General features: G+C 42.0%; 2 protein-coding genes and 2 pseudogenes across 2 annotated transcripts; 3 read left to right on the forward strand and 1 right to left on the reverse strand.

The window, feature by feature from the left end:
- Positions 1 to 1,425: 1,425 nt before the first annotated feature.
- On the reverse strand, positions 1,426 to 8,688 carry LOC144256718 (phospholipid phosphatase 2-like; annotated as a pseudogene).
- Positions 8,689 to 18,330: 9,642 nt separating this feature from the next.
- LOC144256558 (actin-related protein 3B) lies at positions 18,331 to 74,654 on the forward strand. Its single transcript, XM_077801728.1, has 11 exons — positions 18,331 to 18,382; positions 30,078 to 30,200; positions 30,784 to 30,896; positions 40,232 to 40,327; positions 41,483 to 41,590; positions 44,384 to 44,527; positions 47,094 to 47,267; positions 48,618 to 48,710; positions 72,160 to 72,285; positions 73,021 to 73,104; positions 73,767 to 74,654. Exons 3-11 carry the CDS (start codon positions 30,825 to 30,827, stop codon positions 73,860 to 73,862), a joined length of 993 nt encoding a protein of 330 aa, XP_077657854.1. The 5' UTR covers positions 18,331 to 18,382; positions 30,078 to 30,200; positions 30,784 to 30,824; the 3' UTR covers positions 73,863 to 74,654.
- Positions 74,655 to 87,996: 13,342 nt separating this feature from the next.
- LOC144256487 (beta-chimaerin-like) lies at positions 87,997 to 104,282 on the forward strand (annotated as a pseudogene).
- A 23,479-nt stretch (positions 104,283 to 127,761) lies between these two features.
- On the forward strand, positions 127,762 to 128,142 carry LOC144256547 (proline-rich protein 15-like). The gene has a single exon (XM_077801662.1). The coding sequence runs from the start codon at positions 127,762 to 127,764 to the stop codon at positions 128,140 to 128,142; it is 381 nt and encodes a 126-aa protein (XP_077657788.1).
- Positions 128,143 to 144,179: the final 16,037 nt, after the last annotated feature.

A 144,179-nucleotide genomic window follows, 5' to 3' on the forward strand; every position in this document is an offset into this window, starting at 1 on the left:
CTTTCTTATCAACATCACAAGAAAGCTGAGGGTTATTGTTGAAGAAAACTCCTACAAGGGTCTGTCACATTCTCACATGTCTTGCTATATATGATAAATATACAAGAACCTGATCTTTTCCTACCCATCATTTTATCAGGGTTGTTTTTAAAGTGAGAAACCTTGAGAGATGGGTTAATTTTTACTTCTGAAGAAATTAACTCATCTTGCTCACTGTATGTGACAAAATAATGGGATTTCAAGCCCAGTGCACTTTTCCTATAATGCAGCCCAGTGTTTTTCCAGGCATATATCTGTACCCATTAACATCACCACTGCAGGAATGGAGATTTAGGAAACTGATCCAAATGTGCTGATATCTTGATTGCTGCTTTTTCTGTACAGAACTGAGCTGATGCTCCACCATGTTCTTGAATCCCCAAAACTGTGAGCTAAATAAACTTCTTTTATTCATAAGTAGCCTGCCTCCAGTATTTCATTATGGTGCCAAAATGTTGACTAATCACTCAAAGTATATAGAAGAAGCATGGATATATATAATCTTCTTACCAAGTAGGGAAGAGGTAATGGCCAATTATAAAGTCGAACATTCGAATGATAAACAGATATAAATGGAAAACCAATTTTTATTCTTTTATATTTTTGGTAAAAAACAAAATTTATGACTAAGTCTCCCACTGAAAGGCAAGCTCTGAAATGACTGAGAGGCACCAACCCAGCATCCAGCTTCAGAACCAGATATGTTGACAGATTATCAGGACTGGGGGCACAGAGAATGTATGGACAGTGTTTCCTATAGAGCCTGGAACCCAAGTCTGTGCAGGGTTGAGGGGTGTTGCTGGACAGGCAGTTCAGAGGGCATGATCTTCATCACACATAGACTCTGAGACCTTAGGGGTATATAGAGGGTTGAGGAGGGGTGAGGGTGTATTTAGGAAGTGGAACAAATCTGGCTGGTCTCTGAAGCTACTGAAGCCTTCAGTGCCTGGCTGTTCACCAAGGGCTTGCATTCCCTCAGTGCACTCAGCCCATGGCATCCACAACCAGACCTCCTTTCTGCCACAGCCCTGGGATCCATAACATGTAAGCTCACTGCTCAGGTACATTGGGCATGAGAGAACTCCATGTGCAGGCCAGAGATAAGCAGGGGGCCATTCTGGAAGGATGGCCCTCAACAAACATTTGCTTTAGTAGAAACCCACGTGTACACCTACCATGCAGCATGGGGTGCCTTTATCCTGGAAAAGAATCAGGATGTTCTTGATTCAAGAACCAAGGAGGCCAGCCCCCAAGACACCTGGACCACAGGTTCACCACTGCTGCTAGTTGGAAACCTGGGTCTTGTCTGAGCATTCCTGCTGACCAGGGCCCAGGGTATGGCTGGCCCATAGATGACCACCTGGCCATCCTGGTTCAGAAGACCAGTCAGCCACAGTGATTGTACATAGCCTCTCCCACAATCAACTTCAAACACAGGCTGGGCTTGTGCTCTGCCACTTCCTCCAGGAAGGAATGAGGGGGTCAGGATTTGAAGAAGTCATACAGAAAAATGAGGGAGTCAGGCTTTGAAAAGACATATCAAAAAGTGAGGCCAGACATCAGGATGACATGGGTGTGAGTATGGAGAAGTTCGTGAGCATATCAGTACTTAAAATGTTCTTCCTACATAGGAGGTTTCCTAAGTGAACTTGAGTCCTCCACCTTGAGAAAGTCTTAGCTACTGAGGGGAAGGATTCTGTTACCAGAAATAAAAGCCAGATCTTCAGAACTCATATACAGTGTTCCACTGCCCTCTGGCATTAACTACACATGTGGAATTTCTGAGGCCTACATCTCCCTTGATAGGTGACTTGATTTTTCTGCCTGGTTGCCTAAAGAATTATATAGTTAGGGATCCAACATGGCGACCGGCGAGGAAGCAGCGATTCCAACGTCTCCACTTTAACGGGATAAGAAAGACCCACCTAAACAGCTGCAGCCTACCTACGGAGGAACTTCTAGCATAATTCCCTTTAGAGGAGAGCAGCCGTGATCTGGTAGGTTTATTGGAAGTGACAGTTTGTCCCAGAGAAGTGGATCTTGGACGGCCACTCGGGCACAGAGGTCTAGTCCCGCAGCCATTAGCCACTCCGGCAAGGGGCTCCCCCTGGAGGCCTAGCTCTTGCTCTGGGAGCAGCCGCTTCTCCCGCCCGGTCCCTAACCACGTAGCCACAGCTACCCGGCTCCATAGGTGGCACCGCGGCGGGTGCAGAAGTCAAGTCCCGGAGCCAGCTGCCGCTTTTGCAAGCAGCGGACACCCTGAGCGGCTTGGGCCGCCCCGCCCGAACCCACAGTCGGCCTCCGCCATCCGGGCTCCCCCAGGAGGCCTAGCGCTCGCTCTGGGAACAGCCACCTCTCCCGCCCGGTTCATAACCACGTGGCCACAGCTACCCGGCTCCACAGGTGGCCCCGCGGCGGGTGCAGAAGTCAAGTCCTGAGGAGGGAAGATGGCAGCGAAGGGAGTGCATCACCCCAGTGCGCCGCGTCACTGAGTGGGAGAAAGATGATGTGAATCGCCTGAAGGATATCTTGTAGGGAATTTCCAGCGAAATCGAGGTGCTCCAGAATCTAGTGGACAGATTTCCATCGTGCAAAGTTCGACTGTAGGAGCTCCTTTTCTCCGCACGGAGGGTCGCATAGCCTGATAGGCAATCGCCCTGCGGCTGGAGTCTGTGGCGCGCACTGGGGAGCGGCAAGGTGCCGGAGCGGGGGAGCAACGATACCTGCGGCCCACTGGAAAGACAGGCCAGGGGGTAAATTTCAAAAACACAACAGTTGCACTAAGCAGAAAGAAACGCGAGCAGTATGAAAAGACAAGGAAAGAAAGGACTACAAGCAATGCAGGTCAACTCAACATTAGAAGAGGTAATAGCTGCAACAGATGGAATGTCAGATAAAGAGTTCAGGATATACATGCTTCAGATTATCTGGAGTCTCAAGGAAGACATGAGACAGCAAAATCAGACAATGAAAGATCAAATTGACAAACAAATGCAGGAAGTAAAAGATCAATTTCACAGGGAGATAGAGGTAATAAAAAACAAACAAATAGAAATCCTAGAAATGCAGGAAACAATAAACCAACTTAAAAACTCAATTGAGAATACTACCAGCAGAGTAGATCACTTAGAAGAGAGAATATCACACAATGAAGACAAAGTATTTCAACTGGAAAAGAACATAGACAACTCAGCAAGTCTGCTAAGAAACCATGAGCAGAACATCCAAGAAATATGGGACAATATCAAAAGACCAAATTTAAGAGTCATTGGGATACAAGAAGGCACAGAGCTCCATTCCAAAGGAATAAACAGTCTATTCAGTGAAATAATACGAGAAAACTTCCCAGACTTGAAGAATGAGACAGAATCCCAAATCCTAGAAGCCTACAGGACGCCGAATGTGCAAAATCATAAGAGATCCACACCTAGACACATTATAATGAAGATGTCCAACATACAGAATAAGGAGAGAATTTTAAAAGCTGCAAGAGAAAGAAAGCAGATTACATTTAGGGGTAAACCAATCAGGATAACAGCTGATCTCTCAACACACACTCTGAAAGCTAGAAGATCCTGGAATAACATATTTCAAACACTGAAAGAAAATGGGTTCCAACCAAGAATCGTGTATCCGGCGAAATTAAGCTTCAGGATAGAAGATGAAATTAAAACCTTCCACGATAAACAAAAGTTAAAAGAATTCGCAGCTAGAAAACCATCTCTTCAAAAAATCCTTGGCAAAACATTACAGGAAGAGGAAATGGAAAATAACATTGAAAACCAACAATGGGAGGTAGGACAGTAAAGGGGGAAAAGTAGTCAAAGAGGATAACAAATCAGGTTTAGTAACATCAATAAATAAATATGGCTAGAAGAACAAACCATATCTCAATAATAACCCTAAATGTTAACGGCTTAAACTCACCAATCAAGAAACACAGGCTAGCAGAATGGATCACAAAACAAGACCCAACAATATGCTGCCTACAGGAGACGCATCTGATAGGAAAAGATATTCATAGACTGAAGGTGAAAGGTTGGGAAAAATCATACGACTCATATGGACTGCGGAAACAAGCAGGAGTGGCCATACTCATATCTAATAAAATAGATTTCAAGCCAAAACTAATCAAAAGGGATATAGAAGGACACTTCATACTGCTCAAGGGAACCATACACCAACAAGACATAACAATCATAAATATATATGCCCCAAATAATGGTGCAGCTGTGTTCATCAAGCAAACTCTTCTCAAGTTTAAGAGTCTAATAGACCACCATACAATAATCATGGGAGACTTCAACACACCTCTCTCACCACTGGACAAATCTTCCAAACAAAAGTTAAATAAGGAAACTATAGAACTCAATAACACAATTAACAACCTAGACTTAATTGACATATATAGACTATACCACCCAACATCAAGTAGTTACACTTTTTTCTCAGCAGCACATGGAACCTTCTCAAAAATAGACCATATATTATGTCACAGGGCAACTCTTAGACAATATAAAGGGGTAGAGATAACACCATGCATCTTAACTGATCACAATGGAATGAAACTGAAATTCAATGATAAAAGTAGGAAGGAAAAATCAAGCATTACTTGGAGAATGAACAATAGGTTGCTGAATGATCAATGGGTTTTAGAAGACATCAAGGAGGAAATTAAAAACTTCCAAGAGTTAAATGAAAACACAGACACAACATATCGGAATCTATGGGACACATTGAAAGCAGTTCTAAGAGGAAAATTCATTGCTTGGAGTTCATTCCTCAAAAAAAGAAAAAACCAACAAATAAATGATCTCATACTTCATCTCAAAATCCTAGAAAAAGAAGAGCAAAACAACAGCAAAAGAAGTAGAAGGCAAGAAATAATTAAAATCAGAGCTGAAATTAATGAAATTGAAACAAAAGAAACAATTGAAAAAATTGACAAAACTAAAAGTTGGTTCTTTGAAAAAATAAATAAAATTGACAGACCCTTAGCCATGCTAACGAAGAGAAGAAGAGAGAGAACCCAAATTACTAGCATACAGGATGAAAAAGGCAATATCACAACAGATTCTTCAGAAATACAGAAGATAATCAGAAATTATTTTGAATCCTTATACTCCAATAAAATAGAAGATATTGAAGGCATAGATAAATTCCTTAAGTCTTATGATCTGCCCAGATTGAGTCAGGAGGATATAGACAACCTAAACAGACCAATAACAATAGAGGAAATAGAAGAAACCATCAAAAGATTACCAACTAAGAAAAGCCCAGGACTGGACGGGTATACAGCAGAGTTTTACAAAACCTTTAAAGAGGAACTAACACCAATACTTTTCAAGCTATTTCAGGAAAGAGAAAAAGAGGGAGAACTTCCAAATTCATTCTACGAGGCCAACATCACCCTGATTTCGAAACCAGACAAAGACACTTCAAAGAAAGAAAACTACAGACCAATATCTCTAATGAACCTTGATGCAAAAATCCTCAATAAAATTCTGGCGAATCAGATTCAAATACATATCAAAAAAATTATACACCATGATCAAGTAGGATTCATCCCTGGTATGCAAGGTTGGTTCAATATACGGAAATCAATAAATGTTATCCACCACATCAATAGACTTAAAAATAAGAACCATATGATCATCTCGATAGATGCAGAAAAAGCATTCGACAAAGTACAGCATCCCTTTATGTTCAAAACTCTAGAAAAATTAGGGATAACTGGATCATACCTCAACATTGTAAAAGCAATCTATTATAAGCCACAGGCCAGCATCATTCTGAATGGAGAAAAATTGAAGGCATTCCCTCTAAGATCTGGTACAAGACAGGGATGCCCTCTCTCACCACTTCTGTTCAACATAGTCCTCGAAACACTGGCCAGAGCAATTAGGCAGACGAAAGAAATTAAAGGCATAAAAATAGGAAAAGAAGAACTTAAATTATCACTATTTGCAGATGATATGATTCTATACCTAGCAGACCCAAAAGGGTCTACAAAGAAGCTATTAGAGCTAATAAATGAATTCAGCAAAGTGGCAGAATATAAGATCAACACGCATAAATCAAAGGCATTCCTGTATATCAGCGACAAATCCTCTGAAACGGAAATGAGGACAACTACTCCATTCACAATATCCCCCCAAAAAATAAAATACTTGGGAATCAACCTAACAAAAGAGGTGAAAGATTTATACAATGAAAATTACAGAACCCTAAAGAAAGACATAGAAGAAGACTTTAGAAGATGGAAAAATATACCCTGCTCATGGATAGGCAGAACTAACATCATCAAAATGGCGATATTACCAAAAGTTCTCTATAAGTTCAATGCAATGCCAATCAAAATCCCAACAGCATATCTTGTAGAAATCGATAAAAGAATCATGAAATTCATATGGAATAATAAAAGACCCAGAATAGCAAAAACAATACTAAGCAGGAAGTGTGAATCAGGTGGTATAGCGATACCAGACTTCAAACTATACTACAGAGCAATAGTAACAAAAACAGCATGGTACTGGTACCAAAACAGGCGGGTGGACCAATGGTACAGAATAGAGGACACAGTAACCAATCCACAAAACTACAACTATCTTATATTTGATAAAGGGGCTAAAAGCATGCAATGGAGGAAGGATAGCATCTTCAACAAATGGTGCTGGGAAAACTGGAAATCCATTTGCACCAAAATGAATCTGAATCCCTATCTCTCGCCGTGCACAAAAGTTAACTCAAAATGGATCAAGGAGCTTGATATTAAATCAGAGACATGGCATCTGATAGAAGAAAAAGTTGGTTATGATCTACACGCTGTGGGATCGGGCTCCAAATTCCTCAATAGGACACCCATAGCGCTAGAGTTAACAAATAGAATCAACAAATGGGACTTACTCAAACTAAAAAGTTTTTTCTCAGCAAAAGAAACAATAAGAGAGATAAACAGGGAGCCTACATCCTGGGAACAAATCTTTACTCCACACACTTCAGATAGAGCCCTAATAACCAGAATATACAAAGAACTCAAAAAATTAGACAATAAGATAACAAATAACCCAATCAATAAATGGGCCAAGGACCTGAACAGACACTTCTCAGAGGAGGACATACAATCAATCAACAAGTACATGAAAAAATGCTCACCATCGCTAGCAGTCAGAGAAATGCAAATCAAAACTACCCTAAGATACCATCTCACTCCAGTAAGACTGGCAGCCATTAGGAAGTCAAACAACAATAAGTGCTGGAGAGGATGCGGGGAAAAGGGCAATCTTGTTCATTGCTGGTGGGACTGCAAATTGGTGCAGCCAATTTGGAAAGCAGTATGGAGATTTCTCGGAAAGCTGGGAATGGAACCACCATTTGACCCAGCTATTCCCCTTCTCGGTCTATTCCCTAAAGCCCTAACAAGAGCATGCTACAGGGACACTGCTACATCGATGTTCATAGCAGCTCAATTCATGATAGCAAGACTGTGGAACCAGCCTAGATGCCCTTCAATAGATGAATGGATAAAAAATGTGGCATTTATATACTATGGAGTATTATTCTGCATTAAAAAATGACAAAATCATAGAATTTGGAGGGAAATGGATGGCATTAGAGCAGATTATGCTAAGTGAAGCTAGTCAATCTTTAAAAAACAAATACCAAATGACTCCTTTGATATAAGGGGAGTAAACAAGGACAGGGTAGGGACGAAGAGCTTGAGAAGAAGATTTACATTAAACAGGGATGAGAGGTGGGAGGGAAAGGGAGTGAGAAGAGAAATTGCATGGAAATGGAAGGCGATCCTCAGGGTTATACAAAATGTCATATAAGAGGAAAGGAGGGGTAAGACAAGATAATACAAATGGAAGAAATGATTTACAGTAGAAGGGGTAGAGAGAGAAAAGGGGAGGGGAGGGGAGGGGAGGGGAGGGGGGATAGTAGAGAATAGGACAGACAGCAGAATACATCAGACACTAGAAAGGCAATATGTCAATCAATGGAAGGGTAACTGATGTGATACAGCAATCTGTATACGGGGTAAAAGCGGGAGTTCATAATCCACTTGAATCAAACCGTGTAATATGATGTATTAAGAACTATGTAATGTCATGAACGACCAATAAAAAAAAAAAGTGAGGCCAGCTTCCAGTGACCTTGGCAGTAGGCCAACAAGGACATCATGGAAGTGGGGCTTGTGGTCCAACACGGGGGTGTAGCCCATGTACAGGGTAAAAGCCACCACGAAGAACTGCATATTGGGACTCAGCAGCTGTGCCAACTTCCCACAGAACTGCATCTGCAAGAACAGTGCCAAGAACAGCACACAGTACATCCTGGTGGAGGAGTGTCCACAGAAGGAGGAGAACCTGGCCTCAGTGATATTGGCAGGGCTCCTCCTGCACATCCTCTCCAGCTGCACATATACCAAACAGTTGACCCATCTCCAGTCTGGCACAGACAACTGATCATATAGTTGGCCAGGTCTGTCAAAGACTGGCTCATGGCCACCCCAAACAGGAAGGTGCCCACCACCTTGTAGAGGACAGCCATGTCATTATAGAAGAGGAAGCAGGAGTAGAGACAGTAGGTTCACACAAAGAAGGCTTCCTCTGTGGAGAGCAGGATGATGGTGGCTGTGATGGTCATGAGTCCATGGTTAATGGTGTATGGGTGATAGGAGTATCAGATGGAGTCATCTCTGCAGTAGAACCCTCACTTTTATGGAGTGTTCACCAGGGTCAGGATGGTTCAGGATAGAGTCCTTCTGCTCCATGTCACTGCCAGGCCTTTCCTGAAAACCCCAGCACACATCTCAGGGCCACAGGGTCACAGAACGCTTTTAATAATAGGAAAAACAAAAACAAAACTGTAAAAAGTGGCATTTAATAAACAATTAGAATATGCATATTGTAAAATTCTTGACATAATAATGCCTCAGTAAGTGAACATGTATGACATGTTACTGGATAAAAACATAGTTTGATATTTTTTTTTCTGCTTAAACACATTTCAATGCAAATTAAATTAGAATCTCAGTTTATGGTGTTCTAAATAAAAAAATGTGTTATATGTCTGTATAAGGACCATTTGGCTCATCCAGGAGCAACTGTTAAGTGATAAAGCAAGCTGCATGAAAATGTGCCACATAATACTATTTTATAATTCAAACACCATTTGTTTTGTCTATATTAATATAAATGTAAATATATATCTTTGGAGGTGAAGGAAAATTTTGTAGGGAAACTGAGGCAATGATTATTTTTATCTGTATACATCTTGGTATGGTTTGACAATAGAGTACACTCTAATAGTACATCTGGTACTGCCTCATCCTAGACTTGCCTCAGAGCATGTGTATCCCCATAGACTGACTGATGCTGATTCCTCAAGCATGATGATCAACTGAGCTCTCCAGCACCCAAATGTCTTGGTGCCTCTCTTATCCACTCTGTGAGTTGGCTTTCCATCACTGTCACCAAAATACACAACAAACTACCTAGAGGAGAAAAACCTTGTTTCAGCTCAGAGTTTCAGTAGATCAGTCAAATCTAGGCTGACTCCATTGATCTGGGCCTGAGGTGAGGCAGTATATCATAGTGGAAGGTAAAGGAATGCTTCTCAACTCATGGCCCCTGGGAGAGAGGGGGAGAGGAACAGAGAGAGGGAGCTTCACTGGCTAGGGATAAATTAGAAACATAAAAGTTCACACATAATGACCTGTTTACATCCGACTCACCTATAATCAGGTGACTAATTAATCCAATTATTAACCCACCAAATGAATTAATCCCCTGATTAGGTTACAGCTCTCATGATATACTCAATTTCACCTCTGAATAATTCTATATTATCTCACACAACCCAGCTAGTGGCGGGATGGATCAAGGCTTACCCTAGGTAAGGACTCCCACACAGGTGGAATAGGCTGATAAGGACAGAGCATGAACTCCATTGGAGGTAAGCCAGCGGTGGAATGGAATAGAGCTTGCAGTACAGTGGGGCATATCAGGCCCTCTGCAGGGGTCTACAGGTGGCCAGATGGACTTGGCTTACCTTTGCCCAGGTTCCGATGCAGCTGGCCTTTGCTGATAAGGCAGGAGCCTGAGCTCCTGAAGGTGTTTCCTATGGGCAGAGGCAGACATGGGTCTGACCTAAGCACTGGTGGGGGTCGGCCGGTGGTGGGATGGAGCAAGGCCTAACTTGGACCAGGCTCCAACACCCATCAGCAAGGCTGACCTGAGCTGGGGCTGAACTCTGTTGGGTATCATTCCATAAGGGAGTCAGTGCAGGGTGGAGCCTGAGCTCTGTGGAGGGAAGATGGACACAATCAGGCCTGTGTGGGTTGTTGATCCCGGGCTCCTAGGGTATATAACCTTTATGTCTTGTGAAAATGTCACAGGAAGGTGGGGCAGGCTCCATCTCCTGGGACCCTTGGAAACAACTGTTAGGACAAAGCAGTTGCCAAGGCAGTGACCTCATTCACTTCCCTGAAGGAAGTGACCTCACCTCACTTCCTTGGTGATGGAACTCTCTGAACTTGGGATCCAGGAGGTGAGGCACCCAGAGGCAGTTCCAGTCCCAATGGGCTCACTAGTTTGTCTGTATCAAGGCCAGAGTCATTCTTTCTTGGCACCTAGTGATGTGTGGATAGCCAAATGCCTTGAATGGTCTGAAGAGGGGCCTTTCCTGAGAAAGAAGTGTTGGCTCATTGCTGGCTCCTGACAACTACACAGAGATGGCCAAAGAGAACAGAGCTGAGACAGGACAGGCCACTGCTGGGGAACATATATTCACCCACCAGTCAGAGGACAGAGTGGATAGATGCAGACCAAATACAGGGGTGGTTTGTGTGTCTAAGTGGTTGTGTATTTCCATTTGTCGTTTTGTCTCATGTTCTGAGAACATAAAGGAAAAACTTGGTATTTTTTTTGGACCTTTATTTTGTTTATTTATATGCAGTGCTGATAATTGAACCCAGTATCTTACACATGCTGGGCAAGTGTTCTACCACTGAGCTACAACCCAAGCCGCTTCCCAGCCCTTTTTTAAAAAAAAATATTTTATTCAGAGGCAAGGTCTACTGAGTTGCTTAGGGCCTCGCTACAGTTGCAGAGGCTGGCTTTGAACTTAACAACTTTCCTCACACTCCTGATATGTGCCTAGCCCAAACCAGGAGCTTTTAATTAAAAATTGATTGTCTTGAGTGCTTATACACATGTTTAGGAAAATTTGGTTAGTGTAGTTCTTCCTATTTGGGATAAAAAGATATACATAAAACCAGAAGGGAAATAATATGAAATTTTAGTATGCAGAGGGACTTTCAAAGTAAAAATGATGAATAAATTATTTAGGAAAATGTTTGGTAGATTTGACCACCTAGACTGTTGTATTTCAGAAAATGTATGTTCACACACTGCATAATGGCATTTCAGTGGACTGCATGTAGGATGTTGGTTCTGTAAGATTGTATCAGTGAGGTGATAGCTATCTTAGTTTGTGTAAGTGTGCTCTGTGCTGTTCACAGAGTGATGGAATCAACCATAATACTTTAGAGTTTTATTAAGATCTTGTTGACAGCAAGTGACTGAAACTCAAGATAACACACTGAGAAAAAGTATAGAGTAGCTTTGTACATATGAGTAAGCATTAATATCCTCAATGTATAAAGAGGTAAAATTGGTAAGAAAACACTAAGACTCTAGTGGACATTATCTGAGGATAGTTCATGGAAGAAATGGAGATTAGTAATAGTGTACATAATATATTATTCAGTAGTAGTAAACAAATAAAATTATTGAACTATGAGGTCCTATTTTCGTTTACTGAGTTAGGAAATATTTTCAAAAAATGGTAAAATTCAACATTGCGGTAAAGATTGTTCTACACATTTTGCTGATGAAGAAACAGACATGGAGGGATTAATTTACTTGCCTGAAATGACATGGCTAGTGCTAGGATTTGAACCCCAAATTGTGGTTCCATTAAATTGCCTCATATCACAAATATATATTGCTTGCATCTGCTTGCATCTGTATTATACATCTATTTATGGCAGCAGCTCTCAATCTTCCTTTTAAATATTTGTGTAGCATTTTATTGAATTGATAACAGAATTTATTACATTCTCTATTTTGAATGTTTCCAGTTTTTTGTTTTGCTATTTTAGTGTGTCATGAACTTTGTGTGTGTGTGTGTGTGTGTGTGTGTGTGTGTGTGTGCATATCTTTGTATGCACTGCTACCCATGAACAACTCACTACACTTCAGGAGTACCCCTGAGTTTGAATGGGTTTATTAAATTTATAGGTGGGTTTAATGATCTTTTAAGGATATTGATTCTTTCTGTTTAAGGCAAGGGCATATCTCAAATTTTTTTCTTCTTAATATTTGGAGAGCTATCTACAGCATACAGTTTATTCTTTTTTGTGATTGGTTGGTCTTTCTTTTCTTTCTTTCTTTCCTTTCTTTTTTATACTGGGAACTGAATCCAGGAGCTGGTACATGCTAGGCAAGTGCTCTACCACTGAGCTACATCCCCAGCCCTTTTTGAAAATTTTTTATTTCAAGATAGGGTTTCACTAAGTTGCCTAGGTTGATCTCCAACTTGTGATCCTTCTGCTTTAGCTTTCCAAGTAGCTGGGATTACAGGTGTGCACCACTATGCCTGGCTCTTGTAGTTTATTTATTTATTTTTAACATATTATTTTTTAGTTGTAGGTGAATGCAATACCTTTATTTTATTTTTATGTGGTACTGAGTGTCAAACCTAGTTTCAGGCATGCTAGGTGAGCACTCTTCCTCTGAGTCACAATCCCAGCCCTGTAGTTTATTCTTAAAGGTAATATTCCATAGTTGATGCCATTTGGTATGGGATCTTTTTATCCAGTATATGTTCTTGTTGACTGTTGTCTTCATTTAGTAACTAGTCATCTTACTGAATTCTCTATATTTAATTTTTCACTTAATTTTCCTCACATAATCTAGGTATACAGTTATTTATAAATGATTAATTTTTTATATTTATAAAATTATTCTTTTTTTAAGAAATATTTAAAAAATATGGATACAATATCTTTATTTATTTTTATGTGGTGCTGAGGATCGAACCCAGTGCCTCACATGGAATCAACCATAATACTTTAGAGTCTTATTACAATCTCACAATATAGCTCTGCCACTCAAGCCCAAAATTTATTTTTTATAAATATACATGACAATAGAGTATATTTTGACATACATACATGGAGTATAACTTCCCAAATGATTACATTTTTGTCTCTTATCCAATGTCTATTCCTTTTATGTAGTTTTTGAAATTGTTGCTGGTGATTTGTAATATCTAGTTCCTCCAAAACAATGTTAAATGAGAGAGTGATGATTGATCTCCTTGGCTTAATTTTCACTTTTGTAGAGATATAATAGTATTTTATTATCATTTGGTTTGATTACCCCTCCATCATCTCATAAGGATTAAATGCTTCTGTTTTTCACTATTACTTGAGCCTAGTTTTTTTTAACAAAGAAACTACATTTCATAAGTAATTTGAATTGAAAAGCATTTTTAAATAGATATAGAATACTGAAATGTACACTGTTTCTAAATAATAAGACAAAATTGTCACAACTGGGTCCCTACTTTTGTACCTCTGATTAGTGTTATACTTCAACACATTGGTATGTTTTATTTGGTGAATGTGGTGAGTGGTGGGTGGTTTGTTGGAATGTGAATGTGAGGTTGGGGGCTTGCATTATATAACAGTGTGAAGATGATTGCCAGTGGTGTAGTTGAGGTCAGGATTTCTCAGCTGGTTGACCTTCAGAATCATGGTGGAAGGGCAGAAGATATTAAAAATACTTGTGTGCAGACCCCTTTGGAGACTCCCATTTGTGAGTCTTTCACAGGACCTTGGAATTTGTATGTTAGGATTTTCACAGGTGTGATTTTTTCTGAATGCCTACCAGATGATCTTAAACTTGCCTGCGATATAAAGTGGGCCAGGCTCCCTCGATGTGAAGTCATATTTCCAATAGGTAAACATTTTGAGAATCACTTTGGGGACCTTTGGGCTCCCTTGCTTCCCAGTGTCTTCAGTGACTAATACAGTGCTGGCTATTTGGTTTACATTTTGGTAAATTGGTTGAAATGAGAAAAGTTTGTTTTTGTACATGGTGTCTTGACTTTCCAGATTTAAGAATTGTGTTTACTTGTTGACTCTTTTTTTGGGGGAGGGTCCTGTGCATTGAGTAGTTGAACTGTCACACAGCCATCCCTCCACCGTCCTCACCCCCATACTGTGGATCAAACCAAGAACTTCACACATGCTAGGCAAGTACTGGGCTATGCCCACAGCTCCCCTGTGTTTTAAATTTATTTTAAACGGGGTCTCACTAAGTTGCCTAGATTGGCCTCAAACTTGTGATCCTCCTGCCTCAGTCTCCTGAGTAGCAGGGATTAGAGGTGTGTGCTACCACATCTGGCTCTTAGGAGCATTTCTCTCTCTCTCTCTCTCTCTCTCTCTCTCTCTCTCTCTCTCTCTCTCTCTCTCTCTCTCTTTTTCTTTCTTATTGAACCCAGGGCCACTTAGCCACTGAGCCACATCCCCAGTCCTTTTATAATTTTTTTATTTTGAGATAGGGTCTCACTAAGTTGCTTAGGTCCTAACTGAGTTACTGAGGCTGTCTTTGAGCTACTGGGATTATAGGTTTGTGCCACTTCACCTGGCCATGATCATTTTTGATGGGGTATGATAGTCTAGTATCAGGTTGTCCTTCTAGGAAAGAATTTGAGGGTGTGCAATGTTGCAGTTGATAGATTCTCACTGAAGGATGATGTGAGTCTGTGTTGATAGTTTATTAAAATTTTAAACTTAAGTGTCTTTTGGAAAAATCTTGATAAACTTTCATTGTGATTATTCAAAATATACAAAACCTCAGGTGTATTTGATGCTATTTAAAGAATAGTATAGGAAAATTGAAAGATTTTAATTTGCCATAAAGTGATCTAGATCCTCTGTACTTTTGCCATTGAATTTAATATGGCTTTAGTTCTGCTAGGACGGTAAGGAAACATCTCATAATAAACTGTTAGTACATAGGAATACAACTATGTCTTCATGTTAGTTTGCCTTAGGCAGGAAAACCACTATTTGTTCAATGTTACTGATGCTTAAGGTACTCCTGAGACGATTAACAGAGGCCTCCTTTCAAGACCTCCTTTTTAGACCTTCCTATTGTCTGACAGAACCCTGTGGCTTAGGGTCTTCATGTTCTAGCACCTGTTGCTGAGTGGCATTGTCAATATGTAGTTGAATTTTAGAACTGTGAGCCTAAAAGTGCTCTAGTCCATTTCTGTAGTCTGAGCTCTTGTTGCTTGGGCCACAGTTCTAGTTCAGGTTTCAGAATGGTGGGAAAGAGATGAGACATAGCTATTATCTGTTAATGAATATCTGTTATCTTCTAGTGACTCTAGAGATAACAGATATCCTTCAACAGCTGTGTTTCATGGAGTGTACATTCCATCCCACTGCTCCACAAACCAGATTGGCCATGCTGTACTGCAGAAAGAGTGGAAACTATGGCTTGGGACACAATTTTTTTTTTTTTTTTTTTGGCTACTGGGGATTGAGTCAGGGGCACTTGATTACTGAGCTACATCGGCAGCCCTGTTTTGTATTTTATTTAGAGATAGGGTCTCACTGAGTTTCTTAACGCCTTACTTTTGCTGAGGCTAACTTTAAACTCTTGATCCTCCTGCCTTACCCTCTGGTAACTGCTGGGATTATAGGCATGCACCACACACCCGGCTACTCTTCAAAATTTTAAATAAGAAAATATTTCACAGATACAGAAAAATAATAGAAAGATAAGTGAATCTTATATAATAACAATGTTGTTCTACCATTCTTACATATATTAACCCCATTATCATACTAACTGTAGGAGGTGGGTTGTATTATTATTTCTATTTTCCAGATGGCAAAACTAACACATATGGAAGAAAAGTAACTCCTCCAAATTTGGCAAATGGCTGAACTGGGATTTGAGCTCAGGCAGTCCGGTGCCAAAGTGCATGGTCTTATTAACTAATAAAAAATATAGGAAATAAAAAAAATAATGTAACAGACATGTGTGGTACTTATGGGATTAAATAGAAAGTCTCCAGTCTTTTCTGGTTCCACCATTTTTTTTCCTGACTTTCTGCATCCCCTTTCAGACATTGGTCCCTATCTCAGCAGTTTGACAGTGCTTACCTTTTCTTACACCTGGGAAGAATTCATTCAGATACATGAACTGTCTGCCACATACCAGGCACTGTGAGTAGATGTGCATTTGTGAAGGATCCAGTTCCCTACATCACGGAACTCAAAGTCTTAATGGTGTGGGAAGTTGGATTTACTTAAGTGGTTTAAGTTCAAGTGCATGGTTTCTTTTTAGGGGAGTAAAGTGATAAGACTTGTTAAACACATGATTAGATTTGATGATTTTGGTGGTTTCTGGTCTGCTCATTGGGTTCTATGGGCTGCTTTTGCCTTGGGTTAGTAACTTGTTGACTTAAGTTTATCATCTGGAGTTTATTTCCAGAATGATGATCAAATTGGGGATGATCTAGAACTTTTTGAAGTCTCTGTTGCTCCATTCTGGAAAGTCCCCAGTTCTGGTTTGGCTTAGAAACCTTCCTTTGTGGGTCTGTGGACCTGGGAGTGACTGCTCTAATTGCTTGTGTACCCTTATCCTAGACCTGAAGTCTGTGGACTTGTGAGGGCTTCAGATGGGTCTTATCCTGTCGGGCCAGGATCTCAGGGCTTGGCCTCATCCTGACTGCGGTGACATGAAGAACTTGTATCCCTGGAGGCTGAGCAGTATGGTGTGATTTAAGGACAGCTGACTATTTTTTTTTTCTTCTCCCCAATCCTTCCCATTTACTATGTGTTCAGAAATACTAAGATTACCATATTGTAAAGTACATTTAAAAATCATGAAGTTAAATTATTAATACCATGTGATAAGATCCATTTAAAAATCTCAGGGATAAATCTTTAGAAGTATTACCACATTAAAAGTTTTCAAAAATTTAATATCAAGGGCTGGGGATGTAGCTGAGTGGCAGAGTGCTTGGCTAGCATGCACAAGACCCTGGGTTCAATCCCTACTAGTACAAAACAAAACAAAACAGGCATCTAGAAATAATTAATTGAATAGAATGAGTTCATAAAGCTGCTTTTACACTGCCAAAGCTCTGTTCGGGATCAGTGCTGTTACAGCTTAGGGTGTGGCTGTCCCAACCTGGCTGTGGACGAGAACAGCCCTGATGGGAAGTGCTGAGGAGCCTTCAGTTCACTTGCTACTTCTCAACTATTCCTCTCCAGCAGATGGTAGGAGTGGTGCTTTTTTACCCCTCTTTTTATATTTAGGAAATTAGCAAATGCGTTTGGAACAGATAGTAGTATTTTGGCATTTGTTTTAGTGAAGACTTCTGGAATCTATCGTACAGAATATCTTGACAGAAAACGGGCTTCTTCTGAAATGAAATGATAAAGGAGGTGTTCCTGTCAGATGATTCTCAGAGAGAGCAGTAGCTGTTTCTAGACATATGCATGACATTTTAAAAAAAATTATGTGATCATTTTCTAATCCCCCCCCCGCAAAATACAGGAAGTTTGGGAAATAAATATACTTCCTACAGAACTGTGTGGGAATTAGCCTGCCAAGTTAAATTGGGCTCTTTTTCTGTAGTTCACTGACAGTTTGGCCTTGGGCAACTTAATTAACTTCTCAGTGCCTCTGTTTTCTTATCTGCAAAATAGGAATAACATCAACTTTCCTCATTGCTTTTGTAAAGGTGTATAGAGTATGAAAGTAATTTTAAGTGTCATTAGGGATAAAAATGAAGCTTTTGTGTGTTACTGTATGTGTTGCCATCATTCTAGTAGAAGTTTAGCATTTTAAGTAGCTATAAACTACTTTCTTTGAGCTTTGCCTAGTGGTGCACACCTGTAATCCCAATCACTACCCTGGGCTAGTGAGACCCTGTCTCAAAATAAAAAGTAAGCTGGAGATGTACCTCAGTGGTAAAGCCTTTCTGGGTTCAAGCCCCAGTACAAAAACCAACCAAACCATTCTGCTTTCATTGATATTCAGAGATCACAGAGTTTTAAAAAAATTTTCTAGGGAGTGTTCCGAGGCTCACTATTTTAGGACTTGGAGAACTTGATAATAAAAGACATTGGTGGGATACAGACAAGAACATTGTTATCTAAACCTGTGTTGATGACTTTGTGCTTTTAGGTATACCAAGCTTGGCTACGCAGGCAACACTGAGCCACAGTTCATTATTCCTTCATGTAAGTAAAGCTCTACCCTCGGGTGTTTTAAGGGTTGTGTTTCTCAGCATTCTCATTTCTAAGCATTTCAGTTCTGTTTTCCAAGGCATATTATTTTACTCACCATCTTCTTTTAGAAGATTATTCTAGTTTCTGGGAAGGGCTGGCTATTTTGATGCCTGGTTCCTGAATGTCGCTGTTGGTGGTAGCTATGACCTAACTGCAGTGCTCTAGTCTTTTGGTTCCCCTGAGATAGCCCTTTGTCACTGTCAATGGAGTTTCATCTTGGGTGGTTGGCAGGGGACTTTGATTTAATCATAAATGTCTGAACTGCCTAGAAAAAGTGTGTCTGGGTTTTTAAGGCTAATTTGTAACCTTAAAAAGTACAGTTGTATTAGCTTAGTAACTTCATGTCTATTGAAAGAAAGATATTCACTCTATTGAAAGTTTTTTGTTTTTTTTTTTTTTTTTTTTTTTTTTTTTTTTTTTTTTTTTTTGTGGAAATGAGTGGCCTGCTGCTTTTTTGAGTCCAGAAGTGTTTTGTTGTTTAATTTTTAGTAGAGCACGATAAGCTTAAAAGAAGCACCTCACATTTTGTACAAGTTCCTTCTAGGCACTCTTATTTTCCTAAGGACAGGCTGGTTATTTATAGGTAGAATTCTTGGGTGCTACCTAAATCCTAGGTTATATTTGGAGTGAGTATATCAATCAAGAGTGAAGTAAAGATTGGCCCCTGTATGTAGCTCTTGTAAGATAAGCTCTGATCTTAAAAATTGTAGGTGGTTAGTAGTTGTGTAATGTTATGACAGTCTCTGTGGGCAGGACAGAACTGGGATGGGGTGGATGGAGGGAGCTTGGGTAGACTTTATTGAAGGGAAGGCCAAGGCCTTATTTGATGATTGTGAGTATGAAGATCACTAGAAAGTATACTCCAGATTCCTTGAGAAGATTTAAAGGAACCTTGTTCCAGTTCCTTTCTTACTGGATAACAGACCATGATTTTGATTTTCTTGCTCTAAACACTGATGCCCTAATGGATTATCCCTGATAATAGGCATTATTGGTCTGCTGTATCCTTATTTTAAATTTATAAATGGGAATATTTGTCTGCCAAGGATGCCATAACAAAGTACCCTGCACTGAGTGACTTAAATAATTGATATTTATTTTATCATAGTTCTGGAGGCTCAAAGTCCAAGTTCAAGATGCTCTCATGGTTGATGAGGTCTCTTTTTTCCAGGCTTGCAGAGGGCTACCTTCTTTCTCAGTGATTCCTCACATGGCCTTTTCTTTGTGAATGTGTAGAGGGAGTGGGGCTACTCTGTGGCCTCTCTTCTTGTAAGGCCATACTCCTGTCACATTAGGATTCCATCCTAATTTGATCTTAATTACCTCCCTAAAATTCCTTTCTCCAAATATTATCACATTGGGAGTTAGGGCTTCAGCATTTTTGGGGACATAGTTCAGTTTATAACAATTGACGTTCTGTAGGATGAATCGTCTTTTGTGAATTTATTAATGTGAATGCCCCAGAACTTGATCATTCCATGCTGAGTAGACAGATTAGACTTTCTGACTTTCAAAGCAGGAGGTTAGATTTTAACTTTGTTAAGTGCATCAACTAAAAAAAGACTGACCTTGTACCTTTTGCTTTAATGTGCTGTCATTTAAAACTGTGAGCAGCACTCAGTTGGCTGTGCCATTTAACCTGTCATCATTAATATGGAGGGGAATTGAAGACAGTTGTTAGTGGGATTTCATTCACTGTCAAAAGACGGGCAAGCTCTCAGACTGGGCTGTCAGAACCTTAGCAGTGGCAGAAGCTAGAAGATGACAAACTGTCAAAGAGGTGGGAGTAAAGAATAGTTATGCTGTTGGCTGAAAGTGTTGAGAGAGAAAGATCCCAGAAGGCAAGGTAAGGTGATGCTTGGGCAAAACGGAGGGGGTGGGACAGGCAGAGGGTACTGGTTCCCTTGCTTGGACCACTGCTTGTATTGGTACTGGGAGTGGAACCTGTGTTCTGTGTACAGAGACCTTGTTCTGAAGACAAATTCCAGGAGGTACATGGCATCAAATAAGAAAAGCTGGGCTAGAAGTGTAGCTCAGTGGTAAAGAACTTGACTGAAATGTGCAAGGCCCTGGGTTTAACCCATCACTGAACAATTAGTAAGTAGAAGAAAAGCTTTTGTGCAGAACCAGCTTTTTCTGGTTCTGATGGATCTCGACATGAGATGGTAGTGAGGGAAGGAGAAGCCCCAGTGATATTGGACTGCAAGTGTGGAGAAGGGCCAGGTGTCTCCTTCAGGCACTTTGTTTGGTACATCAAGAGTACTCAGATGGTTTCTGAAGCGTCCGTCTCTCAGGGCCTGGTCCCAGGACTAGACTGGTGCTAAGTCTGTCCCGGGCTCTGCTTTTGTCTGGTTTTATTTGAACTTCTGTGCAGAATTTTCCCAGTTGTTTGAAGAAAGTTCTTTTTCTACTTTTCTTTTTAAATGTTATTGGATAGCTTTGGAAGTCATTGAACAGTTCCACCAGAGGGGTGGATGGTGACCATGTCACATCTAACCTGGGAGGGGAGAGAGCATCAGAAAGGCAGGGACTTTGTGTGTGAGTTGATGTGTGAAGGCCTGGAGGCTGCTAGGACAAAGCTTGATGCCCAGAAGAGAGCTCCGCACGAGTCATGAGATGCTTTTTTTTTTTTTTTCATTAAATAGAGCCTTAAAATTCTGATTTTTCCAAAAAAGTGCCAAAGAATATTAACAAAGACCCATGAACCCACCACCCAGAATGAACATGTTAACTTGTTTCATGTTCATGTCAGAATATAGTCATGCACTCTGTAATGAAGTTTTGGGCAGTGTGAATCGAATATATGACTGGTCTTGTAAGATTGTGTCACCGAGTGACATTGTAGCTGTTTTACTGTGTGTAGCTGTTTTAGTTTGTGCAAAGTGCTTATATGACTGGTCTTGTACACCGAGTGACATGTAGCTGTTTTAGTCAGTACAAATGCGCTCTGTGACCACCACTGAGCTGTGTCTCTCACAAGCTATGCCTGTTGTCAGATGGTGTATAATTCTGAACGACACCTTATGGATGGATCCCAGCCCTCATTTCTTTTCCAGTTCTTTCCCTTTCTTTTCTTGCTTTCTTCCTTCTCTGGTGGATTTTTTCTGGTAGATTTCTAATCCATGTTTTATCTGTACACTATGTATATACAAGAATACATGGTTTTATGAGTTGAAACATTTAAAAAATGATTTCATAGTAACTTTCTGTGTTATGTTTAAAATTCTCCTCAATATTGTTTTTAAAACTTATCACTGATAATATACACAGGTTAAGATCAGAATTCTTATGTGAATATATAGCTTTTTCTTTTTTTTTTAATGGCCCTTTCCCAGTTTTTCTATTTTGCAGAGTAGTTTAGTAGATATCTCCTGAGGTACATGTGCTATTTTCAGAAGAGGAAATAATCAGAGATGGAGTTGTTTCATCAGGTTAGCCCTGCTTCGTCCTTATTAGGTATTGCCAGATTACTTCCAAATAGTGGTTCTGATTTATAACCCATCAGTAGTGTGTGAACGTTTCTGCTTCCATGTGTCCTTGACTTAATTTTGCCAGTCTGATGAATGTAAAATGATGTTTAAAATTTCCATTTTTTGCCAAATGTGGTGGGGCACACCTGTGATCCCAGGAGCTCGGAGGCTGAGGCAGGAGGATTGTGAGTTCAAAGCCAGCCTCAGCAACTTAGCAAGGCTCTTAGAACTCAGTGAGATCGTGTCTCTAAATAAAATAGAAAATAGGGATGGGGATGTTGCTCAGTGGTTAGGAGCCCCTGCTTTCAATCCCTAGTACCCTCACCCACCCCGAATTTACATTTCTTTTGTTGAAGTTGAGCATGATGCCTGTTTATATCTGCCCACTTTTCTCCTGCTTGTTTTGGTCTTTGTTATGGTGTCATGAGAACTCTCCTCTGTGCAAATGCTAATTTGTTGCCAATGTCATATTCTAGTCCATGAGTTTTTTCCCCCTGTGGTGCTGGGGTTTGAACCCTTATTAGTGGCAGGCAATGCTTATCTCTGAGCTGTACTTCTAGCCCTGTATGATTTTTTTTGGTTTCTTTTTCTTTTATTTTATGCTATGACATTTTAAAAGGATTTTTTTTAACATCTAGAAATTTTAAATTTTGATATAGTTAAAATTTTCACTTTTTTCTTTTTTAGTTTTTATTTTGGAAAATATACCCCTACTCCAAGTCATAAAGAATTTCTGTGTTTTCCTCTACAAAAATTTTAAATTAATATCTTGAATATGGTATGAAGGAGATAGCTAATTTGATTTGTTTTACAAATGCAAAGCTTGTTGTCTAAACACCATTTATTGAAGAATACATTTCAAGTTGACATTCTTTTTCAATCATGTTGCGGTAACATTTATGCTTGGGAATATTTTTGGTCTTTGTTTTGTTTCATTGATGTATTTCTCTATTTCTGCTCCAAATATGCAGTGTTGAATACTAGCATTTTTGTCATGTGTCTTTTTTAAAAAAATATTTATTGAGTTGTAGATGAACACACAGTGTGTGTTTTATTTATTTTTATGTGGTGCTGAGGATTGAACCCAGTGCCTCACACATGTGAGGCAAGTGCTTTACCTCTGAGCTACAGCCCCAGCCCCTGTCTTCTGTCTTTATCTAGTAAGTTTGGTTTCTCCTCATCTACTTTCCTTCTTCTCTCCCTTCCTTGTTTTTGAACCCAGGGGCACTTTACTGTTCAGCTACATCTTTTAGCCCTTTTTATTTTTTATTTTGAGCAGTGTCTCTTTCAAAAGTTTCTGAGGGTGGTCTCCCAACTTGTGATCCTCCTCTTTCAACCTTCTGAGTTGCTAGGATTACAGGTGTGCATCACCACAACTAGCTAATTTTTCTTTTAACAATAGCTTTGGCCCTTACTCTTTCCTAAAAATTTTAGAATCAGTTTAAGTGAACTTATGAAGTATTATGGTATTTTGATTAGAGATATGTTATTTATAGATTCGGGAAAAGGTTGACATCACATTGACATTTATGGATAGGAATTGAATATTCCTACTTGGGAATATTTGTAAATTGAATATTTCTATCCATGAATGTATTATGTGTAATTTATTGTTTATTCATGTCTCTTGGGTTTTCAGTAATGTTTATGTATGTTCCTTATAAGTTTATATAATGTTCCTTAAAATTCTTTTACAGACTTTTTGCTAGATTTATTTTTAGTCACCTTTGTGTTTTGTTGCTGTGAAATTAAAAAAATATATATATATTTTCAAAGTAGTCCTTGCCTACAGACAGGAGCGCTACTGAGTGTTGCAAGTTGTTCTTGACTCCAGCCTCTGAGAGTCCTCAGAGTTTTCTGTGCAGCCTTTTGTATTGCCTGTAAATAATGGTCATGTTCTCTCTTCCTTCCTAGCTTTCTGTGTTTCCTTTCTGCTAAAGTAGTGACCAAGACTGGGGATAGCAGGTGCTCTTGTGTTTCTGACTTCAGAGAGAATAAGACTTTAGTGTTTCATTAGTGATTGCTCTAGGTTTTGTGGAACCTTTATCAGGTTAAATAGTGCTCTTCTATTCCTAATTTAACCAGAGTGTTTTGTTTTTTAACCATGAGTGTTGACCTTTACTTAAGGATTTTTCTTTTATTTATTTATTTATATATCACAGTAGAATGAAGGCTTTTTATTTGTTGAATTGATCACATAGTTGTGCACTTTTGTGCTTCTTAATGTGATGGATTATATTAATACATTTTCAAGCATTGAACAGTTATTAATTTTATCTTTGGGATAAATCCTACTTGATTATGAAATACAGGTACATGCTGAACTATATTTGCAAATATTTACTGCCACTCAGTGATGGGGGATATATTAGGCGACTTTGTCCTTATGTGAACATCATAGATTGTCCTTGAACTAAGATGACTATGACCTTACTTGATGATGTAATTTTGTGGGACAATAGTCAAGTAAAATGTGCTGTCCATTGTTGACTGAAGCATTTTTGTGTGGTATATGACTAAATTTAGGATTTTTGCATCAATGTTCAAAAGTCTATACTTTCGTTTCTTACACATTTTTTGTCTGGTTTGTGTATCAGGATGATACTGATTTCATAAAATAAATTTGTTAGCTTTTTAAATCTCTGGAACAATTTGTATAAGATAGGAATTATTTATTTCTTGAAGTTTTAGTAAAATGGGTAGCATTATTTTGAGAAATACATTAGATATTTTCAATCTTATTAATTTATTGGAGATTAGATCTTGCAGTGTTGCCGGGCTGGTCTTGAACTCCTGAGTTCAAGCTCCCCTGCTTCCGTCTCCAAGTAGCTGGATTACTGGGGCGATATATCTCTCTATATCTCTCTATATATGTATGATTTTTTTTTTTAAAAAAATTACTGGTGGAGTATTTTTTTAAAAAGTTTGTTCTTATTAGTTATACATGACAGTAGAATGCATTTTGACACATCATATGTGGTGTGTTTCTTAATTTCTGTGCCAAGTACAGAATCATAAGTCCTTACGTGTATTATTCCTTATATATGCTCTCTCTAATAATCTTCCTTAGATTATCCTCAGATTGTCCTCAAATTTCTTGGCCCTGGAGTCTGTCTCTTCTAGCTACTCAAAATTTTTTATCCATACTTTGTTTTTTTTTAAACTAAAGAACTTGTTCTTTACTAAGTTTGAGAACATTTTTCTTTATTAAGTTTAATCTTGTTAGTTTGATCATCATTAAAACTGAGGTGTTTTATAATTTAGATTGTTTAAATCATTTGTGAGCTTTATTTTACATTATTTTATTTTGAAATAATTGTTGATTCATGGGAAGTTGCAAAGGTAGTTTAGAAAAGTCCCGTGTATTCTTTACTTGGTTTATCCCGAAGATCACATCTACAGTGTTAGAGCCGGGGATCTAGTATGGTACAGTATGTGTGCACAGTTCTGTGTGTTTGTAATTGTTCCCTGAAGGGTTTTATGATGGCTCCTCCAATCCTTGCTTGACAATTGTGGTATCTGTGTCATCTTGGTTTGTCAATTGTTTTTCACTAGTATTGTTTCAGTTGAGTCGTCCCCAATTGTTTCTTTGGTGAAATTGATCTGTCTTATCAAAACCTGAACATTTTGGGTGTATGCTTTGAGATTCTGATCTTATTTTAAGGGGGATGCCTCTTCATGACTGCCAGTGTGGTGTCAGAGTCAGGCTCCCCATTTGGCCTTTGTGGATACCCAGTTGGAGAGGGTCTCAGAGTTAGTACTGGGTGGATGGAAGTCAGGATTTTGAAGCAGGCTGTGGGTCCTGGGAATAGTTGGGGTGAAACAGGTCATTATTTTATGAGAAACATGGGCAATCTAGTCTCTTGGAAATATTTCTTTATTTTGTTCCTAAGGACTATTTGGGCTATATCTTGGCTTTCATAGATATATATGAAAAAAGATCTTGAGTATAAATTTTATGCACATACATATATAACTTATTTATTTTGAGTTTAATTCTTGCAGTTTTGCTGTATAGTTTTTTTTTTCTTTTGCCCTCAAATACTCGGTTAAACTTAAAGGATATCATGGGTTGCAGAATCATTTTTTCCTTCATCTCTTAGCAATTTTTTATAGCGACTTGGCAGTTTAAATTTACATTTATATATATTAGGTTTGATTCTGCCCAGAGGATAGAATCTGAGATCTGCTGCAAGCCTTCTTGCCAGTTGCCCTTGGGAATATCCAACACATATATCAGATGGTTCTGTGTGGTGTCTGTCAGTATGCCCTTGATTTCGTAGTCAGTTTTTTTTTTTTAAAGTGGGCTAAAGGACTGTTTTATAAATCAGTTCTTTTTTAAAAAAAAAATCATTAGAGCATTATAGTTATACACAGTAGTTGGGTACATTTTGACAGAATTGTACATGCAAAGAATTTGATTTCATTTCCCATTCCCTTCCTTTCTTATTTTGTTCCCTCTTCCTCTACTCTACTGATTTTACTTTCACTTGTTTATTTTTCTCTCCTTTTTTTGTGGTGCTGGGGATCTAAACCCTGGGCCTTATACATGTGAGGCAAGTACTCTACCAACTGAGCTATATTCGCAGTCCCTCACTAGTTTATTTTTGATTGGCAGTTTCTACAAATAAATAAACAAATTCCCTGTGGAACATTTATATGCACATATAACACAGTTTTGTTAAATTCATTCCTTATTTCCTCCCCTTTCCCATCCTTCCTCCCTCTTGCTCTCTTTCTGTTCCACTTATTTTCCCTATATCTTTATGATATCTGATCTCCCCTGCCTTCTTTCTCCTTTTTTAAAAATTGCTCTAGCTTCCACATATGACAGAATATTTTATCTGACCCTTGGTTTTCTGAGTCGGCTTATTTCACTTAGCAAATCAGTAAAACCACTTTGGAAAGCAGTGTGGAGATTCCTCAAAAATCTAGGAATGGAACCACCATATGACCCAGCTATTCTACTCCTTAGTACTTATAGACAATAACTAAAGTCAGCATGCTATAGTGATACAGCCACTTCACTGTTATAGCAATACAATTCACAAGAGCCAAGTTATGGAATCATCCCAGATGCCTGTCAATAAATTAATGGATCAAGAAAATGTGGTACATATACGGAGTTCTACTCAGCCATAAAGAAGAATGAAATAATAGCAGTCTCATGGTCAGTTTTCAGAGAGGGGTTTCATTTCCTGCTGTGGACTGCCTTGTTAGTTTTGGCCCCTAGACTGTTGCAGCCACAAGGCCTCAATGCTCCAGAGGCTCCAGGGCTTTGCTTCTCTCCTGCTTGCTTCAGTGATTCAGGGTTCTGTCCTTTGGGCTTATGCCCAATTTTTATAACTGGAAAGCTGAGAATTTATTTTTATTATTTTAGGAGGTGCTAAAGATTAAACCCGGGGCCTTGTGCATGCTAGGCAGATGCTCTACCATTTAGCTACATTCCCAGACCTTTTTATTTTTTTATTTTTCCTTGTAGCAGGGATCAAACCCAGGAGTTCTTAACTGATGAGTCACATCCCAGCCTTTTTAAAATTTTTCTTTCTTTCTTTCTTTCTTTCTTTCTTTCTTTCTTTCTTTCTTTTTTTTTTTATGATGCTGGGAATTAAACAAGGCAAGCATTCTACCAATTGAAAAATATCCCCAGCCCATCTTTTTAATTTTTTATTTTGAGAAAGGGTCTTGCTAAGTTTCTTAGGACCTTGCTAAATTGCTGAGGCTGGCTTTGAACTTGTAATCCTCCTGTCTCAATCTTGTAAGCTGCTAGAATTATAGGTGGGTTCCACTGTGCCTGGTTTTAAAATTTTATTTTTGATGTAGGGTCTTACTTAGTTACCCAAGTTGGCCTGGAACTTGTGATCTTCCTGCCTCTTCCTCTTAAGTAGCTGGTATTTTGGGTATGTGCCACCTAGGAATTATTGGATAAGCACATTTTTATAATGTTTCTTAGTTTCTGTCCTAAGTGATTAAATTTCAGTTCCTCTCAAGTATCTAGCCAGTCATATTTGTAGTCTCCACACTTGTGTAGATAAATTTTTTAAAAAAATATTTTTTAATTGTAGATGGACACATACCTTTATTTATTTTTATGTGGTGCTGATGATCAAACGAAGTGCCTCATACATGCTAGGCAAGTGCTCTACCACTGAGCTACAAGTACTCCAGCCCTTTGTGTAGATAATATTTATTGAGTACTACTCTATAGCAGGTTCTCTACTAAGCACTCCACAAATGATAGGCAGTTTAATCCTCAGCCCTGCCAGGTAAGTGGTGGGATGTGAAATGTAGAGGTGGTATTTGGAGCCTCAGGTCAGCTAGCTTTAAATGCTGATCCCAGCCTGCAAACCATGGCTTATTTAACTTCAAAGTCTACTCCTTCCACGACATGAAGCCTTCATGTGGAAAAATAAAGTTGGCTGGTCTATTTGAAGAATTAGTTCATATCAGAGACACTATATTTACCTTTCTCTGAAATCTAGTCACAAGCATTTTGATGTTTTAATTATGAGAAACTTTGTGTAGCACTGGTTGGTGCTAGAGAGCTAGGGTTTCACCAAAAATACAGTAAGCCAATAGTGAAATTCCATTAGTGTAGTTATGGGGTTAGGCTTATGTTAGAATTATTTAGGTATAGTTTGAACATTTTCCAAATCCACAATGAATATTTTAGTGCAGTAGAATATTAGTTTAACAAATATTTCTGTAATGCCTACTCTGATAGTAACCATCTGCTTAGGAGCCAATCTTGGCTTAGTCTCTCAGAAGCTGTGTGACCTTGGTCATTTGTTAAGCCTCCACCTCTTTGAAGGTGAAATCATAGCACTTACCTGTGAATTCAGCTGTCATGGGCACTAAATGAAGTAGTGCACGAAAAGAAACTTAGCAGTGCTCAACTAATGTAAGCTACTATTATTGACATATTTGCCTGCCATTGGAAACAGTAAAAGACTTATGGTTATTTGACTTAAAGAAATTTGCAGTCTTGCCAAAAGTGATGATGTACCTGTAATCCCAGCTATTCAGGATGCTGAGGCAGGAGGATCACAACTTTAAGGACAGCCTGGGCAACTTAAGAACTGTCTCAAAATAAAAAATAAAAGAAGGGCTGGGGATGTAGCTCAGTGGTAGACTACCCCTGGATTCAATCCCCAGTTCCACCAAAAAACCCAAAATACAAAAAAAAAAAAAAAACCTACAGTCTCATTGGTAGACTAATGTCAAACATTTAAAATTATTTGTGAAAAATGACTTACTGGAAGTTTAGGGCTAGTGGAAACATTAGAAACACTAATTAAACATTAGGAACACTTCACAGGAGTGGTGACCCAGAGACGGAGTGGCCAGTGGGAGCTTATGGGAGCTTAGTGTGTGATGGGGTATGGAGTTTGAGTTAGAAATTGAATCTGTGAAGGTTTTTACAGTTTGTTAGATGTTACATTCTAGAATGAAGTTTTACATGATTATTTAGGATCTTATTAAAAATGTGCAGCCATTGGTTACTGTTTGATGATTGTGCTCTTTGCAACAGATACTAGCCAGCACCTTTTAGTTTTTCTTTTCTTTTTCTTTTTTTTTTAAATAACTTTATTTTATTTATTTATATGTGGTGCTAAGGATTGAACCCACGGCCTTCCAGGTGCCAGGCGAGTGTTCCACTGCTGAGCCACAACCCCAGCCCCTGGTTTTTCTTTTTAATGGGATATCACAGCTTTTTGTTTCCCCCTTTTAACAAGACTAGACATTTTTAAAGCTGTGTGATGTAGTATTTTATAAAATGATTAAGAGTATATAGAAATAATGTTTCAGTTTACTCTCCTTTTCTGTATTATACAGAATTTTGTCCCCTCTATACTGTATTAAAAATTTTAAACCATTGGTATATAATCCATAGGAATTTTACTTACTATCTTGAGGGATTTTCCTGAGAGATTTAGTATCATACCTTCTGTTTAAAAGCCCAGTTCCTTTGTACCATTCTGAAAAAATAACTCATTTCTGTATCATATGCTCATTGGCAGTGTCTTTTCTGTGAGTACCCTTAACCTCAGATAAAACTGTAACATGGAAAATTTACTTATACATAGGTAGGGGTTATATTTTTCTTTCTTGGTATTTCACATAAATGTGGATACTGATGGAGATCTTTTTGCTTTTTTTATTGTTTTATTATTAAGGTATTGCCATCAGAGAGTCAGCACAGGTGGTTGACCAAGCCCAAAGGAGAGTGTTGAGGGGCGTTGATGACCTTGACTTTTTCATAGGAGATGAAGCCATCAATAAGCCTACCTATGCTACAAAGGGAAATTTCTGACAGGAGTTTACCTGTTTAAGTGCCAAACCAACAACAGAATAGTAAATAGAATGCAGAATGGTTGGATGTCTAGAAATTGTGCTTGTGAGCTGTGGAATATAGTGTTATTCTTACATTTGAGTTGGATATGGTTGTTTTGAATAGGTGTATTTTTGAGTGGTGAATCACATGAATTAACAAAGACCTGGCATGCAAAATTGACTCAGGGAACATGGAGTCACACTTGAAAGCAAAATCTGCTTTCCTGGAAAATTACTGGTTGACTAATGAACCTGTCAGATATGGAAAATTGCAGATTGAGTCATTAACAAGAAACACTAACATTATTTAAGTAGATATTTCTTCTTCTTCTTCTAAAAAAAAAAGAGCCGGGCACCAGATCCAGTTGTGGTGGAGCTGCATCTGCCTCCCCTGTGGAGGCGATTCTTTGTACTGAGAAGTGGGTGGTGTGGAGTATGAGCAGCATGTAGGTAGTTTTTTAATAAGGCCTGTTGTTTCTTCTCATGGTTAACACACAGCCTCGGGACTGTTGCTCTGATTGTTTCCAACATTTTGGTTTCTCTTGCTTCAGTGGCCAATTCGACATGGAATCATTGAAGACTGGGATCTTATGGAAAGGTTCATGGAACAAGTGGTTTTCAAATACCTTAGAGCTGAATCTGAGGACCATTATTTTTTAATGGTGAGTAATTGGCAACTAATGGGAATATATTCTTGTAAACTGTAAGTTCCAGATGCTTAGATTTTACACTCAAGATATTCCCAAGGGAGTTTTTAATTCCTTCTAAAGATATTTTCTGAATCAGAATTTATATTTATTTTTTGCAAATAAACTTAATAAAAACACCCATGATCAAAAGGGGCTTACTGTTGCTGTACGAGAAGGATAGAATCAGGCTGCTTGCATTACCAGTTAGAGGTGGAATCCTCCTTTAGTTTGACCTCTTCTGTTCCTCTCAGCTTCAGGATTGCTTCCCAAGTTCTTAGTCAACTCTTCAGATATTTTTGCTCAGATGTAGAGGGAAAGTTTTCCTTATACATCACCTTTTAAGAATTTAGAAACCCCCCACAGATCTGCCCTCTCTGCCCAAACTTGGCCTTGTCACCAGCAAGAGGAATGTAATTGCCAGGTCTGTAGCTTAGTTTAGATTCTCTCTCTGGGACTGGGGACAGTGGTGGACCAAGGCTGATTGCTTGGACCGTGGGAGAAACTTAAGTACCTAAACAGCAAATACCATAGGAGGAGACCTGGTTTTGGGAAGGAAACCAACTGTGTTCTTCAGTGTCCTTGAGAAATAGTTAAGACACTCTGATTATTACCACTTGTGATAGCAGAGGAATCTGTTAAGATGTTCTTTTTTCCTGGGTTTAAATGTTGTTATAAAATAAAACTGAGCTGAGTTGTGGGCTCTGACTATGATGCTTAACTAATCGTGTTCAAACGAAACATTACAGAGGGATGAAATATCTTGGTTAGAGATCTGTTCTAATTGTTGTACTCAGTATTACATATTTTCTCCCATGAAATGTTCCATTTAAAATTAATTGCATATGTAAAAGGTTTTCTTTATAGAGAACAGTTTCATACAACATAAGCTGCATATTAAAAATATATAATTTAACTTTGGGGTTTTTTTTTTTCTATGCAAGTATAATGTCATAAGATTCCAGATCTAAGTATGTGATTCCTTTTAATGTTTGAATATATAATGTTCCTTTAGAATGATCTAGTTTAAAAATGTTATCTATAAGGCTAATAGTGAATAGAATGTAAATATTTAACACTTGTTAAAGTAAGTCCTTGAAAGTGCTCTGATTTTTTTTTTGTTGGTGGTGGTGGTGATTGAACCTGTGGCCTCACACATGCTAGGCAAGTGCTCTACCACTGAGCTTCACCCCCAGGTGCTTTGATCTTTTTCCTCAGTTACATCTTCACAACTGAATTGTCAAGTATGGCTACCATGTTTTATAGGCCACTCTTGTTTTTTCTCCTGAACATGTATAGTGGTTTATATAAAATAAATGGAGCCAAGAAACTGACAGTGTATGAGTGACTTTTTCTTTATGACCCAAATAAATCACAGATTCCTACCTGTCAGACTTGCCATGTTCCCTTCTTTAGCATGTCATTACCTATCTGTTTGGAGATGATTTTGGAACCAGGCACCATGTTTAGCTGCTGCTTTCTGTCTGTTCAGCTTGCTGTGCTGGGAGCTTTCCTCCCTCACTAAAGGGACTTCGTGTTCAAACAAAACATTACAGAGGGATGAAATATCTTGGTTAGGGATGTGTTCTTTGTCCTGTAGAGCAAATGCAGGCCACCAGGATACAGCCCACGGGGCACTTTTCCTAAGAAATTTTTTCTCCCTAATTCAGCTGGCATATATAAGGAAGTAAGATATCATCACTTTCCAAGAAGGAATTGGAGGTGTTTGTGAGCTTGGAAAAGTCCATTTGCTGAAAATGGGTACCTTCAGCAAATATTGAAAAGTAATCAATTATTATTAAAAATATAAGAAAGTATCGTATTGGTGCTTTGAATTCTGTAATTTAGTTCATTTGCATGTGATTGAGGAAGTAATATGGATCAAAATTTCACGTTTATTTCCTTATGTATTCAGTTGATGGGATAATTCAAGGGAATGAAATGCTGAATTAGACAGGGTTTCTTGGTTGAAGAGTCCAAGTGACTCAAATGGTGGGTCCCTCAGAAGCTCACAGGATAATCTCTTCTGACATGTACCATGCAGATGAGCTCATGACACTGGATGTTGTCATGAAGGTTGAGTAGGTGGCAGATGGGAATCATACTGCTGTCTCTAACAGTGGAATCATTTTAGTGTGGCGATTGAGTTATGACTTCAGAAGAGATTATCTTGTGCTAGGGGTTGAACCAGGGCCTTACTCAAATTAGCAAAGTTTTGACTGTAACTCACACAAGAACAAGCAAGCAATTTGTGCACGTGACCAGCAGTGAGCGCACATGCAGACTTAGAGGAAATGATGAAGTTAGTGTGACAGAAGCCCCGTGGGAGACGGGGAGAGGTCAGGAAGTGGATGTGGGGCAATGTGGCATGGTATGAGGCAGTGGAGCCTGGCTGCTGTTTGAGTGAAGAGGGCACATGACCAACACAGGCTTTGTGGTCACTCCTTGAGAGGGAGCACCTGCCTGAGAGAGGGAAGGTGTGTACACAGGGCAGTAACTGCTCTGTAGGGCTCTTAAAATTGATAAGGTGAAGTCATAGTCCAGTGACCTGTGAGAAGGGCCTGTGTAAGAGGCTGGGTGGAGTCCTCAACAGGTGGAACTCACTTTCCTCCAACACAAAGGAACTTTGTATGCATCAGCTGAGGTAGCAGACTTGGATTTAGGGGAACATTATGGGGTTACATGTCTTTTATTAAAGCTACCCTCAGTCTAGTGATAGGCTCTTGCTTTGAGAGTATGTGGAAAAGGAGACCAGCTAAGGAAACCACCCAAAGCAAATCCTTCTTAGGTAGGGTGGCAGAGAAGCATATATGTTTTTCACTTAGTTGTTTTCTTGTTCTCTTTTATTTGGCCTCATCATTCTTGTTTATTCTCTCATGAGCTTATCTGTGTGTTTTTTAAAAATATTTTTTTATTGTAATTGGACACAATACCTTTATTTTATTTATTCATTTTTGTGTGATGCTGAGGATCAACCCAGCACCTGACATATGCCAGGCGAGTGCTCTACCACTGAGCCCCAGCCCCAGCCCCTCCTGTTTTTTTTTTTTTAATACAGGGTTGGGATTGGACCTAGGAGCCCTCAATACTGAGCTATGCCTCCAGGCCTTTTTATTTTTGCTTTTGAGAAGGGAGGTATCACTGAATTGCCCAGGCTGGTCTTGAACTTAAGACCCTCCTGCCTCAGCCCTGAGTTGCTGGGATTACAGACATGCATCACCGCTGTCATTTTTTGAAGCAGGTGCAGTTGGTAGGATAGATGGTATGTGACAGAGATCTATAGGAGGAACAATTGGTGTTTTTTTGTGGTTAGAATTAAGCAGCTAAAAGAGGAATGAAGAATGACCCAGTTTCAGAACTTTTAGTTCTCAGGTGGTCTGGGATTGGGTGAAATGGGGACGTCAGAAGAGACTTAAGGGAAGACGAAGGAGTGTTCAGTTTTGAACACACTGAGGCTTAAGGGTCACTGGGCTGCCCAGGCCAAGAAGCCTGGAAGGAGCCAGCTTGGAGCTGCGGGTGTTGATGGAATCATGACAGTCACATGTTGGAAATTAAGTCTGATCATCAAAATAAAATAAGAGGTGAATGTGAGAATTCATGATTATCTTGAAGTCTTGTATGTAAAATTTAGGTTAGAGCTCTGTGGAAGAAGTTTTTTGGTGAATCTAGTGAAATTAAAACTTGGCAGCTTTGTATTAACAGTGCTGCTCATCTGAATCCTGTGTGCCCCGACTCACTGTAGAGGTAGGTCCCTTCCTGCATTTTGGAGAATGGTTTAGATCTGCCTTGTCCACTTCAGTAGCCTCCAGCCCCCACAGAGGTCGATTCCCTGGATTTGCTTACTTAGTACTGCCTCTCAAGCCCTCTGGCTTCTGCATGTTATCACCCTCCCTCCTGCTCCCTTTTTTTTTGGGGGGAGGGATACTAGAAATTGAACTCAGGGGCACTCAACCACTGAGCCACATCCCCAGCCCATTTTTGCATTTTATTTAGAGACAGGGTCTCACTTAGTTGCTTAGGGCCTTGCTAAGTTGCTGAGGCTGGCTTTGAACTCGTGATCCTCCTGCCTCAGCCTCCCAGCTGCTGGGATTACAGGCATATGCCATTGTGCTCACCCTACTGATTTCTCTTCCTTGAGCATCTATATTTTTAAAAATGTTTCTTTACTTCAATTATGGAGGGATGAGGGTGGAATAATATTAGTTCATGTGTTCATTTGAATTTTTTTTGTGGCACTCATTAATTACTCATTTTTTAGTCAGTACCAGGTGGTAATATTACTAGTGCAATGAATAAAAATGTTTATGTAGTTTGCATTCATGAGGTGTTCTGATTATTTGCTTCACTATGAAAAAAAAAACCCAAATGTGATATCCTACTTTGGATTATGTTGTAATGATGGTTTGGGAAAATTTTACTTAACTTTGCATCCTAAAGGAATAATTACTAAGTCATTGTGGTAGATGAGGAAGAAATGTAACATGGAGGGACAGATGGGCTTATGATGCGGCTTTTAACACATGAAGATGTGGCCCTAATAATGCTAGATTTGATTCAAGAACCAAGGGGATGTAATTGTATGGTCAATATTCCCTAAATGGAAGTATGTGGATTTTTATTTTTAAAGGTAGTGAATTGTAATTGGTGGCAAATAATAAGAGGTATAAAAATTAGTAGTTTAAACAAGTTGGGGTTTTTATTTTCCCTAAATAAAAAATTTTTTTTTTCTTCTTGGATTCCGGGATTGAACTCAGGGTCACCCGATCACTGAAAAACATCCCAACCCTACTTTTTGTATTTTATTTAGAGACAGGGTCTCATTGAGTTGTTTAACACCTTGCTTTTTGCTGAGGCTGGCTTTGAACTCATGATTCTCCTGTCTCAGCTTCCAGAGCCACTGGGATTACAGGTGTGGCTAAATTTATAGTAGGGAGTCTGCTGATTTGGCAGCTTCCTGATGTCATTAGGAATTTCTCTTCTCTAGTGTCTTTCATCTGTGGCTTCCATGGTGAGGATGCCTCATGTTCACAGGTAGGTTACTGCAGCTTCTGTCATTACCTCCATGTTCTAGGAAGGAAGAATGGGTTAAGAGAAAAGGGAGTCTACTTCTCCTATTTTGGAGGGTACTGGGGATTGAACTCGGACACTTGACCACTGAGCCACATCCCCAGCTCTATTTTGTATTTTATTTAGAGACAGGGTCTCACTGAGTTGCTTAGTGCCTTGCTTTTGCTGAGGCTGGATTTGAACTAGCGATCCTCCTGGCTCAGCCTCCTGAGCAGCTGGAATTACAGGTGTGCACCACCGCACCCATCTTAGTCATCCCTTTTGACAAGGAGCCTGGGAAATGCCTTTGTCTGGGCCCGTAGCTGTTCAGTCAGTAAGAAACTCAAAGAGTGTCAGTGTAGCCTGTGGAGAGTTTGCTGTACTGGGGGACTCACAGGTATGAAGGCCAGCAGAACAAGAACTCACTGCTTTCACACCTGTGGCTGGATTCTGCCCACCTAGAGAGTGTCCCAAGGCCAGGGAGTCAGCAGGCCCAAGAGCAGCTGTGGCAGATGTGCACCACCTGGTCCTGTTGTGTGGCCGTCTTTCTTCTGCTCAGGCTCCTCTGTGAATGAGCTGCCGGGAGTTGCATAGGAGTCTGTGTGGTCTGGCCTGCAGGCCCCGATGCAGGCCTGCGTAAAGGGCCCTCATGACACTGCAGTTGTACGACACAGTACATTTGGAAGATGTCCTTACAGCCTTTCACGATGCTGTCACATTATTAACGTAGTTATTGTTAACATTTAGGATTTTTCATTTCATCTTTTTATCCATGTTTTTTATATTTATTTTTTAGTTGTCGTTGGACACAGTACCTTTATTTTATTTATTTATTTTTATGTGTTGCTGAGGATGAAACCCAGGGCCTCACACATGCTAGGCGAGTGCTCTACCACTGAGCCACAGCCCCATCACTTTGTCCATGTTTTTATATGATTTTATACATAATATTACAGTTCCTATATTTCCTCCATTTTCTTTATTTTTTTTTCTCTTTCTTTTTTCTGTGGTTCTGGGTATTGAACCCAGGGCCTTGCCCTACTGCTGTGCTACATCACTAGCACTTTTTTGGTCTTTAAATTTTGAGACAAGATCTTGCTAAATTTCGGAGTCTGGCCTTGAACATGCTGTCTTCCTGCCTCAGCCTCCTGAATTGCTGGGATTATAGGCACGCAACACTGTACCTGGCTAAGTTGAGTTCCCTTTTTACTTCAGATGAAACGGGCAGCTCCTGACTGACAAACAGGAAGCATTCCCTGGCTGCCACTTTTCATTTCTTTTTCTTTTTCTTTCTTTTTTTTTTTTTTTTGGTACCCGGGATTGAACCCCCTAGGGGTGCTTAACCGCTGAATCACATCCCCAGCACTTTTTTATTTTATTTTTAAATTTGAGACAGGGCCTCACTAAGTTCCTTCTGGCCTTGCTAAACTGCTGAGGCTGGCCTCAAGCTTGCCATCCTCCTGTCAGCCTCTGAGTCCCTAGGATTCCAGTGGGTACCACCAGGCCTGGCTACTTCTCATTTCTTTCTGACCCTCCTTTCTGGATGCCGCCCTCTATCCAGTTCAAGGGCTTGGTTTTGAAAGCTGACTTACAACGCTTGGCTTTTAGTCAGGGTAAAAGTGACCACAGGGTCACTTTGGTAATTGTATGTCATTTCTTCTGGTAGGAGATACATTTTTGGCAATTAGTACCGATGTTTATCAAGCACTTCCTACATGCCTAGCCCTGTTCTAAGTATTTACAAGTATTGATTCGTTTATTTAACCCCACCCTCTGGGGTAGGTTATATTATTACGTATGTTTTTCAGATTGATAGGCTATACTGTAAGAGATAACATGTGAACAAATACTGTTGGAGTCTGCACTTATTGCTCATGTGTGTGAGTGGGGTTTTTTTTGTTTTGTTTTGTTTTGTTTTGTTTTGGTACTAGGACTCAGGGGCACTTGACCACTGATCCACATCCCCGGCCCTGTTTTGTATTTTATTTAGAGACAGGGTCTCACTGAGTTGTTTAGTGCTTCACTGTTGCTGAGGCTGGCTTTGAACTTGTGATCCTCCTGCCTCAGCCTCCTGAACTGCTAGAATTACAGGTGTGCGCCACTGAGCCAGGCTCATGTGCTTAAATGAAAGTAATCTAAAATAGTAATCACTAACATTGGTAGTACTAACTATGTTCTGGACACTAACAGGTATTAGGAGAGTTAGTATTTTTTTTTTTTTCATTTTAAAATTTGTCATTTTTAGACACACATGACAGTAGACATACATATCATTCCTGTGGTTGTACATTATGTGGAGTTACACTGGTCATGTATTCATATATGAAATAGGAAAGTTATGTTTGATTGATTCTACTGTCTTTCCTTTTCCCATCCCTCCTCCTTTCCCCTGTTCCCCTTAGTCTATTCCAGTGAACTTCTGTTCTCCCCCTCTGCCCCCTTATTGTGTGTTACATTTGCTATCAGAATATTTGACCTTTGGTTTTGGAATTGGGTTATTTCACTTAGCATGATATTTTCTAGTTTCATCCATTTACTAGCAAATGCCATAATTTCATTCTTTTTGTGTATATTACCACATTTTCTTTATTCATTCATCTGTTGAAAGGTACTGAGGTTGGTTCCATAGCTTACTATTGTGGATTGAGCTGCTATAAACATTGATGTGGCTGTATCACTGTAGTATGCTGATTTTAAGTCTTTTGGGTACATCCCAAGGTGTGGAATAACTGGGTCTTTATACTGTTTTCCATAGTGATTGCACCAATTTGCAGTCCCACCAGCAATGTATGAGTGTGCCTTTTCCCCTGTGGGAAGGCCTGAGATGCAGGGGACTCCCCCCACTCACCCCCCAGAAGCCTGGCAGCAGGCTGTGTGCTCACTGGGCTGGCCGAGGCCCGTGGTAAGGTCCCCCATCTCCTTGCCAACATTTATTGTTACTTGAATTCTTGATAAATGCCATTCTGATTAGAGTGAAATGGAATCTCAGGGTAAGGAAATATTATCTTCATTGCACTTGGAGTTGGGCATATTAAAATAAGTACTATGTTGTTGAATGCCTTTTAGGTCTCCTCCTTGGAGTCTGCTGTGGAGAAGGATTTCATTGTCTTTTCTCCCACCATCTGAGGTTGCTCTCCATCCATCCCTGTCCATGGGGCGTATTAAATTCCAGTCACAGTGACTGAGACAGCACGTGTGTTGTAGCTTGAGCTTTGTGCCAGCTGCTGCTCCGGAGTCTGAACTGAAGGGCTGGGTGGGCTGGTGGGTGGATTTGTGGGTACGTCTGACGACTGCTATGCACAGTGTGGAGCAAACAGGTCCTGGGGCTTCCCAGCACCCCCCCTGCCCCTTCTGCCCTGGCCCCAGGGAAGAGCTTAGTCAGCTGGTTTCATCTTGAGGAGGTGATGACGTGCAGACCTGTGGGTTAGACAGACTTTTTTTTTTTAACACAAATTGTAATCCAATACACAAAGCATCTTGAGTTTTTTATTTAAAAATCTTTGTTTAAATTGTAAGCAAAGCAGAAGTTATAAAATTCACCATCTTAGCTATTATTAAGTGTACAGTTCACTAATGTTAGCTATATTCACATTGCAGTGCAACATCTTGCACAACAAATTCTGGACCCTTTGAATTGTGACTCTCCATTTCTTACCCTGCTTTTTTAAAAAGTAGTTTGCATTACAGATTGTTGATATAAAAGAATATTTAACTGCATATATAACTGAACAGCTTTCTCTGTTCCATTCAGCAATTCATTGTAGAGATGGTTTTTTAATCACACATATAGTTCTCATCTTTTTAAATCACTGCAAAGTATTATTATATTTTATAGGTTTAGCATCATTTATTTAACCATTTTTTTGGTGATGACTGCGTAGGTTATTTTTGATCTTTTATTACACAATATTGACTTTTGATCTTTTGAACCCATCTATTTTAGATGGGTCCTGGCCCCAGAATATAATTCTATTTAATTTTTTTATTACTAACTGAGGGGGGTTATCAAAGACCGAGTCTCCCTTTCTGTAGCTTATTCCTGTGAGGGTTGGGTCCTGAGAAAAGAGGCCTTTAGAAAGGTTTTCATCTTAAAGCTCTTACAACCCATAGACAGATTTCTTTAATTAGTTGCTTTAGGTGTACACTGACTGTGAATTTAGGTAGTGGTATAAATATCCTTGCTAACATGTTTTTATACTAGTCTTTTTATAATTCTGATGTAATTGCATGAAATTTAGGTGAACACTAATAATGTTTTCTTACAGACAGAACCTCCACTGAATACACCAGAAAATAGAGAATATCTTGCAGAAATTATGTTTGAATCATTCAATGTACCAGGACTCTACATTGCAGTTCAGGTAAAAACAGTTATTTTTATGTTTCCCAAATAACCTTGGCTGTCTGGCAGGGGAAGAAATAGTAGTTTTCGATGTTGTAAGTTATGCTGTGTGTTTTTCCTTTTCCCACTCCCTCAACACACACGTTAGTGACATTCAGTTTGAACTAAAGCACTGCAGAGACTGTTCCATGACTGATTTGTATATTTATATCGTTGTTACATGTTTGTCTGGCTTTTTCTTTTTCCCTGCAAAGTCTAGTGTATTTTTCTCTGGGTGACAAGATGGGAGTGTTCTCTCTTTAGCTTCTTTCACTTATTTCTGATCCAAAACAACAACAGGTACTGTAGAATCTGTTGAAAAATAGAGTGAGTACTGTGAGGGGCCAGTGCGTACTTGCTCCTGTTTGTCCTAGCGCACCCTCCTGCTTCTGAGAGACTCCAGGCTCCTAGGACTTTGCAGAACACCTTCAAAATGAATTTTTTTTAATATTTATTTTTTAGGTGTAGATGGACACAACACAATGCCTTTATTTTTATGTGGTGCTGAGGATTGTACCAGGGTCCGGGCGCTCTGCCACTGAGTCACAATCCCAGCCCCTGTTTTTTTTTTTTTTTTTTTTTTAAAGCTGTTGGTGATTTTATATTTGCTACCTTATACTAAGGAATTGACTGAGATAGTTGGGAATATATAAGGGTGTTTAGCAGCAGCCCTGGCCTGTACTCATAGGCAGACCCCCACCAGCTTCCCTCCTTCCATAGGCGCCACAGTGAAAAATGGCACCAGGTGTCTCCAGTGTTCCCCAGGTGGTGAAGCTGTGCCTGCTTGAGGACTAGGGTTGACAACCATCATCCTCTGTAATTTTAAAACCTCTTGAGTCTGTGGTCCCATGTGAGAGTCAGTGGTCTAATTGAAACATGGGTCTATCATGAAAGTTCTTTTTTTCTTTGTAGAATTTTACATTTCATTATTGAAAAATGTGACTCCTAGAGTTGAAGTATGTGAAATTTTGCGTTTGATGTCTAAGTTGGAATTGAGTTTGTGGAAAAAGGAGACGGAGGATGGGGAAAGGAAAGACATACTCAGACTCCTTCAGAAAGAAAGAGTTCGGTCATTCACCCTCAGGGCAAGCAGGTGGGGAGCCCAGGCACTGAGGCCTCTGTGTCTTCTCTGCAGGCAGTGCTGGCGTTAGCAGCCTCTTGGACATCTCGACAGGTTGGCAAGCGGATGCTGACAGGGATTGTCATTGACAGTGGAGACGGAGTCACCCATGTTATCCCAGTGGTAAGCGTATTAACTCAGGTTTCACTCTCTGAGGCCAGATTCCTGATTGGAGATTAGGGAAGCAGTCAGACAAACAAGCCTAACACTTTTGATAGTTAAAACTCCACTTTTTAAGTACTTACAAAAGGTAACAGGAGTTTTAAAAAAAAACCAGGTATGTAGGAAAGAGTGTAGAAGATGGCCAGGTTTATGGCTTTGTCAGTTGTAAATGCTTGGTGGCAGATTTCTCCAGTCACAGTGTCAGTGGTTGCTTGAGATCTCCTGAGGTTTTGCTTGATTCTGGGAGGTGTAACATTCAAAGAAACATTTCCTGGCTTACTACTCTGAGCAGTTGGAAGATGGGCATCATTTTGGACGTCAACTTTGTAGGTGCAGAGCATACCCATTTATTTGAAAGGTTATATCTATGCTGTTCAAAAAGATGTGAATGGTTTAATTGGCTCATGCTTTAGAAAATTTGCTTCTTGCTTTTAAAATTTATTTAAGAACCACAAGGAGAGATGGTACATTTTGACTTGTAGAAGGCTCTGCAATAGCACCCTTTTTGGTTTTGATTTTTTAAAAATACTAGAGAGGTAACTACTAATTCAGATTTCAAGAAACTGTTATGTTTTTATTTTGGTCAAGTAGATTATTTAAAATTTGGATTTTTGAAAATCAATTGGTTATCCAGTGGTAAGTCAGGCTTATTCCTGATTGTCCTCCCCTAGGTCTCCTCAATAACCATAGTTACTAGTTATGTATTTTACAAATATTTTTTCTGCATATATGTGGGTGGGTGTGTAATTATACCTCCTTTTAAAAATGCAAATTAGGGTTTTAAAAGAACCATCCATTTACTTTAATTGAAAAAATAGTCACTATTTCATTTCAAGATTATAAAAGAATGATGTCCTAATGTTGTAATTCTTTTAAAACCTTAAAGGTGAAGATACTGGTGATGGAAAGGCTTGGTGGCTGATGTGCCTGCAGTCAGGAAGGGAAAGCCAGTCCCCCCCACCAATGTGTCCTCAGCATGGGGAAGAGGGGTATGAGCTCCACCTGAGCCCTGTGCAGAGTTCAGAACACCCCATTGTGTGAATCACTGGGAAGTGCTAGTGCCATGCTATCTAGGAGAGTTGAGCCCTCTGCTTTCTGCTCATAGAACCACCTTGTACTTTTGATCATATAGTCTTCTTTAAGAGACAAACAGGTATACACACATGACACGTGCTTCTACACATTTCCAGCAAAATTAGAATATCCTGTCTGGTTTTGTATTCTGATTGTATAAATCTTAAAGTTACATTTTGCATGTTAATTTAACCGTATTTTTTCCCTTTATGATCGAATACTCTGAAAAATATCTAATAACAACACAGTATGGGCATGACATAACTCACTGGGTGATGTTTCTGTGCTGGGCGTGGATGGAGCATGTCATAGTGTGCTAGTGCTGTGCTGACACTGGCACTTGTCACTGGTTAATTTTAGAAAATGTTGCATTTTATGCATAGAATAAATTGTGAGTAATATGTGTGCTGGGAAGCTAACATTTTGTGGGTTCAGGTTGATCTTTACTATATTAATAACTTGTACTATCTTGTACTATCTCCATCTTTAAACATTTTACAAATACTGGAACTCTGCTGCAAGGCCATATCTTCTTTGCTTCTAGAAATTAGATAATCCAGAAAAAAATTAGGAGGAATTCAGTAAGTTGTTCTTGTGGCTTAGCTGCATCCAGTGTGTGTGCAGTCAGAGTCAGTGTGTGCTTCAGTGCTCTGTGACTCTGCTGGGTGTTGTGGCACAGAAGCTGTGAAGAGCTGCAGCCTGAAGTGGGAGGGCATCTTTTTGTGTGCCAGTGTGGTGGTGTGTTACCCGCTCTGACCATGACCACCTCCCACTACACCCCAGCAGAGCACCTGGGTGGCTGCCTACACCGGTGGCTTCTGTGGCAGGTTTGTGCCACAGATGGGCCACAAGGGAGGCTTGCATCCCTCGCTGCTGCGGGCATGTGGCACCAGCTCTTCTAGTGAGGGGTTGCAGAGTCATGCATGCATCTCTTCCTGGCCCTTGATGGGCAAGTCTTCACTGGTTCAAGAAGGCAGTGGAAAGAGAGAGTCCAGCCTGAGCCATGATGGAGGGTTCAGTTAACTAACCAGGATTGTTTCTTGGTATGATAAATGGAACTATTTTGAGTACTTTAGTATGTATCATAAAATAGTACTATGTGTTTGACATACAGATTTTATTTAATCTCTATTGTAAAGTGCACTTGGTATAATTTGCTCCATATTCTAGATACAGATACTGAGGCTGAGGCATGTTTACCTTGTCCAGTTACTCAGCTAACAAATGTGAAACTGGGATTTGAACCTCAGACCTGTCTACCACACTGTTGACTTTTAAATATAAGTAGATTTATAGTTGTTTAACGATTAATAAATAAAGTCTTTTCCTTTTTGCTAGAGAGGAAAAGAAACCCCTGTTGGAGTTACTTTTCTCCCAGGCAGCATTACGGTTTAGAAGTGAACTATCCTGTTTGGTTTCCCCACCATGTTCCTAACATCATTATTTGGTTGCTTATGAAGAACCTCAGGCTATTGGAGTAATTTAGAACTTTCAATATTAGTGAAGCACATGGGTCATTTTGAAGGACTTTTGGAACTGATTGTATGGAGGGGCTTGGCAGATGCTGGCTGTGCCAGGTGGGGGCAGGCACGGAGGTTAGGGCTGGAGATCTTGTGAGCGCATGTGGTTCCTGACTGTGGGTCACTTACGTGGGCTGTTCTGCCTCCTCTTCTTCCCCAGGCAGAAGGGTATGTCATTGGAAGCTGCATCAAACACATCCCGATTGCAGGTAGAGATATTACGTATTTCATTCAACAGCTGCTAAGGGAGCGGGAGGTGGGAATCCCTCCTGAGCAGTCACTGGAGACGGCAAAAGCCATTAAGGTAAAAACAGACGGGAAACTGGCTGGTTTGGGGGTGGTGTCTGGACACTTGCCCTTGATGCCCTCATTCCTCCCTTCTTTCCTTCCTTCCTTCTTTCTTCCCTGTCCTCTCCTCTCCCTTGTGTGTGGACCTTGGTTTGTTTCCCAGTGAGTTAGGTGGGCTGAAGACTTTAGGCTCAGCCCCCTCTTCTACTACGGACCCTCTTTTGAGGCTCCGACTGTGAGCAACAGCTTGATAATGGGTGCTGAGCCACCAGCATGTGTGGAGTATAACTGTTTAATGAAGTCAGTGCACAGCCTTCAGTTAGCTGAACATTGCTTCCATGTCTCCCTCCATGCTTTATTTTAGAATTAGGAGGCAAATCAGCAGCGGCAGTGACCACCAGGAATCCAGTGGAGTCTACCATGTTTGTGAACACTTCAGAACAATGCCATTCTAGGGTCCAGGATCATTAAACAAAGCTCCCTATAGTGGTGGACTCTAGTTCCCCTACTAGAAAGGTTAACAGGCCATTTTAGAATTTAAGAAGATTGGGATAAAATTGTCTTATTGGGCCTGATTTGGAATGTCAACTTGATCCAGTCTATTAGTTTAGCCTTTATATTATCCTGTATATGACAGTTACAGATCCTTTAGATGAATTTTTCTTTTCAGGTTGTACAATCAAGACATTTTTTAAAAAGATCAAAAAGCGAAAAAAAAAAAAAAAGAGTAAGAAGTCCCTTGTAAGCCAAAGCTAATTATCACACAGACACGTAGGGAAGGACTTCGTTTTGGAGAAGAATTTAAATGTGGGGATGTGCTTGTGGCCTTGAGCATCTCCTTTCTCATACAGCTCATAGTTACTGAGCTGTAGGGAAATTGGGGGGCTTGTTGAGTCTAATGCTTTTCTCTTATCTGTGCATCTTGTAACTGAGACTGCTTGTATGGAAGAAGGGACCAGAAATGATTCCCAAGTTTTTATTGACACTAGGTAAAAACAGGCATTCCTAGGGTGAGAGTTGGGAAGAGGTATAGGGAGGCTCTTGCAAGTAGGATGCTCCCAGCCTGGCTTCCCTGGGACGGGAGTTTCCAGGGCTGGGGGCTCAGCACTTCAGTGATGGATCCTGGGTAAATGAGAAGAGTTAGTACCTTCCCTATGAGGGGAGATTTCCAGAAGAGAGTCTTTTTTTTTTTTTTTTAAATTAAATTATCCGTAAGGTTTTCCCTTCCTCCTTTCTTTGCCTTTCTTTGATGGAAAAAAATTTGGATATTGGATCTACCCTTCCTTGCCTGCTCAGATCTGTTACAGATGTGAATTAGAACTGAACTTCTGCTGCTGATGCCCAGGATCACTCTGGGAGTCTGAGGGTTCCCTTTCTTAGGGTTCCCAAGCAAGCAATACCACTCATGAGGTGCCTTCCTGAACCTCATGCTGGGCATTTACTTTATTCACTGGCTTTGTTTCAGTTCTGACCCTGAAATCCAGGTATCCTGAAGATAGAATTAAAATACATTAGAATTTAGGAGTTTTAAGAACTTCATAGTTAATGTCATGGAAGCACCCGTGGAGATCCTTACAGAAGGTCCATTCCTTCCAAAATGTGTAGTGAGTGTCCCCTGGGTGCTGATATTCCCTGGTGTGGCTGTGCTGGTGTGGCTGTCTCCCCCAGGGAAGCTACTTTGAGAAGCTGGTACTCATCTGCTGCTTTGCTGAGGTGAGCTCTATGGACAGGTGATCAGCACAAAGATCCCAAGAACATCAGTGTTACTTGGTCCTCGGGACTTTGCACATCTCAAGCTGGTTGTTGGTGCCAGGCTGGAAACAACTCACAAGGTCTCTTGAGCGGCCACAGATGAGCACCTCCAATCCCCCTGCCTGTTTCTGTTTTTCCCTTGTTCTGTGGCACCTGTCCCCTTTTGCCATCATGCTGTTTACTTATTGTGGCTGCCTGTTGCCTGACTCTTCTCTGGAGTGTCACCTGGCAGGGATATGTGCATTTTATTCACTGTGTATCCCTGGTGCCAAGACACTTAATGAATGTGTGTTGATCAAGTGACTTAGAATACCTGATCAGCAGGGTACCTCTTCAGGCATGCAGCACTCTAGGTGAATGACCAGCAGGTGGGTTGGTATCACTCCCTACTGTCACATGCAGTCAGGCATTAGGATGTGGACAGATGTCATGTTCAGTAGATTAGCGTGGTCTTCTATCTAGAGGTGGACCACAGAGAGTTGCCTGGCAGGCACCAGGTGGGGCACCTGCGGGGACAAGCACAGACTGGATAGAGACAAGATACTCTAATGGACACCTAGTATTTCACATCATCAGGCAGCAGAACTTGAGAGAGCAAGGTTGAGTTTCCTAGCCAAGTTTCAGAGAAAGTAGACTGTCCAAGTGTAGTCATGACTCGTGTGAAAGCTGGTAGAGCATGAGGCTGGGTAGCATCTCCACACTGGAGTTAAGTTGTGGGTGGATCTGATTTCATGGGTGTGTTCAATGCATGGGGCTCCTGTGTATTTGTCATAGGGCAGAGGCACTGGATAGGTGTTAATACCTGGTGATGTCTTTGTGTGCATATACAGGAGAAATACTGTTACATTTGCCCTGATATAGTCAAGGAGTTTGCTAAGTATGATGTGGATCCCTGGAAGTGGATCAAACAGTACACGGGTATCAATGCAATCAACCAGAAGAAGTTTGTTATAGATGTTGGGTATGAGAGGTTCCTGGGACCTGAAATATTCTTTCACCCAGAGGTAAGTTGGTTCTCTTGTGAGTTGTTGGAGTGCAGTGTGTGTGGAGCAGTGCTGCCACCTAGTGTGTGCAAAGAACAGTTTTCAATAAGTAGCCCAACAAGCTAACCGCTCCATAAACTAATGTGGTTTAATAATTGAAGCTGGATTGTCTCTTGAGATGTTAAGAAGAAGTTTTAAAAGATGAAACAATTGAAATTGATCTTAAAGGTTGGGGTCATGTGTTAATGACAGCTAGTTAATCTCAAGACCTATATGCAAGTTTCCTCTGCATAAAAGTTGAATACCACATAACCCTTTTTATCTTTGTAATTGTCCTTCCTAAGCCCAGTTTCAACCCTAGACATTTGGTCCTGCTGTGTCCCCAACTGCAGTTTGGTAAAGTTTCTATCTGAGGGCTGAGATTATTACTATTATTTAGATAGTGCACAAATTACAGATGTTATCATTTTAACTAATAGTCAAAAGGAATTATTAAACTTTTACAGAAAGCAGTAATTAAGAGGCAATATTCTAAGGTTTCTATACAATGCATTTTATTTATATTTTGGTGCATTTACTTGCCTAATTCAGTTTATATTTAGTAGGTAGGTTGCAAAGTGCTGCCTGTTTTTAGATACATATATATTTTGTACAAGGAAATGGCACAAAATATATGCCTTACTGGTATTCTAATGAATGGATAATAGTATTCACCTAATGAATAATAATCCAGTAGATACCTACTCTTTTGATGATATTGATTTACAATAGACATAAAACTGACAGATGTCTACTTGGTGGATGGCTGGATATTGCCGAATTCACTGAGACTTTCACATTAAAGCTTTGCTTGATTTTTAAAATAGATTTCAAATGTAGTTGAGTTGAATGACATACTTTAGCTTATTTAACTTACAGAATTGAGTCTAAGGATGTGTCCTCGGTAACACTATTGTTATGTGGATTGTTTCATTTTAGAACCTCCACCATCACATAAAGAACATTTCTCCTTTCTAATATTCTGTGTTGTTGATATTGACAAATGACTGGGTGTGCTTGAACACCACGATGCTTGGGCTCAGGCTCTTTCCTTCCTTGTTGGTGTGAGTCCCACACGTGTTGCAGGGTTGGTGCATATTACTGATTTTGTATATTTTTCCTTCACCCACAGTTTTGTCTCTGAGGAGACTCAGAGCATCACTGTACATGTACATGTGTTCAAGTCACTGGAATTATTTGACACGCCTTCATTCCAGTGTGACATGTTTTCAGTTATAGTAAATTATGTATTTTTTATTTTTTGGAAAGCTTTTTTTGTTTTGTACTGTTGATGAAGGTGTAATATTTCTTTTGAATTTATGTACAATTTAGTTTGCCAACCCAGACTTCATGGAGTCCATCTCGGATGTTGTTGATGAAGTAATACAGAACTGTCCCATTGATGTCCGTCGCCCGCTGTATAAGGTATGAGCTGCTTGGGTCAAGTACTTTGATTTTGTTCCCTACAGTTCTGAGAATGGGTCCCTCCTGTCACTGTGCAGACATCCCCATCTCACCTGCTGTATCGGATTTGTTGTAAGCAGTGTAATTGTAAAAGACTACTTGGACGGGAAATGACGCAAGTGAAATATGACTCTGTCAACTAAGATATAACTAAATATTGTGTTCTTTTTTTCTTCTTATCTGGCAAGCTGTATTTGAAGTTGGAAAATTTAGCCACATATAGATAGATAGATAGATAGATAAAGTGATACCCCTCAGTGTTTTCTGTGAGCTGGTCTGATTTCATGCATCTTTAGAGTCCGATGTGATGCAGGTGGAAATTAGGGCCTGAAATGGAACATTCAGATAGAACATTCATGTAGTGTTTTTTTCCCAAATTCATTGGTTGTCTGGAATTCTGAAATTGGCAATGATAAAAATCTGGTCTGGTTAATATTGGATAAAAGGAACTATTGCTGATAGTCACATACCAAGAACAGAAAAGGATGGTGCATCAGCCTTCCTGTTCTTCAGGTCACCCCACATGAGTGTGTTTTGCTCTTTACCTTCAGCCTCGTGGCTCCTTGTACCTCACACAGACTCAGGAGGCTGGATTTTAAAGAGGAGAGAATGAGGCTGGGTCAAGAAGACTCAGTAGATTTTGTTTTATCTTTTTTCTGTATATTCTTTAAAAAGAAGTAGGTAATAAACCATTGTAAATTCAGATGAAAGGATATCTGTAACATATGTTGTAAAGTGAAAAGGCACCTTATAAAATTTACATATAATATTTCATTTTATATAAAATATAGTTTGCATATTTAACTCTTAAAATATCTTTGGGTAGGGTGAGGGATAATTTTTACTTTCTCTTTTTTGTATTTTAAAATAATTTGAGTTTTTTTTAGTGAACATTTTTATAATTGGAAAGTCATTTTTCTATGTAGGTAACTTTTATGGGTGAAAGCAAATTAATTCTATTTTTGTTTCTTATCCTTTTTTTTTTTGGTACTGGGGATTGAACCTAAGGCCTCACCTGCTATGCAGGTGCTGTACCTCTGAGCTACATCCCCCTCCACCCTCCCTGCCTCTTTTTGAAGCAGGACCGGCTACATATCCCAGGCTAGCCTTGAATTTGGCATCCTCCTGCCTCAGCCTCCTGAGTAGCTGGTGTGCACCACCAGGCCTCGCTTTGTTTCATATCCTTAATTAAACACATCTGTCTTCCAATAAAACATACCAAGAAAGGGAAGCTAACGAGAGACTGGCTGTGAAAGTTAAGAAAAAGAGTGTGTCTTGCCTGTCGCACTTCTTCCGTCCCACTACCATGGGCGGTGTAGTGTCCTGTCAGTGAAAGCAAGGGCCGTGCACTTTTGGAGTAATGCTGTCACAGAGGGAATATCCTCTTTTGATGGGTGAGAGTCTTCTCAATTGACGGTGCAGTTCACTAACTTCCTTGGGTTTTATAGAATCAGAAGTAGCGGTGGCCTTGGAGGTCATGTGGATGATGACGCCAAGCCCAGAGATAGGGAGGGCAGCAGGAACTTGAGGCTCCAGGTGAGCTGCAGCAGCTCGGTGTTAGACTGTTGTGATTGTCTCATGGTGGCAGGTTCCTTGACCTCACTGGCAAGACAAGGCTGAGTAAACCAACACAGTGCTGTGTTGCCTGGAAGAGCTGAGACCGTCTGCTTTTCCTGTGTTGCTAGCAAAGCCCACCTGAAACAGTCTTCCGTCTGTCTGGTAACTTCACCATGATGCCATTTTCAGTCTTGGAACGATTAGATCATTAAATAACATGGCTGAGTGTGCTGACCCTGCACTTATGAAAATGACCTGAAGGACAAACTGTGTGAGTGCTGTAGGACTCTCAGTCACGTGCCTTTCCTTAGGGGTGTGCTACGTTAGACAAGGCCATGCTCGTGTATCAGGAGGGAAGTCCATGTTGGAGAAGATGTCTCCCTGGAGAGAAGGAGGATTGGGATGGGAGGGAAGGAGACTTATGAAGAAGAGGAGGAAACAAGGCTGGGGGAGACAGTCTTTCTCCTTAGAGGACATTATGGCAGGATACTCCGTCCTGAGCCACCCTCTGGACATCCCACCCCAACTTTCCATCTGCTTTCCCCACACCGCCAGTTGCTGATCCTAGAGCCACCTTAAAAGCAGTGCATAGACCGTCAGCCCTGTTGATTGCTGTGTTCTTAATTGTGTTGCTCTTCTCCAAGTCACCCTAACTAGGGTGCTAGGAGGCACCAAAGACAGCTGCAGAGTGCTCAGATCATGGTGATCCTAGTGGGGTCTCTGTGTCATGAAATAGCATGAGATGATATCCTAGTTGGGTAAGTGTGTCCTTTCAGAACCATTCCTATAGGAAGTGCACAGTCAAGAGAGGAAAGACGACGTCAACCCTGATGATCTCTGTGTTCAGAGCAGTTATCACGGGTGTTGGTGGATGTGTAAGTAGCTGTTTCCTGTAGATCGTCTGGCTAGAGGAGGTAAGAATAGAATCCACTGTTGATTCAATGGAAGCATGGCCTCCACAGGGGTTCTACTTGGGTGAGATTTGGGAGAGGTAGCTTAGCAAATACAGGGTATTTAACTTAGTTACTTACATTTCCTAATAGATTTTAAAAGTCTCTGTTTGCATTGGCTGTGTGCTCAAGGAGTGAGAGAGCATGCTTCAACTTAAAAGAGCAATGTCAGCAGTAGGTCATTTCAGACTGGCTTTTTGGAGGCTCATTATTCTCCAGGTATCACACTTTTATTCAGAAATGGCCTTGAGCTTCTTCTATCCAAACAGATTTTGCTCGAAATTACATTAGTAATCATAGACTTAAGCCAATTTGAGTTGCTTTGTAACATAAGTGGATGTCTGTTTCTCTGTTCTGTTCATGTGGTATCTTGTTAAATTAGGGGATTTTAAGTGTGTGTGAGGTATGGTTCTTGTGTTCAAGAGCTTATTTAAAAAGCTGAAAGTACTGAAATAACTCTAATGGGAACCACTGCAAGCTAAATGTCGTTAAAGTGATTCATGCAAATTATGGTAACACAGAGACAGGGCAGATTGTATTTAATTAGAGAGGATCAGGACAGGCTTTGGGAAGGCGTCATCTGAGCCACATTAGGCATGGCCTATGGAGCTGGTGTGGGAAGATCATGAGCAAGGAAGGAAGAGTGTAAGAAGGAGGATAGGCCAAGGGGAAGTGGCTCTCAACGTCCTCTAGCAGGGGATTGGAAGTTGTTAAAAATTCTGCTCATGATGATGTGAACACCTCTTGATACAATTGGCAGATTTTTTGGTAATAAATTGCTTAAATTGGGTATATATTCTGATTATCTTATTGCCTTTTAAATCAGAAAACTATGTTGCAAAGCAAAAGAGTTAAATATATTTTATTTCTTATTTGTGTCAGATAATTTCAAATATCTTTAATATTTAAAAACAAAATTAGGAAATTATATAAGATACCATTTTTTTTTTCCAGATAGGCAACCAGATGCATTCTGGTTGAAGTCTAATATGTGAGCAGATGAGAAGGTAGCTCCCCTGGTTTGGGCAGAGGTGGTTTCAGAATTCTGCTCTTTTAGTCCTAACTCCATATTCCTATTCCCCCGTAGCTTTTAAAATTTTTTAAAAATATTGTTTAGTTGTCAATGGATCTTTATTTATTTATATGTGGTGCGGAGAATCAAACCCAGTGCCTCACACAGGCTAGGCAAGTGCTGTACCACGGACCCACAACCCCACCCCCCGCCTATAGCTTTTAATTGATACTTCTGGCTAATATATCCCTAAGTGGCAAGATATTTTTGTCTTCCTGGAATGGAAGCCTGATGTCAACAGTTGGTCGTGGACTTGCCCAGTTGAGAGAACTTCAAGCAGCTTACTGAAGCCAGGAGCTATGGTACACACCCGTGATCTCAGTGACTTGGGAGGCAGAGGCAGGAGGATTACAAATTTGAATCTAGCATGAGCAACTTAGTGAGACTCTGTCAAAAGAAAAAATCAAAAGGGCTGGGATGTAGGGCAATGATGGAGGGCTTGTGAGGCCCCAGGTTCCAGGCCCAGTACTTAAAATGGCAGCAGCTTGCTGCACGAAAGGGTGATGGAGGCACCAGTGCTGATGCTCCGTGGCCTTGGCAGCACGGTGAGCATTAGCACTGCAGAGTGCCGGGCTCACCACAAGCTTGAGGCTGCCGGCGGGCAGCGTGGCCATGGAGAAGCCTGGGTCCCCTGCCCCCGTGTGGTCTCTGCCACGCTGGAGGCCTCTGTACCTTGGCACCCAGTACAGTGCCCCCAGTCACGTGGGCTGGTGAGCCCCTGCATCTGTTGCAACTGGGCAGCAGCATTTTAAACTTCATGTAATTTAATTAATTAGTTAATCAGATTAATTGATTTAGATAAGCTGTTTGAGGGCCAGGGGTGAAGGAGAGTGGAGCACGAGTGAGTATCTAAACACAGAATGGGAAGTGTGGAGCCCGGGACGCGGTCAGGCTGGATTGTGCAGGGCATGCAGGAGTGCTGGTTGGGTGTCCAGGAGAGACGGGGCATGTCCAGCTGGAGGGAGGGCACTGGGGGTCTAAGGCAGGAATATGGTGGGACTGACATGAAGGGTTTAGAAGAGTGCTCGGGCTGCACAGGGATGTGGGCTGGAGTCGTAAAGGAAGAGAGTCAGAGGCTGCTGTAGTGCCAAGGGCAGGGCCAGACTGACTGCTCTCAGTGGGAAGTGCTGGCAGTCGGTGAGTGGAGAGAGGGAGGGGAGGCTCCACAGTCCAGGTGAGATTTTGGTGAGGCAGCAGGCAAAGGGGCAGAGCTGGGAGGTGTACTGGAGCAGGGGAGCCCCCTGGAGGGGTCAGCGGGGAGTTATCATTGCTGGAGTGTTGGGTTGCATGTGTAGGTTGAAAGCTCGGAGGAAGATGTGGGCTGGTTGGAACCCATGGAGTGTCATCAGTGTGTGGATAGACGTGCAGGTTTGCGAAAGTATAGCATCAAGGGGGAGGGGAGGGGTGGCAGCATGGGGGAGGTGGCATCAAGGTGGGGGAGGGGAGGTGGCAGCATGTGCAGCCCTTGGGATTGGCAGAGAAAGGTGACCCAAGGCGGTACCAATGACTCTTCTCCATAAAATCAGAACTGTAGGCATATCTCTATCTCTGCGTCTGTCTGTGTATCTATAACTTTGTTTTAAGGAATTAGCTCATAATCAAGGGGCTGGTGAGTCCAAAATTTATAGGGCACACAGGTAGGCTCGAAGCCCAGGCAGGAGTTGGCACTGTGGTCTTGTCTTTTCTTTTTTTGTCCTAAATTAGTTATACATGACAGTAGAATGCATTTTTGACATATTGTACAAAAGTGGAGCACAGCTTCTCATTCCTCTGGCTGTATGTGGTGCAGTCACTCCATGAGTGTAATCATACATGTATAAAGGTAATAGTGTCTGTCTCATTCTACCGTCCTTCCCATCCCGACAGCCCCTCCCCTCCCCTCATTCCCCTCTACACAGTCCAAAGTTCCTCATTCTTCCCATGCCCCCCTACCCCACTGTGGATCAGCATCTGCTTATCAGAGAAAACATTGGGCCTTTATTTTTGGGGGGATTGGCTTATTTCACTTGGCATAATATTCTCTAGTTCTGTCCATTTACCTGAAAATGCCATAATTTCATTCTTCTTTAAGGCTGAGTAATATTCCATTGTATATCTGTACCACATTTTTAAAATCCATCTGTTGAAGGGCATCTAGATTGGTTCTGTAGTTTGGCTATTGTGAATTGAACTGCTATAAACATTGACATGACTATATTACTGTGGTATGTTGATCTGAAGTCCTTTGGGTGTAAACCAAGGAGTGGGATAGCTGGGTCAAATGGAGGCTCCATTTCCAGTTTTCTGAGGAATCTCCATACTGCTTTCCATAGTGGTTGTACCAATTTGCAGTCCTACCAGCAATGCATGAGTGCACTTTTTCTCCCACATCCTCGCCAACCTTTATTGTTGCTTGTATTCTTGATAATTTCTATTCTGACTGGAGTGAGATAAAATCTTAGAGTAGTTTTGATTTGCGTTTTTCTAATTGCTAGAGATGATGAACATTTTTTTCATATGTTTGTTGATTGATTGTATATCTTCTTCTGTGAGGTATCTGTTTGGTTCCTTAGCCCATTTATAGATTGGATAATTTGGATTTTTGGTGTTTTTTCAGTTCTTTATATATCCTGGAGTTTAATGCTCTATCTGATGTGCGTGTGGTAAAGATTTTTTCTCATTCTGTAGGCTCTCTCTTGATGTTACTGATTGTTTCCTTTGCTGAGAAGAAGATTTTTAGTTTGAATCCATCCCATTTATTGATTCTTGATCTTACTTCTTGTTAAGGAAGTCAGGTCCTAAGCTGACATGGTGAAGATTTGGGCCTGCTTTTTTATTTTTCTATTAGGTGCAGGGTCTCTGTTCTAGTGTCTAAGTCTTTGATCCACTTAGAGTTATTTTTTGTGTGTGTGCAGGGTGAGAGGTAGGGGTTTAATTTCATTTTGCTGCATGTGGATTTCCAGTTTTCCCAGCACCATTTGTTGAATATGCTATCTTTTCTCCAATGTATGTTTTTGGCACTTTTGTCTAGTGTGAGATAACCATGTTTATGTGGGTTTGTCTCTGTGTCCTCTATTCTGTACCGTTGGTCTACCAGTCTATTTTGGTATAATACCATGCCATTTTTGTTACTATAGCTCTTAGTATAGTTTAAGGTTTGGTATTGTGATGCCACCTGCTTTACTTTTCTTGCTAAGGATTGCTTTAGCTATTCTGGGTCCAAATGAATTCCATGATTGCTTTTTCTAGTTCTGTGAAGAATGTCATTGGAATTTTTATAGGAATTGCATTAAATCTGTATGACAGTTTTTGTAATATGGCCATTTTGACTATATTAATTCACCTCTCCAGGAGCATGGGAGATCTTTCCATCTTCTGAGATCTTCTTCAATTCCTTTCTTTAGTGTTTTGTAGTTTTCATTGTAGAGGTCTTTCACCTCTTCAGTTAGATTGATTCCCAAGTATTTTTTTTAGGCTATTATGAATGGGGTGGTTTTCCTAATTTCTCTTGCAGTGGATTCATCGCTTAGGTATAGAAATGCATTTGATTTATGGGTATTGATTTCATATCCTGCTACTTTGCTGAATTCATTAATTAGTTCTAGAAGTTTCCTTGTGTAATTTTTTGGATCTTCTAAACACAGAATCATGTCATCGGCAAATAGTGATAGTTCAAGTTCTTTTCCTATTTGTACTCCTTTAATTTCTTTTGTCTGATTGTTTTGGCTAGAGTTTCAGGGACTACGTTGAATAGAAGTGGTGAAAGAGGGCACCCTTGTTTGTTCCAGTTTTTAGAGGAATAGTTTCAATTTTTCTCCATTTAGAACGATGTTGGCCTTGGGCTTAGCATAGATAGTTTTTACAATGTTGAGGTATCTTCCTATTATCCTTAGTTTTTCTAGCATTTTGAACATGAAGAGGTGCTGTATTTTGTCAAATGCTTTCTCTGCATCTATTGAGATATGATTCTTGATTTTATGTCAATTGATGTGATGTATTATGTTTATTGATTTCTGTGTATTGAACCAACCTTGCATCCCTGGGATGAACCCCACTTGATGATGGTGCACTATCTTTTTAATATGTTTTTGTATGTGATTTGCCAGAATTTTATTGAGAATTTTTTGTGTGTATGTTCATCAGGTACCTTGATTGAAGTTTTCTTTCCTTGATGTGTTTTTGTCTGGTTTTGGTATCAGGGTGATACTAGCCTCATAGAATGAGTTTGGAAGGGTTCGCTCCTTTTCTATTTTATGGTGTTAATTCTCCTTTGAAGGTCTTGCAGAACTTGGATGAGAATCCATCTGGTTCTGGGATTTTCTCAGTTGGTAGGCTTTTGATGGTGTCTTCTATTTCATTGCTTGAAATTGCTTGAAACGTTTCATTGCCTGAAATGTTTAAATTGTGTATGTCCTCCTGATTCAGTTTGGGTAGGTCATATGTCTCTAGAAATTTGTTAATGTCTTGTGAGATTTTATTGGAGTATAAATTTTCAAAATAGTTTCTTATTATCTTCTGTATTTCAGTAGTAGCTGTTGTGATATTTCCTTTTTCATCATGAATTTTGAGTTTTCTCTCTTTTTGTTAGTGTAGCTAAGGGTTTATCAATTTTATTTATTTTTTCAAAGAACCAACTTTTCCTTTTGTCAGTTTTTTGAATTGTTTCTTTTGTTTCAATTTCATTGATTTCAGCTCTGATTTTAATTATTTCCTGTCTTCTACTGCTTTTGAGGTTGATTGTTCTTTTTCTAGGGCTTTGAGATGTAATGTTAGGTCATTTATTTGTTGACTTTTTATTCTTTTGATGTGTGAACTCAATGCAGTGAACTTTTCTCTTAGCACTGCCTTCATAGTGTCCCAGAGATTTTGATGTGTTGTATTGGTGTTCTCATTTACCTCTAAGTATTTTTTTAATTTCCTCCCTGATTTCTTCTGCAGTTCATTTGTCATTCAATGGCATGCTATTTAGTCTTCAGGTGTTGAAGTAGCTTCTATTTTTTTTAATTTCATTGTTGATTTCTAGTTTCATTCCATTATGATCTAATAGAATGCAAGGTGGTATTTCTGTTTTTTCTGTTTTTTTTTTTTTTTTTTTTGTATTTACTGAGAGTTGCTTTGTGGCATAACATATGGTCTATTTTAGAGAAAGATCCATGTGCTGCTGAGAAGTGTATTGTCGGTCAATGATCGATGAAATACTCTATGTCTGTTAAGTCTAAGTCTTTGATTGTATTATTTAGTTCTATAGTTTCTTCATTTTGTTTTTGTTTGGAAGATCTATCCAGTGTTAAGAGAAATGTGTTAAAGTCACCCAGTATTATTGTGTTGGTCTATTTGATTCTTGAAATTGAGAAGGGTTGGTTTGATTAATGTAGATGCTTCATTGTTTGAGACATAATATTTATGATTATTATGTCTTATTGATGTATGGTTCCCTTAAGCAGTATGAAGTGTCCTTCTTTGTCCCTTCTGACTAATTTTGGCTTGAAGTCCACTTTTTCTGACATGAGGACAGAAACCCCTGCTTGTTTTACACAGTCCATGTGGGTGGTATGTTTTTTCCCAACCTTTCACCTTCAGTCTGTGGATGTCTTTTCCTATGAGTCTGTTGAAGACAGCATATTGTTGGGTCTTTCTTTAAAATCCAGTCTGCCAGTCTTTGTCTTTTGATTGATGACTTTAGGCCATTAACATTCAGGGTTATAACTGAGATATGATTTGTATTTTTGGTTTATTTTTTGTTTTTATTTTGACTTAGTTTCTCCTTTGATTGTCCTTTCCTTTAGTGTAGTTCCTCCCTTTCTTGGTTTTCATTTTTTTCCCATTCTTCCTCATGGAATATGTTGCTGAGGATGTTCTATAGTGCAGGCTTTCTAATTGTGATTCTTTTAACTTTTGTTTATCATAGAAGGTTTTTATTTTACCTTCAAATCTGAAGCTTAATTTTGCTGGATATAAAATTCTCTGTTGGCATTCATTTTCTTTCAGAGCTCGATGTATGTTATTTAGGACCTCCTGGCACTGAGGGTCTGGGTTGAGAAGTCAGCTGAATTGCAAATTGGTTTCCTCCTCTATGTAAGATGATTTTTTCCTTTCTCCAGCCTTTAAAATTCTATCCTTAATCTGTATATTAGTCATTCTCATTATAATGTGCCTTGGTGTGGGTCTGCTGTAATTTTGTACATTTGGGATCCTGTAAGCCTCTTGTAGTTGATTTTCCATTTTATTCTTTAGGTTTGGGACATTTTCTGATATTATGTCATTGAAAAGATTGTGTGTTCCTTTGGTTTGTATCTCTACATCTGTGTCTATTCCAATAGATCTAAAATTGGTCTTTTCCTGTTATGCTATATTTCTTGGAAGTTCTCTTCATGGTTTCTTATCATCTTCTCTGCGTGGTTGTCTTATAAGTGGCCTAGTCTGTTGGTGATCCTTTCCATTGAATTTTTAATTTGGTTTATTGTTGCCTTCATTTTGAGGATTTCTTCTTGATTCCTTTTTATAATCTCTGCCTCTATTTAAGTGATCTTTCATTTCCTATATTTTCTCTCTGATACCATCCTTTATTTTGAAGATTAGTCTCACTGTGTACCTTCTAGACTCCTTCTCTGACAGTTCTTCCACTGTGTTGTCTGCATTCTATTGTTGGAACACTTTGGTTTGTTTGAGGTACTTTGTTCCTTTGTTTTTTCATGTCTTTTGTGTGTCTTCCCATTGTGTGGGCCAGCCAATAGCAAGATGTTCTCATACCCTCTTCCAGTAGTTCCACCCCTTGTAGCCAGCCCCTCTGTCCCTGGGCTCTTCCAGGCTCCCTGAGCTGAAGAGAGCCCGGTTTCCTCCAGTTTCTCCAACCGGACCTCCCCCAGGGAACTGTCCCTAGTCGCTGGCTTTCCACAGGCTTGCCAGACCCAGACTGGCCCACACAAACCCAGCTGCAGTCTGATGGACCCGAAATTCAGATTCCCAAGGCTCTGCCTTCTGCAGTACCAAGATCTCAGTGCTGTTTCAACTTGCAGAGAGACCAACACGGAAACGCTCACACAAAGGAGACCCTGCAAAGAGGCAGTCAGATGTTAGCCACTAGCACACCTGGCAAAAGGACCTCAGGTGTAACCAGACCTGCAGGTACCCTGACAATATATCTCCAGGCCCTGGCCAGTGTCCCCAGACTGAGGCAGCCGTGTCCCAAGATGGAGGCAGTGGCAGAGGCAAACCTATAGGCCCTGGCAGGTGTCTCAAGGTGGCAGCTGCCACTTGTAACCAACCCTATGGGTATTGTGACAACAGACTTCCAGGCAGCAGCTGGCAGCGGGGAATCCGCTGGCCCTCTGCGGGTAGTCTGCAGGCTTACAGCAGGTGATTGGCAGGTGGACGTCAGGTGGTAGGCATTGGGTAGATGAAAGGCCAGTGATGCGCAGGCAAGAGGCAGGCAAATGGCAGATGATAGGTGGTCTGTGCTCAAAAAGCAGGTGATATGCTGGCAGGAGGTGGGCGATCATGGTGGATGAATGAGGGGCAAACATGAGGGGGTCGGTGGGCAGCGATGGCTGCTTCTCAGAGAAACAGTATTACCTTTGCTTGGAATGTAGCCTCCCTCTAGTTCGCCATCTTGGAAAAGGGCACTTCAGTCTTGAGACAGAATTCTCTTCTGGGAAACCTCAGCTTTTGCTTTTAAGGCCCTCAGCCTGGTGGATCATTCCCTACCATGTTGTGTTACTTAATGTTAGCCACAACTACCCCATACTGTTTCGGCAACACTGGGTTAGGTTTGGTTAAATCAGCATGTTTGGTGGCCTGGCCAAGTAGACACATAGAATTAACCATTGCAGAGGCCAAGAAGGAGCAGTCTCTAGGAGAAGAGAAGAAAACTGGAAGCTAGGGTAGACAGCTGTCATTTGCCCTGTCAGATTACATAGAGAGGTCCCACAAGTGAGGGCCGAGTGGCACCAACAACAGATAAAACAGTCTTGAGAGAGGAGTTGGGCAGAGCCCCAATCACAGAGTTGAAGGAAAAAGAGTCACAAGGAAGAGAGCTTTGGGGATGATTCCTGCCTGGGTTCAATTTGCAGCATTGAAAAAAAACCCAAAAACTAAAACTAAAATTAAAAACCTTTTGTTTCTAGAGAAGGATAAACTTTCTAGAACAAGAATGGGGTCCTAATTAGAACAAGACATATTCTGTGCTTGTATAGTTTTATCAAAATGGATTCTACTGTCATGTATAATTAAGAACAACTAATAAAATATTATTATTTAAAGAAGAACACAATGTAGCAATGACAGGTTTCTCACAGAGTTGGTAGTGTAACCTGTAGCATTGGGACATCTAGTGAGAGATGAGAAGGCACTTCATCTGAAGTGTCTGGTTTTTTTTTCTTTTTTGAGGGGGTGTGATACTTGGGGTTGAACCCCTAGGGCCCCCTGCACCCTAGGCGAGTGCTCCACCTCTGAGCCATACCCCTAGGCTGCTGAGCAGTCGTGCCCACAGTTACACACAGTGGCTGATAGGTGGCACTGTGTGTCTGCCACACTGGGCCTCTAGCACAGATACGCTTGGCATCACAGGAGTCGGCAGTTTTGTCTTTATATCATATTAGATATTAAAGAAATGAGCTTGGCTCTTCATGTGGGTTTTATCTTACATCTTTCTGACTCACATTTCAGGAGGCTGACAGACTATGTGTGGGGTTCATGCTGTGTGCTGGGTGTTCTCTTGCTGCTGCAGGCGAGACCTTCTCGTTTGCAGGGGTGATTTAACATGTAGGCTTTTATCTGACGTCCTGAGGTAGACGTCTACACAGGAAGGTGAGGTCTGTGGTACTTGTTGCTGGCTCTTGAAAAAGTCCAGTCACTACAGGGAACTTCAGCAGATGGTTTCTCTGCACCAAGCCAAAGTACACTTGACCATCAGGATTCAGAGCCCCTGAACAGAGAGGAGGGCCGCTGGAGAACTGCCTTGTAAAACCAGGTTCAGGGTAGGAAATTTAGATTCTGTATAGGGCCAAAGATCATTATTTCTAATTTAAAATTCATACTCATTTTAGAAGATTTTAGATGTACAATTTTTTTTATTATTTTCGGAATTATTTGATCTTTATTCAGGTGTGGTAAGATATTAAATATTTCAGTACATTGTTTTTGTTTGAATGAGTTATTTGGTTATATTTCTCTCCCTCTCTTTTGGTACCAGGGATTGAACTCAGGGGCACTCATTCACTGAGCCACATCTCCAGCACTATTTTGTATTTTATTTAGAGACTGGGTCTCACTGAGTTGCTCAGCACCTTGCTTTTGCTGAGGTTGGCTTTGAACTGGCAATCCTCCGACTTAGCCTCCCCAGCCACTGGTATTATAGGTGGGCACCACTGTGCCCAGCTTTTGGTTATATTGCAAGATCATCCAAGCATACAACAAATGACATGTAGAAATAATTCCATAAATAAATTACTGTATTCCTTTGCTAATCATCTTGGGATATATTACAAAAACTTCGATAAAAGCAGAAGTCACTCTGTAATCACTGTTATCGTTATATCTTTTTCTTTTATTGTCCTGTAGTATAAACAGGTACATAGATGTATTGTGTTTTGATAATATTTTCTATCTTATGACATACTCCTTGGCATTATGTCATAAGCACTTTCCTAAGTAATTAAAACTCTTCAGAAACATTATTTTCAGGGAGGTCTGATGTGCCTTCTCAGTACCAGCTCTTTTCCTATATTTGGGTTCTGATATTTTTATACCAGGACACTTTTTTTTTCTTTTTTGGTGGGGGACATAATCTGCTATGTGAGAGTCTGTAATTAAGATTTTTTGATTCAGATGGGTCTGATTTGAGAATTTGCTGTCTTGAATGAAGCAAATAACTTTCTGACTACAATTTTTACCTGGCTTACCGGGTCTTTGAATACACTTGGATTTCCCCTCAAAATTTTAAGTGGACCTGTGGGAGGGAAACTGAGTATTGGGAAAGTGCCTTTCCAGAAGATTTCTAATGGGTAGAACCCTAACCCATGAAATTTTCTGATCTAATGATAAGGAATCATTTTGTTTTCTCAATTGAACTGCCTTTAGAGTGAATCACATTGAGATTTGGCTTTTGTTGAAAGCGTCTTGATCAGTCTTAACTGCCCTGTCATCGTCTTTTTTTTTTTTTTAATATTTATTTTTTAGTTTTCGGCGGACACAACATCTTTGTTTGTATGTGGTGCTGAGGATCGAACCCAGGCCGCACGCATGCCAGGCGAGCGCGCTACTACTTGAGTCACATCCTCAGCCCCATGTCATCGTGTTTTTAGAGTAGAGGCTCTACAGGTACACAGCCTGGGTTTTCACACTGACCGAGCCCCTTCCTAGCATCTCAGTGCCAGCCTCTCAGAGGCTCTGCTTCCCCAGCTGCAGGATGGGTGTGATGGGTGTTATTGGAGGGTATAATTAGGTAGCCCTTGTAAAGGTTGAAAGCATAGCACTTACTATGCAGTAGATGTTATGTGTGACATTAATACTAGTAGATGTTGCTGTTCTCTTAATCCTGGGGCCACGAGCATGGGAGGGCTGGAGTGGCGGGGCTGCAGCTTCCTAGCTTTGTGGCTTTGGGCTAGTTATTCAAACATTAGTGTTTTAATCTGCAAAATGGGGGTACGGAAACCTACTTCAGCATGTTGTTGTGATGTTTACATGGGATAAGAAACAGCACAGTCACTGACACTATTAGTAATGATCATAAATGAAGAGGCCCTTACAAGTTAAAAGAAGCAAGACGTGTAGAGATAAAAATCTAGTGAATAATCTAAGGTAGTATATGAGCAAGTCCATGACATATACTGCAGTCTACAAATTTGAAATGAACACCAGTTTAGACTTAGTTCAGAGAAAATGCTACAGTTTTAGTTTATTCTGATAGAATAGTTTTATAAAACTATGTTCTTATTTGAATTAATTCCATGGAGGAGGAAGGGAGAAATTGTGTTATATTTTTAGTAAATTGATTTGACTTTTACAGATGAGTGCTCTTTGAGTTTTTATCTCTTATCATAAGACTCTGACAAAGACTGTACATTGCAGACATGAAAGGAGTGAGAAAGGCCCCTTTGGCTGAAGGTTTTTTGAAGGTCTAGGGTAGAAGTTGAGGCTTTGGCTGAGTGGAGGTGGACCCAGGGAGAGTGATCATGGTGTCTCACAGGCCCTGCAAGGTCCATTTACTCATTTATTCTCTGATCTATGTTTATGGGACCTGCCATCTCCTGATGGTGGTTCTGGACAGTGTAGGATTGACTGCGACCAAAACAGGATCAAAATCCCTGCCACGGTGGAGGTCACGTCTGTGGAGGTCAGGTCTGTGTAGGGCAGCAGACAGTAAAGCTGTGAGAGTAGGTGCTAAGGAGAAAGTGAAACAGGAACCGGAGCAAAGGCGTGCTGGGCTTGGGGCGTGGGCATCACTGTCCCCAGGCTGCGCGTGTGGCCTCTGCATGCTGGCTGAGGAGTGGGCTCGAGAGTGGGCAGGAGACTGAGTTTCTGCACTCTGTTCCCACTGCTTTGGATGAAGAGCTTTTTATGGCCACACACCATGCTTATTAAGGGATGGCAGATTGTTTTACCTTAACAGACCCCAAGGGCAGGATTCCGTGTCACCAATTTAGAGTTTGTGTTCTGTTCTGCTGAGACTGTGATGTGTGGATGGGGCTGTGTTTTGTTGGGGGACGGCTCACATTGTAAGAGGCTGGTTGTTCAGTTTTGAAGTATGTCTGAGCAGGGTCATCAGAACAGTGAGAGGTCTTGAAGGAGGTCCTGGGAGAAATGGGAGAAATGGTGGAGGGAGATAACATCATTGGGCTTGCAATTTGGTCGGGAACCGTCAGCTCTCTTGGAATCCTGACAGGCAGATGGGTGGACAGGTGGGCAGCGGTGCCAAGGGCCAGCCTAGGGCCAGTGGTTGCAGACTTTAGCCTGTGTGCTGAGAGCCACTTCACAGATGGGTCGCCAGCAGGCTGGGGCTACATGCTGTATACCTGGAAGGGAGGCACTGTGGACTAGTGTGAGTGTGGTGGTGAGCACGGACGTGGATCTCACTGTGCTCTAGTCCCCTTCTTAGAAGAATGGGGCAGTGTTTTGGGAAGATGCAAGAGTCTGGTTTGCAGAAATGCCTGCAGCAGTGCCCATGACCAGTAGAGCTGTTGCAGTGTTCTTTCAAGGGTAGTAGATGCCTCCTGCAGCCAGGGCCAGGCCAGCAGATTCTTCATGCATGCACTGGTCTCTGCTCCCTGGCTTTCCAAGTTTGCAAGTTATTTGCCTATATATTTTTGCAGCAAGCACTGCCTTTTGGGATTGTTGTGCATTTAGGACCACTGGCCTTTTATCCAGCTAATGCTTTTGAGATGCCTGAGTCACTGCATCAGTTTCTTTTGCTTAAGTAGCACTCCAGCAAATGGCTACAGCACAACTTGTCCATTTGCCTGCTGATAGACATTTGGGTTGTTTCCAGTTTTTGGTTCTTACAAAAAACTTGTTATGAACATTTGGCTCTGTATCCAAAGGTCTGTGTGTATGTTCTGTTTCCCTTGGCTGTATACTTAGGAGTGCAGTTGCTTTGTCACATGGTACATGTGTAGTTAATTTTATGAAAATACCCAGCTTTTTCCAAAGTGGTTGTACCACCAGCCTATGAGAGTCCTTTGTTCATATCTTAGCCTAAATTTGATGTGTGGTGCATTTTATTGGTATGATCTTAATTACAATGAGTGGCTTGCCTTTTTGTGTACTTATCGGTCATTTGTATATCTTTTGTGAAATGACTGGATCTTTTGTCCATTTATGTATTTTTTATTGAAATTTTATTGATTTATCTTATTGAGTTGTAAATGTTCTTCATATATTTTGAATATAAGTCTCTTGTCAGATGTGGGTATTGCAGATATTTTCTCTTAGTCTGTTGTTTTTAATTTTTTAATCATAACTTTTGAAGAATGTTAAAAGTCTAATTTATCAGTGTTTTTCCTTAATTGTTCATGCTTTTTATGTTCTAAATTATTTTTGCCTACTTCAATTTGAAAGTTTTAAATATTCTGTTTTAGAAATTCTGTAGTTTTAACCTGCATATTTAAATCCATTATCTATTTTTAAATGATGTGTATATGACATGAATTAATGTGTATAGAACAAGTAGATGCTCTGTGGATGTCAGTTATGCCAACAGCTTTTCTGAAAAGGACTGTCCTTTCCTCCTAAAGTACCTGGGCAACTTTATCTAAAATCATTTGACCACAACATGCATAATGCTGCTTTTATGATTTTTGTGAATAAATGAACAATGACTCATACATTATGCCTCTTATGGCAACTCAAGATCTTGCTGTGCTTCTGAACTATCATGATGAACATTTATTTTCATACTCTGGTGAATTATTTTTTAATTAAAAAATCCATTGCAGAGATGAGACAAGTAATTGCAAAACCTGACCTCACACTGGATCCTGGCCTGGAGAGAAAAACATGCTATAAAGAATATTAATAGATCAAATGACAAGAGTTGAATAGGAAGAGTAGATTAAAGTTTTATAATAATGTTAGTATATGAAGTGATAACCGTACTGCGGTTACGTAAGAGAAAGGTTCCTATTTTAGTAACACATACTAAAATATTTAGGAGTATACTGCCAGGATGTGTATAATTTACTTTTAAATGATTCTAAAGAAATGTGTGAGGGAGCAAGGAAGCACTGCTGATAAAGCAAATAAAAACACTTTATCCAGTAGTAAGGTTTGTCACTTATGCTAAATGTAATATTATTTCTAAATAAAAATGTTTCAAAATAGTGTTTTAAAATTTATTATATCATCTTATTGACTTAAAATTTGCTATTTTGTAAAAAAAGAATTTAAATGTATTAAAATAGCTCTTAACAGTGCTTTTTTTGAAAAATGTGAATAGAAATTTCTTGGGATTCTGGGAGTTGAACCCAGGGCCTTTGCACACCCTAGGCAGGCAGTCTATCACTGAGCTACACCCTAGCCTGTGAGTAGAAATTTGCTCGAAAAATAAATGGCTATTCTAGATGTAATTTACCATTTAAATTTTTTTTAATTTAAAAAAAATGGTACTAGGGAATGAACCCAGGGGCCTTAACCACTAAGCAATATCCCAGACCTTTTTAATATTTTATTTAGAGACAGAGTCTTACTGAGTTGCTTAGGAGCTTGCTGAGTTGCTGAGGCTGGCTTTGAACATGTGGTCCTCCTGCCTCAGCCTCCTGAACCACCATACCCAGCCTAATTTACAAATTTTAAAAATGCAATGTGATGATGTCCTATATTGCAGCTTCTCTGTCTTTAAAATCATGCTGTTAATGTTTTGGGATAAACTGGCCTCTCTGAAGTTTTCTGATGACAAATGTGTTCTCTTCCGGTATCTTTTTGGATACCTGCTTTGACTGATGTGAATGGTTTAAAATGATCACAGAGCTATGTGCACAAGAACCCTTTGTCTGTCCTAGGAAGGCAGGATCACTGTGAAGTTCTGATATAGCTCCATGGATCTAATGTGAACCTAGTTGTGGTTTTTTTTTTCCTTATTCTTTTTTATCTTTATTTATTTTTTTATGTGGTGATGAGAGTTAAAACCAGGGCCTCACGCGTGCAAGGCAAGTGCTCTACCACTGAGCTACAACCCCAGGCCCCAGTTTTGTATTTGATCTGTGTTCTGTTACAGCAAAGTCCATATACCTACAGAGCTGCCGGACAGAAGATCTGCTTGTAGCCTGGAAGCCTGAGAGGCTTAGGGCATAGCAGACAGCCAGTCAGGCCTCACGGAGCCTGTGAGCTGATCTGGTCAGGAGACCATCGTGTCCACTTACGGTGACCCTGAGGGTCGTCTTATCTACTCAGGATGGTCAGGAAGACACTGAGGGTTGTGTTTTCCCCCGGGTGGTTGGGGCGCCGCCAAGGCTTGTCTTATCTACTTGGGACAGTTGGGGAGACCACGTGTCTGCTTCATCTTGTCCACCTGTCATGGCCAGGTGGGTCCCTTACTGTATTGTCTCACTGCTTGCCACTTTCAGGGTCTTAGCTGACTCAGTTCTGGTGCTTTATTTTCTCCCCTCCTCTTGTGAAGGGCAAGTGTTCGTCACGGTGGTGCGTTTGGTGCAGGCCTGTCTCACTGTGCCTGGCCTCAGAGCCCCTGATCTGGGGTCTCCGTTCCTGCCCTGTGGCTGTGGCTGCTGTTCCACATTCCTCATGTCTGCGGAATAATTTTTCAACTCCTAAGATTACTGTTGGAATTTCCTGACTTCTCTAGAATCCTCTCAGTGGCAAGGGCCGTCCTCACGTGGCCAGTATTCATGCTCATGTTGTCTTCAGGCTTCACTGTGTGGTGTGGTCTCCTGGTTCTGTCTTCAAAGGAGTGACTTCATCACCCTGGACAGCGCAGTGGCCTGTGAGCTCTAGTCCACGCTGAGCCGCACGGGTTGAGCTCCTGCTGCATTCTGCAGTGAGGAAGTAATACAGGCGCCGTCCTCCTGAGCTGAATGCCTGCTGCTGAAGTGGCTCTGCTGAGGGGTTCTTGGCTGTGTCTACGTGTGCATGGTCAAGGCAATCTTGTGAGAGAGAGCTATGGGCACTCCAGAGGGACAGTGCTGTTGGCTGCTCAGGGCTGTGCCTGCCTTCGGGGCTTCATGGAGACTGAGGAGTGCCTTGCATCCACTCAGCCACGGACATTCACAGCTCCTCTCACGCTCTGCAGTGAGAATCAAGGTTCGTTCAAGAATGACTTTTGCTTTTTTTTAAAAAAAATTGTAGGAAGTGAATAGAATTCCTTCTTAAAAGTCTAAAATGTATTAGAAGATTGAAAATACTGTTTTTAAAATGTATCTCCATATGAGAGACCCTGTCTTAAAGGTTGATTTTTACATTTTAAACTTTTTGAGGTCACAAGCCCCTTTAATCTTTTAATTTATTTTCTGCAGTGCCAAGAGATGGAATGCTGGGTCTCATGATAGGCAGGTGCCCTACCACCTCGCCGTACCCCCCAGCCATGGGCCTCTAGGAATCTCTAGATGTAGGAGGTCACTTGCATGCCTTATTTCAGCTCAGGGCCTCTGACCCCACAGGAGGTGCTTGTGGGATGGAGTAGGTTGTCCTCCGTGGATCACTGGTGTGTGTAGATTGCCGAGTTTGTTCAGTGAGGAAGGAAGGACTTCCAATGGAAGACTAAGCGTTCTTTTTATAAACCAGTCTCATTGAACTTGTTAACCCTGTTTTGCCTGAAGATAGTTCCATTTCAGCATACCCCCCTCCCACCTGCCTGCCTGCCTTCTAGTATGCATAATCTGAGGCGGTCAGGAGAGTATATCCAGGACCAAAGGAAGGAACAGCTGGAGGAATCTGGGTAGGAGAAAGCCAGGATGGCAGAACAGTGCAACCGGGAGACCAGGGGCAGAATGGTGCACGCATCGCGCGGACCTGTCTAGTCACAGAAGAGAGGCCCCCAGGGTGCTGCGCTCCCCAGCAGCCCAGGGAAAGAGGGACACCTCCTCTGTAATGAGTCACAGGGTCTGAGAGCAATGTGGTCCCAACCAGGGGGCTTTCCTAACAGGCTGCTTTTCTGACACCGAGACTGGAGAGATTGTTCGGACATCCCACTAGTCCTTCATCCTGAGTCCCGCAGTAGCCAGGGCAGTGAGCTGCTGGTTCCTCTTCCAGTGGCCTGCGGGCCCCTTGTGGAAGCACATGGCGCACGTGCAGTGCTCCAGTGGGGTTGGCAGGGTGAAGCCAGAGCCCTGAGGAGAGGTGAACTCCACGCCTTTCATGTCATCTCTCGCAGGAACACAAGCAAGGGATGTTTCAAGTTTAGCCTCAGAAAATTATTGTTGATGTATGGTGTTGGTATCCAGTGCTGGAATTGAGAGCAGACCCATGTCTTCTGTTGTCTGGGGAGGAGCAAGCTTCCCACACATTTCTGTGGTAATCCTGTAGCCTGGCTCTGTGGCTCTCTACACTGAGGGGAGCAAGGGAGCCTCCATACTGTCCTGGCCCCCAGGAGCCACTGCAGGGACCCTGGCACAGGGGCTGTTAGGAGACCAGAGCTGGGACTTCCGTGCCAGAGAAAGGCTATGGTAATCATAGCCTGAAAACCTTGAATGGAGTGGTGCAGCGCACTCTAGGAAAACAAAAGAGAACAGAACCTCGGCTGATGCAGAGTCCTGTCTTGCTTCCTCCCCCACCTCTTGTGATTCTTTTTTTTGTGTGTGTGTGGTGCTGGGGATTGAACCCCGGGCTTTGTGCATATGAGGTAAGCACTCTACCAACCGAGCCACATCCCCAGCCCCTCTCGTAATTCTGAATTGAGTGGAACCATTAGAGGTTTATCCTAAGGTAGGAGGGTCAAGGTATCAGGAATGCTTTGAAATCATGATTCTTAATAGTAAACAGGTCCGATGTGTCTCCAGAAGTGTTATAGGCTAAGATGCCTGTCTGAAAGGGAACCTGTTGTACATTATTTAAAATTGTTCCCCTGACTTGCCATTCGGTGTCATCTTGCATGAGTGTGGCTACCAGGGGCTGCCTTTGACTGCAACTGTGGATGATGGTCCCTGGGCTCTGACAGTAGGTCCCTGCTGCACTGAGGGATTTCCCTGTGTGGTGACAGGATGGCAGTGATCATTCATGATGTTGACCTGGAGATAGGATGGGGCTTGGGAAGTCCAGGTTTGCAGTTTTTTAGGACGGAGGCAGGTTCTCTGTGGCCCCTCGTCTGGGTGGAAAGGGGAATCAGAAGGCCTCTCCAAGAAGGGGTTGACTGCAGCGCAGGTTCCCTCCTGTGCCTGGGTCTTCTAACTCCAGGGACCAATCCCCAGTACCCCCTCGGGGCATCTTGGCATCAAAGCCCTGGGGTGCTGGCAGACTGCCTCTTCTATGGCAGGGAGCCTCAGCAGGTGCTTGCCCCAACATCTGTCACTAGGTGGGCTCCCTGACGGAGGTGCCCCAGGGTATGCCCCACCCGTGCTGGGAGTTGAGAAAAGCACCAAGGGATGGGTCAGGGCTTGGGCTTCCTGAGTACTACTCACCTCTGTAGAGAGCCTGGGGGGTTGGCTCAGAGCCTGCCTCTCCCTGGCCCTCAGCCAAGCCCTCCCTTAAGAATGCATTAGACTCACTGGTAAAAGACTATTAGCACAGTTTTTGAGACCACCAGTGGCCACTTGGCTTCCCAAGGCCCCTGCCATGGTCTTGTGATAGCCTTGGGCTGTCCTCTTCACCCAGCAACTGGAGCGTCGGGCTGCAGGTTATCCAGGACTTGTTAGGGGGTTGTTAGAGCTGACACTTCTCTGCAGGCACAGCACGGAGCTGGAAAAGGTCCCCAGGTGGAAGGCCAGATGGCAGGTGGGCTGTCTGCCTGCTGCTCTTCCTTCTCCACCCTCAGCTGTCTAATCCTGGGTGCCTGTGGTGTGGTTGGTGTTGCAGGGGTCAGCTTGGGAACCCATCCCTTCTGCCCAGTACTTGCTGTTGTTTCTGGGGGCAGCAGTAAATGGGAGAGCCTGTTCCCAGTTGCATGACTTACAACCTGGGTGCTCTGGTTCCTTGAGACATCTGCTTTCCTGTGAACTTGGTCAGGGGTTTGCTGTTCAGACACAGAGCTGACCGAGTGCTGCTGGGAGAAATGCCCGGCGGCAGTTGGTCCTGCAGTGACTCAAGTCATGTGGGAAGGTTAGGGAGGAATGCGTGTAATTCCACCACCTCAAGGAGGGCCTTTTTGGCTCTTTTTTTTTTTTTTGGTACCAGGATTGAACTCAGGCACTGGACTGCTGAGCTGCAATCCCAGTCCTATTTTGTATTTTATTTAGAGACAGGGACTCACTGAGTTGCTTAAGGCCTCACTTTTTGCTGAGGCTGGCTTTGAACTCTTGATCCTCCTGTCTCAGCCTCCTGAGGTGCTAGGATTATAGGCGTGTGCCATTGCACCCGGTCCTTTTTGGCTCTTTGATGGAAGGATTATTTTGTTTTTCTTATAGTTTCTTCAAATGGCATTTTTTTGTAAGGGAGATAAATCAGGTTATATTTAATCACTTCCATTGTTCTACACATCATCCTGTAGTCCTAGAGAGACAGCTTTTCTATCCTCAAACTCTGATAGGCAGTTTAATGACATTTGCCCCCACTGCCGCACAAGTGCCTGGTGTGGCCACTTGGCAGGCCTCTGCAGGCAGAGGGATGGCTCACTTGACGTGTCTCCAGGTAAGTTGGGTGTGCTTCCTTCCCACTGAGAAGGTTCAGGAGTTAGTTGGAAGCCCTTGCCCAGAAGTCGCTGAGGCAGAGCAGCTAGAGATCCAGTGTTCGTAAGGTTCATAAGGTGGCCTCAGTCTGTTTGCCAGCTTGTGCAGGCTTTTTTTGGGTGGGGGCGGTACTGGGGATTGAGCCCAGGGACACTTAACCACTGAGCCACATCCCCAGCCCTTTTCCATATTTTATTTAGAGAGAGAATCTCACTGTTACTGAGGCTGACTTTGAACTTGTGATTCTCCTACTTCAGACTCCCGAGTTGCTAGGATTACAGGAGTGTGCCACCGCACCCAGAAGCTTGTGCTGTTTGTTTGGGCTTCTTGATCCTCACAGGGGTTCTGCCGGGTCCAGATGGAGCATGCAACAGAGGTGAAGAAAAGTGCTGAGAGGACAGTTGGTAGCACATAGTTGTCACAGGAAAAAAAAATAGATAACATCTTTTGGGTAGCATTGACTTGCTAGTTAGTGTGTTCGTCTAGGATTGCCTGTGTGTTGGATGTGGGAATTGTGCTGTGGGGCAGTTCCTGGAACATGGTGGGCAGGTGATCTCATCCAGGGCAACCTTCTGCTTTGTGTCTTTTAGAATGTCGTTCTTTCAGGAGGCTCGACAATGTTCAGGGATTTTGGACGTCGACTGCAGAGAGATTTAAAAAGAGTGGTGGATGCCAGATTAAAACTTAGCGAAGAGCTCAGCGGCGGCAGAATAAAGGTAGGAGAGGCGAGTGCCTCTTGGTGACTTGCCCTTACACAGAGCTGCAGGAGCGTGTCTGTCTGGAGCTCAGAATGAGCCGGAAGCTCTTTCTCATCACACAGAGGTGCAGCAGGGGCTCTTCCTGAGCTCACTCCAGGCCCGTGGTTACGACTGAGCCCTGCACCAGGGCAGCGGACATCTTGGCTCTCAGCAACCCCCAGTGCCAGTAGTGTTCTTCTGTGTTTTAAGAGTTCAGGGCATGTAGCGTGATGACCAGGACCCTTTCGTTGACAGTGGGGATCTTTGGAAATGTTCTTATTAAACTAAAACAACCAAGATTTCTCCATCATAATTCCTAACTAGCTGGTGACTTCATTTGGATGTCTGACCAAGATTGGGCTTTGTTAGGGAAGGAGAGCAAGGAGGGAAGCCCACTGACGTGGAGACAGCTGCTGGAAAGGACGGTGTCCTTTGGTGTTGCAGGTGGCTTTCGTCACTGGTATTGCCTCTCCCATTGGGCTGGCCAGGGTGTTTTCCCATTCAGATACTTTAGTGTAAGTGGTGACCTCTGCTGGCCCATCTGCTTTGGTCCCTGGACCACCTGCCGCAGGGGGGGAGTGCGATGAACGCGAGGGAAGGTTTCCGAACCTTCATGGTGGAGGGAAGGCCCAGAGGGAGCCATCGTCTTACCAGCTGGTAGAATAAGATCTGCTTGCACTGCTTGGACTAAATGTGAGCTGGTTCATTTTGCAGCCCAAGCAGGTGGAGGTGCAGGTGATAACACATCACATGCAGCGCTACGCCATGTGGTTTGGAGGCTCGATGCTGGCCTCCATGGTGAGTCCCTTCCTGGATGTTTCTGGGTTTTGGTTTTTGTTTTGCATTCTTTGTTGAATTTGGATAAATATTATCTCTGAGGGTTAAATAGTAAGTATTGTACTTATATGGCTTTAAACAGACATGTTTAATTTTGTCAGATACAAACATTTTAATGATCATTTAAATTGAACAGCTAATTACTAAGTATCATTGCTTGGGATGCAGATAACATGGATAAGTAAAATCTAAAAAAAAAAAAAAAATCTTTCATTAATCACTAATTCCAATGATTTTCCCAAGTGATGATTTCTTTCACCCTCAAATTTGTTAATTTAAGGCCAGCACATATTTGGTCCTAAATAAATGGAGGCTGAGTAAAAATTTTTGGTGTGTGGTGCTGGAGGTCAGCGAGGGGTATGTTTCTTTTCCTGAGCCGCTGGGATCAGACCCGGGCCTCACACATGTGGGGCAAGGGCTCTGCTGCTGTAGCATGCCCCAGTGAACTTGTGAAAGTGACATAGACTGCTGTTTAGTTCAGCATGAGAAAAAGGCAGGACCTGACCACTGTGGCCTGGAGAAAGTGTGGAGGTTTGCATCGGGAGTTTCTCTGTGCCCAGCAGTTGCTTTAACTTATCTCCCTCTGAGTGCCTGGGCTGCCTTCTCACTGCCGCCTCTCGCAGCCCGAGTTCTTTCAGGTCTGCCACACCAAGAAGGACTATGAGGAGTATGGCCCCAGCATCTGCCGCCACAACACCGTCTTCGGAGTCATGTCTTAGTGCCTGCCTTGAAGTCGCATTCGATAGTGTCATGTTGGGAACGAGTGTCCTCAGAGCCCAGAGAAGACTGCAGTTCCTCTACAGGCGACGCTTGGTGTGGGGTCCCACTGTGAGCTGGCAGCGCCCAGTGCATGAGGCACCGTGCCGTCTTCATGAAGCCATTCTTGACGTGCTGGCGGCGATCTGCCCTTCTGCCTCCCTCCCTCTCTGCCCTCCCCATCTGAGCTTCTAGTCGACAAATACAATTCTGAAGGAATTCAAATGCAACTTTAAAAATTATTAGAGAAAAAAATGGTGTGAAATAGTCCCTCCCTGGAAATATCGTGGGGGCGTAAACACTGATCCTCCCAGCTTATTTTTGTAAATAAAACGTTATAAACTTGAAATACAAATCGATGTTTATATTTCCTATCATTTTGTATTTTATGGTATTTGGTACAACTGGCTGGTACTAAGCACGAGTAGATATTGATGTCATGGAGTGCTGTAATAAAGTTTTTAATTGTGAGGCATGTTCCGATATGTTTATAGGCAAACAGAATAAAGCGAAGACTTTTTGCCACACGTTTACTAGAAAATGATACACTTTCCTGGGGTGATGTGAAGTCTGAACACTAAGCAGTGTTGTGTGAGAGTCATCGTGGTTACTGTGTCTGTTAGGTGTTCTGTTTGAGCTTTCTGGAATTGTTTTATAGAAGATGATGGTTTGATGTTGGTGAGTGTTGGATGAAATGCTACCTTGCACCTTGTAATAAAAGCTGTTAGAATCTTTATAAATATTTTCCTGCTGTGGTGTGGTGGTCTTTTGATCCCCTTCCCCCCAAACTTTTCAAGAATATTAAAGTTTGTTTCACATGGGTGGAGAATTTGGTGATTAATGCATTGTTGGTGGAAGGGGGTGTCTAAAATTACTCTGCCAGTTCTAAAATTACACTGCCAGTTCTGCAGCAGCCACCCCATCGCTGGAGTGGACGGCAGCTAACATGTCAGATATGGTTTGGGCTGGGGTGCGGGATGGTCCTGTGGACCTCCGGTGCCCCTTCTTGGAATATAAGAGTTGTGCTTTTAAGCTTTCAGCAACTACTTGGGCATTTGCTGAGTTGGTTGCTGGCTTGAAAGGTAATTTGCCAGATTAATAGATTTATTCTATTCTTCATATGATCCTTATGATTCTTTTAAAGCTGATATTTATGATTTTCCCTTTAAATTGCCAGATATACTTTATTCTCAGAAGATTTGCCTTTGTAACCATTTTGGTTTTAATATTTAAAATTAGAAACAGGTTGAGGAGTAATAAATCTAGCCCTTATCACGGCTTAATCTTCTAAAGTTTCATTTATCCATAGTCACCTGCAGTCTGAAAATATTTAATGGGAAATTCAGAGAGAGACACATTCATGTAACTTTAACTGGAGTATATTATTATGATTCTTATAATTAATTATTATTTGATAATCTCTTACTGTGCCTACTTTATAAATTGAACTTTATTGTAGACTTGGCCATGGCCACGCACCACAGTGAGAGCCGCTTGGCGCTTCACCCAACACTCTTGCTTCTGGTGTTGGTCAGCTTTTGTTACTGTAATGATATACCTCAGGCAGGCTGCTATGAAGGACAGATTTCAAGTTCAAGGGTGTGGCCCCTGCATCAGTTCAGTTCTGGTGGGGCCCTCAGCTGCTCAGTGGGGGTAGGTGGCCATGACAGGTGCCTGTGTAGGAGCAGTGGCCACCACTGAGTGCAGGAAAGCACTGGGTGGGGCTCTCGGCTGGTTGTGGAGTGTGGTCATGGCCAATTGCCACTCTCAGTACAGGAGTCAGAGGCTGGGTGGGGCTGGCTCAGGCTTTCCCTCCTTAATGCTGATTATGGGCAGTGACCCCAGGGATCCCAGGGCTCCCTCCTGGGCTCTGCTTCTCAATAATTCCACACTACCGCCCAATACCGGTGTCCTGGGAACCAGGCCTCCAACAGGAAACTTGGGGTCAAAACATCCAGACCACAGCGGTAGGCATGTGTGGGTGGGAAAGCAGTATGTACAGGGCCTGTGTCTGTGGTGTCGATATGGAGCGGGGCTGGGGACATGTCCCCTTTCCTCTGCCCACGTGCCAGTTAGGCCTGTGTTCCTCACCAACTGACGTCCTTGAAAGAGGGGTAGCTGGGTTCATGGCGGGTTAACTCCCTCCTCAGCAGAGTCCCCCTGATCGTCCCTGAGCGTCTCTAGGCCGGGGAGCATTGGTTTTCCTCACGGGTTTCAATGGTCTCATAAAATCTGACTCCTAAATTCGGACACTAGCAGGTGTTTAGTGGACACTTTAACCTGGGTGATGCCACAGTGCATCTCTCTTGGGTGGCCTTCTGTCCACTCTTACTCATGGAGTGTGGCCACCGGCATGTGACCTCAGCCTGAGACCAGCGAGGACACTAAGTGGTAAGGGTGCTCTCTGGCAGTGAGTGTGCTCGGCAGCTTCCCCAGCGCCACCCCTGAGCCCCTGTGGGGAGAGGGCGTTCTGTGATTAACACCTTCTTCATGAGCCTTCCATTCCATCTCATTTGTAAAAGTTACGATTGTGCCAAACAAGATTGTGAGGTTAATCAAGTTCACAGCTTGTTTAAGACCACGAGAGAGGCCCATTAAGAATATTTATCTGTTAAATAATTCTCCATTTAATTAAAGAATATTTCATAATGTTTCTTTTAAAAGTAGCTGTCAGGCCTGTTAAATAGAAATATAAATTGATTAGCAAAATAATCGTGTGGAGCTCTAATTGGCGATTACATCAATTTTAGTTGGTCAGGTGGAAATAAATCATTTTAAAAAGAGAAGACGCTAACTTGATCTTAGCATTATTATGAAAGGTTTTAAAATATTACCTGACCCTGCATTGTTTCTCAAGTAAGCGCTCTTTATCCTCTGTAGGTTGACTTCTTAGGGTTTATGTTTTGTTTGGGGATGACATTTTTTTCTGTGGGCTTGTGTCTATAGCATATTCTACTGAGAATTTCAAAATTTTTAATTGATGAGAGGAATATAGGTTTAAATTATTAAAAATTAGTTGCAAACCTGGGGGTTTATGATGTCAAGTAAAATTTTAATGATATGGCATTGGCTGTATTTCCGATATTTAGGAGTCAGTCGTAATTGGTCAGAGGTCCCTTTGACTCACTCTTGCTTCTCTGGCACTTAGTGCACGTAAATCCTCAGGGGTTTCCCTTCAGATGGATTTTGGCCTGAGTAGTCCCTTCTGCCCCTGGACTTGTGTGGTGACAGTGGCAGAGTGGTGCGGCACTGTGTTGTTGCAGTGACCTCATTTGTGTATTCTGGTGCAGCAGACCTTGGGCTGAGCAGTGAGAAGGGCTCCTGTCTGGTTCCACAAGTGGGACTTAGGCAGGGTACAAGAAGTAGGGACAGGCAGGAAGGAGTACAGGGAGGGAAGGGGCCTGTGGCGTCCATCGGCGAGCTCCTTCCTCCAGCTGGGCCTGTTCTCCTGCAGCTGGACTCCTACAAGGCCCAGGAAGCCCAGTGAGCCAGTGCCTGGGCACCTTGCCATGTGGTTTAGACTGATGAGGAAGCCTAGGGAGAGACTGTTGGGGACCAGAGACACGCACAGTCCAGCGCCCTCTAGAGCCGGGTGACGTCAACCTGGAGGTCTTGCCGCAGTCTGGCTGGGCACAATTCAGGAGCCACTTGTCAAAAGAAACTAACTTTATTTTTAGAACCACACAGCCAAACAAAACAGCTCCTCAGGAAAAAACCCTCAGAGCCCAACTGCCACCACTGGCTTCCCACAAGCCTCTCACCCCAACCCCAGCCTCTCCACCTCCCACAATCCTCCTGCTCTTGAGGCCAATTGGCTGGGTTGCATGGGAGGAGCCAAAGAAGTCCCCCAATGAGCAGCTCCGTGGTCTGAAAGGGCAGGGAAACAGCCCAATGAGCATCACCGCAGAGGAGCCAATCAGCTAGATGTTGCTGGGGCCGCTGTGAGCCAATCATCAGCCGGCAGCTGGAAGTTTGCTGCGGTCTCTTTGGCTGTGGCTCTCAACAGGTCTGAGAGGAGCAGAGGCCCAGCCCCCGCTGCTCCACCACCAACGTCAGCGAGCTCATTGGCCTGATGCCCCGTCCACCATTCCCACTGTTCCCTGACGCCCAGAGCACGGCTCTCCCTCTTTCTCATGGCCACAGTCCTCGCCCTGTGAGTGTGTGTCCTGCTCGCCTTCCTGAGTAGATCTTTGCTTGTCCTTCTCTGTAGGCCAAGAACCTTTTCCCCTCTGGGCACCTCCTGAGACCTGGACCATCATCCTGGCAGCAGGCATCCTCTCCCTTCCCCTCGTCAAACCCAGGCCTCCTCCCATTGCAGGCCCGCAAACCAGCAGAAGCTGTCAGCTCTGGGTTGCGCATTTACTAGGTGCCTTCATGGGAGGCCTGCCAGTCTGAGCATGCTCGTCGATGGACATGGTGGGGGCCGCCAGAGGGGGTACAGGTGCAGTGAGATGTGATGGACCATGACTGGGTGACTGGGGGGGGTGAGGGAATGGGTGGTGTCAGAGGCCTCTGGGAGGAGTTGCAACTAGGTCACAGGAGAGAATGGAGGCTGGTGGCAGGAGGTGGAGAAGGGGAGCCATCTAAAAGAGAAAAGGGCACACATTAGGTTCTATAAGTCAAAAAAAGCAAAATATCAGTTTCCTAAAACAAATGTCTGGAGCAGAAGCTAGCCTGGCTTTTGGGACATGAAGAGAAACTGGGTGCTGGGATGTTGGAGTTCTGCCCAGAATGGGGCTGGGCTAAGGAGGAGGTCTTCATCTGGAGAGCAAAGTCCTGGACATGGAGAGAATTTAGTGGGTGGTCAGATCAGCATTACAGAAAGCAGACATACCTAGAAGCTTCCCTCTAAGTCATGATCCCACCTGGGAGAGGGAGGAGAAACCTGCCAAGCGCCATGGCTACCCTTCAGACTTCTCTCAGGGCACCAGAGAAGTGCTGTAAATAGGTCGAGAGCAGGTGTTGTGGTACCTGTAGGCATGAAGGGAGGGAGAAACCCGTGGAGCCATGGGCGAAGCTACTGTGGCTGGGAGAGGGGCCTGGCCAGATGCTGTTCTTTGTAGATGAACCTGGCAGATGAACCTTTTGAAGTGTGGTAGAGGAATACACAGCCACTGGATGCAGTTAGTTTTTTTTTTTTTTTTTAACTGAAACTACCAATAAGATATTTTTTCTTATTGAATTTAGAATTAGTCTACTTATGTCTTATTGCATTTTATTTCTTGTAAAAAAGAAAGCTTTTGTGATCTCTCCATGATCAGTGGCATTTGATAGCTATTAAAGAAGAACTTAGGACAAGGACCTCGACAGGTTAGTAATGATTAGAAGTACACTAGTGGAGGGACAAACTGTGAGCTGCAGGTGGAGTGACCAGTTGGTGTTCCACTGACATCTTTCATCTTGATTAGGGCAGGACACCGAGCTTGCTGTTCTGATTATGGAGTCATTTTCTTGAGTGAACTAGAAGTAGCGTGTGTAAACATATTTATTCACTTATTTATTTAATCTTACATCCCTGATAAATTAAACTTTATAGGTAACCAAAGCATCATTGCATGAAATCATCACAGCTCTGAATCATACTGTGTGTGATTCCGATGTCCCCAGTGGCAGGGAGTGATGGCATGACCGCTCCATGGCAACGGGCAGTTTACGCTGGCCTTGATGACGGAGCCCTGGTGCTGAGGCTTCAGGAGCAGTGTGTTTCCAGGTGGCTGTCCTCTGCCCTGGGTGCTTGTGGCCAAGCTGCTCCTAGCCACGCTGTGTGCCAGTTTTATTGCGTCAGTGCTCCCATTTGTCAGTTCACCACGTGGTGAGGGCGGAGCTTGATTCCCCCAGGAAGTGGGAGTGGCCTTCATGTGGACGGGCTTAGTAGCCACCCTCCAGGATAACTTTGCAGGTCTCTCTCCTTTTCTTCTTTTCCTTCACCAGTACATTCACACCAAGGGCACCCCAGGCCAGGCCATCACAGTGGACTGCTCTCACAAGGAAGTGGGCTTGGCATTCCTTCCCAGCATTGAGTTGTGGCAAGCTCGCCTCTTCCTGCTCGCTCCACTCTGGTGACTGGGAAGTGTGACCAGCAAACTGTTGATGCTCACCTTCCGCAGTGTGCCCCTGGGCGGTGCCCGTCAGTGCCCTGGAGGAGCCAGTGAGAATCCCCTGCTCCTGTTCCCAGGTGAGCTGTGGCGTCATACCGAGCAGGTGCTCTGGAGCATGCTTGGGATGGCAGATACACAAAGCAAGTCCCAGTGTCTAGGACACCCTTGGGTTGGCAAGGTTAGAGGCGTTGTCACCCAGGGCTTGTGGAGCTCGAGCATGCCGAGATGGGTGGTGCTGAGTGGTGGGGTAAGATAGCAGTCCATGGCCTTTCTGAAATCTTTCCCACCCTGGAACGCAGGTCCATCGCCCCCTGGAAACCAGTAGCTCTCCCAGGGTGGCACGGGCAGAGTTGTGGAGGACCCCGGCAGAGCTCCCCCAGCAGGGGCCTTGGAGACCCCTCCCTCCCGCCCCAGTTGATCCTATGAGTGTCACAGATCCAGAGAGACTCCAGGGAGGAATTGTATTCCTTGATTTCAGAATATTGCTTTTATTTTACTTGGACTGAAGAACATTAATGGTGCTTTGGATGAATAGTGGTGGTAAAACTGAGAGAGATTTAAATTACAGAGGGTCCTTTGCAGAAAGATTGTGGTTCATAATGGGTGCCACTTGGTGCTTCTTGTCTTTTTAAATTTCTTTCTCGTGCTCATATTTGTCTACCAAGATAGTGAAAGTCCAGTCAGCTACGTGTTTCAGACTGCATTTAACTGCCTTTAAGGAAAGGACTCGAGTTTGACTCCTGGAATTGTATTTTAAAAACAAGCAAAACACCCTGAAGGGGGTGGATTATGGACATCGGTGACTTCAACAGGGTTACGCTGTGGGAGGATGAGTGTGGCTGTGGTGGTCACTGTGACACCAGGTCTGTCTCTTTTGGAGAACTCATAGGTGACTGTGATAAAGGTCGCATTGCTCTGCGGACTCCTTGCGTTCCCAGCGAGGACCTGTGTTCCTTACTTGTGTTTGTTTTGTTTTACTGTTTGCAGTGCTGGGCTTGAGCCAGGGCCTCCTGTGTGCTACCACAAGCCACAACCCCAGCCTGTGTGTGTGTTTTCACATTCAGAATTACATACGTTGGGAATGTTCTGAAAGAGAACGTCATTTCTGTTCATTTCGGTGATTTCAGTGGCATCATATTTGTGGTTTGGACAAAGAGTTTCTGATGTTGCTGACTTTTAGCTATTGTCTGTCCACAGCCTGAAGACCTAGTCAGTGCCCAGCTTCGCGGACTCTGCCCTGGGTGCCGTGGCCTCTGGTGGTCTTGCCCCTTCCTGCCCTGCCATGTTGCATTTTATGGCAGCCTTTCTTTTGGGGAATGCAGAGGAAAAGTCAGGAATTGAAATTGCTTTCCTTTTAGTTTTGGGGAAAATAATCTGTAGCAAGAAGTTGAACCTTAATTGAAAATAAATGAAAATCAAACAAAAGAGAGCAGACAGTCTGATCACAGAGGGCCTGATCCCCAGGGGAGCCGGCCTCTTGCAGACCCAGGAGGGTGGAAGAGTGGGAGCTGTGTAGAGGAGAGGAGGGTGTTGGGAGCCCAGGGGAGGCTGCTGGACTGGGGAGGCAGCAGGCAGCTTACCGGAGTCGGGTGTCCTTTGTGACTAAAGGGGCATGTGGCTTTTTCCAGTGGGTCCCAAATGGGAAGCTGTGGGTATCGATCAAGACCTGATGGTTTTGGGCCAACTGCTGCAGGAGCAGAGTGATACAACTGAGCTGCAGGTTGTGGATCAAAGTGCTACTTTAGAATACAGTCTGTAAATTTAGTCTCTCGACTGGAAAGATGAAATTTTGATGACTGTGTGGCTGGGCTGTTCTGCTTTTCTACGACTGATCCTGAATCCATGCCCTGAAGCTGCTATTTATCCTAGTTACTTAAATAAAAACCTTCCAAGCGTTTTTATTATATCACATATTTTCCTTTAAAAGACTGTAGGTTCCCAGTTACGGCCTCATGGGATTGTGAGCAGAGCCTCAGATTGAGACTGGAGATCCGAGTTCTAATCCTGATGCAGCTTTTTGTGTGCTGTGTCGGGAGGGCGGCATACCCTGCTCCCTGGGCCTGTGCCCTTGCTGCTCCTGGGACGTCCTGGTGACACAGTGAGCACACTTCGGAGACCTTCAGAGGAGCGTGGCCAAGCACAGAAGCTGGCTGGCTAAACAGCTGTCTAAGATCCAGGTGCCCCAGCTCCATCCCTCCACTCCGGGCCTCTCTCCAGTTTCTGCTGGACCCTCAGTGGTGGCAACATTGCTGCAACCTGCACAGGGCCTTGTCCCTGTGGGCCATTGGCCTCTGTGCTCCTTTCATAAGGACACGTCACACAGGGTCAGCGCCGCCTTCGTCCTCTTTGACCTTGCCTCCGCTCATTGTGTCTGCACAATCCTGTTTCCAGCATGGTTCCATATTGAGTTTCTGGGGTTAAGGACTGGGGCAGATGGAGTTTGGAGGATGTGTTTCCATCCACAGCAAGGCCTTGAACACAGCTGTCAACCCCAAGCACACAAGTCCCCTTGCACTGTAGGGCCCTCAGTGCCCGGGGGGTCCCCAGGCCCCTCTGGCTCTGTTTCCTGTCTGTGAAGTAGGGTTCTGCACACCTCGTGGTGTGGGGATTCAGAGGACGTTCGTGGAAAGGGCTGAGCGCAGGCTACAGGCTGTTGAGAGGAGACCTGTGTCCACCGCCCACAGGCTGTGTGGAGGAGCCAGGAGACTGCACACACTGCTTTACACTGAGGGACTCGGGCATGTTGGCTCAGGGGACAGCGCCTTCCTCCCCCAGTCTCTAGGGAGGGCACAGCTCTGGCCTCACTTCTCCCGTGTTTCCCCGTCTTGCTGAGACCCGGCAGCATTCTGCAGTCGGGTGGACTCACTCTGGCATTGCCTCTTCCTGCATCTGTCCACCCTACCTGGGGGTTCTCTTCCTCAAGGGCAGGCCCTTGTGAGAGGCTCCTCCACACACAGGGCACCAAGTAGCCTCATGCACAGGACTCTTGGCCTGTGATGGACAGGCATGGAATGAAACAAGGGGCCACCTGTTAGGAGACTCTTCAGAACTTCATGAGGCGAGAAGTCCATCACCCATGTAGAGTCCTGTGTGACTGCACAGGTTGGCCGTCCACTAAGCTGGCCCTGGCTGGTGTCACCTAAGCCAGTGTCTCCCAGTAACAAATGCTTTCCAAACCACTGCAGACATCCCAGGGTGCAGATGAGCATGCTGAGGGAGAAGACACCAGCTTGGTGGGCCCTGCCCGGCCTCACCCCACAGCTGGCTGCCAGCTGAGAGCGCATCCCTCCCAGAGGGAGGTGACTTTGCAGCAAAGCCCCTAATTCCCTTCAGTGCCTGCTTAATGATACCTATTATTAAAAGGCCATGTTCCTTCTAGAGGAGCAGGCCGCGAGACAGATGGCTTGCAGATAAATAAACCACAGGGCGTCTGGGCTGTGGTATTTATTGATTCCTGGGTCTTCTTGTAAAGCAGAGGAGAAAAGAAACAATCATATCCTGAAAAAAACATTTAATTTTTTAAGTGGATCCATTAAACTTCTACGCTTGAATAATGAATCCGAGTGGGGCAGGCTTCCTGGCAGCCTCTGTTTCTTGCCCACATTGCCCAAGTGCCCTCAAGTTCAGGGGCACAGATCTCTCCTGGCCCCCTCTGAGCCAGCACATTGTACCATAATTATGTGGTTCTTTTTATGTGGTAGAGGATTAATCTTGCCCAAGAGGCCATCAGCAACCCTCCCTAATAGATGCCCTCACTGCCTGGGGCTGGGCCACTCCCCACAGGCGGTCTGTGCTGACTAGGGGCCTTGCCGGGGGTCTTGGGCTGGAGATGGAAGGTCAGACCTGAGGGCGAACCTGCCTGGTGCCCAGGAGAGCCTGCTCCCGAGCACTGGGGGAGGGCCGAGGTGGGCAGTGCTCCATGCTCTCGAACCTCAGGCTCTGAGGGGCTAGTGACAGTGCTGTGGGGTACCCGCCAGTCTCCATTCTGAGAAGCTTCCTGGTGCCGCCCCATGTGGCCCTTCCTGAAGGATTCAGAGTGGGCCTAGAAGGGCCCCTTATGCACAGAGGTACATTCCAAGACCCCAGGGGACACCCCCAATCAAGGAGAAAACCCAACCACACCCATGCATACTGTGTTTTCCTGTATTGTCTACCTGTGAGCGATTGAAAAATTTAATTGAAAAATTAGGTACAGTAGGAGATGACCGCTAAATGAATAGAACATTTGTAGTGGCACCCTGAATGACAGCTACGGGAAGCTGGTGTCCATTTCTAGAAAGATGTAGGCATGTGACAAAGCAGTAGGCCACTACCTAAGGGTCACTTGAACACAAGCTGATCCATTTGGCCCAGGTCATCCTTCTGGAGCTGACCCCAGAAGTGACTGCCTGGTCAGCCCCTGTTAGGAGTGGCTTCCCCAGCTGCTCAGCTGTGACAGTGGGTCAGGTTTTCTTGGCCTGGGGTCCCTGGAAGGCGGAGACCCAGCTGCAGTGCAGGGCTTCTGGTGAGTGTGCTTGTGGCCAGCAGAGGGAGGGCTGGGGACGAGGCTGGTGAGGCCGGCAGGGCATAAGGAATCATTGCCCGGTGGCTGGCACAGGGTGCTGGCTACACTACGCTGTGGGACCGTCTGTGTGGCATGTGCCTCCGTGGTGGCAGAAGATGAAGCATGTAGCCCTGCTGCTGCCCCTGCCGACCGCCTGCCCAGAGCCGGTTTCATTTCTCTTTCCCTGAGCCGCCAGGCTGCTCCTCTGATATCCTCTACCATGTGGAAGCAGAGGCCATGGGTAGGGGTGACAGTGTGCACTTGGGCTCATGTGGGCTTGGCTGCCCCTGCAGGAAGCCTCTCCCTGCAGCAGTGGCTGGGGGAAGGGCCAGCTGAGGCCATGCTGTCCACTGTGCCTCATAGGAGGTGCCTCTGGGGGCCTTCTGAGAGGAGGTGGAGGGGAGGCTCGGGGAGGGGCAGGAGCAGCATCTGAGTGGGAAGGAGGAGTTGTATAGTAGGAGATGACCACTAAACAAATAGAGCATCTGTAACAAGAGCACCCTGTACTGACAGTGACGTGAGCCCCAGGTGCTGGCTGTGTGGAAACAGGCTCAGGTTTCCTCGCAGTGGCGCTGCTGTCCCTGTGATGCTCACTACCAAATGACCAGCCACTCCCACGGCTCCTGGGAACTTGCCAGGCCCCCAGTCCTGCCGAAGCCCACTCCCCATCTGAGCAACCTGGAGAGAGCGACAGTGCCTTGGGCTTGATACCAACATGCTTTGTCAAGGCCAGCTGGAAGGGCCGCCAGTCACCACTGAGGTGCCCACACTGAGAGTGAGTGGATGAAGGCAGGCCGCCCACCATGGGTCGGGGTAGGGCAGAGCCGCGTGCTGACGTCACTGTGACACCTGCCCTGCTGGGTTCCCATGCAGCCAGGGGAGGAGCCCAAGGACATGTGTGCACAGTGTCTAGGGCAGGACCAGGGAAGTCCAGGAGATGCCCCAGAGGGTGTTGGCACCATCTCTTCTCCAACCCACTCTCAGCTAACAGTCCTCTCCCAAATTTACGATTCCTTTTAAGTGACTCCATTTTGAATAGATCAGAGTTTTAAATTTTACAAGAAGAAATACCTCACTTAAAATGCAAATCTAGTTGAGACAAATAGCTCCCTGAGTGGTAAAGTGACAGGTGACAAAAGTCCCTTCTCCAGAAGGATAAGTGACCTTGGAAAGGTGGAGGGAGGAGAAGTCAAGGCAGCCAGAGGCCCGTGCTGGCCAGTGCCTGGCTGGCTACTTCCAGTTCTGGAAGGCCCTGGAAGCCTGGGAGGCTCTACAGACTGGAAGGCCGTAAGGACCAGCGGTGGCCGCCCACAGGGAGAACTGATTGTGCAGGTTTGACAGGAGGGTGTGTTGGGGACCACCCGGAGAGGCTGGCTGCACACGTTTGAGCAAGGTTAGAGAATGACCAAGGAGTGCATGATTGTTTTTTGCGGTGGTGCTCTTGGACATTTTAATTAGCAGTAGCAATTGGTTTCTGTAATTTTTTTTCTTTCTGTGCTGTCCCCGCAAAACCGGTGAACTCTTCTTGCATCTGTATATAGTCATGGATGTAGGCCATGAGGAGCGAAAGTATATTGAGTGTGGCTGTTGCCTTCTGGCTCTTAATGGAAAATCAATTTATTTCAGCATCTTAAGCCATTAGTGCTGATTGGATATTAACTTCCACTTTTTTCTTTAAATTTATCTCCCACTTGGGTCTCTTCATCCTGGGGAGGAGACTCCCGACTCTATCAGTGGTGGACAGCATCCTGGGAAGCAGGGAAGGCACTGTGCTCTCGGGGCGCTTCTTCAGCCCTCAAGGAACTTTCGGGTTAAATCATTAAACTCCTCAAGGCTTCTGGCTCTGTGGTTGAGCACCACCTTTATTAATTCCATGCCTGTCAAGAAGAGGCTCAACAAGCGCCTTTTGTGCAAATGGCTTATTGCAGAGGGTTGCCCAGAGCCGTGGCCAATGAGAGGAGGCACTTTCTCAAACAGGGAGGGGGCTTCGTGCACCTGGGAGTTAGCATTGTGTCACCTGGCCAGGCATGATGCCCGGTCATTTGGTCGGCCACTGGTCTGCGTGTCACTGTGAGGGTGTTTTGAAGATATGGTTAATTTCTCTACTCAGTGAAGTTCAAGTAGAGGCCATGATCCTCCATTGTAGGGGTGGGTCTTGACCCATCGGCCGAGGGCCCAAGACCAGGAACTGGGGCTTCCTGGGGGAGGAGTTCTACTCCAGACATGACTTGGAAGCCCCGCCCCAGCTCCCAGCCATGAGTTGGCCCTGCAAGTCTCAACTTGCCGCAGTCCTGGGAGCCAGTTCCTTAACCCCCTGGCAGGAGGGTCCACCAGCTGTGTTTCTTGGGACTCCTATAGACATGGGCCAGAACTTGGGCGGGTGCTGCCACTGCTGTTCTTTCCTTCTGGGCACAGATACAGCAGCTGCAGGGTCTTGTAGAAGAGGGAGCGATGGTGATTATTTGGAGCTGGCACTTGAGTGGAAACCTATTTGCCCTTCTAACGCCAGGGGATATTTTTTGTGCACTGACTAATGAACACGTCATTGTTGTCATATTAAGTACCATTAATTAGTTTTTAGCAAATACTTGTGAGCTTCTGACTTTGGTGCTGCATTTAGCTCTTCAGGGCATAAGACACAGAGGGATAAGACACCAGGGATAAGACACAGAGACCTGCTTCTGAGCAGCTCTTTAGGCACCTGGGGGCCCCCGGGACGGGATGCCGTCGGCTGGCCAAGGCTGGGTCCCGCTACCTTCCCACAGTCCCGCCATTTCCTGCATTTGATAAACTAGAGAGAGAGGGAGGAGGCAAGGACAGCCTTCACTGGGGCCGGGTGGGCACGTAGCCCTGGTAAACTCCACCACAGGAAGCTCAGAGTCTGGGGATGGAGGGCACGTGCCCCTGCTGCTTTTGAATGTGTAAAAGGACCCTGGGAGCTCAAGTAGGTGATAGGTCAGCACTGGCCACTGGATGGGTACAAGAATTTTTTTCTTTCTTTTTTTTCTTTTTTTTTTTTTTGTGTGTGTGTGTGGACTAGGGATCAAACACAGGGCCTTGCACATGCTGGGCAAGCACTCTACTGCTGAGCTAAGCCCACAGCCCCAGAATCAGGTTTTTGGCTAGAGAGAGAGCCAAGGAAAGACTTTGAAATCAGTGTGTGTGTGCTCCTATGTGCATGTGTGTGCATGTGTGTGCGGTATGGTGGTTGTGGGATATGATTGAAGTAACAATTGATACTATTAATAAATGAGGAGGAGCTTTTGAATTAACAGCCACCCAAGATGGGAGACTGATTGTTTAAATGTTTCCTAACAAGATAAATGAGGCAAATGAATTCCGACCGTTAGGAGGCAGAGAAGACCCTGCCCGGGTAGCCATTGCCGAGGCGGTGAGGAGCTTGTGCTAGGTCTGCAGCAGGCTCAGAGACAGTCTTCAGGCCTCCAGGGAATCCGCATGCTGGCACCTTGGACCCAAGACGTCATCTCTGAGATGTCTTCAAGGATGACCGAGAAAGGTGACACAGAGGAGGTTGTCAAGGGGGTGACCCTGGGTGGGATCCCTGCCCTGTCCACGCCACCCTGCTCGGACAGGGGTGTTGAAGTGCATGTGGCCGTGTGTGGGGTCTGCATCAATCTGATGCTCCTGGGATGTGACGACTTTGGGCAGAGTGGCCGGTGACCCCTGCAAATGTGGAAGGGAGTGAAGGACCTAGGGCCTGGGGTGCAGAGGGAGTCCTGGGACAGGAACAGAACTTTCATGTCCCTTCGTCAGTGTCTGCCATTCAGCTCTGGGTGGGTCCCCTGCTAACCATGTCTGCTCTTGGTGCCTGTGAGCTGGGCCTTCTTAGGCTCCACGTGTAAGTGGGGTCATGTGGCACTTGCCTTTCTGCGCCTGACTCTTTCCTCTCTAGGTGCATGTGCGTTGTCAGGAACGACAAGACTCCTTCTCGTCATGGCTGAGTTGTATCCTCCTGGACACACACCACCTTTCTGTACCTGCCCATCCTCTGGTGGGCATCTAGCCTGCCTCCACGTCTGGCTCTGTGCCTGGTGCTGCAGTGAGCAGGGGTTGCAGGGGTCTGTCCCAGAGGTGGGGTTGCTGGATCATACTGTGGATCTCTCCTTAACCTCTAGAGGAGTCTCCACACTGTTTTCCATATGTCTGTTCTTGGTCTACATCCCATTAACAACACATAAGCTTCCTTTTATGACTGAGCCAGGCCTGTTTTGTCCACTGCACAGCATGCACAAAAGGAGGAGCTTATTTTCAAGATGTCTGAGAGTGGAGGGGGACACCCACGCCTCGGATCTGCCTCCCAAGGATGGGGTTCAGGGACATTGTGGGGTGAAGCAGGGTGATTGAAGGCCTGGGGAAGGCTGATTGGAGGTGAAGTAATCGATGGTGTGCACGGGTAGTCAGATCCCATGGCTCTTCATAGGACGCGTGTGCAGAATGTGGCAGTAGAGCCACAGTAGGAGAGGAGGAGGTTTTGGCCTTCTGAAGTCAAAAGGTCCCCATTGGACACTGAGTAGATCCAAATAAAGAGTCAGTGCTGACGAGAATGGCCTCAGATCCCTGAAAAGTAAACTAGGCCACCGTTATCATCATGACCCACGGGTCAGAGGTGTCATCTACAGCAGAGCTGGTGGGAGACTGATAAGCAGGGGCTGGGCTTTACCTTCTCCACATCCTCACCAGCACTTGGTATCTTCGTCTCTTTGATGGCAGCCACTCTGACTGGAGCCAGGCCACATCTCCTTGTGGTCTTGATGGGCATTTCCCTGATCAGTGATGTCGAGCCCTTTCTCAGACACTCGTTGCTGTTTGTAAGTCGTTTGTTCAGGTCCTTTGCCCATTTATGAAGTGGGGTTCCACCTTTTCGTGCTATTGAGATGCTTGAGATTCTTACGTATTTTGGATATTAGCCTCAGATCAGACGTCTGGTTTGAAAATGTCCCTTTCTGTAGGTGTCTCTTCACCCAGTTGCCTGTTTCCACTGAAGGGCAAGAGCTTTTTGTAATCTCATCTACTTTTGCTTTCTGTGGCCTAGGCTGCTTTTGGGGTCACATAGAAAACCCCACCACCCAGACAGGGGTGTTGAGGTGCATGTAGAAGAGAACCCCCTGGGGCTTCTCTTCTGGTAGGCCACAGTTCCCAGGAGGTGTCTTCTGCTCCCCTCAGGGGCCCTTCCTTGGTACGAGCACTGGGAGGGTAGAGTGGGAGGGAGAGCGAGCTCATCTTTCTGTTTTATAAGGACGCTAATCCCATTAGGGGCTCCCACCTGCATGACCTCACTAACCCTGATCACCTCCAGGGCCCCACCTCCATCACACTGCAGATGAGGGCTTGAAGCTCTGAATTTTGGGGGAGACACACATATTCAATGGACAGCAGGTGGATTCTCAGTGGTTCATGACCCCTGGGGACAGAAGTGTGATTCCTCACGATGGCCGAGAGGACGGACCCTGAACTTCTTGCCTGTTGGCTGCCCGCCAGGCAATGACGGTCACTCCAGGCAGGATTGATTGTGTAACCCTAGGTCCACTGAAGGCTTAGATCTGTGTTGTCTGCCTAGAGATGGGGAAATGGAGATGGCACGCCATCACGTGGCACAAGCGGGGGCAGCAGGGTGACGTGCCAGGCCCCCGTGAGCACAGCGCCACAGTGTGCCTCAGCAGGAGCTGCTGAGGGGGAGCATGGCGGGGCCAGGACAGGAGGCACCAGACCCTGGAGATGGAGGGGCATGCTCCACGAAGACACCGTTAGGGTGAATTGTGGGCTCTGAGAACCCGAATGCTGGGCCCTCACCTGGGACTTCAGAGTGTGGCCGGGTCTGGAGAGAGGGTCTTTAAGGAGCTGTGTTCAGAGGAGGCTGTGTGGGTGGATCCTAATCCAACTTAACAGTGTCCTCATAGGAAGAGGCCAGCAGGAGAGACACCCAGGTGACAGAGCTGAAGATGGCCATCCACAGGAGGAGGAGGGCCTGGGGGAAGCCAGCCTGCCCACACCTTCCTGGGTGTCCAGCCTCCAGAGCTGGGAGGAAGTAGGTTTCTGTTGTCTGTGACACTGGGTTTATGGTGCTTTGTCCATCAGCCCTAGCAAACCAGCACGGTGCTCACATTTGAAATCTTTACAAATGCCGACACCTGTCACACCAGACCAAAGTGGCCTACTTCCTGACTTCCGCCACCACAGAGCTTCAGCTGTGGAATTCTGAAAGGTCGGGCTCTTGGTAGAACCGTCCATAGACTCCTGAAGTGCCCAGTCTCAGGTGGAGGGTTCTTGCTATTGACATAGAAAAGGACAAGGAGAGAATTTTGCTTCTACTCAGGAAAGGTGCTTCCTCCAGGATGTCACCTTTTAAATGACAACAGCAATGTGGGTGGCCTGAGCATTCTCCCTGCCAGGCCTGGCTTCAAATGCTCTGCGTGGGTTCACTACGCTGGTTCTTAGTAAAATGTGGATCAGTGTTACCATGCCCACTTTACCGATGAGGCCGAGGCAAGGAGAGTCACTTCCTGACTCATATGCACTTAGTAACCGCTACTAATTTTACTTACTTAGACCTGAGAGACCCGAGTTTTGCTCACGGCTGGATGAAGGAATCGGCTTGCTGGAAGCTGTCTGAGCATTAGTAAGTATTGGACAGTATTTGAGTGACCCGTATAACTTTGTTTTCCTTGTGATTCTGAATAATGAACACAATGTAAATCCTTAGCCCCTTTATGCCAAGGTAGATTCTCAACAAGTTAACCACCAGCAATTCCAAATAGGGTAAAATGTTTTATTATGTTCAGGCATTTAATGACTGTCCCATTTTGAATGTAAAGAAGTATCAAATGTATTTTAATAGTAAGTTATTTCTTCTACCCCTGTTAAATGTACACAGGTCAAACATCTGAAGGCCGCTGCTCCAGAGGCACCTGGTGACCAGGCTCTTGGTGCACCGTGATTCTCTCAGGTGCTTGCAGGTGTCCTTCTCCTCTCTCTGCTCACCTCCCACATTCTGGTTGCTCCTCTTCTCCACTCCTCACATTCCCAGTATCTTGAGAACTGGAAGATTGTCCCAGCTGGTTTGCAAATAGGGTTGCCAGATAAAATACGGACAACCAGTTAAAGTTAGGCTTCTGATAAGCAGCACGTGATTTTTTTTTTTAAGTACAAACGTGCCCCATGCATTATTCACGACACACTCTCGGCATTGCATGAGACATGCTTATGCTCAAAAATTATTCATCGTTTATCTGAAATTCAAATTTACCTAAATGTCTTGAATTTTTATTTGCTAAATGTGACAAACATATTTGTAAGGATTGGCCTTGTTAGTGATTTGGAGAAATCTCTTGGAAGAGAAGACTGTGAGAGTGTGTGTGTGTGTGTGTGTGTGTGTGTGTGTGTGTGTGTGTGGGTTGGACTTGTAGGAGTTCCTGGCTGGGCAGGTTCATCTTGTTTATAATTTCACAGTGAACTCACTGATCTTATTAGGAGTAATGAATGTACGAGTGGCAGCTGCCTCACAGAACGCCTTCCTCACACCCCACCTCAGTTATCCCTTCACAAGGCCCTGAGGCCTCTCTTTGCCACCAGGCCAAGTTCTTGCCCACTGGGCCCTGCCTCTCAACCACCGCTGGTCTTCCCTCTGCTCTTCTCCAGTGACTGGTTCATTGTGGTCAAAAGCCCTGATGTGAAGACCCAGAGCCCAGGATGCTAACCTGGGCCCATCACGCATGACCTGTGTGAACCTCAGAGTGTTTCTCCACTTCTCTGGCCAACCCCCTCACCCCCCAGCTTCCAGGTTTCCAAAAAGGAGGCTGGGAATGGAGCTGTCAGGAGGGCAGGCGGGGAAGGTAACAGGAAAGTGATCGTCTGAGCGACGACACCGCCAGGTGCCCCCTCCTCGTCCTCTGACTCCCTCAGGTTTGCAGGAGGGAGAGCCACAGGTCGATCATGTCCACATGCCCCCCAGTTCCTTGGTCGGCGCCCTTGGATCCTGGGCAGCAGTTTCCAGGCCCGCCTGTCCCAGAGGCAGACACCAGAGGGTGCCCCACCACTGTCGCCTGCCGGGAGCTCGGGAGGAGGACTGTGTGCAGAGCACTGTGATCTGAGGTGCTGAACCCATCTGCAGAGGTGGGTTTTGAGTTGAAATCTGGGAGGAGAAGGGGAAGAGGACCTGTGTAACTCTTCTGGGTTATTTAGAAACCTTTGCACTGCATGGCATCGTGGTGAACAAGTGGCTCCTGGGTGGCAGGACCTGCTTTCTGGTTGACCTGCCCAGGGAAGGTGTCCTAAAGCCCTCTAAACTCCTTGAAAACGAGGACACAGAGCCAAGTGCAGACCTGGGATGGTGGCGCCACGCTTGTGGGCCACACGTCCAGCAGCCTCCTGCTGTTTGGAACTCAGTGGAGGGAGGGTCCCAAGGAGCCTGAGCCACCCAGAGGGCTGAAGTCAGCCACCTGCCAGACCTGTGAGGCCCAGGAGCGGAGCCCGGACCTCCTGCCTCCTGCCTCCTGCACACCTCTGGCTCTCTGGAACAGCGAGTTAGGCGGGAGCAGGGCTGCACGGGGCTACAGAGGGGGAAGGACCCAGGCTCTGCCCACTCAGCCCTGGCGTGGTGCACAGGAGCTGTGGCATGTTCGCGGAGTCGGAGTGATTGATGTGGTTAAAGTGAGGAGTGAAGAATGAGCAACTGGAACCAATTTGGCCATCTCGAGATGTGATTTGAGGTGGCGTTTTAGGTATTAGGGTGCCTTGAAAAGAGAACCAGCTGCGGTGATTGCAACCACCACTTCTTATGAAGATTCCTGTGCCCTGTGAGCCTTTGAGGGCTTTAATGGAGGGGGGTGATTTTTTTAAAAAAGCCTCTCCTGCCTTCTGCTTGGGCAGGTTGTTGGGGTGGGGACGGAGAGATGGTGTGGCAGTGAGCAGGTGGCAGTCTGGGTCTTTGCAGTCGTTGTCAGGCCCTGACAAATGCAAGGTTCCCCAGCAGGCCACCTGCCTGACGTCAGCCCCCCACCTGACCTGTGAGGCCCAGCAGCCCCTCTCGGAGCCCTGATCCTGCACACCTCTGGCTCTCCAGAACACATTTAGGAGGGAGGATCATCGCAGCAGGAGGGAGGACCCCACAGGCTCCCGGATGGACGAGGTCAACAGTTCTGACCACTTGCCCGTGCACTGGGAAGCTCTGCCCCAGGTCGGGTGGGACACAGGAGGACACTGATGGCTGAAGAGGAGGCCAGGGGCAACGGGAGGTGTGGTTTACTGTTGAACACTGCACCCCAGAGCATTGAGCTCTCCTTGGTGCTCCCTCCAGGTGAGCTGGACAGACCTCGGTGGGAAGGAAGTCACACCGCAGGGCTGGGGGGAAGGGTGGTGTGCCCCATAGCATGATGGTGTGGAAAAATGACCCAGTCTTCATGCAGCTGAGAGGCAAGCCACTCCTGTGTTTGTCTGTGTCCCTCCTCAGAGCATGGACACATATCAACGGAGGTGTGCGTTCCCCTGTTGGACCAGAGCAGAGCTGGGGCTCCGTGGAGTGGCCACTCTCCGGCCTGCAGGGTGCTTGCTGCAGTGGTTGCTGCAGGCTGTGTCAGGCCCTGCCTGCCAGACACAGAGCTGGTGGACAGAGCCCAGACTCACACCCATCAGTGTCCCTCCCCAGGGTGGCTTTCCCCAGCCCAGCAGGGGCCCAGGCTTGGCTTGTTTCTCCAGATGGCAGTTGGTAGCTTTGCATCGCCAGGGTCAGTGCATTCCCTTCTGTGCATTGGGTGGGGAGGGGGGTTTAGGGCAGTGGTACCGGGCTTCTCTTTTTCCCTTCACCTCCATAGGAGTCTAAAAGCCACCGTGAGATTTAATTGAAGCTGTTTTCAAAAGAGCATGTGATCTGCCTTGGGATTAAGCACTAAAACTGGAAAGCCAGGGAGACCTTCTCGTGACTCTAGAGTCAGGCTTTTGAGGTGGGTGGCCGCCTGGCTATGCCCTGGGCTCCGCAGCCTTTTCCTTGGAGAGAGACATTCGAATGTTCTCCTTTACCAGCAGGTGCCTCGGTTGGGGGCTGCAGGCAGCTCCCAGGAGGAAAAATCCTACCTTTCCTTTCCACCTCTGCACTCAGAGCTGATCTGTTGGTCACAGGGGACACCCAAGAGCAGAGGAAAGCCCTGTGTTCCTGAAGACTCTGGGAGAAGAAGAAATCCCAGAATATTTAATCCAAAGAAACAAAAATCGTTACCTTCCTCTTTCAAAGATATTGTGGCTAGGTAATGGAATTCAAAGGCGAGTTTGTTGGGCTCCACCCTCAGGGGGCCTGAGGGGCTGTGGTGGACCCCCGAAACCAAGGTCCTGCACCCAGCAGACATGCTCAGCTTGTGGCGTCTCCTGCGGTACTTGAGGAATCTTACGGGGTGGACCCTATTTGGGGCCACGTGTGCTTTCTAGGCCAGGTCAGACTCTGGTTTTTAAAAATTGCAATGAGAGGGACATTGTAGGACACTGAGAGCCAGAAGCATCTGGCCTGTTTGGAATCACTGAAACAAAAGAGCTGAGATTAACTGAGAACATATGTCAAGGCTGCAGGAGAGGAGAAGGGCCGGTATTTATGCTACATAGTGCTTTTTGTTTCTGATGCAAAGCTAATACAGATTCTTTCATATGGTGTATAGAATATAAAAAATGTTTACCAAATTAACAAAAAACAGGAGCCTATATGTTAGTAATCAAGAGTTTGACAGCCAGGCACAGTGGCACATGCCTGTAATCCCAGCAGTTTGGGAGGCTGAGGCAGGAGGATTACAAATTCAAAGCCAGCCTCTGTAACTTAGTGAGGCCCTAAGCAACTCAGCAAGATCCTGTCTCTAAATAAAATATAAAAAATGGCTGGGTATGTGGCTCAGTGGTTAAGTACTCCTGGCTTCAATACCTATTACCAAAAAGAAAAAAAAGTGTTTGACAAAAGTATATTGCACGAAGTATACTGCAATGGAAGCTATTTGTTTGCTTATTTTTTCCTATAGTTATAGTTTTGACAGCACTTAACTTTTTTTTTTAATGTTACCTTTGGAGTACCAAGGGGACATGTAGACCTGGGGGTGTTCCAATTCTTGACAGGGGTGATGATTATTTAAGTTTATTTATTTATTTATTTATTTTTGAGAGAATTTTAAAATATTTTTTAGTTTTTGGTGGACACAACATCTTTGTATGTGGTGCTGAGGATCGAACCTGGGCCGCACGCATACCAAGCGAGTGTGCTACCGCTTGAGCCACATCCCCAGCCCCAGCAGTTAACTTTTGGCATATGAATTCTGAAACCTGGACATACATACATACATACATACATTTATTTATTTATTTATTTATTTATTTATTTATTTATTTATTTATTTATTTATTTTAAGATACTGGGGATTGAACTCAGGTTCATTAGACCACTGAGCCACATCCTGAACCCTATTTTGTATTTTATTAGAGACAGGGTCTCACTGAGTTGCTTAGGGTCTCATTAAGGTGCTGAGGCTGGCTTTGAACTCGAGATTCTCCTACCTCAGCCTTCCAAATCACTGGGATTATAGGCGTGCACAACTGTGCCTGGCTCTGGTCCTCTATTCTTTCTGATACTTTTGATCTGATACATCACCCACTGTGTATATACAAACAGCCTGCATTTTAGAACCTATCTTAATAAATCAATAAACTTGAGGAGTGGAAACCAAGTCTCTTTGACCTAAATACACAGTAATAAAGTTTCCAAAACCAGTAAATGGAATTTTATTTTCCTACATCTGTTTGTATGATCAGTTACCTGAAGGCATAATAATGAAATCAATCATGCTTAGTTATTTAACATATCATCTTACGATTACACATAAAAACGCCATAAAATTTTAATACCTCCAATAGAATCAGGATAATATGCATTTCACCCACATAAGTGTGTATATGTATCCAGCACAGTGCCACATACAGCATAACCCATGGAAGGTCAGGGTTTCGGCCCGGTTGCTTCCCTTGGTGAAATGGGTGTCCAGCAAAATGATGAACAAAGGAAGTAGGAGACTATGGTTAATGAGAACCTTAAATTTGGGGGTTGCTTTGTAAAGCCAGGCAGAAAGAAGGCCAGATCTCCACTGAGATCCTTAAGCAAAGGGACACAGACTTACATGGAAATGGGACTGGCAAGTCCAAGTTCTGACTCAATAGTGTGTGCCATAGAAGATCACTAATAATATTTGTTCATTTACTCATAGTACATAGTGCACATTTAAAATTAGTCTTTTTTAAGATATTTTGAGACACTGAGATTAAAGTGTGTGTGTCTCCTTCCCTCCCTTTCCCTCCCTCACCCTCCCTCACCCCCCCTTCCCTCCCTCTGTCCCTCCCTCTGTCCCTCCCTCCCTGCACTCTACAGGATTAAAGTCAGAGGCCTTTACAGAGTGTCTGGGTTCACTGAACACATTGAAGATGTCAAGATGGCCTTTGACAGAGGTGAGTTTGTGCTCTCTTGAATGCCATCTGACTTATGCTTAGCACTCTTCTGATGGAACCAGACTCATTCATAGTAGGAACTGAGCTTCAGAACTACTGAGTATTATTCTTCAGGAAGCTGAGCAATGATGCTTTAAAAATCTCAAAGTTCTCTCTCTCTCTCTCTCTCTCTCTCTCTCTCTCTCTCTCTCTCTCTCTCTCTCTCTGGGGGAAGTGTTTCCTTAGAAGCTGTGGACAGGTGACCACATGAGGAGGAAGTGAGTTTAACCATTTGAAAGCCAGCCAGTCCACATGGCCCTGGAGCACTCCTCTGCAGGCCCATCTCAGGATCTTTTTTCTCTTCTCTCAAAACTCCACAAAAGGGGGCATAGGGATGAGAGTCACCAGCGCTGAAGGAGGGAAGCCAGGGGACGTTTAGGAGGTATCTCCTCTGTTATTGATGATTACAGCATACAGTTCCCAGTGCCTATCATCTCTTAGGTCAGACATAGGCCAACCTGGAGAACTTGTTAAAAATACAGACCACCAGGGCCCGCCTTGAGGACTCATGCTGAAATCTGGATGAATCCAAGTATCTAGATTTCTAATAAACAATCCACATAATCCTGGTACAGCCAGTCTGGGCCTGGGGTGCCTACTGGATAGAGTATGGTCCATAAGGTCTTCCATGATGTGGCCTCTCTATCTGCTCAGGCCAATTTCCAGTTCTTCCTCCATATTGGACCTTACATGCCAGCCTCCCTGAAGGACACTTTACATACCATCACGGAGAAGCACCCAAGCTCACATGTTCTATCCATCTGGAATGTGTGCACATTTGTCTGGCAAACACCTGTGAATCATGAGTCAAGTCTTCTGTTGTTCATGAGGCCTCTCTGGCCACCCCACGCTGACCTGAGAGCTCTGTTTCAGTCCCCTGCATCGCTGTGTGCTCACGTCTCCAGGGAGCATCCTTTCTTCTTGTAACTGACAAGTTGTGAGTTCTCTCTAGCTGGAACTATTCGAAGGGAGCATCTCTTTTCTTCTTTGATTCACCAGAGCCTAACTGTGTTTGCCCCATGCGAGATTCTCAATAAATGTTTGCTAAATATGTAAATGATGGGATCAATATGGTATATATGGCAGGAAGAAGGTTTTACTATTGTCTCTACATCCAAGAGCTGTTTTGTTTCCAGAACCAAATTTGCTGAAGCATTTGTTCATTTCATTTTCCACACAAAAGATGTTAATAGTCCCAAGTGATCAAAACATTTTTTCATGTCTTTATACATGATTTTTTTTGCATTACAATTCATATTACACATATATACCACAATTTTTCATATCTCTGTTTTTATATAAAGTAGGTTGACACCCAATTCGTGGCTTCATACCTGTACTTTGGATAATGATGTCCATCACATTCCACCATTATTGCTAATCCCCTGCCTCCTCCCTTCCCCTCCCACCCCTCTTCCCTATCTATAATTTCAAAAGTTTTTTTAATCCAAAAAATTTCATAGTCAGTGATAGTTAAAATGTACTGGTATTTACTAATGGTAGAATAAAAAGTAAATATATATATATATATATATATATATATATATATATATATATATATGTGTGTGTGTGTGTGTGTGTGTGTGTGTGTGTGTGTGTGTATACCAAGAATGATTGTAAAAAGTGCTAAGAAATACAATCTCACCTATACATGAGGCAAAGTTAAAGTTTCCCAGATTGAAGTCCAAGGAGCTAAGTGAGCCTGAAAGAGACAGAAGTAACTGAAGGAATTCAACAATTAGTTCATGTACATGACCTTCAAATCCAAGTTCAAAGAATACTGATGGAGATGTAGTAGAACTGTTCATTGTTGTATCTTTCTTTTCTTTTCTTTTCTTTCTTTCTTTCCTTCCTTCCTTTTATCTCTTTCTTTCTCTCCCTCTCCTCCCTCCTCCCCCTCCTTCTCTCTTTCTCTCTCTCCCTCCTTTCTGTGCATGCCTTCACTTGGTGAAATACGGTCCTCATCAGGACTTGGATTGCTGGCTCTTTTTCAGATGGGGAAAAGGCAGACATTTCTGCCAACATCTATCCAGACATAAACATCATCACTAGAGCCCTGAAACTGTACTTCAGAGACTTACTCATCCCTGTCATCACATATGACACCTATTCCAAATTTATAGAAGCAGCAAGTGAGTATTGAGAACTAATTTTTTATTTGTACGAGACTTTCAGTACATTGCTTTCACCCTCAAAAAAATTAAAACTCAGAACTGTTGAAATTATCGCCTGAGCATTTTGCCAAGTGGGCACAACAGTACAGTTAATAGAAAACCAGGCATAGCTCACCAGCTGAGCTGGACCAGCACTAAGCCAAGTCTGTGGGGCAGAAGCCGGGTGCAAGGCAGTTCTGTCTCTCCTAGTCACTCCCTATATGCTGAGAGCCAGCACAGTCAGGCCCGTTCTATTGTTGAAAACCTGATTAGTTTTGTAGTTAAAAAAAAAAATCAGATGTTCTCCAAGGAGAGCAGTATCGGTGAGCTCCTTGCATCCTCTAAGTGGAATCACATTGAGAACAGATTAGAGTCACATCCAAGTTTTGCCCATTAATGGTCTTCAAAATTAATAGAAGGCCAAGAATAAACTATGCCAAGTATCACGCTATACCTCTCACCCATTGGCACTCATCCTTCCTCAGCCACAGTGGCTCATTCCCTGCTTCCCACGAGGCCCACTGCTCTCAGGAGAGAGCAGAATGAAAGCAGAGGAAATGTCAGGGGAGTGGCTATGTTTTCCTAGGAACAAGTAATAATGAGAAAGGGGAGAGACATGACACAGAAGTTAAGCCCACTTTGAGGAACATTTTTTTGGTTCACCTTTTTTTTTTAATCTTTAATGGTTGAAAAGTACAGTTTTGTGCTTTTAAATATACTAATGAAACACCTGATAGGAAGATACAAGGGCAGATTGAGATTCACGCAAGCTGTACTTTCCAGATGAGTTTTGCCCTGCTCCCTGTTAAGACCGTTCCTTCCTGGGTTCTGGTGGTCTTAGGCAGGGAAGGCTGGGTACCTTCTAGCCCAGGAGGAATGGTAGGAAAGCTTTCTTTGACTGTCTGCCAATACTGTTGGAGACCCAGACTCCAGAAGCATGTCCTCTTCCTGGCATGTGCCCAGTATCTACGTCCTAACCTGGGCTGTACACCAAAGTAGACCCTGCCGACAGTTTAGTGATAAGTGCCATTAATGCAGGCTGGGTTGGCTGGCCCACCTGCCAATCTACTTGCATTGAAAATGTATTTAGTGGGCTGGGATTGTGGCTCAGCGGTAGAGCGCTCACCTCGCACGTGCGAGACCCTGGGTTTGATCCTCAGCACCACATAAAAATAAACAAGTGAAATAAAGGTGTTGTGTCCAACTACAACTAAAATGTATTTAGTGATTGAAGCCTGCCAGGGAGAGACTTACTAGATAATTTCAAGGGCACAACACCAGAAGTGATATAGTTTAGAGTTTGTGTTAGTGAGATCCCCGACAAATCTAGTGTTCAGAAGGGCAGCGTAGTCTGCACGTGTCCCGCCAGATTATAAGCATTCTCCTGGAATCTGCTCCTGAAGGACGAGGACAGAATCCACCATCTGGATCACCCACATCATGAATGTTCAACAAGCCTGTGGTGCTCAGCCCAGACTTTCTGTAATGAGGCAGGACACAAACTGACTCATTTAAGTGAAATAGTATCTGAAATTACATGACTTTGTTAGACTCTCCCCATTTCTGGATAAAACAAACAAAAGACTTCTTGTTAGCTCTCTGAAAACTTTAATGGTACAATGTAACTCTGCACTCATATGGTTTTTGTTTGATCTTCACAGAAATCTCCGATGCGGACGAAAGGCTGGAAACAGTCCATGAAGTACTGATGCTACTGCCTCCCGCTCACTATTAGACCCTGCGGTACCTAATGATCCACCTCAAAAAGTAAGCAGATGCCTCCTCTTACTGATCTGCTCCTGGGGCAGTTAGTGCCTCCCTGATGCACAGAATGAGCAGGTGCTTCTTGAAAGTGGACTGTGCTGCCTCCTGGGGCTAGCCCCACACATGGCTCGAGGGCTTTTGCTCTGGGTCAAGAGCTGTTTCATGTACTTTCCATGTGTCATTCCTGGGAGGTGGGTACTGCTGGGAGCATTCACTGTCAGAGGCCATGGATGAATTATGGGTTTGTTTGAGCCATCTCAAGGTAGAGGGGTTGCTCTTCTGAGAACTCTCAGTGAAAACCCCTGATTCAAGACCACTCAGTTTATGCGGACACGCTGCTCATTGGCTCAGACAGTCATGGGTTCAAAGACAGCAGCCCGGAAGTAGAGGCAGTGGGCATAACCTGCTAAGCCCAACCAGGTTGTTTTTGTCGCCTCATCCAGTTTTCCTCAGGAAGTTCTTTACACTGGATCCCATTGGTTCCTACCCATTTAAATAAAGTGTGGGCTCCATTTTATTGTCAGATCCAGTCTCCATTAGAGCTGGATCATCCAACCATGCCCCCATTTTTCACTTATTTCCATGTCTTGCTTTATTTCTTAAATTTCTCATAACTTTAATATTTCTAATCTGACTCCACCCTCATTCGGGGAAACTGAGTAACATCAGTACACATTGGATTCAACAATGGATTACACAGTGGAAGACACATCAGATTTCTGAATCTTAGAGAAGTTAAGTGGCTAATCCACAGACGTGAACCCAGGTTTGAAATCCAGGAAGAATGAACCAGAGCCTACTCTCTCTCTTAACTACTTGTCTACCCTGCCTCCATAGCTGCATCTTGCTCCAACACAAGTCTTGTACATACTTCATCTCATCTTCCACCAACTGCCCACCCTAACCCCTGATGCCTGAACCAGTCTGTCTTCTTTCAGAGCACATTTCCAACATGATCTCTTGTTTTTGTTTTTCTGTGTGTCTCCAAGTAAAAAAAAAAAAATCCCCAAAACTTAGTGGCTTGAAACCATAAAATTAATTATCTCATAGTCTCTATGGGCCAGGGATCTGGATATGGTTGAGCTAGGTGCATCTGGTTCAAGGTTCTTAATGAGTTTGCATTTGAACTGCGAGTCAGGCTGCAGTATCATATATGAAGGCTTGATGAGACGAACAGTCACTTCCAAGTCACTCAGAACATTGTTGGCAGGACTCAGTTTCTCAGAGGTTTTTAGGATGAAGGCTCACTTCCTCACTGGATTTTGCTGGAGGTCACCCTCATTTCCTTACCATGTGGGTTTCTCCATAGGCAGCTCACAAAATGCCAACTGACTTCCTTCTAAGCAAGCAAGCAAGCAAGGGCACCCACGATGAAAGACGGTCTTTTTGTCTTTTTAGAAGTGACATCCCATTGCCTTTGCTATATTGTGTTTGTTAGAAGCAAGTGACTAAGTCAAGCCCATACTTCCAGGAGGCAGGGACTGTTGGGGGCTATCTCAGACAGGATCTACCACACACTAAGCTATGTATGTAGAAGCCTGCAGGTGGAGATGTTTGGATGTTTACAGGATATTATAGCCTTTAGTTCCAGACTCTTCCCCTTAAATCTCTCTTTCCTTCCTTGTACATTTATTATGAGATTAACAAGTTGATCTTTGAATATTGGAGGGATCAGTGTGCTTCTATGTGTCTCTCCCTGTTTGTTGAAAATATATGTCAGCTGCCCTTTCTTAGATACAATGGACCAAAAAGTGTATACAGTGTCCAAATTACAGATCCACTCAGTAAGTGAAAAGAAGCAAGTGGAGAATATTGTATAAATTTTTCTGCCTTATAAGATTTTTGCTCAGATCCAAGGTGATCAGAGACAGTAACATAAAGTTCAGAATATTCCTATTTTGATGAGTTTACCGAATGTAAGAGTATAAATAATTTTTGGATATGTAATAGATTATGAGTGCCACATCTGACTTTTAGCTGCAACTTGTTTCTTTCATTTCAATTAATATCATAATTAATTATATGATAATAACACTTTGTAAAGCAAAGTGTCTCTATCAGGAAGAATGCTGGCATCTCCCAGCTGAACTGTATATGTCAATAATTTCAGGGTTTTATTGTGATGGGTTATGCTAAACATTTTATTTGATCAGGTATTGTACTTAACCTCATAGGGTGATGTATTTTGATCCTCTAGCATGTCCTCATTCCTACTTTCTTCTTAGCTTTGCTGCATGAAAATGATCCAAACTGAGTTGACTTCCTAAAATAATATTAAGTGGCTAATCCTAATGATCTCTCAGGGAATAGTCAGAAAGGGATAGCCTCTAGTACAAAACCTAAACACATTTTAATTATCATTTGCTCTGCCTTGAAGAACCTTCTTTTTAGATATATGATGAACAGTCTAAAGCCTAAATTCCTGAAAGCAAGAATCTGGGAGATAGTGATTCTATTGCATTAGGAAGGAAGGAAGCCAACTTTGGCGTTTGAATTTCATTCCTAAAGGCTCTGCTATTTTTATTTGTATGTCAAAATGATGATTTTCAATTCCAATGATAATTAGTGCTCCAGACCTCATTCTGTTGGAACTAGAAATAATGCCCAACCGCCTTCCAGCTTGGCCACCTCCCAGGAGTTCCACTGTCCCATGATAATGGCCTGGCTACATTCTGCAAGCAAGCATTCTCCTGTGGCACCAGCCCTCCCAGCAGACAGGAACTGCTTTTAGCTTCCCATTCTTCAGCTTACAGGCCAATAGGAAGCAATAAGGAAAAAGACTTCCATAGATGACCCATAGGCCAGTTGGTAATCCTCTGCCCCTCCAAACCAATATTCCTTAAATGATAGTTTCATATTTATTTAGTGAGAAGGGCTGATTTTCCAATTTTTAAAACTGTGTCTATACTAGATTCATATGTCATTCACTTCCACTGGCCGAAGGCAACATCAACAATTTAAAATAAAAACAAATCGGAAAATTGCCTATTGAAAAATGCCTTTCTGCCATTCTGATTCACAATTTGCTTTTGCAATTTCCTGAGCCAGAGATAGTCTTGGGATTTAAGTATGTAATCAGTATGGAAATTCATCCGCATGTCTACATGACATCTCTCTGTGTATTTGTTTTGCAGGGTTACTATGAATGAAAAAGACAATTTCAGGAATGCAGAAAATCTGGGGATCATGTTTGGGCCCACCCTGATGAGGCCCCCTGAGGACAGCACTCTCACCACCCTCCATGACATGCAGTACCAAAAGCTGATTGTGCAAATTTTAATAGAAAACGAAGATGTTTTGTTCTAATCCATCAGGGAGATGAGCTGAATGGCCCCAGCCCTATCCAAGCTGATAGAGCTAAAGAAATAAACATTTCTTACACTTGATTTACTTTTCAAACAAGTGACAGAGTTTCCTGGACCACAAGACACGTCCTCCTCCACATGAGAACAAGGGTGAGAAGGGTGAGGGCGAGAAAAGCCCCTGGCCTTGGGTCTTTTGCCGTGCCTCGTATGTATGTCTGTTTTGCTGGAAGAGTGATTAATAAATCTTTCTTTAACTTATTAAAAAATGTAACTTTTAAGCTTCAGTATTATCAGTAATAAAAGGGAACTTAATTCATAAAGGTACTTGATACAGTTATACATTTTCCACTTACAAAAAAGAAGACAATTCTATATGTTAAATGTTAAATGAAACCTATATTGTAAAATGTATTTTTATTTTAGCTGCAAGAATGTTATTTTATTTTAGCAAACAGAACTCAATGCAGTGCATTGATTATTACCCTGTGTTCCTTGTCCCACGTTCTTGCTGTGATATCCGGAAGAAGTTGACCACGAATGCAGTATTACCTTGACATACCTCTGTCCTTATCAATGCTTTTCGGTGAAATTTCACCTGCCACATGTGTCCTTGCTTTTGATAGTTTTTGCTCTTAAGCACTGGCATTCTGCTATCGTGTAGTGTAGGTTTATAGCAATTATAGGATGGCCTGAAGTATCCCCAGATTTTCTTCCCATAACAAAATTGTGAATTCCCAAAGTATGTTTTGAAATTGGTCATGGTCCTTTCATATTATGTGTGTATAGCCTCGAACATGCAGAATGTGTCTGTTTTACATGAAACAATTTGAGGACACAGGATGTTATCTGGGCCATGTAAACAGTCAGCCCTTGGCTTCTTTCCTCTTTGGCCAAGCTTTTAGTACTCATACCTTAATGAAAAGTTGAAATTTTTTGTCACATTTCAGTATTGATGCAAAGTGAACCTGAAGAGTAACCATCAATTATTTGTATTTTTGTTTTATAAACAAAACTATTTTTTAAAGTAAGAATGAATAGGTTGATTTTTGCCAGCTATATCTTCCTCCTTGAGAAAAGTAGCCCTGTTTGGAAAAATTTCATATGATTTTATTTCCATAGTTCCATCCTATTTGTTATATGGATCTTTAGCATGAGCCTTTCCCACCAAGATTTCTATATTTTGTAACATAGGTGAAATATTTAAAACATCAAAAACTGTAAATCTAAATTTGTTTTTTTAAATCCAACTGCCATGTCTTTCCCTCTTATTGTCTGAGGTTATTCATGTAATTATTCACAAGTCTCATTTTGGAGTGGCCAGAAGAGAATCACTGTGTGTTATGTGGTGTGAAAGGAGGAGCAGAGTGTGTTGTCCTGGGGAGTCCTCAGGGTCCTGCAGAGGGACAGATGGACTCTATTTGCACCTAGGGGTCAATATAGCTTGGCCTGGTCCCTGCTATTGGCATTCCTCTCAACTCTACAGATTTGTTTGTTGTAGCTTATGTACTTCTTGATACTGTCAAAAAATTATCTGGAAATGGTTTTATTTTGTGAAGTGAACAATACTTTGTAATTTATGATAGTGTAAATGGAAGGACAAAGCATTACATGTATTAAATTCTTCTGTCTATCATTCTGGTGTATTTTCAGGGAAGTGGTATCTGGGAGAGGCTGGGGGAAATTTTTCAGAACCTTGTTCTCATATATTTTGTGATAGATTTTTCTATCATTAACAACCCATGGGAGAAAGCAGAAGTGGCTCATAGAGTCCCCACCTGGCTGACCCACTCCTCCCCAGCTTCCTTTTTCTCACCCGCTTCCAGGTTCAGATCCTACTGCTCCACCTTCCCTTTCTAGAAGGCTCCGTTGCACTTCTGCCCTGCAAAGAGAGGTAGAGTTTAGAGAGAACTGCCCTACATCATTTAGGAGAGAAGAACAAGAATTTTGAAATCAGAAAGGCCCTTGCTAGAATTCTTGATTTGCCTGTTACCAGCTGCAGATGACCTTGGAGATGAGTTTGCTCATCTGACAAATTGGAGATAACATTGTGATCCTCACATTCTATCAGTAATAGTTATTCCTCATTATTATTTTAAGAGTCATGATTTAGAATGAGGAAGAATATAACATGGGGGCAGGCATGAAAGAAGCACGAGAAGAAAAGGATTTGTCCAAGGTTAAATCCAAGTCTAAGTAATATTAAGGGATATTACAACATGCTCTATAAAATACAGTGAGGCTCATCTATCTGGTGTGCTTCCAACACTCGCATCCCTCTGCTTCTCTTTAGTATGAAGCCTGCTTATCCACACCTGCCTCCCCACCATCTTGACATGGCTCACTTTACTTGGTCTGAAATTCCTGCTATTATAACATCTTTGATAGTTAGACAGTAAAGGAGGCAGCACCGTTCCCAGGAATCCACTATGGAATGTCCACCACTGAGTTTTGGGGGTCAGGAAGGGATAGAGGAGACCATTATTCTCTCCTGTTAACACAAACTGATATTTCAGATTTCCTGGTCATGATAGGGGTGCTGTAAAAGAGGATAGTCTATAACAAAGAATGAAATTATTGCATTTGCCAGTAAATGGATGGAAATGGAGACTATTAAGCTAATAAGCCAGTCCCCCCAAAAAAACAAAGGCCAGATATTCTCTATGTGGATGATAACACACAATAAATAAGGGGTGGGAGGGAAGAATAGAAGTTCATTGGAGCCAGCCATGGTGGCGCAAGTCTGTAATCCCAGCAGCTCGAGAGGCTGAGACAGGAGGATCATGAGTTCAAAGCCAACCTCAGCAATGGCAAGGCACTAAGCAACTCAGTGAGACTCTGTCTCTAAATAAAATATAAAATAGGGCTGGGGATGTGGCTCAGTGGTCGAGTGCCCCGAGTTTAATCCCCAATACAGAAGAAGAAGGAGGAGAAGGAGGAAGGAGGAGGAGGAAGAGAAGGAGGAAGGAGGAGGAGGAGAAGGAGAAGTTGTTCATTGGATTAGACAAAGGGGAATGAAGGGAAGTGGGATGGGAAAAGGAAAGTCAGTAGAATGAACTGGACATAACTTTCTATGTTCATATATGAATACACAACCAGTGTAACTCACATCATGTACAACCACAAGAATGGGATCTTAGATTATGCTCCATGTATAAACAATATGTCAAAATACACTCTATTGTCACATATATCTAAAAAAAACAATTTTTTTTAAAATGGGGGCTGGTAAAGGATTCAAGGAGAGCAGCCTAGAAGGGCAAATAAAGGAGAAGAAGAAACAGTGTAAAGAGCATTGGAAAGAAACACCATGGAAGTGAAGGGCTGCTGGGCTGTCTTGACCCCACTGACAACCAAATCCATGGCTTATATATGCCCAGCTTTCATCAAGCCCCAGAGTATAGTCTTTCATTTTTAAAGTGCAGCATTTTTTCATTTCCAACAAATATTTGTAAAACATTTATTAATGGGCCAGGAACTGAATACTTAGAGTCAAGGAAAAGGCTTATCTTATGGGAAGAATTAAATAATAAGTTTGATCTGGCTAGAGAGAGGAAACTGGTCATGTTAAAGGTTTTGAACTATAACATAAGGGGAATGGGAGCTCCTAAGGTTTTCTTTTTAAATAAACTTTCAGTTATGGAATGGGTTTATATTTAGTTCTTATGTAGCCCCTTAACAAACTTCCCTTGTTATGGTTTGGATGTGAGGTGTCCCCCAGAAGCTCACATGTGAGACAACGTAAGAAGGTTCAAAGGAGAAATTATTGGGTTGTGAGAGTCTTAACCCATCAGTGAATTAATCCCCTGATAGGGATTAAGTGAGTGGTAACTGAAATGGTGGGGTGTGGTTGGAGGAGGTGGGAATTGGGGACATAGCTATTGGGTATATATTTGTATCTGGCAAATGGAGACCTCTTTCTCTGCCTCTGATCACCATGTGAGCTGCTTCCCTCTGCCACACTCTTCTGCCATGATGTTCTGCCTCACCTCAAGCCCCAAGGAATGGAGCCACCTTTCTATGGACTAAGACCTCCAAAACTACGAGCCCTCAAATAAACTTTTCCTCCTTTAAAAGTGGTCTGGTCAGATCTTTTAGTCACAGCAGCACAAAAGCTGAATAAAATCCTACACTGCCTCAGTATATCTACCAAGACTAAGAAAACAGCTGGCACACTACCACTTGCTAAAGCCCAGACTTCATTCAAATTCCATGGGTATTTCTGTTAATGTCTTTTTTGTGTTCCAGGACACAACCCAGGCCACCACACTGCACTTAGCATTAATGGGTGATATGGGACAGATGGTACAACCTGAGCTACACAGTTAAAAGATGACTTCTTGATGTGTAAGCAGGTAGGGAGTGGTGAGGGCAGATGCAGGGGGTAAAACGTTCATTGGGATCGACAAAAGAACTTGATATTAAAGTGATTTTAGAGGTAATCAGAATTTACTGATTTACTGATAAAAACCTATGAAATTTTTATGGGTCAGCAGGCTCACAACTTTTGGAATGGTCAAGGTGACCCCTCCCCACCTCATGAAAAAATCCCAATGTAGCAAGGTCAATATATGCTAATATCTCATATAGATTCTACTTCTTAAGCTCAATTATTGACTTTTAATAATGGGACAATTATTAACCTATAAGAATCAGTAGGCTTATCAGAAAAGTTTTGCTGCACATAAAATAAAACTCTAATATAAAAGACTTAAGCAATAAAGACATTGATTATCTCAACAAGAAGTCCAAATGTAGTGGCCAGTAGTGGTGGTGCATGCCTATAATCCCAGCTACTCAGGAGGCTAAGGTAGGAGGATTGCAAGTGTAAGACCAGCCCAGGCAACTTAGTGAGAACCTATCTCAAAATTGAAAAATGTTTAAGAAGAGCTGTGACAGAGAACTGGAGATGTAGCTCAGTTGTAGAGCACTTGCTTAAGCATGTGCAAGGTCCTCAGTTTGATCTGTAGCACCACCCAAAAGAAAAAAAGATGGAAAGAGAGGCTGGGTATTGTAGGTAAGTGGCATAGCACAGTCTGGGTTAAATACCCAGTACTATAAAAGGGGCAAGGGGAGAGGGAGGGGGAGAGGGAAATCTATAGAGTTGGTATAACCAGAGCATAAAGTGTGAGGGTACAGGAAGTAGAATGAGATTAAATAATCAGTACTAGGTGAGAGAATAAGGAACCCATGTACAAAGCAAAGGGATAGACTTTGAACAGACTTAAAAAGATCTATCACATGGCACCTGAAGGGAGAGGGGGAGAGGGAGAGAGGGAGAAGAAGAGGGAGAGAGGGAGAGAGAGGGAGGTGGGGAGGTGGAAAGAGAGAGGGGGGAGATATCTCCACTTGCCAACTACAAATATATACCCAAAAGCCACGCCCCCAATGCTCCATTTCCTCCAGCCACACCCCACCTGCCTCTAGTTACTGCTCAATTAAACCCATCAGATGCTTAATTCACTGATGGGTTGAGACTTTTCACAACCCAATCCTATTTCCTCTAAACTTTCTTGTATTGTCTCACACCTAAGCTTTTGGAGAGACACCTCACATCTAAACCATCACATTCTGCCCCTGGCCCCCAAAAGCTTAGGACAATCTCACAATGCAAAATACATTTTATCCATTTCCAAGAGTCCCCATAGTTTCAACAATTCCACAATTGGTCAAAAGTTCAAGACCAAGCTTTGGAAGCTTGCACCAAGAGTTCTAGTAAAAATCAAAAGCAATTTACAAGTATCCAGTATATAAAGATACAGAGTAAATATTTACTTTTACAAAAAATCAGGGCATAGAAAGCAGGGATGTGACCAAAGCAAGACTGAAACCCAGCATAGCAAACAAGGCTTATAGCTCCAAGTCCAGCACTGCGTGTACATGGCATGGTGATGGTCTATCCAAAGGTCTGTGTATCTCCATGCCTATGGCCTTGTTGGTTGCAACCCAAGTGGCCATTCTGATTGCTTGTTGTGGTGAGCCATTTCTGTGAACTGTGGCCGCCATTACAAGATGGCGCTGGTCTCCGCTGTAGTCTGTGACAAACAACTCCTTATCAGAATGAGTTGGCACGCTGTGACTTGGCACCCTATGAGAAAAGTCCACGTGGCGGCTTTGCATTGGGGCTTGGTATGCTTTATTAGGCTGGGGGGTGCGGGTTAGAAGAAGAAGCTTCCAGAGACACATAATTAAAGGCCTGAATAAACTGCTGAAAGAAGATTCCTGAGTTGCGTCTTCCTTGCGGGCAAGGGGTCGCGACAGCTTGTCTCTACTCAATTCCTGCAGGTTTTCTAGGACAATGTTCCTATTAACTAGCATTTCTTAATCTTGGGTCTCTCTACTGCAGCTTCAGCTTCCTCCTCACATCTCCACACAGCACCCTCTCAGGGACTCCATCCCTGCTGCACCTTGCCCTCTCAGGCCTTCCTTTGAAATCTTGGTGTCTCCATGAGCCCCTCACTCCACTATCCTGCATTCCTACAGAACCAGCACCACATGGTTCATGCCAAGGTCTGCTGTCATCTGGAGCAACAGTCAAGCCTTCAGGGCATCCTGCTGCAGCTACCTCTGAGTATCTCTGTAGCTGAGCATGTTGAAAAAACTTCCTAGGCCCCCTTGTGCAAGAAGGATTATCCACTGGTCTCTTCTCAAGAGAATTTTTATTTTACTTCCTTGAGCCTGAGATGGATATGGTCTTGCCAGTCCTGAGATGGCCTCAAGCCATCTTTCTTATTGTCTCTAGGCAAAAGTCTTCAGGATTTCTTTAGTGGCAGTAATGTCTTTAACAACTGCAACTTCCTTAGCCCCAGTTTTACTCCTGCCTTTCAAGTTCAAATCTTTCTGCTCTGCTTTGTGCTCCTGAATATCACGATAAACTTGGCTAAAAGCCACCAGCAACACCCATGCCATACTTCCTGAGTGTTATGCTGCCTAAACATTTCTTCTGCCAGATTAAAAAAAAGTTCATTGCTTTTAAAATCAGCCTCACAAAAAGTTTCAGGACACGGACATAATGCAGACTACTTCTCAGACAGATCATAACACAAAGAGCTACACAAGCCCTTTGGACAGAGCATCACCATGCCATGTTATACCAATAGAGTCCTCCTTCTCTAAACCCCCTTGAGCTCTGTCTTCACTGTCAACAGTCCTATTGGCATTCTGGTCTTCTGAGCTCCCACCAGAATCAGCCATTAAGCTCCACTTATAACAATCTAAAGCATTTTCATTTGTACTGCCATACATCTCAAAATTCTTCCAAAAAGTCTCAAAAAGTTCCAAATGCTTATGAACCACATGGTCAGGTTAATCATAGCAATAACCCCTCTCCGGGTACCAATTTCTGTATTGGTCAGCTTTTTCACTGCTGTGACTAAAAGTTCTGACCAGAACAATTATAAGAGAGGAAGAGTTTGTTTGAGGGCTCACAGTTTCAGAGGTCTTAATCCATGGAAGGCCAACTTCATTCCTCATGGCAGAAGAATGTGGCAGAGGGAAGCAGCTCACATGGTGATCAGAAGGTAGACAGAGGTCTCCACTTGCCAGATACAAATATATACCCTGTATCTATGCCCCCAATTTCCACCTCCTCTAACCGCACCCCATCATTTCAGTTACCACTCAGTTAATCCCTATCAGGGGATTAATTCACTGATTGGGCTAAGACTCTCACAATCCAATCTCCTTTAAACCTTTTTGCATTGTCTCACATGTGAGCTTCTGGGGGATAGCTCACATCCAAACCATAGCATCCATTTAGAGAATATAAAGACCTAATTTTCTAATTTGATCACAGCTTACACAGAAAATGGTAGTGAAAAACCAGCCTCTATCTCAGAGCAAAGCCTGTCCAAGGAAGGGAGATGACCTCAGTCCTTGGAAAGACCCACAGAGCACTCCTAAGCACATTCCCACCCTACTGAGTTGTTTATCTACAAATAACAGGGGAGATCTGATGCACCAGGTGTCCCTGACTCAGTCAGGCTAGGTGAGGATCCATAGCAGCCCCTAGCAGCCACCAATCAGCATGAGACAGGGAAATACCTGGGATGCCAGATGACCCTCCCAGTAGTTTATGGTGGTTGATAACGTGTTGGGAAACCATGTAGTTCAGCACCTACACCTCTCTTGGCTTAAACCAATCAGTTCAAACGAATACCCCTTTTGTACTGACCAATCACCCCTACCCAACTTGTTCCCACCAGTGAATGTGCTAATCATGTTTTAGAGTTTTTATTTGATTTTCCCAAGGTGTGTGATGATTTGCTAAGAGATGCTATGATGTATGTGAAGTCCCTGTCCTCTCCAGAGAATGTATAAAACTGCTGCAAACCCTGGGCTCAGGGCCTCTCAGCCTCACCAGTTGCTGTGTGTGTACGCAATAAACACCTCTTTGCTGCTTGCATGGGGTCCCGAATTTGAGCATAACAGTAGCCTGATTTGGTTAGAATTTGGTGTAATGTAGACAGGAGAAGGTCAGTGCTAGGACTTGTTTAGATCCCAGTTAAGAGGATATTAGCAGATTACTGCCCAATGAGCTTTGGAAGCCAAGTCACCCTTTTGTCATGCAGAGGGATGTGGCAGAAAGACAGCATGGTATCCCTACAAGAACACATGATTTAAAGCCCCAAGCCCTGACTCAGTCTCAGATCAAGGCTTTTAAACGTTTCTGAGCTTCAGTTTCTCTCTTTTGAAACATGAATAGTAATGCTCTCCTGCCTGTTCAACCCACCAAGCTTATGGGATTAACCCTGAAGCCAGATGAGCCAGAGCAGAGTACTATCAGGATTCACTCTTAAGACTCCACAGCATGACTCTCTTCCCCCACCCTCAGGATCTTGTGTCTATTCTCTTTATAATGCAGAAGATTCTTGGTGCCTCCAAAAACACTTCTTGCCCTACTTTCTCCTAGGTGATCACATCCACTCTGGCTTCTGTCAACAAATCTGAATTATCCACAAGATCCCGTAAGCTACCTAATGCCCTGAAACAAATCTCTTCTGCTTAAACTGACCCATGATCTCGTACTCCTAGGTCAAGGTCAAAGTGTCCTTGACTCCACCATTCAGCTCCATAAAACCTTCACATCCACTGTGTTAGCATTGCATTAGAAGATTTTAGAAATACAGATTAATTAAAGGACTTCATCCCATTTTCCTTTATTTCTCCCCATTCCTTGACCCAATTTACAGCGTTACTACATAAGTTCAATATATCATGTTTTAAAGAAGTGATATCTTATTCTATTGTGATTCTACATCCTAATTTTGAAAAGAATCCATATTGATACATAGAGATCTACTTCATCCACCTTAACTTTTCTGAAATGTTTTGTTTAGTAATTTATCCTTTTGACTACTAGTAGGTATTAGAATCATCTCCTTCTTTTTCAGTGATACCAACATTTGCATGGATGTAGTCATTAGAATAAGTCATTCATTGCTAGATCACAGAGCTGCACAACATCCGCCTTATCAGATGAAAGCTCCTAATGCTCCACATCTTCATCAGCTCTTGGCATCACCAGTTTAAATATTTTTGCTCAAGAATGATCTATTTTTCTTTGAGTGCACATTTCATTGATTACCACTAAAGAAAAATCTTTTATGGTTTAACAGCAACTTAATTATCTTTTATGAATTGGTCATTCATAACTTTTATCTTTTCTCTATTGAGCTATTTCCTCTATGCCTACTAATTGGTTGGAGTGAGGGCTGTTTTGTTTTGTTTTATGGGGTAGGAGATGGAACCCAGGGTCTCATTCATGCTAGCCAATCACTCTACCACTGAGGTACATCACGAGCCCTACTGTAGTTCCTTGTAAATTCCAAACTATTTCTTTACAGTCATGTGCAATGTACGTATTTTCTTCCAGTATCCATGGTCAATCATTTTCTTTATAAACTTTGTGCTTTATATATCTTATTTATACAATTAATCTGAACACTCAAATCATAAAGCTATTCCTTATATTTTTTGTAAGGTTTCCACACTTTTCACATTTATGCATGGAATTATGAAGCAAAGTAGGAATTAGTGTCATTTATTGAAAAGACCAGTGCTTTCCAATATTGTAGCCAGAAAAACATGGCTGTTGAGTATTTGAAATGTGATTTGTCTAAAACCAGATGTATGGTTAAGTACAGATACACACTGGACTTCCAAGACCTGGTACCAAAAACGTCAAATATGCCTATAATTTTACAGTGATCTACATGTTGAAATAATATTTTGAATATTTGGTGTTAAATTGTATTGTGAAAATTTATTTCATATGTTGCCTTTTACTTTTTGAAATGTAGGCTACTAGAAAAATATTAATTACAAATGTGACTCACACATTATGTTTCTATTGGATAGCTCAGGAATAGATCATTTTTCCCCAAAGTGAGGGGGCTCTCTTTGTCATAAATGGAATTTACATAATTTCATGGGTCTGTTTCTGGACTCTCTGATCTGTTGAGAGATCACACTGTCTTAAATTTTATGACTTTATAGAGAGTCTTAATATCAAATTGCCATTCTTGTGTGTTTTCTTCAATATTTTCCTTTTCCTTAGTTACTTCCCCACATGAATTCTAAGACCACCTCATCTATACTTACCATCCCCTTCCCCAAACAAGACCTACCAGGATTTTAATTAAAATAGCACTTGATTTCAATTTGGGACAGAATGGATGTTTGAATCCACAACTATGGTTTTAGTTTTCCATAGTTCTTCTTTTATTTGGGTCTCCTTTTTCACTCATCAATAGCATGTGATGATTTCTTGCTCACAATGTATGCTCATCTCTTAAAATATTTATTACTACATACTTGATCATTTTGTGAACAGATTATTTCTAATACAATTCTAAAGGATTATTATACAGACATCAGGAATTCTGTTAATTTATATATATTAATCATTTATCCAACAACCTTGCTGAACAAGCTTATTCTAACATCTTTAGATCATCTCACATTCCTACACAACCAAATTGTGGACCACTTTTTTCCCTTTCTTTCCAATGCTCCTGCCTCTTTTCTTCTTCTTAGCTTACCATGGCGGCTAGGACCCCCAGACATGACAGTAGTTGGCCTCACCTTGCCTCTGAGACTTGAATGAGAATATACCTAAAATGCCAGTTAAACCATGTGGGTTGTAACCTCACCCTCATGGTTCTCAGACTGGAAAACTAAAACAAGCACAGATTCCAGGTTCACTGAAAAAAGAACAAGCCTGGACCTCTGTGTTTTTGCCAAATTTCTCAAGTGATTCTGCTATACACCATAGAAGGAGAACTGCTGTTTTTCAAGAACACACTTTATAGTAGGAAAGTATGTCTCTTGAGAGTTTGACTAAATGTCTTTTCCTGAAATCTCTTAAGATAATCTCTAGATCATATTTTCTCCTTTACCCTGTTAACACAGTATATTACATAAGTAGATTTTGTCCTGTCAAGCTACCGTTAAACTCCTAGAAAATATTTCACCCTGTTATACGTAGCATGCTTTTTATATGCTTTTTTTTTAAAGAATTACCTATCTAGCTCTTTCTTTCCATTTTATTTTTAAATTTTCCATCAGCGCTGGGGATGTAGCTCAGTGACAGAGCCCTTGCCAGCATGCCTGTGGTCTTGAGTTGGATCTCCAGCAGTGAAAAAAATGAGAAATTACATCAAGCTTCACATATGTAATTGGTTTATGACTGCAGAGGTGCATGGCTTTCTCTATTTTTGCTTTCTCTGAAAGAGTTTAAATAAGATTGGTAAAGTATCCAGTACTGGGCTCAGCTACAAGTGCCAGAAACCCCAAATTGTGATATATTAAACAGAACAGAAGCTTATCTCTCCCTCACATAAAATTCCAATGCAGGTGGTGGGGGCTGATGGGGCAGCTCCAACAGCACAAGGGACCAGGTTATTCTGTGGGATGGTAGCTCTGGAGATCACCCGCCTCTGCGTCCCCGCACACCACACTGTCTCCTTCTATGGCCTGTGTTTAATTCTCTTTGCCTTCCAGATTCTGGCACTTCCACCCCCTGCCAACATCCATTTCTGCTACAACCTCCCAGCCTGGATTGGGTTTTCTTCACACCTAAGTCTTCTGGGACTCCACAAGGCCCACAGTCACACATGCACTCCACACCAGCAAGTGGAGGGCCCTCACTCCCACCTCTGCCCCCTACTCATTCCACCAGTAGGCCCTGTGCCTTTAGAGTCTTCTAGGCCTCAGTCAGGTATCTCCCTCTGTATCCCCCATCCTCAAGGACACACATTGAGCTCTCAAAGGAGCTCTGAGGGACCCCAATCGTGGGCTCCCTTCACTGAAGAGCCATGGCACTCAAAAGAAATCTCTCTCAAATGCTATCATATTTCTTGCTCACTCTTCTACTTTTCTTCTTATACTCTCTCAAGATGGAGGATGAAGCAAAGATCCCCAAAATAGTGTTCATACTCTCTCAGCATCTCTTTCACAGTTGGGCTGGTATCTATTACCTCGCTCTCTGGGGCCTTAGCTGAAACTTGACCACCACCAGAAAATTCTCATTTAAACCCCTGTAATGAGGATATATTATTAATGGAGATAGGTTATCCTGAAAATCAGAGACAAGTTGACTTTTTAAATAAATATTCAAGCAAATGTTAAGACTATCTAGTTGTAGGATATTAACAGAAGTGCAGATTCACTTGATAAATTACTATCTACTATCAAAGGCTCTCAGATCACTTGATCATTCCAGAATTCATTTCAGAAAAACTGAAAGTAACATAATGCCTATTAACATTGGACTTATTAAATCACTTATGATATTGCAATGGCAGATACTATTCAATCATTTAAAAAATATTTTTCTAGGCTTATTAACTTAGGAGTGGTTCCCTATTTTAATTATGAAAGAACATGCAGATGATGATTCTGTTTTTGTTTTTAAAAGTGCTATCCAGTGCTTCTGCTTCTTGCAATGTGAAGAAAGGAATAAGCTAATACAGCCATCCTGATAGTTCAGAGATAGGATATGGGGAAAGGAGCACCCCTTAGAGCTCTCGCTCCACCCAGGGCCCTTACAACACTCTCACCTGATGCCCCTTTCTGTGAGGGGAAACTGGGCCATCCTGTGGTTAAATGGAGGAAGCCCAGACAACCACAAGTGGAATTCAAGACCACGAAGGGAAAAGTCCCCAATCCTGGGCATGCACAATAGCCCATGGGACTTATCAGAAGTTAACTTGCTGCTAGTTAACTTATTAGTATTGCAGTGTGCTCACCTTCTGTGCATTTTCCAGGGAAAAACAGAACTTACTTATGGGCAATAGAAAAGAAATTATATAAAATAAAGCTGTCAATAAAGGTGTCAATCAATCCCAGATCCAGCCTGGGGAGAAGGCAGAGAACTAACACCACCCAATAAAAGCCAGCTTCACAGTGTAAACAGGGCCCTGAGCAATTTGGTAGCTCAAGTCACTTAGCTCTTTCTGAGTATTACCTTCACGTTGAGTAAATTTCTACCTTGTCTGCCAACTTTTTCCATCTTGCTCAATTCTTTGTTCTAGGCACCAAAAACCTGGATCTGGGACCCTCCAGGGACCACTGCCCTTGCAATGGTAATATTCCTTGACCCTTTCATTCCTTCTGCATACCACAAGTAGACCATCAGCAAAAGTCTATTTGCTTTCTAAACTTCAGAACATGCAGGTGTTTCTTGACTTCATTGGGGTTATGTCCCAATTAGTCTATCATTTTGGGGCTCAGCGAGTACCAGGGATTGAACTCAGGGGCACTCTGAGTGTGGCACTGAACCACATCCCCAGCCCTATTTTGTATTTTATTTAGAGACAGGGTCTTACTGAGTTGCTTAGTGCCTCACTTTTGCTGAGGCTGGCTTTGAACTTGCAATCCTCCTGCCTCAGCCATCAGAGCCCTTGGGATTACAGACAGGCACCACCCTGCTGGCTAGTCTATCATACCTTGAAAATATAAGTGGAAAGTGAACTTAATCTTCCTGACCTACCCAATATCACACCTTAGCAACAGAGTACAGGTGCTTTCCCTTACAATTGTGGGGTGACAAGGAAATGCAGCTTGCTATGGTGACCCAGCATCAGGAGAGAGGCTGTTCTGCATAACACCAGCCTGGGAAAAGATACAAATTAAATACAGGTTCTACTGAATGGCTATCATTTTTGTACCATTGTAAAGTCAAAACATTTTAAATTGAACCATCATAAGTTAAGACCATCTATATTCACAACCATACCACTTTCACTGTCTCCACTGACTGTTACCCATTTGCTCCAAATCGACATCATCTCTCCTCATATACATGTAACACCCTCTTAACTCAGTTCCTTAACTCTTCCTGGGTTAGTCAGATTTCTGTCACTGTGACAAAATAACTGAAAAAGTCAACTGAAAAGAGGAAAGAGTTATCTTGGATCATGGTTTCAAAGGTTCCAGCTCATGGTCACTTGACCCTGTCACTTTGGAACTTTGTTTAGTGAGACAAAACATCATGGTGGGGGGCATGTGATGGAACAGGGCTGCTCACTTCATGGCAGCAAAAAAAGGAAAGAGAGTGGGCATGGCCAGTACAATATATACCCTCTAAAGTCACACCCCTACTTCTCCCAACTTGACTTCACCTCCTAAACTTTCTGCTATCTACCAGAAGCACCACCAGCTGGAGACAAAGCCTTCAACAAATGAGCCTTTGGAGAACATTTCAGATACAAACTACCCCCCCCATTCTGCCCCTAAGAGTTGATTTCAACAGTGAGTAAAGGGATTATCTTAAAACTTATCAGATCTGATAGCCTAACACCCTCTACTAATTGTTCATCTTCCTCATAATGAGTGTCAAGGTCTTTATAGTGTGCACAAGACCTACATGCATGACTTCTCCAGATTCCCATAAATTCTCTGACTTCTTCTCCTACTACTTTTGCCCATAATCACTGCATTTCAGATTCATTTCAGATCTTTCTGTGGCTTTGCATATATGCTAAGCACACATTTGCTTTAGCGGGGGCCCTGGCCATTCCTCTGTCTTCTGCCTGGAATACACTTCTTCCATTTATAAGAATGCCTACTCTTAAGGTTTAGAAATGAGGTGTCCCCCCAAAACTCACGTGTGAGTTTAGAGGTGAAATGACTGGGCTATGAGAATCTTAACCTAATCAGGGAATTAACCCCCCAGGTGGGTCACTGTGGGCATGCATGCCTGTAGGGTTTGTAGTTTGTCCTTGTTGAGCAGAGCTCTTCTCCCTTTCTCCCTCCTTCCCTCCCATTTCTGGTGCTACCATGTCCCCAGCTGCTTTCCTCCACCACAACCTTTCCATCTGATGTTTTGCTTCCTCTCAGGTGGACAGCAATGAAGTCAGGCATCTATGGACTGAGACTCTGAAACAGGGACCCTTCTCAAAGTGCCTAGTAAAGAGGCATTTGGCCAGAAACCCAGATGGATATGTTACTGGTTTGGACGTCGAACTGCCCTATGTTGCTTTTTTTTTTTTTTTAATAGGGCAAAGGTAAAAGTGACTGCTATGGTTGGATGCTGAATGGCTTCCAAAGTCCCATATGTAAAATGCTTATTCCCCAGGGTGATGCTATTGGGAGATAGTGGAATCTTGAGGGATGGGGTCTATCCTTAGATCATTGGGGGCATGCCCCCTAGGGAGACTGTAAGAACCCAAACACCTTCCTCTTCCTAGTCATGAGGCATTCTAACTCCATGTATAACTAAAAGCTTAGTTTTTAACAGGCAATGAAATTTAGGACAGTACAAAATGTGAACACGGAAACAAAATTGCTAAGAAAAACTGGACCTTTGGAAAGAGCTACAATCCAGGTAAACAAAGACCAGGAAAATGTTGCATTTTGGAAAAAAAAAGAGTAGGTGGGTTTAAAAAATAGACTAGCCAAAGGAAATCGAACCTGTGACTCACGTAACTTTGCGGTTTAAATTTATACTCCCCACTGGTTGGAGAAAACCTAAGTAGAAAAACCAACACAAGAAGGGGTCTGGACTCATGGTATTTCTAGGTTTTGAAAAAAGAGGGATGCATAATGATACAGACCACACAAAACTTCCATGGGGGAAAAATTAGCCCTGTCCAAGGTAAGTTCACAGGGCTAGGGATATAACTCAGTGGTAAAGTGCCCTTAGGTTCAATCCCCAGTACTACAAAAAACAGATAAATACATAAGCTCACATTAAAAAATCACAACTGAGAAAGATATAAATAAGCAGATACAGTAAATTGTACAATTAACCCTCAACAAAAGAAAGTTTAGGAATAACAACTAAAACATTGTAGTAAAATAAGTACATTCAAAATGACCAAAGAGATAACAAAAGAATAGACTATAAGAGCATGAAAACATAAAACAGGTGGAGTTGAAAATAGTGAATATAATTTTTAAATAGTGAAATTAAATATTTAATTAACATATTAAACAGAGGATTGACCTTTAGTGAAGAGGTAGATATGAGGAAATGAAACAGAAAGCAAGGTAGAGGAATGTAATCGAGGGAGTAAGCCAGGGAAGGAATAGGATGTAGGATATAAAAGAGAGAGAGGAGAAGGAGAAGGAGGAGGAGGAGGAGGAAGAGGAGGAGGAGGAGGAGGAGGAGGAAGGGGAGGAGGAGGAGGAGGAAGGGGATGGGGGAGAGGGAGGAGGAACAGCAGCAGCTGGATGCAATTGTGCACACCTGTAATCCCAGCAGTTTAGGAGGCTGAGGCAGGAGGATTACAAGTTTAAAGCCAGCTTCAGCAACTTAGTGAGGCCCTAAGCAACTCAGTGAGACCCCGTCTCAAAATAAAATATAAAAAAGGGCTGGGGCTGGGCTGAGGCTGGGGCTCAGTGGTGGAGAGCTTGCCTCACAAGTGTGAGGCACTGGTTTGGATCCTCAGCACCACATAAAAAGTACTTTAAGTGGGGGGAGCTGGGGATGTGGCTCAGTGGTTAAGCACCCCTTGGGTCAATCCCTGGTTTCCCCCTCCCCCCAAAAAAAGAAAGAAAGAAAAGCAAAGAGGAACTCAAAATTGGAGGGGAAACATAGGGACTTTCTAGAATAAGGGGTAAAATGAGACCCCAGGAAGCCTCATGGATGCCACACATGGTATGGAGGGCAAACAGTCCAGACAGGAACTGTGCAACCCAGGGGTCAGACACATGGACAACTGCCACTGCCATGCCTGCTGCTGCTCCACCTGATAATGTGCTCCACCAAAACAGGGAAGTCCACCAAGAAAGAGGGAGGCTCAAAAATCCAGGATCCAACTGAAGGAGTCCCCAGGCAGAAGATAGGCAGCAGGCCTGGGGCAGTCAGTCCACAGTGGAAGAGAAAGGAGGAGTCTAGGAGCCACGTCTCCAAAAAGATCAAAATGGAGCTCAGAGGTTATGGATGTCCTTGACCTTGCAGAAAAGTGAACCAATAAGCCTCTGGAAGGTATGGAAAGAATTAGAAATAGGGACAAAGATTAACTAATTGAAAGGAAAACAAGTTCATTGTCAATTCAGGAAAAGAAGCCAAGGAAGATAGTAAATGTCCATTTGTAGAGCACAATGTTTAGGCTGAACAATATTTGCATAGGCACAATGATACAAACACAGAATAGTCAGTTAAACAAGAGCTGCAATATGATATTCTCTAGTGGGAATATGGGAGAGGGGAAGCAGATATCAAGGTAGAGAAAGAACTGAATCCTTAATGCACAGTAGGAAACTTCCAGGATGGCTAATACTGATCAATCAAAAGAAAGCATAAAACTTCTATTTTTTTTTAATATATTTTTTTTAGTTTTAGATTGGCAAATACCTTTATTTTATTTACTCATTTTTATATGGTGCTGAGGATTGAACCCAGTACCTCACACATTCGAGGCAAGTGCTCTACCACTGAGCTACAATCCCAGCCCCCTAAAATTCTTATTATTGGGAAATATGGAGATCTATAAGTGCAGAAGTAAAAAGCCAAAATCATTGGAAGTACTGAATAAAGAGGTGGAGGGTAGGAATGAGGTAAGAAACCTCAGTAATTTTCTATAAACCATTTAATGACCCTTGACTTAAATTTATATACTTCTATCTCTTTAATGAAATTTTAAAAATTGAAAGACAAAAAAAAAAAAAACAAGGCCACATTGTCTGAAACAGCAAAGATGTGACCCTCCTGTTCTTTCCCTCCTCAGGTGTCATTCAGTGATGCAGGTTATATATTGAGATGCCAGGAGTTAATGAAGCAGCACATACGAGACATATTCTCTGGCTTGTGCCCTCATCCACAGTCCAGTAGTGACCTTATTTCTAAGGAGTGCATCTTGCAATTTGTTAATCCTTTTCTTGGAGCATTTCGTTCAAGCTTAACTGAGCACACTTCCTCCTTGAACTATAGGTAATGCAATTTGGGTGCTGACGGATAAAGAGCATTCTTGAATCCCATACAGAAAACTTCTGTTTGATTAGATTTAGTCATTAAGCATGTTCCTGAAAACAGATTCAGAACAAATTGTTGTATATTAAATATCCTACAGTAAATGTTGACATTATGTTCTTGGGGGCATGGGACAATGCCTTTCAAGATTTTCTGCAATTACTTTCAAAGAGCATTTGGATAGATTTGATGGACAAAAATGACAGAATTTCCCAACACAGCCAATGAAAGAAGTTAGGCAAGGAAAAACAAACCTTTATTTACTGAGTGTTTATTATGGGCAAGTACTGTGCAAGACACCATATTAAATGTATTGTTGACTAATCCTGCCACCACCCAGAGGAATGGATAGAATTTTCCCCACTTTACACACAAGGGAACCAGAGTCTGAAGATAACTAATTTTCCCAAAGCCACACAGCTAATAATTCAAACCAACCATCAAGTCTTTTCACAAGAAATGTACATAATTACAATTCCCATAGTTAATTTGAGCTTTGAGTCCTCTGTGATTCCATAGGGCTTAATATTTAAGCCACCATAATGATTTCACATTGTTTTAAGTGGAAAACTTAGAAAACAATGACCTATGTAGAATTTCTAAAGTATAGCTCTCTCTTTGGATGTAAAAGCCTTGATACCAACAAATATTTACTGATCTAGTGATTAATTAAATGTCAATATGAAATTTAAAAAGCAATATCAGAAAAACACTCTATTATAGGGACAAAGTAACTCAACCAAGTCAAAATAACTTTACCTCTTACGTCCTATAACCTTGGGGAAATTACTTCAGCTTTTTAAGATAAAAACGTAAGACTAATAGTATCCATCTCTCCAAGTGACCATTAAAAGTGAAAACAGCTGCTCCATGTGGTGACACATGACTGTGATCCCAGTGACTCAGGAGGCTGAGGCGGGAGGATCGAAAGTTTGAGGACAGACTCAGCAATTTAGCAAAGGCCTAAGTAACTTAGTGAAATCCTGTCTCAAAATGAAAAATAGAAAGGGCTGGGTATGTAGCTCAGTGGTTAAGCACCCCTGGGTTCAGTCCCCATTATAAAAAATAAAGTGAAAAGGACCATAGTAAGAATTCAAAATATATTATTATTATAAAGGATATTTAGCTGCAGCTGAAGCAGTTCTTCTTAATATGTAAACAAAATTACATCAAGTTCACAGCCTGAATGTTCACTACCCAAACTGTAATTGTGACATCTGCTGTGTTTGAACTGAACAGAGATGAGCTCCCCAAACTTTGCTGTGCCTCCCCTGACAGCCCATGGCTTGGGAAAGCAGTTATTCCTCAAGGATTCCCAGTGCTGGGAGTTTGACAATGGCCTTGATAAAGGTGAGGAAACCAAAGGATCACTTCCTGAATCATGTTACCCATTCATCAGATATCCCCTCTACCTGTGCTCAGGTGACGTAAGGTGCTGATCCATCAACCAATCACAAAAGAGAAAATACAACCTGGCCAATGGAGCAGAACCAAACCCACACTTGGGAAAGGTAAATTATCAAAGGCAGAGAGCAGGTCACCTCTTCAAGTATTGAGGTTACCCCAGGCCTGACCTGGAGTCAGGTGACCAGCTAGAGAACACGGCCTTGGATAACAGCACATGACTTTTACTTACATCAATGTCTTTCTAAAGTAATAAAGTTGAATGATCTCTATTTCCTAAGAGAGCCCGGATGTCTTATAGAGCCTCATTCCAGGATTTCATGTCTTCCGGTGGCTTACTCATTTGTTCCCAAGTTCATTATTTAATACAAATTCAGCAGCCGTCCTCTGGTATCACAGTAATCCACCCAATCTGTACCCCACCACCTGACTGCTTTTCCTTCAAAGGGTATTTCAAAATGATAGTGTTTTCCAACGTGCTAACAACAAAAACAAAAACTTACCAGATGCCTGGATCTAGCCACTGTACTCCTATGTGAGAACTAAAGAGAATCAAGTTATTATTACACAGAATGGCCATCTGAATTGCATGTCATTCCAACGGTTATTGCATTTCTCTTTGCAAGTCAGACTTATCAAAGCATTCATATCTATACATTCTGTGGAACCACTTTGACAATTTTGAACACTACCATTGCTGGGCACCATGTCTGGTGACATGGTACTTTTGGAGAGACACACACCCTAGTCATGAGGCATGTCCCTGTGAAGCCAGTCTTCATGAGGTAAAGTGCTGTCTCTGAAAATGATGAACTATGTGATTTTGGCAAAGTAACTTAAGTTCTTAGGATCTCAGTTTCTTGTTCTATAATAATGATACTGTCTATTTCAAAGGGCCATTAGGAGGATTAAACAAGTCAATATTTATATTGTGTTTATTATGTTTATACAACTTACTATGGAACTGTATCTGGTACATAGGAAGTGTCATCAGATAAAATAGGTGATCATTACACAAAAATGGAACTTATTTTCTAGTGAAGTCAGATGATAAATAAATAAAGAACCCCAAACACCAAGCAAACCAACTGCAATATAATTAAAACATGCTCATTTTTGTTAATGGAAGACTAGATTATTTGGGTAAATCTCCTAAAAACAATTGAACACAGAAAAAAAATGCATTTTATTAGCCTCCTGGAGCAAAAGGGAAAGAATTTTAAGCCCAAGACTCACCCACAATACAGGGATTAATTGAAAATTCTGCCCTTACTGAGTCAGGGTCCCCAAGGGGCATGATGACTTCCCCATGAGCAGAAGTACTGTATGCTCATCTCTCTATGGGTCTACATGGACAGCTAAGTTACTTTGGCACAGAAAAGACCAGGGGTAGAGAGGACTTGTCCCTAGGAGGCAGTGACCATGAGACAATGTGTCCTGATGCTTCCATCATCCAAAACACAAAACAAAACAAAAAAACCAAACCCTCAAATATAAAAGTAAAGTACTTCTGTCTGGCTGTTCCCCTAAACTCTTGAAAGATCTTTATAGATTAATTCAATTTTGTTGAAGGGCTTAAGTTTTCCTCATAAATAATTCTTTTGGGGAAAATAAGAAATACACAATGGTATTCAAGAACACCAAGATATAGGACTCTATGAGTGGGAACTGTCAGAAGAAGAAAAGAAAGAGACCTTTAAAGACTTCCCAATTTTTAAATTATCACATAGAAAATATAAAATAACTATGTTATCTGCTCTAATGCCATAATGCACTCCACTATTGTATTGTAAGAAATAAATTTAAAAAGAAAGAAAAATAACTATGTTATGTTTAAAGAAGAAAACACAAGTTTAAAATATCTTCAAGGAATAGAAAAATGATTGTGAAATAAATATTTGAATTAAAACTAGACGAGAAAATTTAGAAAAAAACTTTCAAAATGTTAAGGGAGAGACTTAATCACTGTTTTAGAAATAGCAAAAGAAAGCATTAATGAATTGCCATATAGATCAAAAGAAATTACCTAGAATTAATCACACTGGGTAAAAACTGGGAAATATAAGGTAAGTTAAGAAGCTTGGTAGGGCACACTAAGAAAGTGCATCAAATGTTTAATTGCAATTCCAGAAAGAAAAGAGACTGAGGCACAGATAATATTTGAGAAGATAGTGACTGAATTTTTTCTAAAAGCAACAATCCCAAACACTCTAAAAATAAAAAGAAACCCACATGGACACACATCACTGTGATACCGAAGAAACCCCAAGGCAAAAAGATAAATCTAAATAGAAACAGAGTTTTGTTTTGTTTTGTTTTGATTTTTAAAGACAAATTACCTTCTAAAGAGAGGACAGGTTGACAGTTAACATCTCAACAGAAAAAGAATAACTAGAAAATAGTGGAATAATATATACTGAAAGGAATGAAAGAAAATAACTGCCAACCTAAAATTCTATACACACAAAGATATCTTACCAGAATTGGGACAAAATATCAGACAAAGCATCAAGAACTTACTACCAGCAGGCTCTTACTCAAGGAAAATATAAAGGCTGTATTTCAGAGAGACATGTCACCAGATAGAAAGTATGAGAAGTGAGAAGACCTAAGAGTGAAAATAGAATAAAAGCAAACCACTAATTGGATAAAACAATCTTAATATAAATATAACATAGCTTGGTTGGGGGTGCAGAGAGTGGGAAAAAATTAAAAAGATTTCATTGAGGGTAACACAGTTGGATGTGGCTGGGGGGCAGAGATTGGTGGAATCAAGAGGAATGAGGTGGAACTAATGAATTAGGTTGTGTAGCCAGGTCCAGGAGCGCATTCCTGTAATCCCAGAGGCTCGGGAGGCTGAGGCAGGAGGATCTCAAGTTCAAAACCAACCTCGGCAACAGTGAGGCACTAAGTAACTCAGACCTTGTCTCTAAATAAAATACAAATTAGAGCTGAGGATGTGGCTCAGTGGTTGAGTGCCCCTGAGTTCAATCCTGGTAGCCAAAATAGTAAAAATCATTCTTATTATTATAGTGTGAAGACCATGCAGAATGACATCATGTGGGCCTGGTGGGTCATGCCAGTTGTTCATCCCAAGCACAGGAGGACACTATTCTAAGTTGCAATCAGGGAGGAAGTTGTCCAGTGAACGCTCTGGGTATAGGCTAAAGCAGGGCAGGAGTGGATGGAGGGTGTCCACTTAGGTTGCTTTTGCAGTTCTGATTGGGAGATGATGACAGTTTAAATTACGGAGAATAGTGCACATGGCTGATTGTGGGTGGAAACAAGAGACATTTAGGACATACCACTGATGGCTTTTGAGACACACTGACTACGAGAGTGAGCAGAAGAAGAAACTGAGAAGGACACTGCTATGTTCACCCAAATCCATATGTTGAAACCTAATCTACAACACAGTGGTATCTGGGGGTAGGGCCTTTGGGAGATGATCATGCAGGGATGGAATGGCTCTTCGACACTGGAAAGAGAGCATGAGCGCCCATGTTGTGTTTTCTTCCCCAGTATAGGGATTGCCTAGGCTCCCATCCCGCAGCCCGCATAGAAGCCTGGAAAAGAGGTGGGGAGAGACCATCAGGAGTGAGGGCCGCTGCAGTTGAAGCCCTTCCCCACGTGGGACGCCCCAGTCCCCGGCTGGCAGACCATGGCCAACAGCAGTGGCAAGAGCAGCTCTGGGCCCTGGTGGAAATCGCTAACCAACAGCAAGAAGAAAAGCAAGGAAGCCACGGTGGGGGCGAAGCCTCTGGCCCAGCCAGACCCCAAGGAGCCCAACCCTCCCAGCCCAGAATGGACTAGCAGCTCCCGAGAGAACCAGCACCCCAATGTCCTTGCGGGCGCCAGCGAGTCCCCCAAGCCAGACAAATTGTGTGGGGAGAAGTCTGGCAACAGCCGCCGCAATTTGAAGATCTCGAGATCTGGCCGCTTTAAGGAGAAGAGGAAAGTGCGTGCCACGCTGCTTCCAGAGGGAGACAGGTCCCCAGAGGAGGCGGACTTCCCTGATGATGCCCAGGAGGACAAGCAATAGCTGGAGTGAGCACTCTAAGGCTTGTCTCTTTTCCCACAATAACCCCAGAACCCAGTTCCATACCTGAGAATTCTGACCCAGCCCCCTATTTGGTGTCTCACCTCACCATATTCATAATATTAACACGAGGCCTCCAAGATTTTATTTTTCTGGAAATTGAAGTGTCAATTGAGTTCTCAATATTTCATGACTCATAGATACATTAAGTATTAATTTGTTGTAAGAGAAGATACATGCCTCTGAGGAAGGTGGTATAATTATTATTTTTTCCAAGAAGCTGTTTTGGGGCATTTGCCTTTGTTCTTGTCATCTATGGGAGTGAGAGTGATTGAGGGGGCCTTCTTTCAGAGAAAGTAGCTGAACTTGAACTCTTCAGCCCTCAAATGAGGAAGGCTGCTCTTATTGAAGATTGTGAAGACTTTCTCGAAAACATCAGATCTCAGTGCTGTTTTTAATGCCTGAGAAATGCATTTCAGGGATACTTCCATAGACTTACACCTTAAGTGAAGGGGTGGGGAGGGAAGAAGCAGTAAGTAGAAGCATTTCAAAGTGAGGCAGTATTGCTTCAAAAATGGAACTACAAAACCAAACAGCATATTTTAGTGTGGATTATTAAAATTGTTGCACTGTAAGACTTAAGGTGACTTCTGTATTTTTTTTTCCATTCCAAGACAGAAATTCATCATACTTAAAAGCAGGCATGCAAAGTCCGGGGTGACAGAGTTAATCATTTGCCACACAACATAGCAGCTACTGAAGGAAAGCTGCAGGGAAGAGAACTTTTCCAGAAACTAGCAACATCTTAACTGGAACCAGTTAGCCAGATATTCCAATTTACTAACCACATTCAAGGAAGGGAGGTATCAGTTCATTATTCCTCAATTCTCCTTTTACTTCAGTGCATTTTCATAGAGTAAATCCAAATATATCCTTTCCAGTATTCACTGTTACCTTACAACAGTTTTCTGAAAGTATTTAAACAAATGGACTAAATTCATTCATTTGTGCAAAGTTGCTTCCCGCCCCAATCCTTTCCCTTCTAAAGGTTATATCTTTAAAGTCTGTCTTTATCTAATTTCAAAGTCTTTAGATCTATCAACCTAAATATTTGTAGTTAAAATCTGCAGGTTTGCTTTTATTATGAACTTCAAGAAGAAGGGTAAATGAATAGGACTTTCTTTCAGCAAATTACAGGACAGTTATTTTAGTTGTTAAGAGGAACCAAGATCTTTTCCCACTACAATTCTGTTCATTTTTAAACACCCAGAAATGCATACCAAAGAAATTACATTGATCAAGTTTTTGTCATTTTAGACAATGACAAGCTGCTCACTTTGTGTATATAGGGAAGTTGGATTTTGTTTCTCTCCAATTAATAATTTATGAAATAGCTAAACACGTTGATTGTTCTAGGGAATTTAACAAAGAAATTTGATGAGGATTGCTAAAAGGAATTTAAATTAATGACTCAATATTGAGTACAAGCAGAATAATAGAGTTAACCATTTGATAAGAGAGTTTACACATACCAAGGAACTTAACTCTGGAAGAAATTGTTTACCTGGGGATTATAAATACCTTATATTAAAAGAAAAAGCATGTGGGAGTGGTTTTTTGTGGTGGTTTTGTGTCTGTGTGTTTCTTAAGCATAACGACTTTTTTTTTTATTATTGTACATTTAGAACCCAAAAGTATGTGGCCAAATTCACCTCTAGGTGGAATTTCTGGATGAGGAAGACTTTACATTAATTTTAAATGGGTCTATTACCCTGAGATTCTGATGAATGAGAACTTGCAGTGGACAAGCAGTTGGTGAAGGAGGGGATTGTGGGCAGGGAGAGAAGGCAGCAGATGTCAAATAAGGATCTGGAAAACCTTGATAAGGTATTTTAATTTTGTTCCATTGAAAATTAGAGTAGGTAACTATCCAAAATGTTCTCTCCCTCTTCAGGAAGGCCAATAGATTAGTACAGTACCTTTGTATAAAATGAAGTCTGCAATTGACTGATTTAAAATCTTACACTAACTCTTTAATCTACAATTTTATTGTTTAATTTTTTTTCTTCAAAATTCCGCTAAATCCACAAAACTTTGGCATTTTCCCAGCTTCCGTGTCTAGTTTTGGATCCCATCCAAGTCTCCAGTTGCCACAGATATCCAATGTCAGACACAGAATAGTGGAACTTATTAACATGACATCTTTACCCCACTGCTCTGAAAGAAAACCATGCTAATGGCAGTTATGACAGTGAATGCAATTCACAATCTGCCATTGAAGTTTGTAATTACATCATTTTAAAACAGTCCTAAATTATGCAGTGGGAAGAATACACTGATTTAATCCCAATTCAGTGAAATGGGAATTGTTCTATAGCTGAAATGATAGGCTCATAATCATCATGTCAGAGTTGTTAGCATAACCTCAGGCAATAAGATCTCTGGGGTGTGGGACACACTGTTTACCCAGGAGATAAAAATTTCTGGCCCAAAACTATGAAAGAGTCAGTTTGAAGAAGTTGAAACTCTCTATTCCTGAGTAGATTGACCTGCTTGTTGAGTAGAGGGTTGGGACCAATATGAAGCCTCCTGTGCTTTTTTTTAAGGGATTTCCTCTGAGTTACAAGCACCCTGAATTATACATTTCTTTCTAACAGTCAGTCGATAAACATAATTGTTGATTCTCACCCTCCGAGGCTGGTAGCAGAAAATGCCTGCACTTACATAAGACATCTATTCTAGTCCCCTCTCTGATTTGCTCTTGGAGCATTTGCTTACTATATAAAATAAAGAGATGGAGTTTATATTCCAACACTAGAGCTCTCTTTTAGTATGCTGCTATTTTAAGCAACTGGTTGTAAAAGTTAATTCCAACAGTGCTCATTGTTTACTTTAAAACAGAAGGCTCCGGCTGTGGAAGGCAGGAGGGAAGGCCAAGAAATATACACTATGATACAGATACTGCCACCATCATGCCGTCGTTTGAGCCAGCAATTGAGGTGATCCTGCTATATGGGAACATTGAGCCCCCTCAGTCATGTTCAGAACAAAATCACAGCAATGACTTCTTATTATAGTGTCTTAACATTGAAAAGAGTGTGCTTTGGGGCTCGGGTTGTAGCTGACTGGAAGAGCAAGTTCCTAACATGTGCAAGGTCTAGCTGGATTCTCAGGACTGAAATATATATATATATATATATATATATATATATATATATATATATATATATATATCTCACTATTATTTTGTTTGCTTCTTATAATTAGTTAATTAGTTCTTGGACAATCCAAAACCTGATTGTGTATTCTTGTTTAAACTCAATTTTTTCTTTCCCTTTGATGCCATCCTAGGTGAGAAATGCATCTCTTTAAAGCACAGGGGCCTGGCCACACCCATTTCTTTACTCTTGTTTATCCTCTGTCTAAAATCCTACAGAATAAGGCCAAGCATCCATGCCAGCCATTCAATATGATTGACATTTCCCCCAGAGTGGGTTTTGCCTTGTCAGGTCTGCAGACTTCTGTCTATTCTATTGGCTCTGTTTGGCATATTCTATCCCCACCCCCTGCCCAGAAAACCCTCAATCAGCCTTCAGGACCCAAGAGTTTCTTCCCATTTGCTGCAGTTTGGAGCTTGAATGTCCCCCAGAGGCCCATGTGTTGAAGGCTTGGTCCTCAACCTTCTGGGAGGTGATGGAACTTTTAGAAAGTGAGGCCTAGTGAAAGGAAGATCATTGGGGAGCATGTCCTTAAAGGGGCTCTTGGGAACCCAGCCTGTTCCTATTTCTTTCTCTGTGTTTCCCAGCCACCATGAGATGAGGAACCTCTACTGCCCTACTATGATATTCTGTATTGCCACAGTTCTAAAAGCAACAGGGCTAAGCAATCAAAGACTGAAACCATAAGCCAAAATAAATCCTTCCTTCTTTAAGTCAATTATCTCAGGTATTTTGTCACAGTGACATAAAGCTTACTAGAGACCATTTAACTGTCACAAGCCTCCCTTCTCCTGGCATTGCCGATGGCTTAACTGGAATACATTCAAACCTGTTTACCCACCACCAACAACCATATTGTATGGATATGGTCACCCATCTCTCTGCCCTTTTGAGTATGAAGCTCAGGGAAATTCAAGGGGCAATGCTCATTCCTTGTGTACCTTCATAAACTCCTAGTTAATCTGCAAGGATCCATTGATCCTTTGGCTAGTAGATCTTAGAAGGGCCACCTTCTTTTTTCTCTCCGAGGAAGCAGCTATGTTTGACAGGTAGAAAAAAAATTCTGAGGATTGTGAATCAGTAAGAGTCAGAGTACAATTAGGAGAAAGAAACCACAAAGTAATTTGAACAGGGAGTATTTAATATAAAGAACTATTATCCACAACAGGGATTGAAGTAACAAGGGATTGGCTACTAAGAAGTAAAGGGGACCCTGATAGGTTCACCCAGGAATCCAGGTCAATGAGAAAGCACTGCCCCTTGGGCTAAGACAGAGTGCTCAAAACAGGTCCCCTCTTCCTTCAACCCCCTAAGTCTTATTGTAAAGGGCACAGACATGACTCACTGATTGGTAGAGATGTCTCTGTGGTGCCCCAGCAGTATTAGTTTCTGGAAATCCATCTTTTAGAACTGGAGATAGTGCACCAACAGAAACGAAAGCTCTAATCGCCAAATGACTTGAACCCTGTGGACAAAGACACCCTAGGAAACGTTGCTAGGATGGGTGGAGACAGCAGGGGAGGAAATGGGTATTTCTTCAGGCCAGCCTATCTCATTTCATAACATCTCCTTTTGTTTGATATCCTCTTAGGAGATGGCACCCTCAAGATACTCTGAACTCATTGTCAGTGCTTCACAGGCTCTTGGCAGGCCACCTCTGCCCATTCTCTTACTCTCCATTGCAGTCAAAGCAGATTCCTTTCAATTCACTGGCCACTGTTCTCTCTTCCCCCTCCAGGTCTTGGAACACATTCCACCCCCTGCCCAGGAACCCTCCTGGGGGTCAGGTTCCTGAGGGCCTCGTGTTTGGGACTCTTTACATATGATTTTTCTTTAGACTTTCAATGATTTTGAGGATACTTGTGCCGCTTGAGGAACCATAAGTAAATGGAACTGGGGTGGAGTTACATCACCTCTCTGGCTCCTTTTGCCTTGTCAGTCAGTGGAGGATGTATCAATAGTTCAGTGTTTGCACAAACCAAGTGTACATGCAGAGCTCTCTGACCAGAGAAACTATGCAGCCTTGTAGAAGCCCCCAGCAACATCAACTGCTTTGATTCTCACTCCTGAGTAATGAGTTGAGAGTGCCTAAAGGAATTATTTCAGTGGTTTTCTTTGAAAATAATCTGAGGACTAGGGATATAGCTCAGTGGCAAAGCACCTGCCTGCAAGCCTGAAGCTCAGGGTTTCACTCCTCCTACTACTAAAGGGAAAAAAGAAATCTAGAATTTAGAGATCCTACCTCCTAGGAATCCCAAGAAGCTTGCGTTTTGGAAAACTGTAGTTATTTCTTTGCTCCAAAATTTCAAGGACAGGTATCACAGGGGAGGATCTAGGAGATAAAGAAAGAAAAAAAAAAGACTACATATCTTGGCCCTGTGATGACCAAGAGGGGGAGTTGGATTCTGGGCTGTCATCTTTACATTCAAGAGTGGATCCTTAGCCTGGGATTGTTTAGTGAATACATTTGAAGTGTTGCCATACACTCCTAAAGGAGGGTGAATTAGAGATATGAAGAGGTATCAGCTTGGGGGGAAAATGGAGTGTTAAGTGTCAGGAATGTCTGGGGCTGGCTTGGGGTATTTACAGGGGTAGCATTTTGTCAGTTATAAAACTTCTAAATCCCTGGGAATGACCATTCTCTCCACATTTCTGATCCTGGAGACAGGAGAAGGGCCAGGAAGCAGCCTCATCCTCACAATCCACATGGTTTGCTCAACCTGTCCAACTCTATCCAGCGGGTGGGCATCTGGCAGTGGGAAGGGTTGGCAGAGTCAATCAAGGTGGCTAGTGAGGCAGAGTTCAGGTAGCTGCTTGGCTGTTCTCTGGAGGGTTTCAAGGCTCCTGGGCTTTGGTAGATCATATTTTACAGGAATCCTTTCTCAGGCTGAGTTTGCAGAAGGCTGTGGGTTGATTAAAGGCAACCACTCATGTCTTCACCCTTGGATGTATTCCATTTGTTTATACTGAGGCCACCTCTCAGGGATTCCATGGGGAGGTTGAGAGGTTGAGAGAGAGAGAGAGAGCACAGGCAGACACAGAGCAGGGGGAACAGCCTAATAGGGGACCCAGGAGGCCCAAGTGTTCTGAAAGAAACCAGGCACAGTGGTGCACACTTGTAATCCCAGCAGCTGGGGAGGCTGAGGCAGGAAGATTGTGAGTTCAAAGCCAGCCTCAGCAACTTAGTGAGGCCTTAAGCAACTTAGTGAGACCCTGTCTCCAAGTAAAATATAAAAAGGGCTACGATGTGGTTAGGTGATTAAGTGCCCCTGGGTTCAATATCTGGTATCAAAAATAAATAAATAAAAAAGAGTTCTGAAAGGAAGTACTCCAGCATCCCACACTTTCCCCAAATGGATGCAATCAGAAAAGGAGGCTGTCCCTGGACCTGTCACAGTCAATACTATCAGCCCATAAGTACTTCTTTTTGATCCACAGAGTCACAGAGTTAGGGGTACTCAGGAATGAAGGATAGAATTTTGACCACTGCACCCTTTAATTGTAGGGCCATTTAGTTGTCTTATTTTTGTAATGTAATACTTCATTTCTGGATTCTATAATTTCAGTGCAATTCAACAACTATCCATTGAGTACACAGTACACAGAAGTCTCAGAGACAAAAACATGAAAAGGACAAAGATGTTATTAGTGCTTTACATACTGCATAATTTTAAGCCCTAACTATGTCACTGATATATTCACTTACTTATTGAAACTACTTTCTGTATTCTGTGATTATTTCCCTGTTTTATTTCTCCTAGCTTTTATTTCTCAGCCAGCCCATTCCTCCAGAGGGGAACTCCATTTCCATGGCAGGACATGGGTGGTATCACACCAAATTTATCCTTCAACCTGAAGTTGAGTGATTTTTGGTGACCTTGAGCATGTGCCTAAATGGTAATGAGCCTTAAGATAAAGCTATAAAGCATAGGGCCTAGCCTAAAGAATAACATAAAAAAGTCCTCATTGAAACAAGCAATATGAAGTTGTACTACTTTTGGGTGAAGATGACTTAGACGTTCAAAGTCAAAGAACTAGAAAAAAGCAAACAGAAATGTTTCAGGGGAAACTTAAACCTAATGTTCCAAGGGAAAAGATGAGTCTTGGGAACTAATTACTAAACATTCAACAATCAAGTCCCCAACGATTTAAAGCCAATAGATGCATAAATCAATAGAATCTGTCTTGCAAATCTTTATGTTTCAGGTAGTAGAATTATAGGACAGATAATGTGATGCAACTATATTGAATATCACAATATGTAGCATCGAGCTTGATATAGTAATGCCTATGAAAATATGAAGAATAACTTATCATGTATGAAACATAATTTTCATCCCTTTTTTTGGTTTGGTTCTCTCAATCATTATATCTCCCACAAATATATGCACTACCTTAAGCATGAATAAATGCATTTATATTCTAGCACAACTGTCACATATTTGTAAATATTTTGTATATAATATGAATAAACCATTTTAATAAACACATTTAGAAATTTCATGAAGTAAAATGTATGCAATTTATATGCATTTTATATTAAATTTATGATAAAATAATATCCCAATGTTTACATTAAATTTCTCATTGAAATTAGTTTCACTATAATGATCATAGTTTGTCAAATTATAGTAAGGATTACCTATTTTTTAAAAAATGTTCATTTTATTTATATATGAAAGACAGGACTTTAATTCATATAATAAATGCTCACATATAATGGATTCCTGCTTAATAAGTACAAATAACAATTATGCATTAAATAAGGTACTCTGTAAATTGATAGGCATATTACTAAATTTAAGACAGAAACTATTGTACCAAAATATTTCCCTGTCACCTATAAGATCTCTCAGTCTTTTATTTTTCTTTTGCAAGAAGAAGGGATATTTTTAAAGTGACATATGTATGGTGATGAAAAGCAACATAAAACAATGGAAGTGTGTGATTTGTAGTTCATATGACTTGAAATCAACAATGTGCATTTTATGAAAAAATATTGAAAATTATGACAAAGGAGGCTTCTAGTATAAACTCTTACCTTTTTCACTTTGGGGCTGTTTTATTTGGCCCATGTAATGTAATTTTAACACATTTACCATCCTAACAATTTAAAACATTAGACTTTAGACAAATAGTCAATTTTATCCCCAAAGAATCAATCCTGGGTTACCATGAATAGACACCTTTAAGATGTAATATTAGCAATTCCAAAAATTGTGGCATGTCTGTATGTGAGTGTGTGTATACAATCAAATATAAAACCTATGGAAAGCAATACAATCCTAACTTTCTTTGGTGCAAAATGTGTTATGCTAATTGTGGAACAAATGAAAACCACTAGATTTAGGAGAAAACTATGAATTAAAGTGGGTGTACAATTCATAAAGATGTTAGAATAGACAATGCATGCTTCTCTTGATATGTCTTGTTGATGTGTGTCAGTATACTTTTCAATACATCAGCCACTGGCTGCTCTATATAATTATTATATGTTATCCTTAAATATTATTTTATCTGAATGGTGAATATAACTTTTTAAAAATGCTTAACATCTTATACCTACATTTCAGAGTACATTTATTGCTTATAAAAGTTAATTTGTGCCATAGACAAAACAAGTAGATCCTATGAGTGTTAAAAGAAATATTGTTCTAAATAGCTGAGCAGTACCCCATAAATGAGACTAGTACCTTAATTCTCTATACTTATTTTATTTTAGGTAGTGGCCAGGTGGAATTTGTCAGCATGAGAATACATTTCAATATACATGACAGTTATACATATTGAAAAAAAGGATAAATTAGCATTATGGTTTGGTTAGTGTTGAGCAAATTTATCATCAACTGAATGCACTGAGGAAAATTATAGCTATTATTTTGAGGCCTGTCTTAGCTTAATAGTAATTTTCATATTACAGGTGATCATTGTCAAGTATCGATGGCCTCATGTCTTTCAGGCAAGGCATCATGCTCAACTAATTCTCCTTTTATTCTGTTCTCCTATCTTTAATTTTTATATACAGTAAGATTCTTTTAATCACACCAATATCAAGAAATAAATATAGTAATGATTTTCCATACTAGTAGGGATCCATTACATTTAAAATTATATGTATGAGGAGAACATGTCCCCTGCCTTCAGTCAATTCTAACTCATAAAGTTTGGAAAATGTTTACTTTGTACATATTGAATAAAAAAGCAAATAGGGGGAAAAGTTAAGTAAAATAAAGTAGCATATTTTCGAACATTCTAGGCCAAGCTCCTTTTCTTATTGTTGACCTGTAAAGAAGTATTTAGACAAGCTAGGTCACACCCAGATATTTATAAAAACTCTCCAAACCTATCCTCACCTGCATAATGGGAATAGTAGTAATTGCTCTGGAAATCTCAAGAAAAAGACTGATATTTTAGTATTCACAAAGTTGCAAGTAGCATGAACCAACTAATTATGTATTATTGACAACTGCCAGCTATGGAATGTCATTTGGAATAAAGTGATAAAAAAACAGAAACAAAACAAGAAGAAAAATAGAGCCTTTTAAAAAGTCTTTACCTATGTTGGAATTATATGGGAATATTTGATCTCAGTCTTATACAGTACACATCCTCTTCTTGTGTGGCAACAAAACAGGTTAAGACGAAACAGAAGACATATTTGTCAGCTCACGTTTGATTCCAATTTCAGAGTAGAGTTTTAAGTCTAGGCTAAAGATACCATATTATTTCCTCAAGGCCACAAACAATCACTGAGATTCAAATTTTTTTTGTTGTTAAGAACATCACTCAAATCTGAACTGGTGACCTAGAAGCCCAAGACTAATATACCATAGTCAATCTTCCAATTGACTTCTTTAACTTATATTTTAAATATTTTATTTACAATAAATGATAACTAAACTTTTGAAAATTTAATATCTTTTTATAAGCTCTTTTATCTAAGATACAATTATTTAATAAACTTTTGAAAAATTTATATATTGATCTATGATCTCTTTCTTTGAGATAAATATTTTAATATGTAGCTATTATTAATATATATTCCTTTCTAAAATTTTAAAATATATATTAGTTTGTTTTTTCCCAAGTGGTAATTGCAGACAGAATTCTTAAATGGTTCTATAAAGCTATTATCACTGTTGTCTCTAGCATGCAGATAAATCTAGTACTCTCTTATACAGATTTCCAACTGTATTTAATTGACTTCTCCACAAATGATTAGGGTGCCCCATTTTATTTTATACTTTGGGATGAAACCTGTTCCTTCTTCATGTAAATATCATTGCATTTAGTCCCACCAATGCTGTTAGTGACTATATGTAGATAAGTTTCAGCTCAAGAATTTCTCTTGCATTAAAAAAGTGGTTTTCAAATGTAGATATTATACAAAGGCAATCAAAATCGACGTTCAGAATTAATATTTATTTTGTTCATAAAAATTAATTTGAACATGGAATATGTCAAACTTGGGAATCGCCAGAGAACCCTTTATTTTATAATGTTTAGGAGGGAACAGAATGAGTATTGAATAAACAGAAGTAAATGTAAAAACTACCAAGCACATCTATCATTCTTAATAAGATTGCATCAATAATGGTACTTCTAGGGCTGGGGATATAGCACTTGCCTCATATGCACTAAGCCCTGGATTCAATCCCCAGCACCACACACACACACACACACACACACACACACACACACACACTGTACTTCTCTTCTTTTCCTTCTCCTTCTCTCCCTCCTCTTCTGTCTCTTTCTCCTTATCTTTCTTCTGTTTTTAATTGGTTATTTATTCCCAATAATCTGCTATTGAGATTATTGGGAATAAATAACCAAGGAGAAAGTAGTGGCATTGACATTAATTATTTGTTGAAAACACAAAACATATATTTATGGGATGCAGATGCTTGCAGAACTTGGTATGTGTGAATATGTGTGCCTGTACATGCACATACTTGTCTGTTTTTCTAAATGTTAGGAGACAGAGAAGGATGCTGCTGAGGCTGCAAGAATCCATTTTTTCTTGCACCATCAATGACAGAACACAGCAGCAAATTTTGAAAATACATTTTGGAAAATATATTTTTTCTATCCATTAAACTAACTTTTCTCTCAAGAAAAAGTCTAATGGATTGCTAAAATTTAATATGTTTCAAGTTTGCCTTCAAGATCATTAAGCTGCTGGAGCCTCTTACAAAGCAATTAGATATCTAAAGTATGAGAAAGTCTGTATAAATGAGTTCTTTCTCCTACTTGGAAAATTTAGAGCCATTAAATCCTTATGACAATACCAACTCAGAAATAGGAAGATTAAGAACAGAAATTGAATCTTTGTGGTATAATCCCATATATATATATATATATATATATATATATATATATATATATATATAAAACTCTTAGGAAGATTGCTAAAGCTACATATATAGCAAAGAAAAGGAAAACTTCTATAATGCCATTAACATTCACTGGATATTTCCTATACTGGCTTGATTATCTCATGGAGAACAGCAATAAGTTAACAAACCAGAAACCAAAGTCATAATGGTAATGGCAACAACAAAAAGCACTATCATAATTGCATATGCAAATATATATATATATATATATATATATATATATATATATATATATATATACACACACACATACATACATACAATGAAAAAATGTGAGTCAGCACCTGGGTATGTCACATCTTTCTGTAACAGTTTACATTTATGTTGTTATCTGATCTTTAAAATTGCATACATGAAAGTTAAGACAGAGGTCCCTTGTTGAAATTATAGCTAATCTACTTCTCTGTTTCCATTTAAAACAGACAAGTCCATTTTATATGTGGAATGCTGCAACATACATATTGTATGATGTCAAGGGCTAAAATTCTCTCTGAAAATCTTAATAATTAGAATGGACCTTAGCTCCATCAAGTAAAACAGAGAGATATTTTGACTCAAACACATGGAAGAAAATAAATGGATGAGCTCATAGAAAAAGTATAGCCTTATTATACTTGGGCACCTCAGGGCTAAAGTTGACTGAAAGAGAGAATATCTTTGGTCTGGTGAAAATGATAAATCATTAACAAGGTTGAAGGGAAGCAGTAGAAATCAGCTTGGCAGACTGACAGTCAGAATTTTGTCAGAAAATTGTTGAGGACTGTATTACTCAAGACTGACATGGAATTGTGGACTGAATGATAGTTGTTGACAGAAATATAATTTTGCAAAAAAAAATCTCTAAAGTTCTAATTAAGCATCATGGCAAATATACCGATAAAAGGGGGATATATGTTCTTACTCTAATTTTATCTTTCTTTGGAATATTTAAGTAAATTAATAGTACTCTCTGAAATAAGTTTGAGGCATGTTTTACAACAGCTTTAAATTTGGTTAAATATTGCTAATAATCAACAGTTTTACAAGTAAGTTATTTAACAGAATTGTCAAAGTACTGAAACATTTAGATTGTAAAACTGAAATCAAATAATATTTATGATAATCAAACATTATATTGTAAAAGCTTAAAAGGTAATTAGGTCATTGTATGTAATATACAAGTGCCACTCACAACTGCTACCTCTATTACAATGAGTATTATAAGTTTGTCCTTGTCACCATAGAATATTAAAAAGCATCGTCTTCATCTTATAGAAATGAGAATGGAAGTTATTGACAAAGAATTCACATTGTTGCTATATTTATTCATTTAGGATTTCATATGTTTTCTGCCTGAAACATTCTTTGAAAGTGGTTCTTGTAGGTGAAATAAGTGCTAGTGAATTTCTAGAGAATATTTTGATTTCTTAATTCATATGCTTTAAGTTGGAAGATTTTCAAGGATTTTGCACTTTGGATATTATTTTGAATAATATGTGTTCAAGGCTATGCATTTCATGAATTGGCCTTCAATAACATACTCAAATAACTAAATTTAGAAAAAATAAAATATCTTGTTAAATCCACCAGAGAACAGACTTCATTGGAAAAAGCAGTAGAACAATCTTAAAAAAATGAGAAAATATAAACATACAATATTGAAAATATTAAAAGATATCTGAATATTGAATCAATCTTACCAGGATATATACAGTAAATATGTTCATCATTTTATGTATAAATTATACCTTAACAAAAAGAAACAGACACAGAAGTAAGGGTCCTTTTAAATTTTTCAAAAGAATAATCTGCCAATATTTTTATGATAGTGTATTTGGCTACATGAAAAACATGAATGATTTACTAAGAAATCAGAAAGACTTAGAACCTTCAAGAGTTAGATATAAAATTAATCCTTACTTTCTCAAGAAAAGTAAAAGAAAAAACATAATCAAGGGATAGATGGACTAGCTAAAAAGATAGTAAGTTGATTACTTAAACACAACATTAATATAAATGTTCTAAATTTTCTAAATTATAAGTAAAGAGCCAAAATTACAAAACTGAGTCAAAAAAGATTGTGTAATTATAGTTCTCAAAAAGAAACAAGTTTAAATATACGGACACACATAGGTTAAAATAAAGAGTTAAAATTACATATATGTACATATATTTTGTATATTTTTTATTACTTTTATGTGAATGTGTAAATTTTATTTATAAAAATTAGCTATAAAATCTGTGTTGTCCTAGAACTATTTAACAATTAACTTTTGGCTGGGGTTGGAAGAACAACAATATCCTCCATTAATATGAACACAAATCTTAACAAATTAATAGCCAATTAAATAGATCAAAGCATTAGGATGCTAAAACATCACAATCAGGTGGACTTGGCAAAATTATGCAGGAATAGTGTCAGGTGGGCACAGTGGCATGTGTCTATAATCCCAGTGATTCAAGAGCTGAGGCTGGAGAATCAAAAGAGGCCAGCCTCAGCAACTGAGGGAGGGTCTAGGCATCTCAGCAAGACTCTGTCTCAAAAAATATAGTAGGATGTTTGATGTTTGAAGTTATGCAAGTCTGATTTAAAATTCAAGCCAAAGTTGTCACCAATTATTCAGAACAATTAAAATAGATCTCATAATTGTTTCAGTCAGCTTTTCTACCACTGTGGCAAAAACAACCAAAAAACCAATAAGCATAACAATAATAATTTCAACAGAGGGAAAGTTTATTTAGGGCTCATGGTTCAGGGGTTTCAGTCCATAGATGGTGGACTCCATAACTTTGGGCCCAATTGAGGCAGAAGATCAAGGACGAAGGGTAGAGGAAAGCAACTCAGGATATGGCAACAAGAAAGCAGAGAAAGTGAGAGTCTAAGCTCAGATCACAAGGAACAAAATATAAAACCCAAATGCATGCCCCCAACAACACATCAGCTGTAGCTACACCACCTGCTTACAATTACAACTCACTTAATCCACTTAGATGAATTAACACCCTAATTAAGAATCTCACAACCCAATTCTTTCATCTCTGAACTTTATTTTATTATCTCACACATGGACTTAGGGGGACAAATCATATCTAAACCACAATGATCTAAATAGATGAAGAAAAAGCATGTGAAGAAATCCATCACATGGTCATGTGCACACACATGTGCACATACACACACACACACACACACACACACCAAAACCCTGAAGAAATTAAAAATGGAAGAAATCAACCTCAATCTGACAAACAAATTTATGAAAAAAATAATCTATTCTCATCATTATTCTTCATGATGACAGTCTGAGTATATCATCCATAACATTCATAAAAAAGCAAGATTATCTGCTCTTACTGCAATTCTTATTATACTAGAAAGTATAGCCAGAGAAAATAAGGCAAAAGAATTAAGGAATAAAAAAATGAAAAAAAAATATTTACTTATTCACAGGTCATATTAAACCATTTACTTATTCAGAGGTCAGATTGAACTTGTCCATGAAATTCTATGACACTAGGACATTAGAACACATAGATGCATAATATAGATCCTATTGGGTTAAGGCAAATTTACAAAAAAAAAAAATAACGATTCTGTAGCAAAATTTTTGGAAATGAATTTAAAATAATCATTGATAATTCCTTGAACAATGAAATACTTAAGTTCAATGTAACAAAACATGTTCAAGAACACTTACTTTAATGAGATCTACAAAGTGTACCTGAGAATCATTCAATGAGGTATAAATGAGGGGACAAATATATTGAAATTATGGAATAAAACCTCTGCACTGTTAAAATTTTAATTGTGCCAAAATCAACAGATGGATTAAAAGTTTCTAGCAGGCAGTTTTATGAAAATTAATATGATGACTCATGCAAAGCACTTAAAACTATTTAAAACTACATTTAATTAATAGATTTGAAAACATATTGTAATGATATATTAATCAAGTGAAGGTGGTAGCTGTGTTAGATTAGAGTTGTAGATCAATGTAAGACAATAGCACAGAAATAGAGTCAGGCATATATTTTAATCAAACTGAACTGAAAACAGCACCAGGACACAATATGAAGAAAGAGTGCTTTACAGTAAATAATTGGTAAAATGGATATTCATGAAAAAAGTGAACTTTGATCCTCACTTCACATCCTACCTAAAAATAACATTAGCTCAATCACAGACTTAAAATAACCAAAAAGCTAAACTCACAAGCATTTTAGAAGAAAACATTACAGGGAAAATGTGTTTGAAAATTTGGGGTAGGTGAAGATTTCTTAGAATAAAAATGGATCATGAAAAACAAAAGAAATAATATGTAAATTAGATTTCATTAGAATTTTAAATGTTTATTTTTCAGAAAATAACTTTTAGGAAAAAGGTAGAACAAAATATGGACCAAAAGTATCCATATTTTTAAAAGGCCTTGTATTTATCTATATG

Source organism: Urocitellus parryii, chromosome 8 (genome assembly GCF_045843805.1).
Source record: "Urocitellus parryii isolate mUroPar1 chromosome 8, mUroPar1.hap1, whole genome shotgun sequence".
NCBI lineage: Eukaryota > Metazoa > Chordata > Mammalia > Rodentia > Sciuridae > Urocitellus > Urocitellus parryii.

Coding starts and splice junctions, on each gene's coding strand:
- LOC144256558 (XM_077801728.1), top strand. CDS start 30,825: ATGGAAAGGTTCATGGAACAAGTGGTTTTCAAATACCTTAGAGCTGAA. Junction 44,528..47,093: donor AGACGGCAAAAGCCATTAAG/GTAAAAACAGAC, acceptor GTGCATATACAG/GAGAAATACTGTTACATTTG. Junction 72,286..73,020: donor TCAGCGGCGGCAGAATAAAG/GTAGGAGAGGCG, acceptor TTCATTTTGCAG/CCCAAGCAGGTGGAGGTGCA.
- LOC144256547 (XM_077801662.1), top strand. CDS start 127,762: ATGGCCAACAGCAGTGGCAAGAGCAGCTCTGGGCCCTGGTGGAAATCG.